Here is a 134,431-nt window from a genome sequence, read left to right as displayed (position 1 = left end):
ATGTTTCTGCATCTCCCTAGGGCTTGTTCCCAGAAGGTTGCAGGGTAATACACAGCGCTGAGCTCCTGCCTCAGTTTCCCTTGCCACACCATGGCAGCACTGCAGCAAGGCATGTGGCTTGTGCTTCGATGGCTCAGCAGGCAGGAACTCAGTCCTGCTCCTCCTTCCCATTCAACCTGGGTCAACATCTTGTTTCCCCATCAACCACCTGTGCAACCCCAGTACCTTCCAACTCCCTTCATCCTCTGGGCACCTCCTTTGCCCTGCAACTCCTTATTCGTGCCTCTGCAAGGCATGTGTGTGGGCAGCAGCTTGCACTGAGCCAGGAGGGTCTTGGAACTGCCGGGAAGCGGGGCTAAATCCAGCTCTCTGGATGAATCGCCTGCAATACGATCTGTCCCCGTGCCTGCCTGGCTCCCTCGAAGGGCAGCGTCTCCTCTTGTCTGACCTGGTCCCCACCACGTAGGACACCAGTGCCAGCAACTCCTCCCAAGGGGACTTGTGGGATGTGCCCAGCCAGAATGATTTTTCCCTGGGAAAGGGGGGTACAGAGGCCAGCTGTGAGATGCACAGTGGGGCTGTGGTGCTGCAGCGGTGGGATGGGGCCCAGGGGAGTCACAGGTACAGGGCTGTCCCATGTTCATCCCCTTGGTTTCATTCCTGGAGGCACTTGCTGGGTCAGGGATGCTGGCAATGGTGCTGCCTGCCTGATGCCCATCTTCTAATGGTTGGACTCGATGATCCGGTGGGTCTCTTCCAACCTGGTGATTCTATGATTCTCTGGGGACGTGTTGGGTTCAGATACCCGATGCTGGCAACAGCCCTGGGCATTCATAGAGCCTTTGGGGATTTTAAACAAGTGCTGCAGCAGATCCTGAGCAAGAGAGCCCTGTAAGGTGTGCACACCCGGCTGGCACATGGTACAAGCAGAGCCAAGGGAAGATGCTCAGAGTTTCCCAGGGTGCTGACATGGCTCAGCCCTATCACTACCCAGCAAAACCACTAAAGAAAGCTGCTGTTCAGCTCTTCCCACTTCCTGCCTCCAGCGGGAATAGGTCCCAGTTCCTTACTGAGCTGGTTTCACATCTGCTTCTACCCAGGGTTTGTGCTGATCTCGTTCAGAGTCTGGCCCCAGGCTCTCCTGAGCTGAATTCCATGGACAAAGCTGACCTGAGGAAGGAAAGCCCAGTCCCTGCTTTTTCCTGAGGTCTCTGGGTGCAGCCTGGAGGTGCAGACAGAATTGGATCATGCCAGCCCGCAGGATTTCTCGGTCTCCTGGGAAGGTCTTTCCCTGCATCCAGGATCTCTGCTCTCATCTCTTGGACCATCCTGAGCCCTTTGGGAGTGCACACTGGGGCAGGACAACCTGTTGGCAGCTCTAGCACTTCTTGGTGCTTTGTGCCTAGCAGCTTACAATGATTTTGTGCCTCCAAATGTGTCTCGTCATTTGGAAGCTGTGCATCCAGAGGGGTTCTCTGCTCACAACAGGCATTAGGAAAATTACTTCATTGCTCCCAATCCACCTCCCGTAACTCCTGTTGGCCTGGCTGTGTTGTGGGAGGGTCACCCTGGTCCCTCTGTGCCTTCCCCTGGGTTCAGGGGCGTCTCCCCTTTTCCTCTTGATATCCCACCGTCTCCCCAGATGGACCTGGGAACCCAAATGTGCTCAAGAAGCAGCTCTTGCTGCTGCAGTGGGGAGGGTTTGTATCCAGCTTAAACACAGGGCACGATAAGCAAACTGAGAGCAATGCCAGAGAGCAGCGAGGGAAGGCTGTGTACTGCTGTGATGTGGCCAGCAAACAATGAGCACAGCAGGGAGAGCAAACAGGAAACAATTGGGGAGAACAAGTGTCTGTGTTTGAGGCTGAGCTTTGCCTTAAGGCAGCCCAGGCAGGAGTGGATCTCAGCCGAATCCTTCTCAGCTTCAACTTCTCCTTCCCTGATCCCATAGGGGATGCTCCTTACCCTTTCACCTTTTCAACTTCCTTTCCTCTAGGTCTACAGGGGATCAGTGAAGGATTTTCCAGGCTTTGATGCCAACCAAGATGCAGAGGCCTTGTACAATGCCATGAAAGGATTTGGTACGTACATTTCTCTGGATTATCAGATGTCCCCTTTTCCTTTGATTGACCCTTGCATGGCTGGGTGTCCTCCCCTCCCTGTCTACTTTAGATGCGTGCCAGGACCTCTCCTGGCTCACTATTCCTCCCTAGAGCCAGCTCTGCTGTGCTTCTCCTCCTGTCCCCAAGTCACAAGCAGCTTTGGGCACAGCAGGTTGGCTCCGATAAGCCCCAGCCATGGGGGGTGAGACCCAGCTGTGGGGCTAAGCGTGACTCCCGGCTTTCTCCCCAGGCAGTGACAAGGAGGCTATCCTCGACCTCATCACATCCCGAAGCAACAAGCAGCGAGTGGAGATCTGCCAAGCCTACAAGTCCATCTATGGGAAGGTAAGAGCTCCCTGGTCTGTGCTCCTACTGCAGAAGCAGGTGGCCACAGCTGCCACCATCCAGTCCATTCAGGGACCCACCTCTCCCTGGACCCACTCAGAAATGCTGTGGAGCAAAGGGTCCACCAGCCCCTTTCACCCCCTCCACCAGGACCTCATCGCAGACCTCAAGTATGAGCTGACAGGGAAGTTTGAGCGGCTGATTGTGAGTCTGATGCGGCCCCCGGCTTACGGTGATGCCAAGGAGATCAAAGATGCCATCGCGGTAAGGGGTGGGCAGCCCTTCTGGGGCCCCTCCAAGGACACCCTGGCTGGCCCCTCTGCTCATGGCACTGTGTCTCTGCCTGCAGGGCATCGGCACAGATGAGAAGTGCCTCATTGAGATCCTTGCATCCCGCACCAACCAGGAGATCCACAACCTGGTGGCTGCTTACAAAGATGGTGAGCGCTGAGGAAAGGCAGGGGCTGCCCTGTGTCCCCTTGGACCAGGAGAAGGAGTAGAGGTGAGTGGATCCAGCTTTCCAGACCCTGACCTCTCCCTCTTCCACCAGCCTATGAGAGAGACCTGGAAGCTGACATTGTTGGAGACACATCAGGCCACTTCAAGAAGATGCTTGTTGTTCTGCTTCAGGTATGTCCATCTGTCCAGCATCTGTAGGTGATAGGTGACTGCAGCCAGCAGGGCTAAGCCTGCCTCTGTCCCACAGGGTGCCAGGGAGGAGGATGATGTCGTGAGCGAGGACCTGGTAGAGCAGGACGCCAAGGTGAGGCTTGGCAGGTCACTTGAATGGGTGGCATCCAGGCAGGGACAGGGCTGGTGGCACTGGGACCATCCAGACTTAGGCCTGCAAAAGGCAGGTGTGCACCAAGAGAGCCCGTGCTTGGGCAGAGCCTCACATGAGCAGCACCCTGACTCAGGCTCTGCCACCTTCCTCATCCTACAAGGACCTGCTGGAAGCTGGGGAACTGAAATGGGGCACAGATGAGGCCCAGTTCATCTACATCCTTGGCCGGCGAAGCAAGCAGCACCTCCGCCTGGGTAAGGATCTTCTGTGAGCTTGGTGTTGGGCTTGAAGGTATCTTGGCAACTTCTCCAGCCATCATCTCACTCTTGTCCTGCAGTCTTTGATGAGTACCTGAAGATTTCTGGGAAGCCAATTGAGAGGAGCATCAAGGGAGAGCTCTCTGGTGACTTTGAGAAGCTGATGTTGGCTGTGGGTATGTCAGCTCCTGAGTGCAGAGTGCTGTGAAAACATACTGCTGGCCTTGATGGGGTGGGAGGGCTCCGTGCAAGAACCAGGGGGGTCAGGATTGTGGCTGTACCTGGTTTTAGGGAGTACATTCAGGGCAGATGGGGAGGCTGAATGTGGTGCCCAAGGGGCTCAGAGGCTGGGGTGCTGGTGAAGCCGGGTGCCAGCATCCCTCACCACACCTCTATTTCTTTGCAGTGAAGTGCATCAGAAGCACAGCAGAGTATTTTGCAGAAAGGCTCTACAAGGCCATGAAGGTAAGTGGATCACCCCTTCTCCAGGGGGTCCCCCACAGCGTTGAGAGGAGGGGTCCTCTTGCTGTGGGATGTTACAGAGTGACACAGGTCCATGAATTCAGGTCCTGTGACCTGGGGTCTCCATTCTTCCCTCCAAAGGAGTTATTCCTTCAGACCTGGACCTGGGTAGAAATCTGATAGGGGGTCCCAAATGTGATGGGCTGAGCAGGGTTGCTTGGTCACCCCAGGCTTCATGCGACGACTCCTTTTTTGCAGGGACTGGGCACAAGAGACAACACGCTGATCCGCATCATGGTGTCCCGCAGTGAGATCGATATGCTGGACATCCGGGAGGTGTTCAGGACCAAGTATGATAAATCCCTCTACAACATGATAAAGGTAAGTGCTGGGGGTCCCTGGTGACCCTCCGAGCAGCTTCTAGTGCTGTGTCCCTCAGGATACCAGAGACTGTGGGAAAGCTGAGCCCTCTGAGGTCCATCTCTGAGAACAAGGCTCGGGGAGACCCCTCTTCACGTGCCAGTCTCACACCCCCATACCCTGACCCTCATTGCCACGTGTTTCTCTCTCCATTTGTCTTTCCAGGAGGACACCTCTGGGGAGTACAAGAAGGCCCTGCTGAAGCTGTGTGGAGGGGATGATGAGTAAGACTGCCTGTCATTCATTGTTTCATCTCCCCGGTGCTGGGTACGAACCTCCGGGTCAGAGCCTGGTGGAGCACCTGGAGTGGCAGCACCTTCAGTGACAGCAGTTCGGTACAGGGGGCCCTGTGGCCCCTCTGCTTGGCCAACCATGATGCCGTGCTTCTTCCTTGGCACATGGCAGGCATGGCTCAATGATCCAGTGGGTCTTTTCCAACCTGGTGATGCTGTGATTTGGAGGGAGAATGTTCTGGTGGGGGTGGTTGGGATTCACCACCCATGTCCCCCCACTCCCACCTAGCCCCACTGCAAACACCCAGCTCCTGCCTACCTCCAGCTGGCACCTGGTGGGTGCCAAACACCTCTCGTGGAGGGGCAGGAGGGGGTTGTTGTTGGGGCATGGGGTCCCCATGGCTCACTGTGCCCTGTCCTTGCCCTCCTGTTGCAGTGCTGCAGGTGAGTTCTTCCCTGAGGCGGCGCAGGTGGCCTATCGGATGTGGGAGCTTAGCGCGGTGGCCAAAGTAGAGGTCAGCACTCCCCAGCTCCCCCGCACTCCTCTCTACTCCCTGCCAGCTTGGGACACGTGGCTGCTTCTCTCTGCCATGGGGTACGGCCAGCCCCACACCTCTGCACTGCCTCTCGCTTGGCGGCTTCTCTCAACACCTTTTCTCTGGTTTTGGGGCACGAGGTTGGTGGGATGGAACCCCAGCAGGGCTGGCCGCCCCTCATGGCTCCACTAACCCCTTCCTCTCTTTGAGGCTTCCCTCCCTCGGGGCAGCAGGCCCTGCATGTCTGTGAAAAGCATCACGTGCAACCTTGGGTCTGGTGCCACAGAGACCTCCTGCTCCCCAGGGCAGCTCAGCCCGACACCAGGGCTGGCCAGGGCACAGCACCCTGCATGCAGCTGGAGGCACCCCCAAAGTGTGCCTTGGTATGTGCAGAAAAGGCAGCCTGAGCTCTACGTGTGATGGGAGGACAGAGATGTGCTGGGAGCTGTAAGGAGGGTAGAATTACAGGGCAGGAGTGGGTACCCTTTCAGCGACTCCTCTTCTGGCTCTCAGCTGATGTGGTCAGTCCTGGCTGAGATGTCTCAGCTCTAGGGGAGGGGGATGTAACACTGAGACTCCAGGGACTGTCTGTTGCTGTCTTCTCCCCGCTCTCTGCTGGCCTGGCTATGGTTTGCCCCTTGATGGAAGGGGCGACAGTGGCAGGGACATCCTCACTGAGCCCCAGGTGCTTGCACTAACACACGACTTGCTTTGGCCTCGGCTTACTGAGTGGCACCTTCCCTCTCTTCCGTCTTCCCTGCCTCTCTCGCTCCTTCCCTCCCTCCATTGTGCCCGGCTCAGGGATGAACCCAAACCCCTCTGTACACCCACAGCTGCGAGGAACCGTGCAGCCTGCAGCAGGCTTCAATGATGATGGGGACGCGCAGGTGCTGAGGAAGGCGATGAAGGGCCTGGGTAAGTGGGGACCATGCACCCAGCCCCTTTCTCTAACTCCTCAACAGCTCCTGGGGCAGAAAACCCACCCTGCTCCATGTATGTAAAAGCTCTGGGGAGCAGGAAAAGACCCAGTTTTGGAGCTGTGGGAGCTCCCTCTTCCCCGTTTCCAAATTAGGTGGGGGGGACACAGAGATGTACCTGCAGTTAGAGGTGACGTGTGGCTCTGCTGACCCCCTCAACTCTCCCAGCATCACTGCTGTCATTGCAGGCACGGACGAAGGGGCCATCATCGATGTGCTGACACAGAGGAGCAACGCCCAGAGGCAGCAGATCCTAAAGGCTTATAAGGCTCACTACGGCAGGGTACTGCTGGCTTCCCTCCCACCCCGCTCCTGCTGCCCGCGTTCTCACCCCTCCTGCATGAAGATCTGCCCCTTGCTGAAAGAAATCCTGCCCAGGGAGCACTCAGCAGCCAGGGCACCTGCTTTGCTCTGTTGTGACTCCCCAAGGAAGACCAAGTTGTCAACCAGCCTCCTGTTGAGGAGGATCCACCAGCCCGAGGGCAGGGCACCCCTTTCCCCTTCGCTTGGCCCATCCTCAGCCTCACACAAAGAGCTCCAGAGCCAGGATCTCCCCAGAGCCACCGTCCAAAATGTCACCTTAAACAACTCCAAGTGTCTTCCCAGATATTTCCCACCTCCACGCTCTCATCCCCTGTTCTCTCCCTGGTGTTGCCTCGGCTGGTCCATCCCTGCAGAAGGAGCTGGGTCAGTCTGAGCTGAACTGCTTTTGCAGGACCTGATGGCAGACCTGAAATCTGAGCTGTCAGGGAGCTTGGCCAAGCTGATCCTCGGGCTCATGCTGACGCCGGCGCAGTACGATGCCAAGCAGCTGAGGAAGGCTGTGGAGGTAACTGCCACACTGGTGGGATCAGCTTCAGCACTTGAGAACAAGGTGGTTTTTGCTATGGTTATATCTGCACTGCCAGCGGCGCTGGGGCTCTGAGCACAACGCAGGAAAGCTGAGCACAAAGCACCAGGATAAAGACCTGTTTTGCTCTCAAGATCTGCTGAGAGCCCAGCTAAGCCTCTTTGCAGCCCAGAAAGCTCATATACAAAGCCTCTCAGGGAGGCCTCCCACTGCTTTAAAGAGCATCCCCAGGCTGCAGCAGGAGCAATGCCCTGCCAGATGCTGGCAGCCACAGGAGAGCCAGGATAGGGGTAAACCAGTGGCATTCAGCGCTATCCACCAGTCACACCAGTTGGGTCCCCACCTGGACACCTCTGGGATGGTTCCTATCAGCACTTGGGGCCGTTTGTTGGACGCGGACTCTCAGCACGTGCTAGCGCTGGGGTTAGAGGAGCTCGGGCTCCCCTGGCACTGGAGGGGTGATGCTGCAGGATCCAGTGCTGGCACCTGCAGCATCCCACCATGCCGCTCTCTTGCAGGGGGCTGGCACAGATGAGAGTGTCCTCATTGAAATCATGGCCACGCGGAACAACCAGGAGATTGCGGCTATCAATGAAGCATATCAGGAAGGTAAGGCAGAGGAGGGACATGGGGAGCACCCAAAATCCTGGGCATGGACAGTATTTAACACTGTACAAGGCCCTTTTCAGACCCCAGGGTACAATTTTGGTCTCTGGGCTGGGTTCATGGCTTGGTTTTGTGAAGATCTGTTAGTGCCTTCAGGCAAGAGCAGCTTGTTCCCAAGTCCAACACCTTATTAAAGAGAAGTGGAAAACTGGGATGAGGCTGGCAGGAGTCCTCAAATCCACTATGTGATTTCTCACACCCCCATACCCTGAACTCCTCTTTCCCTTCCATCATGCCCCCTTCTCCATACGGAACAAGAGCTTCCAGCTCCAGGCTGAATCCCCAGCCCATTCTCCCCCAGAGAGCCTGTGGTTTTATTAAACAGAAGGCTCTGAGGCTGGTCACTCTCAGCAGAGCACTGGTCCTGATCTCTCTCTATGTCACGGTGACATGCCCCAGCTCTGCCACCAACATCTTCTCCCCTGAGAGCTCTTTCACAGTGACCCCTTTCTCTCAGGAGCACCTGGAGCAAGAGGCTGTGCTTGTGCCCAGGGCATTAGAGCTGCTGGGCTGATCCCCAGGCTTGAAAATAGGAGATGGAGGCATCTACTTCAGCCATGCAAAGGCTGGAGGAGAGTCACCACCATCCACAAGCCCCACGGGGATCGTGGCACAACAGGCACTCGTGGGTGGGAAGCAAAGCCACAGGTGAGGTGCAGGGCTCAGCTTTCTCCTTCTCCACAGCCTACCACAAGCGCCTGGAAGACGACCTGAGCTCTGACACCTCAGGGCACTTCAAGAGGATTCTGGTCTCCCTGGCTCTGGTAAGGGCAGCTGGGGATTGTCCCTTCTCTGTCATGGGGAGCGTTGGGGATCTGCGAGGACATGGCTGTGGAGGAGACAGAGCATCACTGCCTGGCAGGGCAGCGCTGCTGCATCCTGTCTGCCACCCCTCGCTTGGGGCTCTCCCAGGAGATGTCCCTTTCCCAGCTCCATGATTTTTCTATTAAACCAACAGGGCAACCGTGATGAGGGACCAGAGAACCTCACACAGGCGCATGAAGATGCCAAGGTAAGAACAGTACTGGCAGTGCTGTCACAGGCTCTGTGTTAAAAATATGAGGATGTTGGGGTGGCATCCACAGGGAGGTGAATGCTGCTGGGGCAGGATCTCTGTCAGCTGCAGGGGAAGGGTGCCAGGTGAAGTGACACCCTTGAAGGTAAAGCTCTCAGGCCTCATTTCTCATGTCCTGAGCTCTGCTGCTCCATGATCAGGGAAGCTGCAAACCATGAGAGCAGCCCTAAGGCCCAGGCACAAGGAGCTCCTGACCAGGACTGCACCATTTCTTGTGCAAAGCTGCCACTTTTAGCTCCAGTAACACACGCTGATGCTGAAATCTGGCACTTGAGCTCCAAAAGCAGCTTTGGGCTGGGCTGCAGGAGCCACCCAGCTCTTAGTCTATGCATGGGGCAGCCCTGAAATCTAAGCTGCTTTTCATCCAGGCAATGTGCCAGAATGCTAGCCCCAGCCCTCAAACTTGTCTTTACTGAGCTGTGATGAGCCAGGAATGGAGAGGGAAGGCTGTGCAGTCACCAACAGTGCTGGAGGGTGCTAGGGCTCAACCACCTGGCTCAGCTTCCAGTCCTGTGACCTGTGACCCCCAGGGTCTTGTTCCTTTGGCCAAGTCTTTTCTGAAAGGAGCTGGGAATCGTGGTGCAGGGCCAAACGCGAGCTTTCGCTTGGCTGTCCTGCCCCAGTGCCTCTGGCTCCATCGCATGCTGGCATCATGCAGACATGCAGCTCTCCCAGTGGAGCCGCTGCCGGCAGAGGGAGCGGATGCTGCGCTGCCTGCACCCTGCCACATGCACTGCTGCTCGCCTCGACCTGCTGCAGAGAAAGAGAGAGACAGGGATGACAAACCCAGGGATGAGCCAGGCAGCTGGCCTGGTGCCGTGCTGTATTTTGACAGCAAAGCTGCCCTTCCCTTCTTTCCCACCGCCTGTGCCTGGCAGAGGTGGGTAGGCTGCTATAAGCCAGCTGGGTGCCATGCAAGGATGCTCCCCAAGGAGCAATGTGCTGGTACCCAAGCCCCAGGGGTGTGGAGCTCACTTTGCTTGCCTGAAGTCCAGCCCCCACCCCGGGTAGTGGTGTAGAGGCCAAACTGGAGGAGAACACGGGTCCTAAGATCAGGCCCACCCATAGGGAAGCAAGGGAGCTGGAGGCAGGTTATTTTAGGGGATTTTGCTAGACTTCCCTTGCTTTGTCAGGGAAGGATAAACATTGAGAAGCACCTTCTGACGCTGTTGTCTTCCTGTCTCTCTCTTTCTCTCCACCAGGTTGTGGCTGAGACCCTGGTGAGTGCCTGGCCTTTCGCTCCTCAGCCTTCTGCTTGTTTGAGAGGATGCTGGGGTCCTTGGGTGCAGGGCTAGGAGGAGCAGCCCCACAGACTGGTTCTTTTGGCCATGCAGGCTGTGCTTGATTGTGCAGGGCTCCAAGGTCCTTGCATGAGGATGGAGTGGCAAGGGGACAGATGGGACCTGCACAAGGCAGCTTCCCAGCAGTGCTGAGCATGGAGAGAGCAGGGCAAGGCAGAGGGAAAGGCACCTTCCTGCTCTTGGGAGGGCAGGGGACTAATTCTGCCTGCTGCCTGGATGTAGGACATGTTCCTGGCTGTGTGGGGCATGGGGCTGGCTTCCCTGGCTCAGAAAAAGTGGAAAGTGGGGAAAGGATGACTTTCTATTGCAATAGCTTAATGAGCACAGTGAGTACAGCCTCCTCACCCAGCCCCACATCAGAGGTGGAAGCTTTTTCACCCATGGGCAGCGTTACTGTGGCCCAGGGTGAGGGAGGCTCCCATGTCTGGCAGCTCTGAATTCCCTCTTCAATCTTGGCCACCTTCAAACCATCCTTCTCAACAGACTAGAAAAAGAAAGTCCTAACTGGAAAATGTATTTTCTCAGAGGCCACCCTCTTTGCAAGAGGGAGTCCAGGACTGGCTGTCCCAGGAAGAGCTGTTTGACATCTTTGCCCCACTCTGCTACGCCTGCACCCTGTCCCCCTTTTCACTCGTGGTTGTTTTCTCAGAAACTTGCTGATGTCTCCAGCAATGACTCCAAGGACTCCCTGGAGACTCGCTTCCTCAGCATCCTCTGCACCCGCAGCTACCCCCACCTCCGCAGAGGTAGGACCTCATTTCTCCATCGCTGCCAACACACAAGTGCTTTGATTTGGGCTGGATGGGACTCCCAGGTAGCAGGAGGTTGGGGTGGTCCTGTCTCCCCACTGGTAGGAGATGGTACTTGAGGTGGCTGGATGAGGTCAGCAAAGTCTGCTCTTGTCCCATCTGATCCAGAAGTCTCCATGGTTGAGGCTTGGGTCTCCTGGGTGCGTAGGGCTGGGACTGAGTGACTTGACAGTGACCCCTCTCCTCTCCCAATGCCCAGTGTTTCAGGAGTTCATCAAAATGACCAACCACGATGTGGAACATGCCATCAGGAAGCGGATGTCAGGAGACGTGAGGGACGCCTTCCTGGCCATAGGTCAGTGCCTGGTGGCTGCTCCCTCAGGGATGGGCAGCTCCTTCACTTGTCTCTGCCAAGGCAATGCAGTGGCACATTCCTGCTGCCTGTGTGGCATGGGGGTGGGACATTTATAGAGTGTCCTACGGGATCAAGTCTGCAACCTTGCAGGAGGAGGGCTTGCAGCTGACCCAGTGGGTGGCACAGCTCCTTGCTGTGATGTGTCCCCTGGGTGTTGTGAGCCAGGAGCCCATTTTCTCTCCCCTCTGTGTATTATAGTCCGGAGCGTGAAGAACAAGCCGGCCTTCTTCGCTGACAAGCTCTACAAGTCCATGAAGGTGCGGACAAGTTCTCCTGGGGCTGGGCTTGTGGGAGGGTGCTGTGGTGGGAGACATCCTTTGGGACTCAGTGTTTTAACCGCAGAGCAGTGATGGGGTCTGGCCCCGGCTCTCCCCAGCACTGCAAGGCAGGGCTGAGGTCAAATATTGCACTAATTTTCTGGGGCTGGCAGGGCACACAGCCAGCTTCAGCACACATACAAGAGGAGGTCCACAGCTTGGACTGTGCTGGAGATGCCAGGAGGGTCCTTAACCCCAGCCCCTCCAGAGTTATTTGTTCAAGCTCCCCTTTGCAGGGTGCTGGCACGGATGAGAGGACCCTCACCCGGATCATGATTTCGCGGAGTGAGATCGACCTGTTAAACATTCGGGGCGAGTTCATTGACCTGTTTGACAAATCGCTGCACCACATGATTGAGGTGAGGGGATGTGGGCATCATTCCCCAGCTTGTCACCTGGTCTGGCTGAGCCCTGGCCATGAGCTCTGCAGAGACCTGAGCCATGAGCGATGCCATAAGCGGCACAAGGGCTGAGCATTGCCTGGGGAGGAGGAACCTGCCCCAGCCAGCCCTGGTGTTGGCAGATCTGAATGTAGAGGGGATGAGCTGACAGCTTCCACTGCTGCGTGGATGCCTGTGGGGTGGCCAGGGCATAGAGCTGTGCCTTTCCCATGCCCAGCACCTTGAACTGGGCTCCTCGGGGGCAGTCATCAGCAGGCAGTTCTCTGATGTAGGTCTCCCTCTTGCAGAAAGACACCTCTGGTGACTACCGCAAGGCTCTGCTGGCCCTGTGCGGTGGGGAGGATTAGGTGGCCACGGGAGCTCCTTCTTCATGTCTGAGCCAGCACGCACACACCCACCGCCTTGATGTCACTGCAGCTTCAGGGGACGCGCGGTTCCCTGCAGAGGACAACTCACTTTGTGCTGGAAAGCAACACTGCATTGCAAGTGGGGGAGTCTTGGGGAGGGGAGCAGAGGGTTCTGGGTAGGGGAATTATTATCTGCCTCAGTGCAAAATAATTCACACTCAAATACGCCACTAACCCAGGAATTTACCCAGATGGAAAAGACAATTTTAAATATCATAAATAAAACCTTACCGTTGCTGACCCTGGGGCAAGAGTGGTCCATTTATTGGGGCAGGTTTGGGTGGGAGCAAACCCTTGCTGAGGAGTCCCAGTGTCTCCTTGCTCCTGCAGACAAATGTGGGCAGAAGCCCTGCCTCAAGCCCCAGGGAGGGCCCTGGAAACCCCAAAACCCTGCTGAGCAGCACTGCAGGGTCCCCTGCTACTGAGAAAGGGGCTGGAAATATATCAAGGGCTGGCAGCAGTACAGGGATTTTGCTGAGAGCTTTGACTCATGACACTGAAAACCCCCGGCAGGGTTTGTGCCGTTGTGTGGATGATGCTTTTATAAAACAGAGATACAAATCGGGCTTGATGGCATCAACCCGTCTTCGTACATGGTTTCCTGTGCTTTCAAGTTGCTAAAGAAGCAGTTGAAGGCATGTGCCATAGAGGCTACACCCCCAAACAGTTAATGTTTGCACTTCCCCCCACCAGTGCCCAGGAGAAAAGAACTGGAATTTCCAAAAGTGGGAAATTCCAGCACTTTCAATTGTTTCCAAGTTGGAACAAAAAGTCTTAAATACCCAAGTCTTCCTCAGAACAGAGGGGTGAGGAAAGCTTCACCTTCAAAATATCAAAGCAGCATTAGGAATAATAACGCAATATTATTTTAACAGTTCAAAACCAGCTGAGGTTGAGAAGCACTAACATGTAGAGACAAACCAGGGAAGCTGAAGCAACTCAGACGGTTGTTATTCCACTGAAAGTTCCCTTGATGCCTTCCTGTGAAACATCCCCTTGTAAAAAAAAAAAAAATCACCTTTCTCAGGGCAAAACAGCCTGGTTCAAGCTCTTTCCTATAGAGACCTGGGCTCCTCTGTCTTGCCCTTGTGTGTAACGAGGAATGGGCAGTCCTGGTGGCATCTTGGTGGGATGAGCTCACCCATGCCTGCAGTGCCTCACAGGTCAACCTGCTGCAAAGGCTTCGAGAAGACGCAGAAGATGTTTTGAAGGGAGGATATAACACCACTCTTCATCTCGTGTCTCTTCCTGTGGCTCAGTACCGCAGCTCTCGGCTTTGCAGCAGAGGCGTAAGGTTGCCAGAGAGCCAGGCACAGCCCAGTGACTGCAGGGAGCAGAGCTGGCTACATCCCCACAGCTGGGGATGGTGCTCTCGGGGACTTGCCTACAATGTCCAAGGAAGCTTTGGGACTCAGTCTAGCTTTATGAGGGGCAGTAGAGCTCTGTTCCTCCACAGCAGGGGGAAATCTTCCCAGGGCCTCAATATGAGCTGTCCATCTGCCTCTTTCACACAGCCAAAATGCAGGCTCCTGGGGTGCGTACAGTGGGGTGTATTCCCTGGGCACAGGCATAAACGTGCCAGTGAAATTCCTGGCTGTACCACGACTGTTGTAAGCCAGTGACCAGTGAGTCTATCACCCACAGCCCAGCTGCCTCTGAGCGGTACAGGACTGTGAGTGAGACCAGGCAGCCCCTTGAGGCTGGTCCCCAGCGTGGCTCAGGGTGCTGGTGCCACTAGGAAGCCCAGGTGACCCCAGCACACTTGTCCCAAGGCTGGGAATTTCCCTGGCACCCACTGCCAGCTGCTCCTACGATGAGGACAAGATATCAGAGTTACACAGTGTTTGGGGACGGGGAGGGAAAGCGCAATGGGATTTCCTCCTCGGAGCAACTCCCTCTCCTGGAAAGTCCTGCTGCCAAGAAGTGTTCATCTTGCCCTGGCTTCATTGTAATATGTCTCCAGCAGTGGTTGCTACTGCTGGAGCAGAAAACAGCCAGCAGATATCACTGATTTAAGCATGCTCAATAGCCTATTTAAGCACAGAATATTCCAGCATCCCCCTGCTGGGGTTGGCGGCACACCTGGGCTGCTCACAGTGGGCTGCCCTTCCAGGATGAACCATGAACTGGACTGAGCTACCCACCCGAAGAACAATGCCAGGAGGGTGATGGCATCTTGGGAAGCACAAGCATGGCCTCTGGGACTCACTCTGCACCTGGGACATTTTCTCCTCATTTCTCACCCTCGTGCTTTCTTGCAGAGGTTGATGAACCTGCAGCCAGCTCCTGCTAGGAGACCTGCTGCCCTTTGGTGTCATGCATCGCAGTGAATGCATCACTCACTGCCAACTGAATTAAACTCCTGCTGCCTTCCTGTGCTGGAGAGCCTGAGGACTCTGTACCAGGGCCAAGAAATGAAATGCTCTGCTTAAAAGCAGCCAGGAGGAAGGGGGAGGCACTGGGCAGGGGTGTTTCTTTAGAAGGACTCCAAGCAAACTCCAAGGAACCTAGGACCAGCAGCACCAAGACACTGGGACACAGAGAAGCCCAGAGAATGGAAGAAACTGGATAAGAAGCACAGAGAAGTGGCAGTCAGAAGTTTATACGTAACCTGTCACCTTGCCAAAGGATCTGGGATGGAGCGAGAGCAAACTGCAGTGAAACAAGAAACACTGAGTCTAGGAAAGAGAAAGAATATATTTCGCCTAAGTCAAGCCTGAACACTCGTTATGTTTAATGCCCAAATAACTCACTAGCAATTTGTGTTATCTTGCAATAAATTAAACAAGAATTCCCCGAGCGAGGACTGTTTTGCCCATGCAACCTTCTCTACATGGGCCAGTCATGGACCCTTCAGACAAAGTAGCTTTCTCCCTGTAGCATCACAGTCTCTAGAGAAAACAGACTTCATAGCACTTCTCTCCAGGAACACCTCTGCTCTGTCCGCTGGCTCCAACCAGTCCAGTCCAAGGGCAATCAGTGGCAAATCTCATGCCTTGCCTCTGTTATCAACAAGAAGGCAAAAAGTTCAAGGAAAGCAAGGAAAGAGAAAGGGAGGACGAAACAACGGGCACAAAAAAAAGGGAAGAATTAGAAAGGCTGTGAGCCAGGCAAGGGCTGGAGGGAGGTCACTGGCCACCCATGCTTCAGACTTTCTGGCTGCTGCAGAGAAGCTGCTGCCAGGGTCTGGGATTTACACACCAGAATCTGGCACATGGCTATTCTGCACATCGACCAGCAGTGCCGGGGGCAAGGACTCACTTCCAGGCAAAGCCAAGGCCAGATTTCATGGGTTGCAACATCAAAAAAAAACCCCGCCAGCCTGCTTTTGGTGTACAGAGGGTCGGACCTCTTCCTCTGAGTCAGCACCGGGGGCCACTGCAGATTCTCCTCACCACCAGATCCTGGGAAGAGGTGTGCCTTGTGTAGAAACACACAGGACGTTGGTCCAATGCTGCACCATCCATCCCACCCACCATCCTCCCCTTCCCCCAGAGGAGATCCTAGCCTTCAATCTTGGAAGCCGAGAGAGGTTTCTTCTTCAGCCCTTCCTCTTCCCAAGCCGAAGGAGGAAGAAGCAGCCTTGCCCCTCACATCCATGTGCTGCTCACCGGGCAGCCTGTTCCCACCAGTGAGCTGAGGCTGGGGAAATGGCTGAGCTCATTGGGGCTGCTCTCCTGACACTGTCATTCCTGGAGTTGGCTTTCCAGGACATGATGAATGCTGAGAAGCCCTGTTCTCAGGCGTTGCAACTGGATGTGACATGGCCTGGTGAGAGAGGAAGAGGGGAAAAACCCCTTTGTGAATGCTGTTGATCTTGCAATTTGGACTCTGAATAATTCAAAGCTCAAGGCACATGAGGAAATCCTTTGAGTGCTCCCAGACCCAGTTCCCACAGCTCTTGGCATATCCGCTGTGGGGCTGCACCAGGTCCCACCATAACCCATCCCCTGATGACTGTGGAGGAGGGAGGAGGAGGATGGCGAGGCTGTGGAGGAAAGCAGGAGGTGGTTTCTTCCGAAAAGCAGGTGACATCGAGCCTTGCCTCACACTCATTCAGTGAGAGGGTAAACCCAGCAAAGCGAAAGCAGCTCGGCATCCCTGGAAAGCCAATGTGTGACCAACCGCCTGCGAAAGCAGGGCACTGCAGGAGGTCTGGGGGAGTGAGATCACTCCATAGCACCTCCCTTCTCCATCCTTCTGCTGACCTCATGCCTACCCTGATCCCTTCCATGCTTCCTTCTTCCCTCTCCCAAGAGCCCACTCTCCCAGGCTCCCTCCCCTGCCTCTCCCTTGCCCTCCATCTCAGAGCCCTCCATTCCTGCCAGGTTAAATTGAGTTCCTGATTTGCATAGGCAGCAGATCGCTGTGTTCTGGAAATCCCCTTCTGCGGCCAGAGCTTCCTCCCCACTCTCACAGTGTCATTGTCAGCCTTCTGCTTCCCTTCCCTCGCTGGAGCACCAGGAACCATCCAATGCAACACAAGCAGCAGCCCCCAGCAAAACCCACTGCTGATGCCAAGAGGTACCCAAGGGCAGCACTCCGCAGCTGAGGACAGGTGGATTTACTGGACACTGGGGGCTGCTGGGTCACTTCCACCCAGGATTTCCACCATTGGACTTGCACAAGACCCACCCTGCTCACCTGAGTGGGCTCAACCTAAAGGAAGCCAGAGCTGATCCGAAACAAGCAGGAGTAGAGGGCAGGAGACCTCTGTCATGCCCACCGTGCTCTTTCTTGCCCCATTTCCTGCAGCACAGATGCAATCAGGGTGCCTTCACGTGATTGAGCTGCCACTGAAGGTGCTGAACCCAACCCTCCATGCCAAAAAAACCCCTGCTATGTAAAAGTGACAGCTATGAACACACCTTCACAGCCACACAGGCATGCTCATGAATCACAGTTGCCATCAGATGAGTTTTCTCCCCTCAGAGCATAGCAGGACCGAAGGAATGAGGAAGGACCCACAGGACCAAGAATCTTTGGTTTTCATAGTGAAATTCACCCTGGCGTTCGTACCAGCCTGAGCTGGAAACCCCAGCTCGGAATGCAAAGAGCAGCTGTCTGGAGGTGAAGAGGCAGGAGGAGAGAGCTCACCATCAACTAACCACCTTTATGGGTACTGAGGCTGCAGGAAGGCCCCAAACCCATGGTTCTTCATCCCTCCTGCAAAGCACCATGCTCCTACCACCCAAATCAGCTGGACTAAAGCAGGGCCTCACATTACACCTGCAAATTGTAGACCAAATGCCCAGCCAGGGACAGCATTGTGCCCCCTGGTGAGGATCTGGGAAGATGGTATCAGCCTCTGTAAAACAGAAACACTTACAATCCTTGGTGTTTATTCCAGCATCAGCTGGCTCCAAGCCTTGGTACTGACCATCACTTATTTTGTAGACGACTTCCAGGGACCTGGATGTGCAACCCTGGCACATCATCACCTGTCCAGCTTCACCAGCAGTCAGCTCCTCCCCATTCCCTTGAGAAGATGAATCTCTGACTCCAGAGATGAACTAGAATGGGATGGAAACGTGTGTGGGACAATGATGACATCTCTCACAAGATGTAGCAGGTTCCCTGGGGAGAAGCATGATGTGTTTGCACATCTGGCGAAGTCGCTCAGAATCCAGGAAAGAAGAATGATGTAACCAGGTTCTCCAGTTGTCCAAAAGTGAATCACAGCCTCCACCACATCCCCCCTCATCCCTCCTTTCACTGACTAATACCTGATGTGGCTCGGCAGCCCCTGGAAGGGACGGCACAGGAGAGCCCTTTAAGTGGTGCCTGGCTCCTTATCAAAACTGCGCAGAGGCTGTCTGGGGCCTCCATCACGGGGAATTCCCCTTCTCCATGCCTAAAAGTAAGCTCAGCTGGGCTGGCCTTCCTGTGTTTGGGGATCGCAGTCGGAGAGCGCCTGGCCCAAAGGGCTCTCATGCCCTGAGTCCCTCCACAACCTGGCCAGGTGAGTAGAGCGATGCTTTTTTCGATGTGAGTACGCTCAAGGCTGAGTGAGGGGAAAGCAGGCGGCTTTTCAGCTGTCAGCCCAGAGCCGTGCCACCTCCCCTACTCTCCTCACAGAAATAGAGCAGGGTTAGATTATTTTTTGCAGGCTGAGGCACTACCTGATAAACATGATGCTTTCTGGTTCTGAGGGGGCTGCCTTTAGCTTTGAAGCCAGGATTTCTGAGGGTTTACAGAACACCACTGGGCTTCTGGGGTAAAAGAAGCTGTTTGGGAAACAAAGGGGAAGATGTTGCCTGTGTGTGAGGTCCTGCTGTCTCATCCCCAGTTGAGACCTCAGACACAAGCTCAGCCGAAGAGCACATGAGGGTCCCAGCACCCGCTGAGCTGTCTCATAACCCAGCCAGGCTGCCAGGGGCAACATCCTTGTTGGAGCAAAGTGCAGTCAGGGGAAACAGCTTGGTTTTATTTCATTTTTACAACCCAATCATCAAATTGCCAAGAAGCGGTGGAACTGTCTGAAGAGAGCTGAGTAGAAAGCCAGGACTGGGACAGCTGGAAACAGCACAATTGCCAGTGAAAGACACCTCTGTGAGTCCAGCAGCAGCCACCCGAGGAGGAAATGTCAGGAATATAAGCAGAGAGCAAGCCGCACATCTGCTTACAGCAGGCTATCTTTGCTTCTGGTTTATTGTTTTATACAGATATATATATATATAAACACCTTCCTTGTGGCAAAATCAACACAAGAAAGAAAACTGGGTAGCTGTGGAGCAAATCCTGAAGAGTTACCAGAAAGAATTCCCTCTGATTCTCACTCCTCTGGCTGCTTTCTGTTGCTCATGAATGCACAACGATCAAAGCATCGGCAGAGAGGAAAAGGATCCCTGATCATAAACGCTCCGGCTAGGGGGTGTAATTTCCTTGCGTAACATTAACTCAGATACAGACTCAGCGGGGATTCTCCCTGCTTAGTTGCTGAGAAGGAAAGCCCTGGGAAGCCTCGGCGAACCTGCAAGAGCTCGCAAGCCACCTTCCCAGGAATTAGGGGAGCATGGGACTGCCCCAGCCCACCAGCTAGAACAGTCATGGGCCCAGGGACACCTCAGCACAGCCTCCCAGCAGCTATTAAGCAAACACTTATGGGGGGGTTATAAGAAAGATGAAGAAAAACTTTTTAGTAGGTTTGTAGCAATGGTAGAAATGGTTGGACTCAGTGGGTCCTTTCCAACCTAGTGATTTTATGATTCTATGAATAGGACAAGGGAGGATGGTTTCAAACAAAAAGTGGAGAAGTTTAGACTGGATAGTAGGAAGAATTTTTTTACACTAAGGATGGCAAAACAGTGGCACAGGTTGTCCAAAAAGGTGGTGGATGCCCCATCCCTGGAAATATTCAAGGTCAGGTTGGACAAGGCTCTGAGCAACCCGATTGAGTTGAAGATGTCAAACAGCAGGTTGAGAGAAGTGATTCTCCTCCTCTGCTCTCGTGAGACCCCACCTGAAGTTCTGTGTCCTGTTCTGGAATTGCCAACTTATGGACCTGTTCAAATATATGATTTGATATAGATATCAAATGATGAGGTGCTGAGGGGCATGGTTTAGTGATTGATAGGAATGGTTGGACTCGATCCTGTGAGTCTTTTTCAACCTAGTGATTCTGTGATTCTGTGATTCTGTGAAATGGGTCCAGAGGAGACCACAAAGATGATCCAAGGGCTGGAGCATCTCTGCATGAGGACAGGCTGAGAGATCTGTGTTTGTTCAGTGAGGAGAAAGCTCTGGGGAGACCTCAGAGCAGCTTCCAGGACTGAAAGGGGCTACAGGAAAGCGGAAAGCTGGGGAGGGACTTCTTACAAAGGCACGGTGGCAAGACAAGGAAGATTGGCTTTAAATTCGAAGGGCAAAGATTTAGATTAGACATTAGGAAGAAATTCCTTATGCTGAGGATGGGGAGGCACACGTTGCCCAGACAAGCTGTGGCTTCCCTATCCCTGGAGGTGTTCCAGGCCAGGTTGGATGGGGCTGTGAGCAGCCTGGCCTGGTGGGAGGTGTCCCTGGTGGAACTGGATGGGCTCTAAGGTCCCAACCCAACCCTTTCTGCGATTCCACGATTCTGCGTCCCTGTGCACTGCAGGGGGTTGCACGGGTTGGGATTTCAGGTCCCTTCCAACCCAAACCTTCCCTGGAGGCGCTTAAAGGACGGGTGGACGAGGCGCTGAGGGGCCTGGTTCAGTGACTGATGGGAATGGTTGGACTCGATGATCCTGTGGGTCCTTTCCAACGTAGTGATTCTAAAACTCCATGACCCTGTGTGTGTCCCCGCCATCCCCGCCATTTTGTCTCTCAACAAGCACCGGAGGCCCCGGGGGCGCCTCGGGCCCCACCGATCCGCGGGCAGGGGGGGCTGCATCCCCCCAGCATCCCCCCCCCGCCCCCTCCATCACAGCAACGTGCCCCCCCCGCCATCCCCCGTATCCCCCGCGCTGATTGGCTGCGGCGCCTGCCCGTCACGGCGGGGATTTCCCGGGGGCGGGGACGGAGGGTGTGACCTCCCCCCCCCCTCCCCGGCACCGGGACCGGCAGCAGCTGCTGGACCAGCACCGGGACCGGGATTGACAGCTACAGCTGCCCCGGTGGCGGTACCAGCGACACCGGTACCGGTATCAGCAGCAGCACCGGTATCAGCAGCAGCAGCTGCGCCGGTACCGGTAGCAGCAGCAACACAAGCAGCGGTACCGGTACCGGTATCAGCGCCAGCAGGGGTAGCAGCACCGGTACCGGCACCAGCAGCTTCACCGGTACCGGCACCAGCAGCTTCACCGGTACCACCAGCACCACTAGTACTGGTACCAGCAGCAGCAGCAGCATCACCGGTACCAGCATCACCAGTACCGGTACCGGCACCAGCAGCATCACCAGTACCACCAGCACCACTAGTACCGGTACCAGCAGCAGCAGCATCACCGGTACCACCAGCACCACCAGTACCGGTACCAACACCAGCAGCATCACCGGTACCACCACCGCCAGTACCAGTACCGGGTGTGCACCAGGTGAGCTCAGAGCGGAGCGGGGCTCTGCTGCCCTTGGGACAGAGAAGAGCCCTGCCCGTGGCACCAGGCTCTTACCGGGCACCGAGAGGGGTTTGGTGGGGCTCGGCACCGCGGCTTGGATGTACGTGACCTGGCTCTCGGGTGGTCGCGATCGGCTCGTCCTGTGTGGCGACAGTCGCGCCGTGCCTCAGTTTCCCCTCTCCTGGGCAGCCTGGGTGCTGTGCCATTCACCAGGCAGAACCCCCGGCTCGGCCCTCTCTGTGCTCCCTCTTGCACAACCCTGGCGTTTCCCCAGCCCAACACTTCTGCTTTCCCAATATTTGTGGGCTGGCAGTGCGTGGATCCCACCCTGGGGTGCCGAGTGGCCATGGCGCTAAGGGGCCACCAGTCTATGGAGGAATCCCCATCAGATGCGGATCCAGAGGCTGGAATAGCTGGAGTGGAGATGACAGCATCCTCACCCTTTTTGCGTTCCTGTCTACCCTCCCTCAGTTCCAAGCTAAGGCCCCAGGGAGGACAGAGGAAAGATGCTGCCTTTCAGCCCTGCTTTGGGGTGAAAATAGGTCTGGATGGGACTTACTGGGGCCCTGTAGCCTCACAGAGACCTCGCCGTCCCAACCAGGGCACAGGTTGCTCCCCTTATCAGGGAGGCAAATGCAGCCTTTCCCCTTCAGCCCCTTTTATTTCCACCTGCTTGGGTGAGCAGGAACTGTTCTGCTGCCACCAGCTCTTTTGGAGCGCAGATTTCATCGAGCGCGCTGGCAGAGGCAATCAAAGCTGTAAGACCGGACTTCGGGCACTGGGGTGAGTTCTGGAGGCAGGAAGGCTCCGGCCAGGCACGTCCTTGAGCCTGTGGTGAGGCGGAATAAGCCAGGAGAAAAGAAGAGAGGCTTTTTGCAGCCTTTGGCATCGTTCCTAGCTTGGCAAGAAATCCCACGGTGCCCTTTTGCCCTGACGCATGCCAGCAGATCTGTTTAGCACGGGGCTGTGGGTCCTCGCTCGCCAGCAGCTGGTACAAAACACTGTGAAGGAAACCAAACTGCAGCACTGCAGATTTTTGTTTTAAAGAACAATTCTTGCGCTTAGGGTGAGAGAGGTGGCTTTGCTGGCCTAGATTTGTGGTTCCACTGTTGCCTGCTGCTTGGTTGTTGCCCTGCTGAAGCACACCAGGTTGGGTAGGAGTAGCCTGGGTTGTGCTGGAGGTGCAGGGACGGGGATGGTTGTGCCTCCCTCTGTTTTTAAACGCTGTGTCAAGCAGCCATGATAGCTCTGTGAGAGGAAGAAACGGAGCAGGCAGCATGAAGCAGGATGTCTTTGTAGCAGCAAACTGAAGGCCGCTACTTGAATCCTGTGTTCAGTTCTGGGCCCCTCACCACAAGAAGGATGTTGAGGCTCTGGAGCGAGTCCAGAGAAGAGCGACGAAGCTGTAAAGGGGCTGGAGAACAGGCCTTATGAGGAACGGCTGAGAGAGCTGGGGGTGTTTAGCCTGGAGAAGAGGAGGCTGAGGGGAGACCTCATTGCTCTCTACAACTACCTGAAAGGAGGTTGTGGAGAGGAGGGAGCTGGGCTCTTCTCCCAAGTGACAGGGGACAGGACGAGAGGGAATGGCCTCAAGCTCCGCCAGGGGAGATTTAGGCTGAACATTAGGAAAAAATTTTTCACGGAAAGGGTCATTGGGCACTGGAACAGGCTGCCCAGGGAGGGGGTTGATTCACCTTCCCTGGAGGGGTTTAAGGGAAGGGTGGATGGGGTGCTGAGGGACATGGTTTAGTGTTTGATAGGAATGATTGGACTCGATGACCCGGTGGGTCTCTTCCAACCTGATGATTCTATGATTCTATGATTCTATGAAAACAGCGCTGTGCGGCCCAGGGAACACCACCACCCAGTCCGGCTGCCTTGTTGGAAGCAGGTTGTTTTGTGAAGCCTCTGTGGGAGGTGGGTTTCTCGGGCAAGGGTGGGATTTCTGGCTGGAGCACGTCTGTAACATCTGCTGCGTTTCAGATGGGGTTCTTGCCTTTCCCACCCTCTCCCTGTAGCTGGCCAGGCTGGGAAGAAAAATGCTTTAAGTGGAGGGCCTGACTTTCCCTTTGAGCCCTGAGCCTTGCAATGTCTGCTTTTCCTCTTCTTTTATTACTCCCAGCTGAGCGGCTGGCAGTGCCCAGAAATCCTCATTATTGCTTCATCCTAAAGCCAGCTCTGCTTTTGCTTCCCTGCAAATGAAATCAGCCCAGCAACCCAGGAATTGTTGTCCGTGAGACTGGGGATCTGCTGGAGCTCTGGAGAGGAAAAGAAACCAGGCTGGTGGCTGTGACATTTTGTTGATTTCCAGTAAAACGATCAAACAAAAAAATCCCTCCATGGTATCTATCTGAGTGGCTTTTGCTTTTCCTCTGAGGAGGAGGGATGCCAGGGGCCAGGCAGCACTGGTCATGGGAAAACAATGCTAGAAGCCTGCAGGGATTTGCTTTTGCTTCGTGTAGTCCTGGCTGGGAGGAGACTTCCTGGGAATGTTGCACGCCTGGGTAAGGAAAACCCCACTCTGCAAAGGGCTGGGCCAAGCTCCCACTGTGGATCGCGGGATGGGAATTGATGGCCTGCCAAGACTGCCACTTCTGGAGGCTGGCGCATTCGCTCTGCAGGGTTTGCATCCTCCGCCTTTGTATCTTCACCTGTTTGGTAATTTTAAAGCAGGAATCATTTCCTTCTCCCCCTCCTGCATGGCCAGTGTGGGAGTTGCTGTGGCACTGATGCGTGGTGGGCAGCAGCCTGGCCACAGCTACATGGTGCCAGCTCTCTCCCAAGCTGCAGCAGAGCTGTGTAAATACCATTGTACTTTCATCTTCGCCTGGGAGTCTCCCCTGCCTGCTTGCTCTCTCATTCTCTCCCTTTGCTGAGTTGTCATAAAAATTTACTACCTAAAGGTCTCGGTGCCCTGTTTGGGACCAGCAACGCCCACGGGTGACCACGACATCTGGCAGCCTCTGCCAGTGGCTGGGCACAGAGCCAGTGAGCTATACCTGGCCAGCTGTGGTCCATGGCTGTCTCTCAGCCTCCAGGGCTGTGAAATATCATCAAATTAGCTTAGAAACCATTGCCTGGCAAAAAAAAAAAAGAGTAGTTTTCTGGTGGTTTGATTGTTTCTTCTGGAGTTTGTGGCAGTTTTGTTTTCTTTGCATTTCCAATCATCGTTAGGTGCTGGTCTGTAGTCCTCTCTCTCTTCCCTTGGTGTTTTTCTTGAAACATGAGACTTTTCACTCTAAATATCACATTTCAGAACTTTCATGGAAAAAACCCACAAACAAAACAGGACTGGGAACGGGGTTCTGTCTACAGGGTGACAACTTGGTCCCAGCGGCTCCTTGATGAAATGGGGCTGTTCCTCCACCCTGGGCAAACCCACCCTCACCCCAACAAAGAGTTTGGGTGCAGTGGAAACCATCCCTTCCTTCTGGGTCTTGTTTGTTGGTGAATTCATAGCTGGTCTGTGCTTCTGTCAGCTGGAGATAGTTCAGTTCCTCTCCCTGGCTGCTGTTTGAAAACAGCTCCCGTGGCCCCTCTGCTGATATCTCCGTGGTGGGGTGCAGACCTTGGGTAGAAAAATTCATGATAAAACCTGGAGAACCGGAAATAGCAGAGGCTTTCGGTGGCTCCATCCAGCTGGAAGAATATGGGGTTGCTGTGAATGAGCCCTGCCTGTTGGCAAGGTGGTCAGTGCAGCTGGCTCACATTTCAGTGTTCCATGCAGGAGTGCACAGGGGCAGGGTCAAGGTAGAAAAACTCCCAGTTTGGGGTCTGGAGTGCAAGAACATGGGGGCTGGTATTTCAAGCTGCTGTAAAGCCACACGGGGAAAAGATGCCACATGAGAGGGCAGTTTGTCCGCGCCTTCCCCAGCCCATATGTGGATTTGCCCCACTGGAGTTCACAGGTGCCCCACAAGATGCTCACTGCAAGTTCACTTTGCTAACCAGCTTCTCCCTGAGCCCCAGGATTGGGACCTGGAGCAGCATGTGGTGATCAGACAGCAGCAAAAATCAGGCTCGGGTCCCCAGTGTTAAAGAAAAGTTCAAACCTGAATTCTGTCACAGTCAGTTTATTACAGCCTGGGCTGGGTGTCTCCTTGCAGAGAGACACAGAACAAAGAAACTCTTAAACTATAAAAGGTGTAGTTGTCCAAATTCCCACCCCCTATGCATTCTTCACACGCTTTCCATGCAAAAGTTGATCCATAGGTATTTTATGGCTGGGAATAAGAGTTATTCCCTGTTTGATTACTTTCCTGTTTCCAGGCAAGCCACTCTTTTCTTATCTTCAAGGTATGTAACTGGTCATAATCCCTTATTTTCTTGCCCAAATTGGTCATTGGGTCTTCTGCAACTCAGCAGAAGTTAAACACAAAGCCATCTTCCCATAGATCTGTCAGTCCTATACCTTCTTCCCTCCTTAGCTATCCATGTTAATGAACAAGAGTTCATTTAAAGATCACTCAAAAGTTTTGAACAGGGTCTACTCATGCGAAACTGTAATGAACACGCAGGTGATTCTAATTTAACCCATCTCTAAGCAATCACGCAATTAATTCTAGCATTCTAGAAGTTTACTTTTTTAAATCCCTAACAGGCAGCCTGCCTGTGGTGCTGTTCCCATCCTTTGCTGGGCAGGTAGCCTGGCCCCAGGTGATGATATTTCCCTGTGGTCAGATGCCACCACGTCCCCACGCCACATGCTTCCCTGCTTGGTTTTATCCTGTCCACCTGCATGTCTGCTCTGGAAGTTTTCCCCACTCTGTGGCAGGGGGCTGGAGGGGATTTTGTACTGGCTGTGGTGATGCTGCCCAGTGCCGGGACCCACGGCATGGAAACTGCCCCGGTTCTTCTTCAGCTTCCTGTCAGCTGCTGTGGGCTCCAGAAATAGCTGCTCCTCAGCCCACCCTGCAGCTGGGCAGCTTCTGGCAGTCACCACCTCCATCTGCTTGTGATGGGGCTGCCGGCTCCCCGCAGGGTCCACAGGCGATGGGGAGCTTGGCAGCAGAGCAGGAGGATGGGGAGATCTACAGACAGATGTATCTCCCAAAAGCAGAGCACTGCTGAGGCCATGCGTAATTACCTGCTGCTGAGGCAGGCTTTAATTGCCGCTCGGCTTGCGGATGCTGCCAGGTGGCAGTTGTCATCTGGAAAGTCCCTGCCGCTCCATGGCAGGCAGGTCATCTGAACTGATGATCAGCCTGGATCACTCGTGGCTTGAGCATTAGTCTGAGGTTGAGACAGTTTCGGGTACGTGCTGCCCCCCTTCCCCTTTCAAAATACGCCCCCCTCAGCCCCCTCCCACTCAGGAGCGCCCAGCTGCCTTTGTGGGGTGGATATTTTTGATAAGTTACACTTTAATTCAGAGCAGCTTCTTTATCACCCCCAGGAGATGGGTGAGACCTCGAGCCAGTATCCTCTCCAGCCATTCCCTGGCCAGACCTCAGCGGGGGGAGGCCTCAGGCCACCAACAAACACAAGGAATTAAAAAAGCAAATAGCATGCTGCTTGCAGGTGTTTCTTCTCCTCATACTTTGCCCCTAGCCTGGCACACACCTGCCTGCTCCCTGTGCCTTGATTCAGGAAGCTATGCCCTTGACAGCTGAGCTGGAGGGCAGAGCAGGTCCTTGCCTGTCTGCTGAGGCTCATCCCCTGCTGCCCCAACTATCTGACAGCTGCAGGTTAAGGATTTTGGACCTGAAGATACTGCCCTTCCCCAAACAACCCCCCTAGAACCCTTTCTGCTCCCTAAAAATACCCTGCGGTAAGCAGGATGCTCCAGTGACAGTGCCTGGGTCCGTGCTGGTGTGGGTCGATGCTCCTGGACAGGGTCTCCATCTCTCCTGGGATGCAGCAGCAGGTGGTCCCAAAAGGGCAAGAGCCAGCCCCAAGCAGAGCTGCTGCTGATGCCTCCTCGCATGACATTTCTCATGGCTTTGAGTCACGTTCACCACAAGCAGGGCTGGAGGGGGAAGTGCCTTCACCTGGGACACTTCTTTGCTGGCTGGCAAGCAGTGAGGCAGCACGGCTTCTTCCAGCACGGCACCCCGGACCCCATCACAGTGGGGATCAGGAGACCACAGTGCCGTCTGGAGCCAGAGGAAGGTGACGCTGTGCTCCATTGCCCTGCAGGGATGCCCGGCTGGGAGGTAGGCGACTGAATGGCAGGCATGGAAGGAAGAGGACCCTACCGCATCTATGACCCTGGCGGGGGCTCGGAAGAAAATGTATCCACAGCCTTTGAGCGGCTGGTGGAGGAGAACACCCGGCTGAAGGAGAAGATGCAGGGGATCAAGTCTATCGGTAACTGCTGTGTGGCAGGGGGACGAGATTTGCCTTTGGGGAAGCTCAGCCTGTGCCTACCGAGCTTGAGGGTTTCTTGCTCTATTGAGAAGTGCTCTAAGAGGCTGGGGGATTTGGGATGGGGCAGCAGTGAAGCTCTCCCCATCCTGGGGGCTGAGCAGGGTGTGTCAGCTTTTTCAGATGGGGGTGCAGAGGGAGAAAGGCTTTTTATGAACACCTGGGGTGCTTTATGGTGGGATAAATGGCTGGAAAAGGAAGTCAAGTGATGGAGCAAGGTCAGCTCCTTGGAGTCCTGCAGTGGCAGGTCACAGAGATGCCAGGATCCATTCTGCCTTTGGTGAAAGCCCCCTCCTTCTGCAAGCCCTGTCAGATCAGGGGCTTTTCCTGGGTGCTGCTCAAAGGCTGCGGTACTGGGAGCTCCTTGTAGTGGCAGGGACATGTTTGTGTTGAAACTCTCCAGCTGAGTTGTGCCACCCCCTTTCTTCTCCTTGGCTGCCTTCCCCTTGCCCGCCCCCAGTTTTGCTTTTGGTCTCGTGACCCAACTTCCACTTTCAAGTCCTGCTTCTGCAGCCGAATTTCCAGCTGCCTCATGATTCCCATCACGTCACCATATTCCTACCTGGGACGAAGACCCACTGGTGTGGGAGGAGGCACCTGAAGTGGGGAGAAGATTGCATTGCCTGTGCCAGACCCCCAAGCTGGCAGGCTTGACTCTGCACCATGTAGGCTTAAATTCAGCCCTTCTGGGAAGCAGAGGAGATCTCTGAGAGATGCAGTGCAGCCCTTCTGCCTCCTGTGACCAGTCCTCTGTGTGTCAGCATGTGGGACTGTGTAGGCAGTGAGCCACTGATGTAGCTTTGCTGTTGGATTTGGCCACAAAAAGCTCTTTCTGGATGAAGAAGGACATGCTGAGCACTTTTCATAGAATCATCGAATCATTTGGGTTAGAAAGGGCCTTGAAGATCATCCAGTTCCAACCCCCCTGTCATGGACAGGGACACCTCCCACTGGACCAGGCTGCTCAAAGCCCCATCCAACCTGGCCTTGAACACCTTCAGGGATGAGGCAGCCCAAGCTTCCCTGGGCAACCTGTGCCAGTGCCTCACCACCCTCACAGCAAAAAAATCCTTCCTAATATCTAATCTAAATCTCCCCTCTTTCAGCTTAAACCCCTTACCCCTCATCCTATCACTGTGCTCCCTGATCAAGAGCCCCTCCCCAGCTTTCCTGTAGGCTCATATTTTCTCCCCAGGCAGGGGGCTGGAGCTGCTGCAGAACAGGTACTTGGGGAAGGGAGATTGAGCACCTTTCTATTATCCATGACAGGAGAGCTGTTGGAGGAGTCCCAGGTGGAGGCATCCAAGCTGCGGCAGAAGGCAGAGGACCTCGTGAAGGATAACAAAATGCTGATAGGATCATCTTCCTTGGAGGACCTGGTGGAAACCGGAGGTAGGAGACGGGAGGCTCACTGGGGAAGGATAACCTGATGGCTTAGGATCTTGAGCTCAGGGAAAGGACGTGAAGGAGACTTTCGAGAAGGTTTCTTGCAGCCCTGTCATCTCTGGAGTGTATTGAACTACTGCCATACTTATGACACCTGGAGGGAGGTTTCTGTCCCATTCCCACAGCTGGGATAGAAACTAGGGGTGTCTACTCTCTCTATCCCTGTGCCAGGGATTTCTCAAAGGCTCATGGTCACGTCCTCTTCTCTCTCCACAGCCATTGGCCCTGATCCCAGCTCCACACAGGCCACCCCAGGCAGTGCCCAGCCAGACATGGAAGCTCGGAAATCTCCTCCAAGTGTGAGTCTGGTGAATGCAAGAGCTGGTGCTGGCATGGCTGAAGGGTTACCATTCCCCAGGGAGACCTGACCTGGCTGCCTCCCCTTGCAGGGATCCTCCTCGGAGTTCGAGATCGTTCCTGTTGAAGCGCAGGGTTTTTCCCAGGAGAGCAGGAGAGCGGTAAGTGGCCCCAGTGCCTGTGGGATTTGGTGGGCAGTGGGTGGAGAGCAGAGCCGGTTGGTGTGGTGCTGGTGGTGGTACTGGGAGTATGGGTGAGTGTCTACGCAGGCAGTGGAGTGTCCTGGTGTAGTAGCTGCTGGCAGACACGGGAAGGTCTGGGGGACCTGTGTCAAAGCAGCCCGTGGGCAAACCAGAGAGAGAGAGAGAGAGAAAGAAACTGCGCCCAGACATTCCCAAGGGAGCAGAGCCAGCCCCATGTGGAGCCCTCAGGACAGGGCTTGTGCCACAGTGACCAGCCTCCACCACCCATGGAGATGAGGGGACCTGGCTGGGCTGAAGGCAGGAGGGACCCTGGAGGACCTGGTCAAGGCAGGGACAGGGGACAATGTGAAGGCTGCCCTCCAAGGGAGAGAGCTCCCAAGTACAAATTGCCTGGCTGGGCTGCCCGGACACAGGACCAGCAGAGCAGCCCCAGGCAGATGGGGACACCAGTGTCTCTAGGTGCCACATGACAGTGACAGGAAAGGTTGTGATGACCCGAGGAGCAGTGCTCTGATGCTCACCTCATGACGCCTGCACTGGTGGAAGGACCAGGTCTCTTCTCCAAGCCCCATCACTGCTGACGTGTGCTCTTGTTTGCTGTCCCCTGCACATCGCCCTGGCTGACGCTGTCCTGCTTGGCTTTTTACATTAACTGGAAGGGAGGGAAGCCAAGGCAGACAAACATCAGCCTGCATTGCATGGTGCCAGTTAGGGGACACACTCTCATTGCACATCCCTGTTTGCATTGGCGAGAGAGGCTCCAGGAGGTGTTGAGTCTTGTTGGACTCTCCTGGGCTGCAGCCACGGGGTGGCATCTGCCTGGGGTTTGGCTGCTGGCACCTGAGCCAAATGCTAGTCCTGTGCTTGCCCCTGGGCTCTTCCAGGCACTCCAGGGCTCAGGTCCTCACTGTCTCCCTTTCCCAGCTGGCTCTGGTGGAAGGAGCTGCTCATACTGTGCCCTGCACACACCCCCACGGCAGTCTCGTGGCTGGGGTGCTGGGGGCACACTGGACTCCTTGCCCCATGTGGTGTCACCTGGGGCATTCCCAGGGGTGGCCGTGTGAGTCACAGGGCTGGGAGCAATGCAGGCTAAGGTGTGCCAGCGTGGCCCCACCTTCTCCCTGGCAGCACTGCTGTGCACCGTGCGGGGCTGTGTTGTGCTTGGGGTGTCTCCTAGGCAATGGAGGATTTAACCAGCTACACCAGGGGAGGGTGAACCCGTTGGGGACACCCCTTGTGCGTGGGTGGGAGTGTGCCATGACGGTGGTGGGTGTGCACCCTCACCTTTTAAATTCCTCTTCGTTTAAATTCGTTTAAACTCGCTCTTCCATTTAAACTCCATGACTGCTGTCTGCCAGAGATCCTGGGTTCCCACTCCTGGTGTGACGTGGTGGGCAGGGGAGCTGCAGAGCCATGCTGGGGGGTGGAAGGAAGGAGGAGGTGGAGGCTGGGGTAAGACCACCCCTCACGTGGTAACCTTCAGCTCCCAGCATAGGCCAGGGCGTAGATGGAAAGGACAGTCTCAGGAGCTGGCATTTCTAGCCCTGGTGCCAGCAGGGAGAGCTCAGGGAAAAAAGGATCAGGGGTGGAGATGCTTCCATTGCTGTCAGTGAGTCAGGAGCATGTTCTGCTCAGACTGCCAAGGGCATGGAAAATCCACAGGCTGGGAGAGCTGCTATAGGGTCCCCCTCCATGTGGAGACTTGGTGTCCCCTTGTCCAGCAGCTGGGAGTCAAACCTTTACAAAGCTGGCACAATATTTCAGCGTGCCAAGGGCTGTTGCAGAGTCTCTCGGTGCTGGCCCAGCTCCACACCAGAGCCATGGATAAGCAATGAGGAATTTCACGATGCTCCTTGAGCTCATCTAACTGTGCTTCATCTCCTTCCCATCGCTAGGACTTGGAGCAGCTGCCGAATGAGGATGCCAACCTACTGCCCCAGCTGCAGCAGCTGGAGACCACGCTAAGTGGCTGTGCCAAGGAGGCCAGCAAGGACCAGGTCTTCGTGCGTATGGGTTACATGGCCTCTGAGCTCAAGCGCCTGGCCTCCAAGGTGCACAAGAATGAGCAGAGAACATCATTTCTGCAGGTAAGCGAGGGCTGGTTGGTCTCTTCATGGGGCTTTCCCCTCCTTTTATTTTCCCACCAAGCCCATCCACTGTGAAGTGGATGCCCACCTCCATGCCAGGGCTTGGTGGGAGGCAAGTGGCCAGGGAGGCTCCTGGGGCTGGCGGTGGTCCTCATGGCTGCTGGCATTTGCCCCCCAGACACTGTGCGAGACACTGCACAGTGAGAACAAGGAGCTGCGAACCAAGCTGGAGCGGGATCTAGAGCAGAGAAACCAGGCACTGGAAAAGCTCAGGTGAGGGTGAACAGCAAGGAAGGGGGATGGGGCTACCCTGGGTGCCTCTTCCTGCTGACCCATCCCTCGCTGCCCATAGGTGCGAGAACCAGGAGCTCCGGAGGATGGTGACGCTCAGCAGCCAGGATAATGGGAAGAGGGAAGCTGCCGAGCAGCAGCAGGTGAGGAAGCAGCATCACCCTTGGAAAGGGCCGAGAAGGAGGTGGGGAGCCCACTGACATATCAGCAAAGGTGGCCTCATTTTAATCGAGCTCCTAGTTTGTCCCAGTATGACCGCAGTGGCTTCTCAGGGTCTCGAGGGGGTGGGGGTGGCTGTGGGAGGGGGAGCTGGCTTGTGTTTAGCCGGCCTCAGGCACAGCCTCCGCAAAAGCCCTGAGGGTCCACCCCGTGCGCGTCCAGCAGAGCGGGGCTGCGGCGGAGAAGTCACTGGGCAGAGGAGAGCTGGAGGCCAAGGAGAAGAAGGTGAAGATCCTGGAGCACCAGCGCAGGGAGGTGAGGACCAGGCTGGGAGGGAGGCACTGCCAGGAGGAGCAGGGTGGGAGCGGGCAGCGGAGACACATGGCTGGGAACAGCACAGGGAGACTGGGGCAGGGCTGCGGAGCCGCAGGGAAGCGCTGCTGGAGCTGGGATCTCCATCCAGCTGCTCCCCAAGGTGCTTTTGCAATGGGAAGCTGCTGGGGACTGCCATGGCTGGCTCGGGCCTGGGACTGGGCTCCCATTCAGGCATCCCTCTCTCCCCACAGCTGCTGGAGGTAAATAAGCAATGGGATCAGCACTTCCGAGCCACGAAGCAGAAGTATGAGCAGAAGGTAAGGCGGGGTGCTCAAAGGTGGGTGCTTGGAGATGTCTCTGCTGGGTGGTGGCTGGCAGACTTGGAGGAGACCAGCTGGAGGGGAAGGTTTAGGGGCTGCCTGTGCCTCCCTCCTTCGCAGTGTGTTCTGGGCAGGCCAACATCCCCACTCCCTCCCGGCAGGTCACAGATCTGCATCAGGAGTTGGCCGATGCGCGCAGGGCACTGACGGAGCTGGAGACAGAGAGGGAGCAAAAGCAACGGGATTTTGACCGCAAGCTGCTCCTGGCCAAGTCCCGGATTGAAACAGAGGAGGCGAGTCCCTCGGGAAGAGTGGCAGGGAGCTGCTGGCTCCATTGCCCTGCCTTGGCTGATCTCCAACCCCCTGGGTCCTGCAGGCAGAGAAGGAGAGGCTGGCCATGGAGGTGAGGGACCTGCAGCAGAGGATGCGGTTCCTGCAGGAGCAGCTGGCTCCAGTCACCAGGCAGCGGGAGTACCAGGAGAAGGAGATCCAGAGGCTGAACAAGGTGGGGACCAAGGCACAACCCTTCCTTGCAAAATGTCTTTTATGCTCTCCAGCCTCTTCTCCTCTCTCAAATCCAAAACTGACTCTGATGGACCCCTTTCTGCCCAGCTCTTTGCCCAGGCAGGAGTTTGTGTCAGACTATGCCCACCACATCTCCTTAGGCTCCCAGGAAAGACAGGTTTGGGGGGATATCTGTAGTCCTTCTTGCTCTTACACAGTTATATCTGCTTTCCACGCTGGGCATGTGTCCATGACATCTGGGTGATGCGTACAGCACCTTCCTCTGACCCAGCTCTCCGCTCTTTCTTTTCCTCTCCAGGCACTAGAGGAGGCTCTAAATGTCCAGGCCTCCCCACCACCTATCTTTGGCAGTACCATGGAGCCGGCAGGGAAGGTGCCACAGCAGGAGCTGCTGACCCAGAATGAGCTCCTCAAGCAGCAGGTAAGGAAAGACAAGGAGCGGCTGAAGGCAGGGAGGGACCTCCCTGACAAAGAGCCTGCTGTGACCAGGAGCAGCCCAGAGCCCAGGAGTCCTAGTGGGTGTCTGTGCCGTGGTCAGAGGCAGGGGGGCACCGAGCTCTGCATCCTTCAGGCTGTCAGCTGGAGGGACTGCACCCGTGGGCCGCTCTGCCAACCCTCATGCCTGGGGCTTGGCATAACGGGTGGGGTAAGGGATGGCAAAACGGTGACAGGGGTGCTTGGGGGAGGTGTCCACCCTTGGCCAGGTGCACCCAAACCTCTCCCTCCCGCCAGGTGAAGATTTTTGAGGAGGACTTCCAGCGGGAACGGAGTGACAGGGAGAGGATGAACGAGGAGAAAGAAGAGCTGAAGCAGCAGCTGGAGAAGCTGCAGAAGCAGCTGGTCCTCTCCAACAACCAGGTGAGCAGCACTGGGCGTGGCAGGCAGCACCCTGAGAATCCCATATGCCCCTGGATGTGTCAGGTGTGCTCTTGTCCCCAGCATCATTGCCCATCTTGGAACAGGGTCTGAGCAAGGACAGAAAGGTCGGAGCAGTGGTTTTGCTGCTACTTGTCCCTGCCAGAGCATCTTTTTTCAATTATCTCTTGCTCTTGCCCCTCTCCTGGGGGTACCAGTGTGTGTTCCTGTGGGGCATCACAGCATCCCCTGCCCCACAGATGTGAAGGGTGGGCACTGCACTAACTCCCCCTTGCTCCCAGCTGCGAGCCTCCAAGGACGACTGCCAGAGGGAGAAGGAGGAGAAAGAGAAGCTGAAGAAGCTGCTGAAACAGCACAAACAGGTGGGGTTTGGCAGGGAAACTGCATCCAGGTGGAAGGGCTGGGGGCCTGGCGCTCATCTCCCATTGAAGAGGCAGCTCTGAGCTAGGCCATGGGTGGTGGCAGTGGGCTGCCCTCGGGCTGTCCCCAGCATCTCCCACTTCTTGTAGGCTTCTGGAGAGAGACTACACGCTGAGCCGCTGCCGGGGCCGCTGGGCCCTGCCTGCCCCATGTACCCATACCAGTACAGTCCCCCCGTGGCTCACCCCATGTACCATGGCTTTGAGGAGTGGCAGCAGATCCGATACCCGCCACCAATGCCGAACGAGCACACGCCGGGACAAAACTTCCACCATTTTCCCCCGGTGAGTGCCTACCCATGCCAACGTGAGGGTCCCATGCGAGCAGGTCTGGGGCTCGCTGCTGAGTGAGGAGCTGCTGCAGGACCATGGAGTCCCTGAGCAGGAAGCTGAGCACACTGATCTTGTTGGCATGTGAATACTCAGCCCTCCTCCTTAATATCCTGGTAACTGAACACAGGACGCAGCCTTGTGATTCACATCCCTGCTAATTCAGAGTTTCTGTTCCATCTCCTGCAGCCTGAGTACCCTTGGCGCCCGCCCTGCGCCATGGCTCGCAGCCAGAATTCCCAGGCGGTGTCCGGGATGAAACCGGTCCCCAAGGACTTGGGTAAGGCTCAAAACCTCGGTGAGGAGAACGCCCCTGTCCTTCACCCTGAGACAAAGGGCTGTTGGCTGAAGGCTTGGGGGAGGCATGGGGGGACAGCTTGCCAGTGGCCATTTCCTCTGATCAGCTGAGGGGCCAGTTCTGCCCTGGGGCTCATCCTTGCAGCATGTGAAGCTGGACAGGAGCCTGAGCCCCAGCAGCCCATGAGGTTATGGCTGGGGGATAAAAGCCATCCCGTGGCTGGCATCCCTCGCACGGGGCTTGTCTGGGCAGGAAGAACTGCACTCACCCCGTGCTGCCCCTCTTGTGTCTCAGAACCAGCAGGTCCCGGATTGCCCTAACGCCAAGGACCGACTACACTGCGATACCTGCAGAAGAGGTGTAGGGAGTGTGTGTGTGCCCATGTGTATATATCTAGGAGCTTCCTCCGGCTGCGTATCCCTGTGCGTGGATGTGTGGTGGACATGGCGCAGTCATGGCCTGGAGCAGCTCAGCAGTGCATCCCCCCGGGGAAGGTGCAAAGGAGAAGGCACCCAAGATGCCATCGTGGTGGCGGTCAGCACGGTGGCCATCCCCTTCCCCATGAGTCGTCAAGCCTGGTGTCACTGGAGACCTGAGCCGTGTCTTCAGGGAAGAAGGGCCCATGTGTGCCACGAGCTGCCCCGACCCAGGGGCTTCAATGTGGGCCTTGGCGTGGTTTAGCCCTTGGAGCAGCGGGTGACAGCAGGGACTCTCCTGGTGGGAAACCCCACGCTTGCAGGCGGGTGCCTGCTGCAGCCACAGCCTGGTCTGAGGGTGGTTGATGTCTTTGTATTTATTTAAGGACTGAAGTGTAGCTCAGTCTCTGGTTTTATCCTGAACGTTGTTTACTCTGGGAGTGGGGGGCCTGGGAGGGATGCCAGGGCTGCTGGGACCAAGTGCATGCGCCACCACTCTGTCCGGCCACTGGGCTCAGCCCCTCACCCTCCCCTCTGCTGTCCTCCCTTCTTCTGCCTGCACGGAAGCCTCTGCTCCTCCACTCCCCTTCCCTGCAGCGACGGCCTTGAGGCCAGTCTCTCAAATTGCACAGAGCAAGTCTTACTCTAGAAAACAAGTCAGGAGGGGGAAAAAAAATCAGACCCAGCCCTATTTCCATAAGCGTGGGTATCAAATGACAGCAGAGGAATGACAATCCAGCATCCTCCTTGCCGGGGCCTGGCCCCTGCTCCAAGCCCCTTTTCATCTGCTGTGCTCTGCACCAACACCCCCTTACTTCCCATCCTCTACCCTAGTGCTGGGCTGTGATGATAAATCCATGTTTGGTTTCCCTGAAACAAAAAATGGAGTTTCTCCAGCTGGGAGCCATCCCTCGCTGCTGATACCCCCAGGCTGGCTACTGCCTCCCCCTCTTCCCCCCAACCCCCAGCCAAGAACTGGGGCTGCACATTTGCAGAACCTTTATTTGGCGTTTCTATGGCGGGGAACGAGGGACTGGCTGCACCCGGCCAGGAGAGGAGCACGTCTCTGCGCCAGGACCACAGGCGGCTTGAATGCACTGAAGAGCTGCTCTGTGGCCGGCCAGATCAGGCCAGGCCCACCTTGGGGGCTTTCAGGCCAAGCCTTCATGGAGATGTGGTCTTCTACTCCAGGGGCAGCCAGCCCCTGCGTCCCCCCGCGCCGCCCACCGAGGTGGGACGGTGGAGCAAGGGGGCAAGCTGGGGGCCAGGAGGAGATGTCACCAGCGACAGCGGAGGTGGGGCGCAGGGTTATTGGGAAGTGTCTGCCTCCCATCGCTGAGGTCTCTGCCACTGGGTTGTGCCCAGCAGCGTGGCTGGAGGTGCCAGAGATGGAAGCGATAGAGGGGCGTTGTGCCAGGAGGAGGTGGGAGAAGGAGCAGCCCTGTGGCAGCCAGGGGAGGATGCAGGCGAAGGGGGTTGAAGTCACCCCCAAGGCCAGCAGCCCCAGCCTCTACGCGCTCTCCTCCTCCTGTTGCTGCTGTTGCTGCTGCTGCTGCTGCCTCATGTAGGCGATGATGTCATTCTTCACGACCGCGATGTTGGCGCGGTGGTACCAGCGCATGACAGGCACCCCATCAGGGCCCACCAGGAACTTCTCAAAGTTCCATTTGATGTCGTGGTTCCGTAGAGGCTCCCAGAAGAGGTTCTTGGGGTTCCCAAACTCCTCCGCCACCGGGGGACAGGAGTTCTGCAATGGGGAACCAGTGCATCACTGCCTTGACCCCCGCCAAAAAGCAAGCAGGGTGCTACCTCCTCCTCCCTCCTTGCCATGGCACCCACCTTCAGGAAGGTGAAGACCTTCTGCTCCTTGGCCCCGTTCACATCCCCTTTCTGGAAGATCTGGAAGTTGGGGACAAAGCCACCCCCTGGACGGACATACCTGCAAGGGGAGGGCGAGCAGAACATCACGCAACTAGCAGCTCTCGGTGCGACACAGGGGCAGGTGGAACCCCAAGCCCTGTGCTTTTGGGGGCAACAGCCCCAGGCTGGGAGGGGTGAGGTCACAGCCAGCAGAAGCTGCAGCCTGTGCGCCCACCGCCTGGCTGGAGACCCCAGCCCAGACAAGGGAGCGGGTGCCTCACAGCCCACTCCGTGGTACTCACTTCAGTGCCGGGAGGATCTCCGAGTTCTGGCCGGGTTCCTGCTTCCCGAATTGGTTGGAGGGGAAGCCCAGGACAACGAGCCCGTAGGGCCCCAGCTCAGTTTGTAGTGCATTCAGTTCTGCATGCAAGCAGAGCCGGAGATGGATTAGTAGAGGACTGGGTTCACTGGTTCCCTCACAGCATCCCCAGCTCTGCTGGATCCTGGGGTGTCCCCATTACCCCTTCTCCCAGCTCCCCAGGGCAGGACGGACCATGGGAACCAGCCAAGGGCTGCTCGCCTGCGTGATGGCGCTGGTGGCTCCTTGGCTGCCTGCCCTGTCCCCTGGGGTACCGGTGTCCCGCAGGACCCCTACCGAGGTACTGCAGGGTGAGGCCTCAGTACGTGGCCACGTTGACGAAGAGAACCATCTTCCCAGCGTACTTCCTAAAAGGGATATACTCGTCCCCATCGATGGTCAGGGCCCCGTAGTCGTAGATGGTGCCCGGCACCGAGTCGTAGCATTTCACCTGCAGAGCAAGAAGCGTCCCATGGGATGGGGCTGGGGGCTGCCAGCCACCCCACAACCCACCAGGGCAGTGGGTCCAGCCGTGGTGCTGGCTGAGGTGGCACCTGCCAGCATTGTGTCTCCTGTCCCAGTGTCACTGGTGGTGGCCAGGCTCTGACACACCAAGGTCACGGCGGTGGGACGGGCTGGTTTGTGCACGCACACACGTGTGCACACACATGCATGTCCAGCCAGCAGGGCTGGCTGCAGCTGGAGGGATGTTTACCAGGCCAGGAACACTCAGGAAGGCTGGAAAAAAGCCTGAGCTGGTGTGCCAGCACAGGGGGAGACCAGTCCCATCACCCCTGCATGCACCCCTCCAGGACAGGGACAGCTTGAGTGCCCAGGAGCAACACCAGCTGCTGGGCATGGTAGGGAAGGCTCAGAGACCCATGCAGGGAAGGGCCCTGGGTGGAACAGCCTCTGTTTGTGGTGCTCCAGGGGTTAGCGAAGGGGACCCCATCTCCTGTTCCCAGCAGGGGACCCAGGCTCACCCAAGTGCCACTGAGGGGCTATTTTGGGAGCTGGCAGGAGATAAAGTCACAGGGGCTCTGCCCAGGAAGCTCAGCCTCCATGGGGCCAGCTGGGTCCTGATTTGCTCAGGGTGGGGATGGTGGCCAGGGCGACAGTCACCCCTGCTCCCTACCTGCCGGGCTGTGGGGTGACAGTGGCCCCCACACCCTCCAAACACGGGTGCAGAGCAAAAGCCCCGTGCTCTGCCCCTGTGGGGGTCACTGGTGGGGATGACAAGGCTGTGTCCCCCTTCTGTCCCCAAGACAGCGATCCCCGCTTTGCAAAAACTAGCTCAGAACCCCCACCCACCCCATGATCCAGACATCAGGGGGATGGATCTAGATATTGGGGGGATGGATCTAGATATTGGGAGGGTGGATCTAGATACTGGGGGGATGGATCTAGATACTGGGGTCATGGATCTAGATATTGGGGGGACAGATACAGGGTCGCCTGCCCCGCTGCTGCCCCTGGAAGCCCCACAACAAGCCTTGGGTGCCCAGGGTGCCACATGATCCAGACACTGGGTGGGGGGACAGGGGACAGATACAGGGTCTGCTGCCCCTGGGATCTCTGCAACAAGCCTTGGGTGCCCAGGGTGCCACTCTCCCCGCCTCTGCCCTCCCGGCACCCCCCGTGGGGGTCTCCTCCCACCTTACCTTCTCCCTCTCCTGGCTCTGCCCCGGCTGGACGAGCCCAGCCAAGAAAAGGGGCAAAATCCAGGCTGTGCGGGACGAGCCCCCCATGGCCGGGGCGGGTGTGGGGTCTGGGCGCCCCCGGGGGAGCCGCGCACCCCTCTCGCCCTGCGCCTTCTGCCACCTCGGAGCGCAGGCAGCCGAGAAAAAGCGTCTGGGCTGAGCAGGGCGGGGAGGCAGCGGCCGGGGGGGCCGGGCGAGAGCCCTGTTAACCGTCTGGGCACCGGGAGGGACGCGGCGGGGCCAGGGGACAGCGAGGGGGGACCGGCAGGGGCAGCCGGGCGCACGGGGCAGGCGTGGGAAACAGCCCCTGTGGGAGCTCAGAATCAATCACAGAATAATCGGAAAAGACCTTTAAGACCATCAGGTTCAACCATCAGCCTAACACTGCCAAGCCCACCGCTAAACCGTGTCCCTAAGTGCCACACCTAGATGTCTTCTAAGCCCCTCCAGGGATGGTGACCCCGCCAGCCCCCCGGGCAGCCTCTTCCAACGCTTTCGGTGGAGACATTTTTCCTAATATCCGATCTAATATTATGAGGAACGGCCTTATGAGGAGTAGCTGAGAGAGCTGGGGGTGTTTAGCCTGGAGAAGAGGAGGCTGAGGGGAGACCTCATTGCTCTCTACAACTGCCTGAAAGGAGGTTGTGGAGAGGAGGGAGCTGGGCTCTTCTCCCAAGTGACAGGGGACAGGACGAGAGGGAATGGCCTCAAGCTCCACCAGGGGAGGTTTAGGCTGGACATTAGGAAAAAATTTTTCACAGAAAGGGTCATTGGGCACTGGCAGAGGCTGCCCAGGGAGGGTGTTGAGTCACCTTCCCTGGAGGTGTTTAAGGGAAGGGTGGACGAGGTGCTGAGGGGCACAGTTTAGTGTTTGATAGGAATGGTTGGACTCGATGATCCAGTGGGTCTTTTCCAACCTAGTGATTTTATAATCCTAAACCTCCCCGCACAACTTGAGGCCATTCCCTCTCATCCTACCCCCTGTCACTTGGGAGAAGAGACCAGCACCCACCTCACCACAACCTCCTTCCAGGGGGCTGCAGGTGATGATGAGGTCTCCCCTCAGCCTCCCCAGACCAAGCAGCCCCAGTTCCCCCAGCTGCTCCCTGCAGGGTGGGAGAGGGGCTGGGCGACATCCCCACCCTCCCTAGGTGACATCCCGCTCCCCGAGCTGGGACTCGGGGAGCAGGGACCAAAGCACCCCAGCAGCATCCCTGGGATGCAGGTCTGGGGTCCCCTGCCTGCCCCTCCCGGGGCTGCGAAGTGGGGAGAAGGGTTAACAGAGCTGTTTTCCTTTGAAGCCCAGCAAATGAGCTGCTCCCAGGAGCAGGGCTGGAGCTGGATCCCTCCCAGGGGTGCTGTGGTGGGGCTGGGGGGCTGTAGCTCCACGGTGACCCCACTGTGGCCAAGGGCAGGGGATAGCTGCCCTTTAACCCTTGGTATCCCCGGGGGCAGAAGTTTCCAGGGGACTGTTTGTATACCCGAGGCATGCAAACATTTGCCCTGGGCTGACTCCAAGGGAAACAGTCGTGGGGAGGTGTAAATTCTCTGAAATCCCACCAAAAAAAAAATTTTATTTGATGAGGGAATTAATTGGCTGAGGGGGGGAGGCTGCGGTTCGAGATGGGGGTGGAAGGCAGGATGGAGTGGCAGCGGGGAGCCCCGGGGGGACCATGGGCGCAAGGATGAGGTTTGGCTTTACTAGAAAGTTAGGCCAGCCCTGCCAGGGCACTGTCACCCAGCTGGCAGCTGGAGATGCCACCAGGGAAGGGGAGCGGGGCCAGGGGCCCGGGGGAGGCTGGGAGCAATCTCCCATCTTGTGTCCTTTGCTGTCCGGAACATCATGTCCTGGGAAAGGCTGATGTTCTCTGGCTCCGAGAGCAGCCTCAGCTGGTGTGGGAGGGCTGGGGGTCCGGTACGTCCCCTCGGCACCCCGGGAGCGGATGGTGCAGAGGAGCTGTGGGTCTCTCTTGTCACAGGCAGTGTTTCCTAAAGTTTTAAACCTGCCCTGCTACCAGAGAAGTGGCTTAGTCCTGCCCTGGCACGGGTCCCTAAGTGGTGTGGGGTTCTCCTCCAGGTCCAGGCAACCCCCCCGAGATGCTCAGCTGCTTCCTGGGGACTGCCCAGAGCCCAGTACGATCCACCAACAGCCGAGCTGGCTGCAGGGGTTGGTGCTCAGGTCACCCCTCATAGATGTGGCCATGAGTGTGAGGTGGCTCCTTGCCAAAACCAGGGAGTCTGTGGGAGCCAAAACCAGGGTTTTGACCCTCCCCACTCACTTCCTAGGCTCTGGGGGACGTGGGGCCATGGGGCTGCAGCTCGTGGCCAACACGCTACTTGCACCTTGCACCCTGGAGCCAACAGACACTGGTGCGTGCCCAGCACGGTGCCAGGGCTTGAGCCAATTTCCAGGACACAGGCAGGACAGAGCTGGGGAGCCGCTCTCTGCCCCACTAATCCCTAACAGGGAAACAGCCCCCAATGTCTAATTATATCCCTGATTGCCTGCATGGGGCTTTGGTGGCTTCATGAGGTTAACAGTGGTGGCACAGCAAGGCTACGTCCCTTCCACGTGTCCCACGTGAAGGCAAAGGCTGAGTTACTCGTGATCTATGTTCTCCTAAAACTAAAACAAAAATAGGAGACCTGCTTCTCCAAGTCCCCTGTCTTTGGGTCCTGGTGCCAGATCAGCCTTAGTGGAGGTGGGGAACAGGGGAGGATTTAATGAACCGCAGTCGACGGACCCCATTTCTGCCAGTGAGCTTCCACGAGACCCTGGGCACGTCATCCAGTGTCCCCACTGTGCTGTGCTGTGCTGGAGGCAGCATGGGAGAGCTGAAAGGACTAGGAGCTCCGTCAAGACCATCTGAGGACAGCGTCCCGCTCCACCCTGCTGGATCCGGGTCCCCCACCCCAAATGGCAGGCACACTGTACAGACTGACCCTCGCACGAACCTCCCTCCCCGGTTGTTTTTCCACCAGAGCCGAGCCTGAGCCAGTCCCCGCCTGCTGCAGATGTTTGGCAGGAGTCCGGACACAGGATACCAGGCGCTTCCAGTCCCCCTCCGGCTGCTGTGCTTCCACAGACCCCAGACTCCTTAGCTGCCCCCACGCCACAGAACCAGGGTTTGCAGAGACCTCACGCCAGGCTGCAGGGCTACGGCGAGCACTGGGGACGTGAAACCAGCAGTGGGGACCACGTAGTGCTGCTGGCTGGGCTCATCCCAGAGCTGAGCGAGGAGCTTCTTCCATGCAGAGCAAAGGGGTCGGTGCCAGCAGGATGGCAGCGAGGGGCAGCAGCAGGCAGCATCACCCTGGCCGGCAGCCGCGCTGCTTTTCTTCTGGCAGCCTGGCACGGCATCAACCCCAGGCCAACCTCTGAACTTTTGTTCTAGGTGTGCAACAGGAGGCGAAAGCAAAACAAGTTCTGCCAGGCAAGAGGCCCCAGCGTTTCTGGCACCAGGCCTCCTCTGTGCTGCTGACTCCGCAGCTCCCCGAGCCCTCACCATCCTGCCCCAGCCTGTGTTGCTCCTGCTGGCACGGCCACAGCAGCCTCCCCGCTCGGAACAGTGCCCTTCAGAGTGGGACACCCTTCCCTGAGTGCCCCTGCACCCCCCAGGCTCTGGCTGTGGGTGCTGCCCCCTCTAGCACCCCCAGACAAAAGTCTTCCCCCTGCAGAAATGCCCCTGGCCCCCTGCCCCCCACTCAAAGGGGGTAGATGCACTCAGTGACCTGCTGCTGCCAAGCAAGGCGGGGAGATAAGGGGATGCCCCAGCAGCATGAGAAGACCCCCATGAGTGCTCTTATCCCAGCGGGATTTGCTTCTCTGTGAGGTCAGGGAAGGACAAGCCCACCAGACAGGATGTTTGCAATGTGCTCTCGGAGACCCCACTGCAGCCTGGAGGGCTGAGAGCAGTCTGGGACCCCATAAACCTCCCTTTGGGGCTTGTGTTTAGGTCCTGTCTCAGCAGCTGCTCCAGGCAACCCTTTCCCCACAGCGCCCAAGATGTTCGGGCTCAGCTCCTGCAGCACAGTTGCTGCTGGGGCTCCCCACAACCTTCCCGATGAGCCGCAGGGTCCACGATGCCCCATCCAGTAGGCGTAAGGCAGCCAAACCGTGTGCTTGCACCCCCAGTGCGGCTCTCATCGCTGCTCAGAGAGGAGGTGGGAACCAGAATCCTGCACCACCTCACCCCTGCCAGCATCTACCTCCCCCCTCGGCAGCCCCCGGCTCCCACCACGCTCCAGCTCCCGCCAGCGCTGGCAAGGAGGCCGTCCTGGTGGATGCTGAATCACCCCGGCACCCGCATCGCGCCTGCCTGCTGCAGCGTCACTGCTACAGCACCCACTCCCCAACGGGCAGGAAAAGGCAGTTTTCCTCGGCAAAACGCCACGAAAATGCTGCCTCAGAGCTCCACTGAAGCCAGGGACGTGGGGAGATTTGCTTATCTGGCTCAGTCCTGGAGGAGGAATTTCCAGCTTGACAGTGAACATCAGACTAAATCCATTCCCCCTTGTTTTCATGCTTTAAAAATGTCCTGGCTTCTCCCTGCTCTTCCCCCACTGCCATTTTGCTCTGTGCACTTTCTCGTTGTCACGAGCAAACCCATCTTTTTACAAGGCTTTGCAATGCCTTTCCTGGAAATGTTTGCCACTGGCTTGAAACTTCCCAGAAAACTCCAACCATCAAACAAAACCTCTCTCAGCCCCCGGCTGCTCATGACAAGGGGTTTGGGGAGGTGGGAACAGCCAGCGGGCACGGTGGCAGGGACGGGGAGGTTACATGCTTTTCCTTGCATGTTTTGCACCAAACTAGGCTTCCTTTTCAAACCACTCCAATATTTGTGGCTTCCTCCCTATTTCTCTTAGAGCGAAGCTGCTCGGCTCGGGTTCCGGGTTCCCAGCCGTAATCTCCTCCAGCTGCAGCCACCACGGGAAGGAGAAAGGGAGAAAAACAGAAATAACCCTGTTTATTTGCTTCAAATTCTGCAACTTGAGAGGGGAGGGAGAGACACAGCTCAAAACTGAAATTTGTTTCTGAGGCAGGCTAGGAATATGTGTCCACTCCTTCCCCAGCCTGGACAACCACAACCACAGCCTGCAGCTCCAGCACAGACGTTTCCACTCCCTAGGAGCTGTGTCCCTGTGCTGGGCTCCTTTCCCCAGGGAGGGAGACATTCACCCAAGGTCCTGCTTCCTTGGTAATTGCCTGCAAAGCAAACCCGATGCTGGCTATCACAGATCAAGCTGCACGGGGAGGGGATGCTGGGTTCCCAACACTGTGGGGCTGGTTGTTCTTTCCAGCAGAGAAAATGGAATTTAAACAATTCCCACAAGCATCACCGTAGTGTTTCCTCACATCCCGGACTGATTCATCTCATTATTCCTGACCTTTCTCGACGTGAGTCACCACAACACCGTTTCAGCCCCAGGACTCCTGCCACACGCCAGAGCCCAGCATGAAGCTGGTGAGCAGGAGCAATGCTGGTCACTCCAGCAGGAGAAAAGCAGTGGTCACCACTGTCGGAGTCCCCAGGGACCTTTCTTGCTCATTGTCTGATGGTCCGAGCTGCCACTGCAGCCAGATTTGGGGCTGCACCCCTGGAGCGCATGGCCATGCCTCCTGTGGGGCTGCGGCCAGCAGGATGAAAAGCTGGGCAGATACCCCAGGGGCCTCAAGCCAAGGCAGTGCAGGTGGTCAGCACGAGGAGGCTTTCTAGAGAGGCTGTGAAGTATCTTGGATCCCGCGGACAGAGCTGCACAACACACACAGACGTAGAATATAGTCTGTTTATTTCATAGCAAGGGGCAATCTAAGAGCTTCTGTTGTCCACTGCCTGGGCAGAAACCCCTCTGCTCCCCCTGCTTGCCCAGGTGAGGGGCAGGCAGCCTCACCCACCAGGGCTGGGGTGCGGTGGGACCCTCGCTATGGGCAGAAGCACCAAGTGCAGCCAGCAGGCAGGAGCTGCCCTCGCCCCTCTGCTCCATGAGACCCAGAAGAACCCAGAGCTCCACAGGGTTTTCAAACAGATCTCTGACAGAGGAGACGCTGGTGCCAGCTGCACGTCTGCTGTGCAGCTGGGACGGGCTCTGTCACCGATGCTTACAGCCAAATCTCCAAATGCACAACCAGAAGCCACATCTGTCTCGGTTTTGCCCCTTCCTTCCGAAGCATTCCAACAGCTGGGACTCCAAAGAAGAGAGAACTTTACTGTCCATTTCCACTCCTTGCTGCTTGCCTGGGAGGAGACGAGGCGCCAGCACAGGCGAGATCAGCCCGCCTGCCTCATGGGAGCGAGCTGCTTCTAGCTGGACACATCCACGAAGTCACACATCTCCCAGCTGGTGTCCAGGCCACCATCTCCCCGATGGTCCCCATGAGCTCAAAGGGTAAACAGGCGGCAGTGAGTTCACCTGGCAAGAGCCAGGTACCTAGGTGCCGACCCACCCTGGCCCCTGCGCATCCCTCCCCAGCTCTTGGGGTGCCCCATCGGGCTCTGTGAGGTCCCCGGCACAGGGTCCTATGGCTGTCCCCCCCGCCCAGCAAGCCAGCAGTCCCTCATCGCCTCCGATGCAGCCTCACACGATGCCATTGCGCGTTGGGTGAGTCCGTACCCGGTAGATAATGACGGCGGTGGCTGGGCAGAGCACCAGGGCTGTCATGATGAGGATGGTGGCCAAGATGATCAAGACGATGATCCAGACATCCAGGATGTGCTTGGGGAGGGCAGCGGCGCCCGCGGGGTCAGGGGTGTCCATCCTGCAAAGGGAGAGGCAGAGGGGCGATGGGGCAGATCCCTTCGTCCCTCCCATAGCCAGAAACCCCTCGTTGCTCTGCTCACCCCACTTGTCTCCCCAAGGAAAACCCTGTGGCCGCGTCCAGCCTCGGCCACGAGCTCCTTCAAGAGCAAAGGGCTTTGGTAAAGGCTCCTTTGAGAAGCTCCAGGATTGATAGCCTGCTTTGATGCGCCTGGATAAAAGCCCGGGAGGGGGGAAAAATAAAACCTTTCCTATTAATTGCTAGTGCTGTTAAAAGAGCTGATAAAGTGAAGCCACAACCAGGCGTCCCTCCGGTCACTCCCGAGCGGGTCGTCGGGTCACCAGGTGGGGAAACAGCGGAGCAAGCGGAGCCCGGTGCGTTTCGGGGAGCCTCGCAGCCCCCGTCCCCTCATCCTGGTGCCTCCTGCTGAGTCACGGATTTACGGCTCCACCAGCAGCAGGGCTGGGGGCTGAGGGTCCCGCTGCCTCTGCTCCCACCCTCCGTGCCCCCCGGCCCCGGGCAGGGTCCCGAGCCCAGCCCCCCCGGTACCTCCGGTGCCTCCGGTGCCGCGGCGAGAGGCAGCGCAGGGTCCCGCGGGGAGGGAGGCTCCGCCCGGGAGGGGCCGGCAGGCAGGGGAGGGGGAAAGGGAGGGGAGGGAGGACGGGGGAGGGCAGGGCAGGCAGGGACGAGGTCGTCTGTGCACCGGGAAAAAGCCCGAGCGCGTCCCAGCCCGTCCCCGCCGGGACGGGATCAAACCGTCGGGGGTCCCGTCTGAAGGGCTCAGGTGCCAGGGAGGCTGCTTCACAGCCTGGGGGCTTAATCATTTCCAGGTCAGGGTGGACGGGGGGCTAAGAAGGCTGATTGAGTCAAAGACGTCCCTGCTCGCTGCGGGGTGTTGGACTGGATGACCCTCACGGTCCCTTCATGGTCCCTTCTGGCCCCTTCCAACCCTCATTGCTCTCTACAACTACCTGAGAGGAGGTTGTGGAGAGGAGGGAGCTGGGCTCTTCTCCCAAGTGACAGGGGACAGGACGAGAGGAAATGGCCTCAAGCTCCACCAGGGGAGGTTCAGGCTTGACATTAGGAAAAAGTATTTCACGGAAAGGGTCATTGGGCACTGGCAGAGGCTGCCCAGGGAGGGGGTTGAGTCACCTTCCCTGGAGGTGTTTAAGGGAAGGGTGGATGAGGTGCTGAGGGACATGGTTTAGTGATTGATAGGAATGGTTGGACTCAATGATCTGGTGGGTCATTTCCAACCTAGTGATTCTACGATTCTGTTTCTTTGCCCCTGCCCCGTTTCCCCGCTGCCAACGGCAGGGCTCACACCCCCCCAACTTGCCAACTTGCCAACTACTGAGAGCCCCCATGAAACCCCAGCAGCGCAGCACCCCAAGGCTGATTTAGAGAGACATGGGCAGAGAGCTACTCCAGGGAGACAGCAGACCCATCCCGACAGCTGGGGACAGCGTTTCTGCTGCCTGGTGGAATATTCCACTCCACCGGTGATGCTGAAGATCGAAGCCAGCAGCCGCTATTCCCAGCTGCCCCCAGGAAGCAAGGTGGGATGCTCTGATTTTCCTGCTGGGACATAAGCCTGGTGTCACCTGCAGTGGGACCCACACACTGCACTCTTCACTCCAGCTTTTCCAGGAAACCTGCTGGATTCCTGGTGGCAGAAGTGGTTTCTCAGGCATCTCTGTCCTCCAGTGACTTCCCAAGCAGGGAGCTCCCCGCTCCCCCAGCGAGCAGCCTCCTCCCTGCTTTCCCAACAGCACATGTCCCTCTGGTTGCTGCTGTCCAAGAAAAAACACGTGGGTTTTTTATCATGAGTGGTGGCAAGAGCTTCCTCTGGAGCTGCACAGCCAAGCGAAAGGCAGAGGCCAGGCGCCGTGCAGGGGCAGATAACAGGGAACAACCCGCAACAGATGCTTGGGCAGCCTGCCCAGGAGTGAAACAGGAGAGTTTTGGTGATGCAGGCTCTGCCCTCCAGGCACACAGCACCACATGGCACCCTCACACTTCTCTGCTGATCCCACCACATGGGGATGGTGGTGTTGTCGTGACTTGTAAGGACCCATCTCAACGAACACGACGCTAAAGAGAAACCGCCTCTGGGGCATAAAGAAATCTGTCACCTTGTGGGTTCAAAAGGGAAGATTATATTTGACACAAGGAAGAAATCTTTCATAATGAGGGTGGTGAGGAACTGGCACAGGTTGCCCAGGGAAGGTGTGGCTGCCCCATCCCTGAAGGTGTTCAAGGCCAGGTTGGATGGGGCTGTGAGCAGCCTGGTCTAGTGGGAGGTGTCCCTGCCCCGGCAGAGAGGTTGGAACTGGAGGGATTTAAGGTCCCTTCCAACCCAAACTGATACAAGAAGTAGTTACTATTATAAAAAGTGGAATATTTTTTATTTAAGCTAAAGTTTCATCTAAGTAATTGTATTTTTTGAACGTTAGTGTGTCCCTCTGACAGCACGTTTTCTTTCAGACAGTGTTTTTCCAGACTCTGTTCATGCTTTGAACATGATAATGTCTTGTGTTCAGTGTGATCTGTGCTGAACAGATGCGCCTTCTCCTCTAATCACCTGTTTGCAGCCTTTCCCTGTCTCAAATGCAAGGTCAGGCAGAGCTGCAGCCGGCTCCGAATTAGCAAGACATTTGACTGTTGTGAAGTTCATAATAACATTAAAATTAGACCTTGGAAAGTAACAAAATATGCATAAGATTTCTGGTTAAGTTTATACATGTGCATGTAGGTATGAAATATATTTTGTGCCAGCTCTTGTCTCACTGCACGCAACTGACAGAGATCACTCCCTCGTGTTGCCCAGACCTGATAAAGGGTACTTGCTTCTAAAACTCCAAAACAACTCTTGAGAGAGTTTATCTGCTGGCATTTTTGGCATCATAACTTATCATACAATTACTTAGATGAAACTTAACTCTACGTTTGCTTCAATCAAAGCCATAACACTTTTTGTAAAAGTAACTGCTTCTCATATCAGCTCAGCCCTGTCCCTGCGCTGCCCAATCCCATGTCCGACCCTGTCCCCAACCCCGCCTATCCCATCCCCATCCCATTCTATTTCATACCACTCACATCCCCATCCCTGTTCTATCCCATCTCTGTCCCCATCCCATTCTATTTCATCCCCATCCTCTTCCCTGTCCCCGTCCATCCTATCACTGTTCCCATCCCGTTCCATCTCCATCCCCATTCCATCCCTGTCCAATCCCCATTCCTGTACCTATCCAGCCCATCCCCATCTCCATCTTCATCCCACTCTATTCCATCCCCATCTCCATTCCATCCCATCCCCATCTCCATTCCATCCCATCCCCTCCAATCCCCATCCCATCCCCCATCTCCATCCCATCCCATCTCCAACCCTATCCCTACCCCCATTCTATTCCATCCCCATCCCCTCCCTTGCCCATCCCTATCCCTACCCCCATTCTATTCCATCCCATCCCCATCCCTCCCCTCCCCATCCCTATCTCTACCCCATTCTATTCCAGCCCATCCCAATCCCATCCCCTATCTCCTCTCACCCATCCCCCATCCCCCATCCCCCATCCCCTATTTCCCATCCCCTATCTCCTATCCCTATCCCCTATCCCCCATCCCCTATCTCCTATCCCCATCTCCCATCCCCCATCCCCATCCCCTATCCCCTATCCCTATCCCTTATCCCTATCCCCCATCCCTATCCCCTATCCCCATCCCCTATCCATATCCCTTATCCCTATCCCCCATCCCTATCCCCTATCCCCATCCTTATCCCCTATCCCCTATCCCTATCCCTATCCCTATCCCCTATCTCTATCCCTATCCCCTATCCCTATCCCTATCCCCTATCCCTATCCCTATCCCCTATCCCTATCCCCTATCCCTATCCCCTATCCCCCATCCCCTATCCCCTATCCCTATCCTCTATCCCTATCCCCTATCCCCTATCCCTATCCCCTATCCCTATCCCCTATCCCTATCCCTATCCTCTATCCCTATCCCCTATCCCCTATCCCCTATCCCTATCCCTATCCCTATCCTCTATCCCTATCCCCTATCCCCTATCCCTATCCCTATCCTCTATCCCTATCCCCTATCCCCTATCCCTACCCCTATCCCTATCCCTATCCCTATCCCTATCCCTATCCCCTATCCCTATCCCTATCCCCTATCCCCTACCCCTACCCCTATCCCTACCCCTATCCCTATCCCTATCCCTACCCCTATCCCTATCCCTATCCCTATCCCTATCCCTATCCCTATCCCTATCCCTATCCCTATCCCTATCCCTATCCCCTATCCCCCATCCCACAGGCGGGAGGCGGTGACGCCGCAGCCCCCGCCCCTCTCTCCCCTCCCCTCCCCTCCCGCCGGGGTCACGTGGCCGGCGCGGTGACGTCAGACGCCGGCGCGGCGGCGTCGCCCGCCCCCTCTCCCCTCTCCCGCACCCCCGCGCTGCCAAGATGGCGTCGCTGCTGCAGTCGGAGCGGGTTCTGTACCTGGTGCGCGGCGAGAAGGAGATGCGGGCGCCGCTGTCGCAGCTCTACTTCTGCCGCTACTGCAGCGAGCTCCGCTCCCTGGAGTGCGTCTCGCACGAGGTAACGGCGGCCCGGCCGACGCCCCGGCCGGCCGGCTGGGCGGGACGCGGCCCGCTCCGCCCGCGCCCATTGGGTGGCGCCGCTGGCGGCGGGCGGCGATTGGCTGCGGCGGCTGCGGCCGGAGGCGGCTTCGCTCCCCCAGCCCCGCACGGGGCCCGGCCGGGGCAGCGGGGATCCCCTCCATGGAACCCCGGGGGGGACAAATCCCGCCTCCCATAGACACATCCCCCTCCCACGCGCACATCCCTCCTGAGCCCGGGGACCCCCACGTCTTCCACGGGGGCCAGACGAGGTGATGGAGACCCCCCTCACCCCTTTACGGAGCCCAGCAGAGGGAGGCAAAGGCCCTCTCCCACACACACATTTCTCTCCTGTCATGGGAAGGGGGTACGCTCACCCCCAGCCCTTCCAGAGGGCCTGGCTAGGGTGGCGGGTATCCCTCACCCCTCTATGGAGTCCTGCTGGGGGAAAAAAGCTCCACTCTCATGCACACATCCCGCTTTGGCCTGAGAAAGAGAGACCCCCAGCCCTTCCACAGGGCATGGGTGGGGTAGTGGAGATGCCCCCGCCCTTCTGTGGAGCTTAGCAAGGGGGACAAATCTCCTCTCCCACGTACACATTTCCCCATCGTACTGGGAAGGGGTAACATCCACTGTCCCACCTCCTCCCACGGGGCATGGTTGGGGGCGGTGGGGCCCACCCATGATGTACAAGGCCCCCCCTCACACACATCCACCTTGGGCCCAGGAAAGGGGGCAGGGACACCCACCACCCCGAGCTTTCCATGGGGCCCAGCCTGGATGAAGACCAAGCAGGGCCAGGAGCTCCTGCAGTGTTCCTGGGCTCAGTCCGATGCTGTCTCACGGGGGAGAGCTGCTCTCGGGTGGGCCTAGGGCTTGCCAGGCTCACTGGATGAGCTGGCATTCACTGAGCTTGCTGTCCCAGTGAGAAGCCTCAGGCCTTCTGGCAAGGTGGCGTGCTGAGGCCAGAGAGCATCATACTTGTTTTGAGAATGAAGTCAGGGTTCAGGCTGTTTGGCATGAGTTTATTTTCACCTGGACAAGCTTTTTCCCGATGTTGAATAGTAGGATTTCTACCGTGAAGGTTTTATTCTTTGTCTAGGAATGGCTGGAACCCTAAGCTGCAGTTTATCATCAGTCAGGATGGATGATAATCTGCTGGTGCTTGGGGGCCTGCTGGGAGCACTGATTGTGTGCAGAGCAGAGTGTGGGCAAGCCTTGATTCTAGAGCTGCCATGTGACTTCACAAGTGGTCAAAATGAAATTGGTAAAATTAGTTTTGTGGAAGCGAATTAAGAAAGTAGATTAGAAAAGCCTTGAAAGAGTGACTGTGCAATCCAGATCTCAGAAAAGTATCCCTTCAGAAGTATCAAAGCCTTTGAAAAACAGAAGATAGATTTGTCATCTAGCTGCAACTGTCATGGGTTCTTCATAGTGTGACAAGTACAGTGAAGGGCATTTCAATGTTTAATACTAAGTTTGCTTTCCTTTCAGGAAGGGGACTTCCTTCTTGCTGTTGTTTTAATTAACAAAATTAGTTTCTGATTGCTGACAGATAGAAAATGTTTTCTGAAATGTACGGATTTCTGATTAGTGTAAGTACAGGGGAAGAATAAACATAGACTACTTTCGTGTGTTAAAACCTGCTGGTAAAGCTGCAAAATGAAATCCCGGTAACCTCAAAAGGTCAATACCCAGTTGTCCTCCCGCTTTCTAGGTGTAATAGTTTAATCTGTCTTGACAGAAGAAACTTTTTACTTTTGTTATTAAAGATCAAAATTTGACTGAAATGGGCTGAGATTTCAGATATTAGGAAAATGTCTCAAGTCTTTACTGATTTCTACCTGGCTATTGCCAAGCACAAGGCCTTGTTAAATGCATGGCAGAGTTTCAGGCTGCTGCCAGCATGCTGTCTAGACAAACGCATGCCAGAAAGTGTGATGTGACCACTCTCTTCTTCATCAGGTGGACTCTCACTACTGCCCCAGCTGCCTGGAAAACATGCCTTCAGCTGAAGCCAAGCTGAAAAAGAATAGGTAAGGTCACTCTGGCTTTTCTCCAAGACACCCTATTTCAGACAGCTCCTTCTTTAATCAACACCTGACACTGTGTATCTGATATCCTCTTAAAAAATTGTGTTGCTTCTTGTTACCTGTTAGTCACTTTTGGGGAATAAGTGTCTTTCCTTGATGTATCACTTGCTCTTCTTGTTCAGTATTTTTGATGATGTGCTCTCATAATAGAAAGAGTTTATTGGTATCATCTATTTCTCCCTATTACCATTCTTCTGTTGACTCTGGTCCCATCCTGTTTCTGTTGATGGCTCTGTTGCCCATTTTCCCTAATGCTGTTGTATGGGATGAAAAGGTCTGTTGGTTTAACCTTGATTTGCTTGTTGAGAGCGTTGTCCTTGGCCTGGGATCTTGGTCAGAGCGCTGTCTTACAGACTTTCCTCTTTACAGATGCGCTAACTGCTTTGACTGCCCCTGCTGCATGCACACCCTTTCCACTCGGGCCACGAGCATTCCTTCACCGCTCCCTGATGACCCGGCCAAGACTACCATGAAGAAGGCTTATTACCTGGCCTGTGGATTTTGCCGCTGGACTTCCCGGGATGTGGGCATGGCAGACAAATCTGTTGGTAAGTGACAGTCAAAGTCTGAAGGCTGAGTAACAGTAGGAACCCAGTATGTATTTTGAAGGTAACAGATAATCAAATTAGTTTCTGGCTGTATAATATATGTAATAGCTGTCCAGGCTTTGAGTCACAGTTGGAAATTCACAGGAAAATGGTTTGTTGCTGACATCTTGTCGTGGAATGTGTGACCCCCTTCCATGCTCATGTTACCCGACTAGTGAGAAAACTGTCAGATGAGGGTTTTTTTTAGGTGGTGCAATCTCCCCACAGTTGAGATCTTGTTTGCCTACTTTCATGGACTTTGAAGTCCCTCCGTCTGACAGCATAAACATCTAACTTATTTCCTGTCACTTTTGTTCACTTAGGTTTATTCTAGAGTTGTTTGTCAGTGTTAGTACTTTGTTTTTCTCTTTACAACAGCACTGAAACAAAGCTTTCATCTATTTCTTGGTGCGTAAGACATGCAGAACATACGTGTCAGGCTCCAGAAATGGGGCTGAGTAAACCAAGCAGATCTTCCGACTTCCAGTGTTGATGTGCCTGAAGACTGGGAGCTGGAGGTTCAGAGTCATGGGCAGCCAGTATAGGAGCCTATACCTCCTGTAGGAGGAGGAGGGCAGCCAGTATAGGAGCCTGTACCTGCTGCTGAAGAGGCTCTTGGATGCTGTTCTGAGTACTTCTCCAACAGCATTTGTGTAAAAACACAATGTAAAAGGTGGTGAAGCTCCTTCAGCCCAAACTTGCCTGTGAAAACCTCCGAGATGTATATTTGTGCAGGCATGAACATTAAGAATTGCAATGGTAAGCATAGCAAAAATAGGGAATGTCATATTTCATGAGTAAGACCGAGATGGTTGAGTGGTAGATGAGATTTCTCTGTGGAGTCTGAAAACCTTCTCCTGAGGACTGTGTTTTTTCTTTCTCTTGCAGCTAGTGGTGGCTGGCAGGAGCCGGAGAATCCTAACACACAGAGGGTGAGTGAAGAAGGCCATGCTTAGGCTGAGACACATCAGCTTGAAAGAGCTGTTAGAGGCGCCAGGCCTTCTGAAGCAGTTTTTCTGCCTTTATATAATCATTCAGATACCAAATCAAGTTCCTAATCTCCACATTGACTGAATTCAATGGAAGGATGGCCTCTTAGAGGCTCTCGTGTGGATACCACAGTATAAAATCTCCTTTTCAGAAGAAACTCAGTTGAAAACATCGTATCTAATAGTGCTGTTAAAATAACACCAAAAAATATGCTGTGTATATATGAAAAAAGGGCTGTTTTCCAATCAAGAGTGTTTCTAGGATCTGGAAAACAGAACTGCATCTTTACTACCCTTCCCTGTCACCATTTAGGGCTCTACACTGAATGTGATCAGCCTTGGGCTGGGGAAAGGTGCTGTTTGCTCTACTAATCCAAATTGCTTGGGTTTGGCCACCAACAATTGCTTCGTTACTTTGTCCCATCGTGGCAAATGCATGAACAAAGTCTCAGGTGCCTAACTGCAAAGTGAGAACTGGACACTGCTCTCTGACGGGCACCATTCCCAAAGGAGGGTCAGTTTGTCACCCACAGTATGGGTTAAGAGGCATGCCGGCTCCTTTAAGGTATATCCTTCAAGATACAGCTAGTATTGGAACAGAGTGAAACAAGTAGCAGGAACTCTAGCTTGTTTGTGAGCAAATAGCAGCTGATCTGGCATTTGTTCCCCATTCATTGGATTTCTGTTCCTTTTTTTCCCTCCAGATTAACAAGCTGGTTGAGTACTACCAGCAGTTGGCTCAGAAGGAGAAGATTGAGCGGGACCGGAAGAAGCTGGTGCGACGCCGAAACTACTTGCCCCTGGCCTTTTCGGTGAGCTGGGAGTGCTGTGATCGCAGAGCAGGAGAAGTGATGCACAACAGCCTCTGTGTGGAAAATTAGATAGTTGGTAGCACAGTAGGGCTACTCAACCTTTTTTTCTTGATGAGACCAACGTGAAGAAAATGTGGTAGGGCACATGAGTATCTTTAGGGATGAGTAGTTTTACAGCCATTATTGTGTACTACATTGCCTCTCTCTGTGTTTGTCCTCTTGGATAATGCCAGGAGGGTTTATACTTGCCCTTGTGATCCAGCAGTGAAATGCACTGCAGCCACAGTCATGGTATCAGTGGTAGCTTTTTCTCAGGACAGTTTCATACCACAGCTCAGTAACAGATTGGGATCGTCTGGCACTTTCTTGCATGAAGTCTCAATGTAAATTAACCTTAAGACTTGGATGTGGCCTGAATGACTTGTTTATTGTAACTGGCAGGCAAAAGCTTGCTTCATTTACCTGGATGACTCTGCATATGCTTGCTACTTCTCGATTAACTGTGCTTGCTCTGTGCCCTTGCTTGTGTCTTATGGCTGCATTTTTTGTCTCCGTTGCTACCTGCTGCTATTTTGGGGGCTCTCCACAGCAACACACTATACACGTAGTGGTAAGTCTTTTCACAGTTTCTGATGGTGTTAAAGCTGTCATGGTACCAACTGAAGGGCAGTAACAGATCCTACTCTTCACCTTGATTCAGGGCCTCTGTCTTGGATGTGCTTAGAACAAAGGCACTGAGGAAAGATAGTTAGAAGGTAACATTTGTTACCAAAAGTATTTGTTGGACAGGGCAGTGGCTTTGGGTAAGTAACCTGCACTTGAATCAAAAGTAGTTTTCTTCACAAATCTTCGATGAGACACAGCCGTCTGTCAGCCTGAGCCAAATGGCACTGACTTTAATCTTCCGATCCTTGAAAAGTCACTAGAGTAGGCTGATGCTCACATCTCTCATTTGGTGAGAATTCAGGTTTTTGGTCCTGTCCAGAAGGAAGCTTCCTGCCTTGAGACACCCTGTGTATAGGAGAAGCTCAGCTGTTCCTTCTAGTTGGTAGTGCCTGGCAAGCGAGACCTGTAGGTAGCCAGACTTGTAGACTGGACTTCCCAGCTGCTTCTGCTACTGCTACAAAGCATTTCAGGTGGATGTAGACCCATGTTGACCCATTTTTTTTGGCAGCTGAGCTCTCTTTCTCCGTGACTTGACATACGGTTGCTCTGAAGAGAAGATCAAGGGAAAAATGTGTCAGTAGTGCAGGCTGATGATGCAAGAAAGAGCATAAGCTTTATAATCAGTAGCTACATCTGTCTCTCCCTGCCTGCAGTGCAGTGGTAATTGTTTTCTCCTTACTAACAGTTTGAGCAGAAAAAAAATTCTTGGGAAGCATTGAATACCTTTCCCTTTTTGCTTTCCTTTGCTTGTCTCCCTATGCTTGTCATGCAGCTCAAAGGATGAGTTTGCAGTAGGTCTTTTTGTTGTGGCTGGAAGTAGATCTGAAGCTGACAGTTGCTTTTTTCATTACAGGACAAATACGGCTTGGGAACCAGGCTTCAACGCCAGAGGCCTGGAGCTCCAATCAGTGCCCTCGCTGGACTCTCGTGAGTGTCAGGGTTGGGGTGAACACAGCAGATAGCAGTGAAAGGAGCTTTCTTCTTTGGAGCATTAGAGAGATGTCAAATCCACCAGCATCTCTGTGCAGCAGCTCCAGATTGTTTGCTTTTTCCTGATAGAAACAAGTGACTGCTGACATTCCTGTGCAGTTACTGTTGTCTTGCAATCTCAGCTCTTGCTGCCTTATGCGTTATAATGCACTTGCTGCTATTGCTATCTTTTGGTGCGGGTGTGCCATACTTTATCTGAGTTGTCCCTCACTTTGCTTCAGGCTGAAAGAAGGAGAGGACCAGAAGGAGATCAAGATTGAGCCAGCTGATGCAGTGGAAGAGGTGGAACCTCTTCCTGAAGATTACTACACAAGACCAATCAATCTGACAGAAGGTAACGCCTTAAAATTGTGTCACGTTTTGCCCTGGCCTTTTATAACGTGAGCAGTGCCTGGAAACTTGTCAGTGGGGTTCCTAGTGGTCTGAGCTTTTAGTAATTTTTATGCTGGGATTGAAATGGTCAGAATATTGGGATTTTTAAAATGGTAACTTTGAATACAGCCTCAGCTTCATGTTGCCCATGTCAGCTCATAGCCAAAGGCGTCAGACCTCTTAACAGCTGTTCCATTTTCTTGCTGACCTTAATTTCTCTGTGTGTGAAGTGTTAGCTTTTGGGTGGAGAAAAGAGCTGATGTCTTTTTTCAAATAATAGCAGGAAATAACAGATCAGGGCACTGGGTAACAGTGAGGAGGCTGTTATTGGGGAGAAGCACATAAGAAGTTGTCTGCTGGAGTTGCTTGCTCCAGGAACTATTTAATCTCGAATTCTGTGCATGAGTCCAAGTTGTGCGAACTCCTTGCTGAGAATCTGTATAGTGTCCTCGTGCAGCACCCAGCTGTGAGGGTGACAGAGCTATGAAAACCAATTTGCCCTTTGTAGGGAAAGAACTTATTTTCTAGATTACTACAAAATTCTGTTTCCACCCCCAGCTGAGCATGGAATAGAAATCAGGGTCCCTTGTTTCTCCTGGGCTGGCACTGGTGTTACTTCTAGCATTGCTGTGCGCAGTCAGGGCAGCCCTTTATACAATTCTTACCTTCCATTTATCCACTGCTAGAAACAGAGATGCTTGCCAGTGGCTTCTGAGTTATTGGGTGCAGGTGAAGTTAAGTTACTTAGACTGTAGCATGTTTGCACGCAGTGCACGGCATGCTTGCTCTTAGACCAGTGCATTTATACAATACAGCTCAAGTTTCAGTGCCAGATTGAGACGTGAATTTGGTTTTGCTTTGTGTTGTGCACCCAGTGACGACTCTGCATCAGCGTCTGCTGCAGCCTGACTTCCAGCCGATCTGTGCTTCCCAGCTCTACCCACGTCATAAGCACCTCCTGATCAAACGTTCGCTGCGCTGTCGGGTACGTAATTAAATACAAAAAAGCACTTTTTCTAAGCTTACAGAGGTTGGATTGTGGGAACTATGTTGTGTATTTCTTTGCTCAAATGCCTCTGGTTGTTGAAAGTTCTCAACCAAATTAGTGGTAACAGCACTAGGAAATCATAGAATCGGAGCTGAAATGAGGGAGGCTGTTGTGTCTCTGACGTGATGAGGACTGTGAAAGGCGGCCAGCATTGTCAAAGTTGCATGAAGAAACAAAGGTGGCTTTGCGTAAGAGTCTGTGTGCTCTGCCTGGCCACGAAATCAGAAATGGCTGCCAGCACAGTCAGAATTAAAAAACTTCTGTTGTTACTAAAGACAAAAATCAAGTCAGCAAACAAAATATTAGTGGGAGGCTGTGCAGAATGCTGAAGATGTCCTTAGAGTGAAGGCAGAAAGAGGATATTCCAGAGAAGAAAAGCAAAGAGCTGGGAAGCAAAGACAGGCAAAAATTAAATCCAAATTCTGCTCTTAGCTTGCCAAATAGTCTTCTAAAAGTTGCTTGCTTTCTCTGTGAAGCAGGATTCTTTACATAGTTCCCAGTGTAATAGGGCAATATTCTTGTAAGTATTGAAGGTGCTGAATGTTTTGCAAATGGAGGATATTTTCTCAGAAATAAGTAATGTCAGGCTGAGCCTGTATATGAAGGAGTAGCCTGTGAGGAGATCGGTCTTGGGTTCCAGCCATTTGGTTTTCTTAACAGGTTGTGGAGCGTAAGTCAAAGGGCTTGCAGCTATTTATGTCTTCTTCCTGCTGCAGTCAGTGAGCGTCCAAGTGTGTTTAAGCTTGGTTCCAACTCTTGTGTTTCTGAGATTGCACTGGTAGTGCTGGGTATGACATTGTTGGAGTGTCAGTAACTCAGCAGCTGTGACTGCACACACCCCAAGGTAGTTTTTATGCACACTGTGCTAGAGGCCAGTAACGTCATGCTTTCTGGCACAGTGCTTGTAGCTCTGATTCTTCGCTGTGTGATTGGATGCTGTCTTTTGATGCTGACTGGAATACCTTTGTGTCTAGAAATGTGAACATAACCTGAGCAAACCAGAATTCAATCCGACATCTATCAAATTCAAGATCCAGCTGGTTGCTGTGTAAGTAAGAGATGGAGACTGGGGAGAACAACTGCCTATCTGTGCTTAGTTAATGCCTGCTGTTTTATTTTTGTTTGCATTCTTGATTTGTATGGTTGCATTATCTCTCAGGATGGTGTAATCCCCTTTTAAAATATATTTAGCTTATCTGTGATGGGTTTGCTTCCTGAAGTTTGCTGAAGATGTTAGCAGTTTGAACAAGCACTGTGTGCTGGTGCCCGTCCCACATGGTGGCAGGAGTTTGTAGGATTAGGCTTGTACAGCAAAAGGACACTTCATTTTTCTTTTAATGTGAGATAAGCTTAATAGCATTGAATGAGTTGGTTGGGTGTCTATGAATACATCCCTCTATTCAGAAGTAAGCACAGCAGCACAGTCCCTCATGGTCACTTGTTTTGTTCTTGTTGTAGTAACTACATCCCCGAAGTGAGAATCATGTCCATTCCCAACCTGCGCTACATGAAGGTCAGTAGTTCTTTTTCAGAAATATCTTAGGGTGAGACACTACTGGGAGATGTGGATGTGGGATCTTCCTGGCAGATGATGTGGTGTGGTGGCTGTTCCCCAAGGGCTTAGCTCACTCTGTTTAGAGAGGGTGCAGGGAATTAAGGGAGTGGTCAGAATAACACTGCATGTACTTGTCACTGCAGGAGTAGACTACTGTGCAGTGTGATGTCTGGTATCACAAGTCCACGCCAATATCAGAAGAATAAAAGGTGTGGAGTTGAGATCTTGTCTGGATTCCAAAGATATATATTTCTTGTATCCAGAAGGAATGCTGCATGCCACTGACACCTTTCTTACGGGCTGGGGGTGTTTGCTATCCGTTCCTTAGTGGGGCGGATGTGTGATGCAAATTCTGGAGATGTTGATCAGTCACAGAAGATGGAGGCTGTAACAGTAATGATGTATTTTTAGAGTGATTGCTTCTTGAACTGTGATTCCTGAATCTCCCCAGGAGAGCCAGGTCCTTCTGACTCTGACTAATCCAGTGGAGAATATCACACACGTAACCCTGCTGGAGTGCGAGGAGGGAGACCCTGACAACATCAACAGCACTGCTAAGGTAGGGTACCATCCTGCCATGTGAGCCCAAGCCCCTGCTGAGGCTTTCTGCTCCCATTTATCCTTCCACAGGTCACATCTTTCATAGGTGCTTCAGTCCCTGATGACTGTGTTACATTTTCCTCCTTGGAGATTAAACGATGGTCTCCAATGTAAGCATCAGCTTGTAAAGTATCTTGAAATTGTGTCCAGTCTTTGAGATCCAGAAACACACAATTTCACTGCTCGAGTGGTAACCAAGCTGGTACCAGAACAGAGGAAACACGAGGATGAATCACTTCTCTGTTAAACCATAGTAAAGGGGAGGGCTCACTCCTGCTCACAGGGTGGGTGGTGATCAGTGCTGAAAGGCTTCTTCCCTTCGTGCTCTGTTCCAGGTGGTGGTTCCTCCCAAGGAGCTTATTCTGGCTGGCAAAGATGCTGCGGCAGAGTATGATGAACTGGCAGAGCCTCAAGACTTCCAGGATGACCCTGAGTGAGTGGTGGGGATTCTGCCCATTAAATCCTTGGCACTTCAACAAAGTAACTTCCTTTCCTCACTGTCTTCAGCATTCTTGGTTTGGTTTTGGGTTTTTTTTCTTAAGGTTTTCTTGGGGAGGAGGATTGGTTTGGGGAGGGGAGACCGGTATCAGCAATTTAAATCTTTCTGCTTGTGGTTTGAACTATTGAGGAGAGACATGTTTGTTCCCTTGGAGGCAAGGTGTGCTCTTACGGACAGTGAGTTATAGGTGGAGGTGCTAAGTCTCTCCAGGAATGCTCTGTGCGATCCTGTCCTTTGCAAGCAGGGGGTTCGTGGTAGCAGTGAGAACTACACAGCAGGGTGTGCGACAGTTGCCTCCAGCTTTCCAAATGGAATGCGTTACAGAGCAACTTGAGCTATTTCCAATGGCCCTTCCCTGCTGCACAGCTGGGTGCATGACGGCTGTGGCCAAATCAGGCCTGTTCTGTTTGACAGATGTGCCAGCAGCTGCCAGTGTTCTGATCCTGAGGCAGGAGGGGCTGTGGGACCCCTGCAAAAATAGCAGCATGGAGCAAGCTGCAAAGCACAGCGGCTGCTCTAGCAGGACATATTCAGCCCACAGGCCGTAAACTGAGCATCTCTCTTATGTAGTGTCAGAATAAATCTTTCGGAACAATTGGTTGAGAACTTGGCTGACCCAGCCTTCTTTTGTTTTCTGCCTTGCAGCGTTATTGCCTTCAGAAAAGCCAATAAGGTAGGAGTTTTCATCAAGGTCACCCCACAGAAAGAAGAGGGCGAAGTGACCGTGAGTTTCAAGATGAAGCACGAGTTTAAAAACCTCACAGCTCCAATCCGTCCCAACGATGATGGCGATCATAGTAGCTCGGAGGTCATCTGGCTCACCCATCACGTGGAGCTAAGCCTCGGTCCGGTGCTGCCGTAAACGCTTCCAACGCTCGTGCCCCGACGACTGGCTGCAGGATGGACTGTCACAGGGAAGGAAGCAGCTGGTGGAACGTTCTGTGAGAGCTCTTTTGTGATGTGTGGGTGTGTGCCACGGGCCCCAGCCAGGCTGCCAGGAGGTGGCTGAGGATGCTTTGGGATGGTTTGTTCTCTCTCCTCTTGTTGTAGTGCCCACTAACTGCCGCTCTGCTTCCCCACGCCAACACAGGTTGGTTGAACTTGGAGCACGTGTTTCAGCACAGAGGAAGATCTGGCTTTCTCCACTCTTGCACTACACCTGTCTAGATTTGTTTTTTTCAATAGAAAAGAACCCATATTAGTTTTGCTTCATGTCATCCCTGATGTTAACTACTCAATAGTGAACAACTTTCTCACAGAGCTATGCCCTGCCTGAACAAACGGGGTGGCCGTGTCCAATGCATTATCAGCAAGCATTTGGCAGCCACATGGTGATTTCTTTTCTTGGTTTTCTGCTTCCTTGCAGGATACCTCAGCTGTGGGAGACTGGGATGTACAGCCCTACCACTCTGGCATGTGTAGCTTGCTTAGCGGAGGTGACAGATCTGTTTTCACGTGGGAAATGATCAATTTAAACTCAAAATGTAGTGTAGTGTTCATGGCTCTGGCTGGCGACTGAGCCCGCTGTCATCCCGTGGTGTTGCGGGTGGATGTGTTAGCGTAGTGTGCGTTGAGCTAGGAATTTGGGTTCTGCTGCAGCTCTTGACTGAGGCAGGGGTGCTCTGGAGAAGCTGCCTGGCAATCGTCAGATCAACAGACGTGTTAATAGGAGTAGCAATCGGAGTATGAAACTGGAACAGTGACATTTAGGTCTGATAAATATAAACCTAGAGGCTGTTGGAGTTTATACCTTGTATTTTCCCAGTTAGGGTGGGAAGGAGGTAGATATAAAGGTGGACAGACGGTTAGTTAGACGTTAACTAGGATACGCTGTACCATAAGTTATTTGATCTGGGGTGTCATTTGGCTGTAGTCCAAGATATAATCAGTAATTAAGGGCGGTGTCTCTAGGATACTGAGTGCCAGTAACAGCAGTGGCTTTAGTGCAAGGGGGCGAGATCACTCTTCCTGCAGAGCATTCCCTATTCAGACATCAACCTTCATTAAACATTTCTGAGGGGCTGTGCGCTGTTGTGCTTGGAAAGGCTTGAATACCAGCCAGCCGCATTGCTGAGACACTTGTGCCATGGTTCTGCCAGCCTGGAGCTGCAAATCCTCTGCACAGGAGGGCGGGATGCAGCTGCCTGCTCTCCAGAGGAGAGAAAGCGCGAGAAATCTGCCTTGTTGTGCCTGGCAGGACGCGTGCCTTTCAGCCTGGATCCCGCGGCGAGGCACCACGTGCACAACGTGGCGTGGGTTGCACGCAGATGTGCAGCATGAGTTTGAGACTTGTAGTGTATAGTTCTTGTCTAGTGCTAGCGCCTGCTATGGCTTTACCTGTCTGGATAGCAAAGCACTTAACCTTGGGCCGTGACTTCTCCTCCAGTAGCCAAAATAACTTCTACACGTGCAACACTAACGTGGAAAAGAGCCTGCCAGGGACGAGCCGCCGGCTGACTGAGACCTCGAGCTGCTGCATGGGGTCCTGCTGGGCTGTGGCTGCAGTCCTGCTCCTGAATGCTCGCTTCCTCACTGAAAACGAAAAGGTGCATTGATTTAGGATATTCTGAGTGGTCTAATTAGCTCGTTATCCCCCCCCTGCCCCTGTAGGTGCTTGTATGCAATAGGAAAGGTGTCCTTGCATCTGTCCCTGCTCCCTGGAGCACTTGTCACTCCCTCTGACTGTTGCCTTACTGCTTGACGTCGTGTAGTGACCTTCAATAAAGCAAACGTGGCTCTCAGAGTCTTTGTGCTTTCTTAACTGCGGTTCATTAATAGTTATTAAGAAAAAAACAATTGAGCCTTTTCTCCCCCCCGTCACTGTTCCAAATGGTTTCGCCCTCTCTCCCACCCCCCCTGCCCCCAGCTCCCAATGGTCTCACCCTCGCTTCCCCCCATCCCCAGTGGCTCATCCCGCCCCTTAGCTCTCTATGGTTTGCCGTGCCTAGAGCGTCCACCCCGCGGCGCTCTGTCAGCCTCCCGCCTCGCCGCCTTCTTCCCTTCCGCGCTTCTTCGGTAGCGGAAGTGACGTTACTTCCGGCACCCGCTGTCTGCCGGGATCGAGGCGGAGCGGCCGGGGGCGCTGCCGCCATGTCCACATCCCTGGGCTCCAACACCTACAACCGGCAGAACTGGGAGGACGCGGTGAGCCCGGCGGGGCCGGGAAGGGGCAGCCGCGGTTACCGGGGCCTCTGGCCGCGGTCCTTGGGGCCGTTCCTGGGCGTGGGGCGGGTGTTGGGGGGCACCGGGCGGGCCCTGCCGCGCTCAGGCCGCGGGAGAGCCGAGCTCTCCCGAATATGGCCTGTGTTTGTTCTGGTGGTGCTGGGAAATCAACTCTGTAAAGAGTTTTGGAGTTTTAGAGAGCGAGTACCCCTTATCAGGCCTGTGCAGCGAGAGCAGAGCTGGGCACGGAATCTATTTCCCACTTACATGCATAAACTTTCCCAGTAGTGCATATTTTATCACTTTCCAAGGTTTAATGTTATTATGAGCTTCGCAAGAGTCAAATCTCTTGCTAATTTTGAGCTGGCTCCATTTCTGTCCGACCTTTCATTTGAGACAGGGGAAGGCCTCAAACAAAGGTGATTAGAGGAGAAGACACATCTGTTCAGCACAGATCACACTGAACACAAGATGTTACCATCTCCAAAGTGTCTGGAAAAGCCTTGCTTGGTAGCAAATATGCTGTCAGGGGGCACCTTGACTAACTTAAAAAGAAATACTGTTGCTTAGATGAAACTTTAACTTAAATTAAAGAATATTACACTTTCTGTAATAGTAACTGCTCTTTGTACCACTGAGTTTCACTTCAGAGTGGAACAGCAAGCGGGATGCTGTTCTCTCCTCTTATGGGCTGTGGCTGTGACTCTCTTCGGTATCTTTGAAGCAGCCTCATAGGTTTAACTCAGCAGTGTTTTTCAGAGCGTGATTTCAGCGCTGATGTGTTTCAAGTATGTTTAGATAATTTCTGACTTTCTTTCTTCTCATTCAATTCAGGACTTCCCGATTCTGTGCCAGACATGTCTTGGAGAAAACCCGTACATCCGAATGGTACGTGCCTGCATGACAGTGTGGTCTTTTCTGCTCTTTTGGACCTAAAATGCTGGGTTTCGGGGCTAAAATAAGCCTGGCTGCAGGAGGAAATGCATGTATGCTCCTAATTAGTTGATTCTGCACAACAGGATTTGGTTCCATTGTTGGTATGTGATGTCATGGCATTAGGTATGCAGTTTAGTATAAATCAGTGAAAAAGGAGAGCAAGATGACTTAGTGCCATGTATAGGATGGAGGAAATACTAGAAAACAAAACTTTGGTACAGATATATCAAGTGATACAGACAAAAAATGAGCTGCTGAAATGTTAAATAGCCTAAAGGTTTAAAATGTGCAGATATGCACCTGTAAAAATAAATTAAAACTATCTATGAAGCCTGGCAGTAATTTAAATTGTTGTTTGTTTACTGTAGTTTTCTCCATGCAGGATGAGTCAGTCCCCTTATACTGTGTTTCTCTGCACTCAGCCTGGTTGACATATGCTCAAATTATCTTCCCTTCACATTTTCATTCCACCATGTTTTCTGAGACAGATTGTGGTGGTTTTGTGAAATAACCCTGCTGTTGGTGTAGCTGATATTTCAAAACCTGCTTATTTTCGTGAGTTTATTTCATGTAACATCATCTTTGCTTAAAAATCGCTGTTAATATTCCATTTTGTTTTCACTTTCAGCAGTGCATGAGGTGGGACTTACAGCATTGTGGTTTTACTGCATGTTTCTAAAACAAATGCAGATTAAGGTTTTCCTAGGGTTTTTTTTTTGTTCTATTGACGTACCAAGGTATAAGCCCAAAACACAGGGGTGGGTGAGTCTAAATGCATGTAATTAGGAAAAAAACATGTTCTGTAACATCAGTGATGTGTTTTATGTCGAATTGATGATATTTAATATTTTCTTGTATTGTTTTTGATTGTATTTCAGACCAAAGAAAAATATGGAAAAGAATGCAAGGTAGGTTTCTTGTCTTTTGGAGAGAGAACATCGCAATCTGTGCACATCTAGGAGGAATATGTTTTAATGTTAAAACACGTCAGCTGCTGAAAAGTGCTTATCTGGGTTAACGTAGTAAAATGTGTATGTAACTACATACATTTTTAGATCAAGTCGACCGTTTGTCAAAATCAGTAGGTCTTAAAATAGTAAAAGTGTTGAAGACTTTTAAGACAACTTGGGATTTGCTCATGTTTATCAGAATTAGGGTTTGCAAATATCGCTATACTGTATTTGAAGGTATTTCTGTATTTTATGTGGTCTCATATTTTCTCTTGCAAGTTTGTTTTTACTCGCAATTGGTGCATAAATAATTGGAGTTTAGGTTTTGCCATCAATATGTTACTCATGGCTGTGTGATGATTTATGTTAGGTGTCTAAGAAATAAGCCATCTTGATTTCTGAGAGAGCAGAAAATACTTAGTTTTGTCTGGAGTGAAGAAAATTAAAGAAGTTTTTTGCCCCTCTTATCAATTGTTGCCTGAGGTAGGGAGAAGGTATGTGTTGAAATTTTGCTTTTGCTCCTCAAATTGTATGTGCAGCAGCAGCAGATGTGTTGTTCCACCAGAGAAGATAGGGAGCAGTAGTCATCATCTGGACTAAAAGTTTCCTAACCTCTCACTGGGCTTGTTGCTCTGCTGGTGGCTGATTTACACTTAATTTGTAATTTACCTCTAAGAGCTCTGTGCTGATGCCACCTGGAGTGAAGGAGGATTTCTTCTTCCTTGGAGTAGATCTGTTTTCAGCATGCAGGTTATTGTAATAAATCAAAACAACAATAAGAACAAAACCTGCCTAAAACTTTCTCCTGACAAAGTAAGGCACCAAATAGAAACAAATATTTCTTTGAGATCTGAGTCTTAGCACTGAGATGAGGAAGTTGTGTTTACGGTTTAAAGAGATGAGATGTGTTTGGATTTTAAGATGCCGTGCAAGAACCACAATGGTGACTTTATTGCTGTGTGACAGTGATCCAAGTGTCGACTTTGTCTTGCAGATTTGTGCCAGGCCTTTCACAGTGTTTCGCTGGTGCCCTGGTGTTCGTATGCGTTTCAAGAAAACGGAAGTATGCCAGACGTGCAGCAAGCTGAAGAACGTTTGTCAGACCTGTCTGCTTGACCTGGAATATGGTGTGTAGCCAAAAATGTGAACTAAGAGAAGCTGCCACTTGCCTCTGAAATGAAAAGTGGTGAAAAGCCTTTAAATGTGTGCGTGTAATTGGCACAGTTGTCTCTGTTCAGTCTTCCAGAAAAGTCTTCATGATGACACATCTTCTGAGGTTCAGGGGCAGTTTGGTATTCCTGAGCAGTAGAGGAGTTAACTCTGGCTGATGCAGTTTACAATAACTACTGCTCTTTCAGCTTGTGCTTCATATGAATTTACTGGGGTTTTGTTTGTTTGTTTGATTCTAGGTTTGCCTATTCAAGTCCGGGACGCAGGACTCTCCCTTAAGGATGAAATGCCGAAGTCTGATGTCAATAAGGAGTACTACACCCAGAACATGGAACGAGAGGTGGGAAAGTGGGATTATAATCACACTTTGTGCCTATATGGGGGAGGAAAGGGGACAGATTCACTTTTATGAAAAGGAATGACTCAGCTCATCTTAAAATCATTTGCTTGCTCTGAATCTGTGCATTAGTTTCCAATGGTGATAAAAATCTCATTTTCCTTTCAACGACTGTTTAGATAGCCAATTCTGATGGCACTAGACCAGTTGGTGCACTAGGAAAAGCTACTTCTACCAGTGACATGCTGCTGAAGCTGGCTCGGACCACGCCTTACTACAAACGTAACCGTCCTCACATCTGTTCCTTCTGGGTAAAAGGAGAATGCAAGAGAGGAGAAGAGTGTCCTTACAGGTACAGATGCAGTTGAAACATGTAATCTCTTCACCATGGTCAGACGCAGCTCCCCTGAGGGCTGGGAGAGCAGGAAATGCTGCAGTAGACAGGAGAGTCAACGCTGTGGTTGGGGTCAGTGTGAAGCTTGCAGTCAGTTGGCATACAGCCACTGTGAATGAATCTTTGTTGTGGCAAGTTCCTTTGTGAGAAATTATCTGTGTGGCCCTGTGTGTTTTGCTGAAGCAGTGACTGCAGCTCTTCTCTTGCATAGTTCATTTTTTCCTTTTGTGGCGTCAGCCCCCTCAATCAGAGATCTTTGTATTTGAACAAGAGGCCATTTGAAATCCAGCTCTTGTATTTTGTAGTGCTGGATGCTGAGCTATCAGAAATACCATTCACTCAGAACTTGAGGCAGTCCTGGCTGCAATTTAAATTCTCCAGGCTTTTCTTTTTTTTCCATTTTGGCATGTTTAAGTAAACAGAGTTAAGCATATAAGCGACCAGAGCTCTTCAGAGGGGACTACAGCAGTTATAGGCGTTTTAATCTGATGCAGCTGTGACTGGTGTTATGAAATGCTTTATTTGCTCAACCTTAGACATGAGAAACCCACAGATCCAGATGATCCTCTGGCTGATCAGAACATCAAAGATCGTTACTATGGAATTAATGATCCTGTGGCTGATAAACTTCTGAAACGAGCATCAACCATGCCTCGTCTGGACCCCCCTGATGACAAGACTATTACTACGCTGTATGTTGGGGGGCTTGGAGACACTATCACTGAATCGGATCTCAGGTGTGTTGGTGAATTTGTATCATCCTTACCTTTGTATGGGATACTTTTATTACTGCCCTTACTTAAAGGGAGGAAATCTTTCTTGTAAGGAAAAAAATGTATCTGTTTTTCCTGTATGGGGGAGCTGGTTGGTGGGCAAGTGCAGAGGAGTGCCAGCTTGTTGGAGGAGAGGTAGACAGTCACGTTTCAAACACTTCGATTAAAATTGCTGTCTTTAAGGGTGAGTCATCCTTTGAGCTGTTGAGAATACTGTGTTACACTTCTTACAAGGAATTCCCACAGCCTCTCTCTAGCTAGCTCCTGGAAAGGCTGCTGCACAGTTTTTATTGCTCCGTAATTGCACAGAGGGACAAGAGACTTGATTTCTAATGGTTAGTCTGAACTGGTAATGGAGAAAAGAGAGGATCTGAGCATACCTACTTTTGCACATGATGAGAATCCTACTCTGCTATGTACCCCATGATCTGCAGGAGTGGGATTTCATAACCATTTTTTTCCCCCACAGAAATCACTTCTACCAGTTTGGGGAGATCCGGACAATAACTGTAGTGCAGAGGCAGCAATGTGCTTTCATCCAGTTCGCCACCCGCCAGGCTGCAGAAGTGGCTGCTGAGAAATCCTTCAACAAACTCATTGTCAATGGTCGCAGGCTGAATGTCAAATGGGGAAGGTGAGTATGGGGAGGGACGCTGCCACAAAGTTCTTCACGCAGTTTCTGCAGTCTTGATGAGCAGGATTGGATATTAAGTTAAAGTAGATACTGAGTTGGTAAATATTTAGGGTCCTGTTACAGTTTGATTTTATTTCAGCAGTGGGATCTGGATTGGAGATTACACAAACTGCACAAAATATGTAAAGGGTTTCCTGGTTGAGGGTTGTGAATGAGTTTCTGTAGTTCTGCTTTTAATCCAGATATCATAAACACTGCATGCTTTGTACCAGCTGTCTCTGATATTCTGTAAACTTCTCGTCTTCAGCCTAGAGCAATGGATCTACACTAGCTAACATGAAACTATTGTGGTGTGAATATTTGCTTATCCTGCCTTTTCTCATCCTTGTCCTAAAACATTTGTCTGGTTTTTAGGTCTCAGGCAGCAAGAGGAAAAGAAAAGGACAAGGAAGGTACTACAGAATCTGGAATAAAGCTGGAGCCAGTTCCAGGACTTCCCGGAGGTGAGGGATTTTTCGTCTCTGAAACACTTAAATGCTGACCTGCTTCCGTGAGGGAGGCTGGTGTTGCACTCCTGAGAGCGGCAGCAGAGTTCAGGACAGTAGAGGCACTGGTGAGCCCAGAGCAGGCAGTTACAGTAGGTTTTCAGCAAATCCACCTAGGATGGGAGGTGAGCTTTGGAAGCAAATTTTTGATGAAAAGAGTTCTTTTATGTGATGAGTGAGAAGTTAAAGCTGAATTCCAGTTGCTTAGGTGCAAGATGCTGGCAACCTATGCTTTCCAAGGCTTGGTTAATGTTTCCTTAATCCACTGAGTGTTGTATAATGGAAAAAATCAAAGCTGGTTTTGGTGAAGAAAAATGGTGACTGTTATGGAGCTTCTTGCTCCGGTTCAGATGTCCAGTAGTAGCAGCAGTTTGCCCTTGTAGAAGAACTGATTGTGCCTCCTGTCTGAAGGCAGATACTCTGTGTATCTTGACTTGAGAGGTTTTCGATAACCACACTGTGTGTTTTCTGCAGCTCTTCCCCCTCCTCCAGCTGCAGAAGAGGAGGCTTCTGCAAATTACTTCAACCTACCTCCGAGTGGCCCTCCAGCCGTGGTTAACATTGCCTTGCCGCCTCCTCCTGGCATTGCTCCGCCACCACCTCCAGGTAACTGTGTTTCTCTTTCAAAGGGGATGTTTGACTTGGTGTCAGACTATTTAGTACTCTCTGCTCGGCTGCGCTGTAGCACTGATGCGTGCCCCGCGTTGATTTTCCTCATCCCTAATCCTACAATGTAAACAGATGATCTAAAACGAGCTGTCAGCACAGTTTAATTAAACCGAGCTGCCTGTCGTGGTATGTATTCACTTGCAAATTCCCTGGCATGTCAGAGATCTCTGTTACTGGTACCGAGACATACTCGGTGCTTTTGCTGGCTGTGCAAATGCCACATTAGCGTGAACTTCAAAGGGTAATTCTGCAGCTGGCGGAATGCCAGCCTGTGTTTGGCCGTGTGTATATATATCCATCCGGCGACCCCTTTTTATGGGATGTCAGACTCGTGGATGTGTTTGCTTTCCTCCACGGTTGAGTAGAAAGCGTTTGGATTGGCATTACAGACACTGTCCAGTGACCCACCGGCTTTTATCTGGGAGCAACGATGTGTGCTGAGTAAGGATTGCCCCTAGTTGTGCTGGAGAGAGGGTAAAGAGTTTGGAGATTTGAGGAATCATGAGAGAGATGCATCTTTTTAAGGCAAAACTGCAAGCCAGCTGTTTTCTGTCAGTAGTTTCAAACAGTTGTACAACTGCGTCGGTTCTGTAGCTTTGTCTGAACCTGACAACTTTGTTTCTGCAGGTTTTGGACCACACATGTTCCACGCCATGGGGCCTCCACCTCCCTTCATGAGAGCCCCAGGCCCCATTCACTATCCGTCTCAGGATCCCCAGAGGATGGGGGCCCACGCGGGGAAGCACAGCAGCCCCTAACACGTCACGCTGCCCTCATCGTTTAAGTAAATGCTATTTTCTAGTTACCATGGTAGCACCATATGTTGAGCTGTGGGTGAGCTACAAAAGCCTTATTTCCCTGCTTGCAGACACTGGGCACACTGAGCTCCGTGTCTCCACTAGCTAGTCAGATCATTGACACATCCCAGATCTTTCATTTAGTGTTGAGGGGTGGGGAGGGAGGGGATTTGGGGCAGACAGAAGGGCTGTCAGGGATCTATGGATCAGGTGTACCAGAATTCCAGTGCTGTCCATGTATCCCATTGGCACACTTTTAAAATAAACTTCTGGGAAAACAAAACCAAGCCCATTTGATATCCTCAGTCTGAACAGGATTGACTGTTTTGATGTAACCGGAGACTTTTCTCTTTGTCAGGTAACTAATGACTTATTATTCTAATGAGATATTAAACCAGGACTGAACTGAAAAACAAGCCTATCAGACATGCCAAACCCATGACTTTGCTTTACTATTGGCACAGAATTTTCATCTCTGTTTTTTCGTGACATCTTGCTTGAAAAAAACAGACAAAACCCCCAAGTTGTTTCGATGCTCCACTTCTATTCCTGTGCATCCTGAGCCAGATAAGAGTCGGGTCATGGCAGCAGCCCCAGGTGCTGTGATGTAGCAGGTTAGGAGTTGCCCCTTTTAGCCTGGTGACAGCCCCCTTGGTGGCCCCATGGCTGGGCTTGTGTTGCTGGCAGCTGTGAGGGAGAATGTGGCGTGGGGCAGCTGCAAGCTTGTCCAGGGTATGTCTGAAGAGTGATCGTGGCTTTGGAGGCCTGTGGATACAGTCCCCTCTTAAACTGTGACTTGGATTCCACTTCATCCTGTTCTGAAAAGACTCAGTACTTTTCTTTCTGCTCTAGCTAGGGTGTTTGTCCAGGAGAACTGTGGCCTGCATGGAGCCTGCTGTTGATTAAGGTGTATGTACACGTGGCTGGAGGATTTTAAGTTTATCTGTATGTCAACTGCTTTCACGTAATGGATCTGTGGACATCTTTCTGTGAAGCAAAACATGATGGGACCTGTTCTGAAGCCTCATTTGCTTGTTTTAAAAAAAATACATTAAAATATTTGGATTTTTCAACACTTTGCTTAGACTCTGCTTCATGGAGGTTGGTGTTTGAGGTCTTTGGTTTTTATTTGGCTGCTGCCAAAGCCAAGATGCAGAGTGTGCGGTGGCAGTGGGCCCACTTTTAGTTTTACGTGCTGTCCTGTATGATGCCACCGTGTCCCCTGTTAAGCTGCGGGAGGTGACAGCATGTGTGGCACCAGGGGCATGGCTGGCAGGCAGGCTGGCTTTCTCTGGAGGCAGCTGAGCTTTGGGTGCAAGGCATTAGTTTTCACCAGGGAAGAGCCATCCCAGGGCAGCATTGGAGGACAAGTAGGGGCCTTGGAGGGCTGCAGTGTTTGCCACTGCTCTGGCCCCAAATTTCTGTAGCTGGGGCCCATGAGGGCTGCGCAGACAGATCTTGGACACAAACGAGCTTTACATTATCACCATTTCTTTATTTACAGCCAATCCCCAGGGGGTACATGTGTTCTTCAGCTGATGGAGAAAGAAAAGATAGGTGGGTTTGAAACAGGGCAGGAGTTGAGCATCATCAGTTTTTAATGTTGAAGGATCAGACCTTTTTTATTTCCATTTGTTTGTCCCCTGTTTCTGTGGGAAGAACAGAACCATGGAAGTTGTGGTGTGGCAGCAGAATCCCTGTGTGGGATTTGCTCTGCACATCTGTCAGTACAGCAATTACGAATACTTTGGAGAAGTGATGCAGCTGTTAACTACATTTCTACCACAAATTTACTTGCCTGGTTTATTCACAGGCATGGAAAAAGTTTTATCCTGATGCTCCTGCTTTTGCAAGATTAAATAACAGTAACCTTAAGAACCTGACAGAAACTATTGTGGAAATGACGAAGTTAGAGATTTTGGGGATTTCCAGCTGTTCTGATGACTCCTACAGAGTGCTGTTAATGCATGCCCCACTGTCTGTCACTGCTGAAAACCTGCAGTTCAATCCTTGCTGCTGATTTTCGCATTCGCAGAGAAGCCTGCGATTGTTCTGGTGTCATGGCTGTGCTGGTTTTCCTTCCCACTGATGCGGAAGTTACTGCAAGACCCTGGCAATATCTTCAGACTGCTGCAATTCTGCAGCACAGCTGGTCCAGGCAGGGCTAGATTCTTATTGACTGACTATGTGAAACAAATCTGGTGTAAGTCAATCAGAGGGCTTAGGTGTTTATGCAAGGCATGCAAATAGCAGTAGGAAGGGGAAAATATCAGCTGCCAGGTGCTCGCTGGTAGCTTGTGAAAATCAAGGCACAAGTTTCCAACTCCCAGTGTTCCTCTCCCATATATCCTGGCTCTGCTGTGTTGGTAAACGGGCAGATTCCCAGTTCTTCATTTGTTTTTGTTGTCCAGCCAAGCCCAAGATAAGTGCTTTTAACATGCCAGTGCCTCCAGTAACGTGTTTTGCTGCTGCTCTTCAATTATCGCCTCCTCTCACTGTCCTGCCTGGAATGACAGATGTAGAGTTGTCCTGAAGATGGAATTTCTCTGCAAAGGCGAGCAGCTGTTAGAGCAGGTCTTGTGTGTCAGTGAAGAAGCAGCAAGTCAGCTCGGTGCGTTGCAGCTGGCGGTCCTGCCATTTTCCACAAGGCAGGGAAGAGGACAGGCTGTACAGGGTATTTGTACAGGAGCTTATGGGGATCTGTTTGCATTATCAGTGAGGACTTGGCTGGTTCGCTTTGCTCTAAATGCCCTTGAGACAATGGCTGGTACGAGGGGAATTCAAAATGGTCCCAGTCTTGAGCTTGTTCAAATCCCTTTGAAGAGGATGACAAACTGAGACTGCTAGCTTAGCTTTCATGAAGGACGTTGTAGAGAGGAGGGTGCTGGCCTCTTCTCCCAAGTGACAGGGGACAGGACGAGAGGGAATGGCCTCAAGCTCCGCCAGGGGAGGTTTAGGCTAGATGTTAGGAAAAAATTCTTTACAGAAAGGGTCATTGGGCACTGGAACAGGCTGCCCAGGGAGGTGGTTGAGTCACCTTCCCTGGAGGTGTTTAAGGCACGGGTGGATGAGGTGCTGAGGGATATGGTTTAGTGTTTGATGGGAACGGTTGGACTTGATGAGCCGGTGGGTCTCTTCCAACCTGGTTATTCTGTGATTCTGTGATTCCTCTCTCCCCTACTGTGCAAAGTATGAGCGAGAAAAGCAGCCGTGGCGATGGGGAAGGGAGCGCGCGTCCTACAGCTCGTCGCTCTCTGGGAGGATCCGCACCCAACCTTGTGCCACTCTGTTGAAGTTGGGTCTGCAGGCGATCACCTCCAGAACGCTCAGGTTATCCAGCTCCATCGTAGGCACAGAGAACAGGTCGCTGACCAGTGTTCTGTCAAACGGGATGGGATTCCTGTGACACAAGAAAAAATAGACAGCACATCATGAGGAAGGTCCTGTGTGTGTTGTAAATGTGGTAGGAAAAAGCATGGCTGGATGTACTGACTCCGAACCCAGCAGCAACCTAGCAATGCCTGCAGCAACACTCCTCTTCCTCCCCAGGATGCTGTTAGAGCCTCTGCTAGCCCAGTGAGGAGCTCCTCTTGTACAGAGCCAACCACAGCTCAAGCTTTGGCAGGCCTGGAGTGTGGGGTTTGGTTGCTGAGCACTGGTTGCTGTGCAGGAGATGGGTAGAGCGTGGTGTTACTTTTATCATAATCTCTTGCAATGGGCTCCACCAGCAGCAGCAGAGCTGTGCTGTGCATGGAAGAGGTTAGGCTAAAAGAGCAGGTGGTGCTGACAAATCCCCTGGTCTTTAGGAAGTGACTCGTCCGCAAGGAGTATGTTCTTCAGAGGGCTGAGCTGACAGTGCTGCCTCCTGACTGCTCCAGCACATGTGCAGGAAAAAGATCTTTCTCTTGGCCCTGGCTCAGTCTGCCTTTTGGACAGCTTCTCTTGGGCTGTGACTAACAGGAGGAGCCGGGGGTGGGGTAAGAGCTGTCATCCCTTTCTGGAGAAACGTGGAAAAGCAGCAGGGAAGAGAGTGCCAGCCCCCCAAAAGCCACGAATGTTGGTTTTGGAGTAGCGTATGGAGGCTGAGCTATCAATGAGGCATAGCTGGGAGTGTTTGCTTTGGTAAGAGCTGCTTGAACATGAGTAACGTGGCACTGTTTTGCAACAGAGGAAAAATAAGGGGGGAAAGGTAAATGAGAGGGGATTGTTCCAGAAAACACTCTTCTGGGAAAAGGCTGCTTTTCAAAGCTTGTTTTATACTCTCTGGAGGCAGCATGCCTTAGCAAGGTGGCCAAAGGTCTGTGAATCACAGCCTGAACATTTAAAATTGGGAGTAAATTGGTCTGCCTTAACGCAGTCGCTGTTGAGATGGTGAACTTGCCCTCTGCCCCGTATGAGTTTTGCTGGGATTCCCCTAGCTTTAGGCTGGTTTGTTCCGAAAACCTTTGGTTTTCTGCAGTTCAGTATTTGATGAACTGGGAAGTGATTTGAAAGCCAACAGCTTGGAAGATCATGAAAAGCCCAGTTAAAAGCAGATTTGGTCTCTGAATCTTCATGCCTCGGTGAAGAATTAGAGGAGGTGTGGAGAGGCTTGGTGTTAAATTAGCGTCAGTCTGTATTAAATAACAGTTCAAGGCTTTAAATAGAAAGGCAGCATGCGAGAGGGGAGAAATGGTACGGGGTAAAGCATTATTCAGAAACATGCCCTTGCTTCAGTCCCTGTCTGTAAATAAATACTGAGGCAGGAACACAGCTCAATGTTGGAAGAAAAGAGCCAAGCGTCTGCGGCAGCTCCTTGTCCTCCTGCTACGGCACCTCCTCTGATGTTACTGCTCCAGGAGCATTTGTGATGGCTGAGTAACTGGTAGGGAGTCCCTGAGGGAAGAGCTAATGCAGCCCTTCTGCTTCCCTGCTCTTGCCTGTGAGTTCTTGTCTGTTCTGTTTACCCCACCACCTCCTCCCTCTCTCAGCCTCATTCCAGTGCAAACCAGTGCGCTGCCACGCTTTCTGGTGTGGGAAGGGAAACACTGTGGGGGATGATCCCTGCAATGATGTTTGGCTTATAAGTTCAGTTCTCATTATTCTACATTGGCCTCTGGTGCTCTGCTACCATTGGCTCTCCAACTTCTGAATCTGAATCCCCACCAAGCAACTTTCCAGAAAGATTTTCCTTGGTGGTCTCTGCTCCCAGCCTTGACCCCAGTGTAATCTGGAGATGCGCAGGAGGTGCAGGGTGTGGAGTTTGCCAAGCTGAACCACCATAAACGAGCTTGGAGACTTCCAATCTCAAGCAGGTGTTAGGAAGCAATCTGGTGATCTCTTAGCACCTTGTGGGAAGATTAACCTTATACCCCCACCACTTCCAGCAGCTGCTTGGATACCTTAAGGAAATTAGGAGAGAGACTTGGCAGTGTTTGTGCCGTTCCTCCACCCAGCCCAGAGCTGAGCCCAGCTGGGAACAGCAGTGATTCCTTCTCCAAGAGCACATGCATGAGAATTAGTCCTCCCAGATTTCACCCCTGAGGCTACCCAGTATGATCAAGCTCTTAGGACTGCAAAAGGTGGGTCGTGGAGCTGAGAGGAGATCTGGCGAGATGCTGGAGGCAGGGACCTCTGTGGAGGAGCCACATAGGTGCTCCTGACCAGGCACAGAGCAACCTGAGCCCTTGCTGCTCCCCTGTGGTGTATGAAGAGGGCACAGACCATTGTATTTCCCTGGCATGGTAGGTGCTTCTTGAGGCTGAAGGGCTTGACCAAGGGATGGACAGGTTGGCAGTGTCTGTTCCTTGGGCAGCATTACCTGTTGAAGCTCCTGAAGTCCCATGGAGAGGATCTCAAGGGCAGCTGGTTCTTGTCGTGCACAGCATTGTTCTCATTACCCAGGAGCTCCTGCCACGGGGATCGGTAGCCCTTGGGGATGGCAGTGACATTGAACTTCTCAGGGGGAACTTCTTTGAGGGGCCTCGAGTATCCTGCATGGGAGGAGAGACAGCTGGGAGCAGCCCTGCCTTTGCACGGCCACAGAGGACCTGCTGCTGGGAACAGGATCGCACGTCTATAACATAAATATTTATATATAGAAAGATTCTGGGGAGGGTTTTGGGGAGGACCCCTCAGCAAGCAGCAGCTCGCTGCCTCCAGCCCTATGTTACCGAGATAACAATGGTGTCAGCTTTGGGGTGGAGGTGGCATTTACCCGGGGCCAGGGCATCAGGGTTGAGGACTTTGCTCATCTGCAAAACTTTCTCTGTCTTCTTGGGCACTTTGGGGGGGCTGCCCTGGGGTGATGCCGCCACGTGGAGCTCAGAGTGATAGTTCTGCTGGCCCTCGGCGTTCTCCTCTGCCTGCGGAGGGGAGAGTCAGAGGGGCACAGGGAGCTGTCAAAAGCACCTTAGAGCTTCCTCCATCTACTCACCGTCCACTCATTTGCCATTCCCTCCGCGTCACCTTTCTCACTGCGGTGCGAGCCACCTGCCCCCATCCCTGTGTGCTGTGGGAGGCAAGGAGAGGGGTCAGTGAGTGCAGGGGGGCAGCACCCTTGCTTTTTGGTGAAAGCTGAACCTGATGCTTGTCCATCTCCACCCCCAGCCCACCAAGCCATCTCTCCTCTGTGTAGCAGGCAGCTCCTAACCCCTCAAGGAATCACATTCCTGTAAAGGCTGTGAGAGCCGGGGAAAGGCTGTCCTGCTTGGAGTAGGGAGGTGAGCTGCACACCCACCTCCCTGTAGCTGCTGGGATGCTCGAAGACGAAGCGCTGCATCCGCTTCTGGCGCTGCTGGAAGAGCTGGGAGCCGCGGTTGTTCCGCAGGGAGAGTTCCTCGATCATCAGGTCCTGCGGTGTGCTCATCTTCTTGCCCAGGTCCAACTGGGGCACTGGGGAGGCCAGGGGAGAGCGCAGCCACAGCTGAGGGTGCTGCAGGGCTGGGGACCCCTGTTCCCAGTGCAAAAGCAGCGTGTCCCCTCTCCAGGGTTCCTGTCGTGCAGCTCAGCCGTGTGCCAACACCGTGAGCTGCATCAGGGACCAGCATTTCCTCAGTGTAGGGAATTGTTAGGGATTATCTCAGTCCCAGAGGCTCAAACAGCTTCTCCTGGCCCTGTGCATGGACCTTCCAGCCTTCAACATGTGATTGTTGCCCCTTGGGGCTGTAGTGCAAAAAGGGACCAAGAAAGCAAGCACAGAGACCCTGCGGATCAGGGCCAGTGGCCTCAACCAGAGCTGTGTCTGGCCCCCAGGCAGGGGGGCAGCACTGCCCTTGGGCTGGTGGCACCCCCTGACCACCTTACCTTCTTCAGGTTCTGGTTTCATAATGGTCATCGCCTGCTGCCACGCTCCTGGGGCAGCTCTGTGGGATGAGGATGGATCCTGCTCAGCTGGAAGAGAGAGGCAGCCCTGGGGTGATGCTGAGTATGGGGATGCATCATAGAATCATAGAATAAACAGGTTGGAAGAGACCCACTGGATCATCGAGTCCAACCATTCCTATCAAACACTAAACCATGTCCCTTAGCACCTCGTCCACCCATGCCTTAAACACCTCCAGGGAAGGTGAATCAACCCCCTCCCTGGGCAGCCTCTGCCAGTGCCCAATGACCCTTTCTGTGAAAATTTTTTTTCCTAATGTTCAGCCTGAACCTCCCCTGGTGGAGCCTGAGGCCATTCCCTCTTGTCCTGTCCCCTGTCACTTGGGAGAAGAGCCCAGCTCCCTCCTCTCTACGACCTCCTTTCAGGTAGTTGGAGAGAGCAATGAGGTCTCCCCTCAGCCTTCTCCAGGCTAAACACCCCCAGCTCTCTCAGCCGCTCCTCATAAGGCCTGTTCTCCAGCCCCTTCACCAGCTTCGTTGCTCTTCTCTGGACTCGCTCCAGAGCCTCAACATCCTTCTTGTGGTGAGGGGCCCAGAACTGAACACAGGATTCGAGGAGCGGTCTCACCAGTGCCGAGTACAGAGAGCGAATAACCTCCCTGGACCTGCTGGTCACGCCGTTTCTGATACATTTCTGATCAGCCCCAGGAGTGCTGTGGGGAGAGGCCAGGCTTTGCCTGAGCATCTTAACAGGTCATCTCACCTGGCCAGCATCGTCCTTGGCCTACTCCCTATTCCCTTCAACAGATATAAGGAATTGTTCAAAGTCCCTTATCCCTTGCTTGTTGTCTCTCCTCTCTCTTACTGTAGGGCAGAAACTGTCCCCAGCTCTGCCCTTGCTGCAGTGAGCTGATGTCCTCGTGTCCTGAGTCTCCTCGGAGCAGCACCCACTGCGCGCAGCCTGCTAAGTGAGCTGAGCCCCTGGCTGCTGCTCCACCAACACCTCCGCCTTAGCAGAGCTATTTTCAGCTGCTGGCCTTGAGGGTGCAGGAGCTGCAACCCTGACCCTGCCACGGAGCTGGAGAGCCCAGCCCGCAGCAAAACAGGGCACGTAGACTTGCTCCTTCACGGGGAGGCAGCTGGAAACCAGCCCTGGTCTGAGTGCCCCGAGCTGCCCATCCGCAGCAGCCCCCTCCCACCTGGCCGGGGCGTTTGGCTCCACAAGCACAAGGCTTGGCTCTCTTTGGTGCATCTCATGTCCCTTGGCTTGGGCTGATGCTCCACAGCTTTCCCCAAGAGCCCCGGCAAGCAGGGAGTCCCTGTGGGGCTGTGACTGCCCGGTGCACAGTTCCCTGCCAGCAATGAGCCTGGGACCTGCGCACCATCCTTCCCTCGACCTGGCTCCAGGCACCTGCTGTGTCCCACGGGAGAACATACCCTGCCCTCCGTGGTGATGTCCCCACCACCTTGGGGTCATCCCCAAGCTCCGTGCACCCACGCACCTGCCGATCCCAGCGCGAGACCTCATCTTCCCTACCTGGCCAGGGAATGACCCAGATGGTGGGGACCAAAGACGCTCTCCTGCTGCCCTAGGGAGAAGGCTGAAGCCACGCTGTTGCCACCAGTACTCGGTGGCCCTGGTGGGCTTCCACGGCACCCGTGGGCTCCTGCTGCTCACCTCAGCCTGTGCTGGGCTCCAGCTCAGGAGCCAAGGTCTGGCCACAAGACAGCAGTTATTTCTGGCTGAGAAAGGGGGCGGAGCGGGGCTGACCCTTGGGGACCAGGATGCCGGCACCAGGGTGCGGGGCAGAGCTGACCCTTAGACTCATAGACTCGTAGAATCATAGAATCACTAGGTTGGAAAAGACCGCTTGGATCATCGAGTTCAACCCTTGGGGATCGGGATGTCATTACCCCAGTACAGAGCTGGGCTGACCCTTGGGGACCAGGATGCCATCATCCCAGCACAAAGCAGGTGCAGCCCTTGGGGGCAGGGATGCTGCCACTCTGGCACGGGACAGGGATGCTGCCACCCCAGTATTGAGCAGGGCTGAGCCTTGAGGACCAGGATGGTGGCCGTGTGCCACGTGTGCCCGGGTCACCTTGGGGATGGATGGGAGCCAGGCAGGTCAGGTCGAGTGTGCTAATGGCTCTTTATTTCTGAGCTGAATACACAACTGTGTGGTGGAGGTGGGTGCTGGTGAGGGAGGCGGCTGTGGGGAAGGGGGACCCTAAGGGACAGGGCTGGGCTGGCTCTGGCAGTGTGTCACGGGGAAAGGGAAGGGGTGGTGGGGGCTCCCTGAACCCTGACACCCCAGTGCATCCTCCTTTCTCTTTCCTGGTCTTACCAGCACCAAGCCTGCATCCCCTGGGCTGCGGTCGCTGCCGTGGCATCTCCTGGCATCCAACCAACTCCCACTCATCTGCGGGTGGGGACAAGGACTTGGGGGGCCCATTATCCTCCTATGCACCCACTGCTTTCCCCAGACTCTGCCACATAACTGTGTTCATCCCTCCTCTCCTCATCACCCCCAGAGCCTCCTCCGAACACTGGTAGGGTGTCTGTCTCCCAGCCCCTTGCAGGGCACCGGCCCTGTGCAGCTCCCCATGGGGACACCAGCCTGTCCCCAAGACACTCAGCATTGCCTCCTGCACCAACACCTGCTACAAACCTTCTGCAACCTGCACTGCTTCCTTCACCCCCCTCCTCCTGCCTGTGGTGGGTGTCCCAGCACCCGCTGGTCCCCTGGTCCCCTCCATCCCAGGGGCGATGGGGCAGGGTGAGCCTGGGGACAGGGACAGGGTTTGGGATGGGGATGTCCCTCTCTTCACCTGGGTGAGGGAGGGCACCTGTAAACAGTCCCCTTGACATGGCAATAAATAACTTTGGCTCTTTTTTTTTCTTTTGGTCACCGGGGAAGGATTTGGGGGAATTTCTTTAAGAAGGGATCAAAAGAAGAAAAAAAAAAAAAAATAATAATAAAAAAAAAGCCATGAAGAATGGGAGTGGGAGGGGCTGGAATTAAAAATAAACTTTTCCTCATCAAAATCTGGTTTCAATTGAAACCAGCCAGATCTGGAGGCTGAAAGAGGGTGGGAGAGGGTCCCTGGCCACAGCACCCACTCAGTGCTGCCCACCCTGGAGACCCCACAGGGAGCAGCGCCGCTCTTGCCACCCAGGCAAGCAGAGCTGGGGGGTGCTGGGCTCTGTGTCACCCAGAGCTGGGGACAGGGGGCTTGCAGGGCACCCCTGAGCTCATCCCCATCCCTTCTCGGTGGATGAGGAGCTGTGGAGGGAGGGGGGAGTGTTGGAGGCTGGCTCCCCCCTGCTGCTGCTGACCAGGCAGCTGCCCAAAAGGTTAGGGTGGTAAAAATAGAATGAAGCCATGGGATGGTGGACAGGCAGGAGGCACCTGACCCCACCGGCACGCCAAGGGGCCGCAGCGGCTCCACCGGGGAGTGGGGAAGCTGGATTTTGGGAACCACAGCCCAGGGGTTGGGGTGTTCCTGCTTGGGGAGTCAACGGGTGGCATCACCCAGGCTGGCAGGGCTGGGGACAGGGTGGCCTGGCTGGTCTAGGAGGTGCAGGGGTACCCCGAGGGCAGCCCCCCTGCCTTCACCCGCAGGCTGCCGGCCCAGCCCCGCGGGCAGAGGTTGAAGCTGTGGATGCCCGGGCTCTTGGCCCCTGAGTCTTCGGAGTCGAGGGAGACGTCCGAGTCCGTCGGGGACCGGGAGGTGCAGCGCTTGGCCGAGGATCGCTTGCCCGCCACGGGGGATGGCAGGGGGCTCTTGGGGCTGGGGGACAGCCCGGGGACAGGGCAGGAGGACAGCGGGGGTGGCAGCAGGAGCTGGCGACCTTCTGCCCAGGTGGCTCGGAGCATCCCGGGGGAGGCACAAAGTCGGGTGCCATCAGCCCGGGGCGATCGCAGGGGGCTCTTGTGGGTGGGCGAGGGGCTCCCCAGCACGCTGCTGGCAGCCTGCGGGGTCAGGGCTCTGGAACCCTCCGGCCGTGCCAGTCGCGGGGACTGGGGCAGACTGGGGGGGCTGGCGGGGATGGGGGTGAAAGGCCGGGACCCCTCCAGCCCCACAGCTTTGGGAGAGGAGCTTTTCCTCCGGGCAGCGTTGATGATGTTCCTGGCGAGCCGCGCTTGCATCTGGCGGCTGGCTCGGGGGTCAGCGTCCTGCCGCAGCGGGGACAGGGACCTCTCGCTCCATGGAGGGGACACCGGGGGTCCCTCATCCAGCTCGAGCACCGAGGCCGGGCTGGCCCAGCCGTCCAGGCTGCCCGGGCGCCTCGCCAGCTGCGGTGTCCAGGTGGGGGAGGCGGGCAGGGAGGATCGGCGGTCCTGGAGGGGACAGAGAACGGGTTAGTGCCACACAGCTCAGGGGGCAGAGCAGAGAGTTGGGGCAGGATTGGTTCTGTGGCCAGCTTGGTGCTGGCTCAGCCCCATGGGAACTAGAGATAATCATAGAATCACCAGGTTGGAAAAGACCCACTGGATCATCAAGTCCAACCATTCTTATCAAACACTAAACCATGCCCCTCAGCACCTCGTCCACCCGTGCCTTAAACACCTCCAGGGAAGGTGAATCAACCCATTCCCTGGGCAGCCTGTTCCAGTGCCCAATGACCCTTTCCGTGAAATTTTTTTCCTAATGTTCAGCCTGAACCTCCCCTGGCGGAGCTTGAGGCCATTCCCTCTCGTCCTGTCCCCTGTCACTTGGGAGAAAAGCCCAGCTCCCTCCTCTCCACAACCTCCTTTCAGGGAGTTACAGAGAGCAATGAGGTCTCCCCTCAGCCTCCTCTTCTCCAGGCTAAACACCCCCAGCTCCCTCAGCTGCTTCTCTTGTTCTCCAGCCCCTTCACCAGCCTCTTTGCTCTTCTCTGGACTCGCTCCAGAGCCTCCACATCCTTCTTGTGATGAAGGGCCCAGAACTGAACACACAATTCGAGGAGCAGTCTCACACGCCTCCATGTGTGTTGCACCCCCAACAAGGGCTCCCCCAAAACACTTTTGCCTCTGCGCCCCCTCAGCAGGTGAGGTGGTCAGGGCAGGCTGAGCCTGCAATTAATCATCCTTGGCCAAAATACAACCCAGGACATCTCACTGCCTGCAGCTCCCTCCAGGTGATGAATGGAGCCCCCCCTGTGCCACCCTGGGGACCCATGGCCAGGCAGCTGCTCCCAGCCGGCAGGAAAGAGAAGAGCCCAGTGTGACAGCGTAGAGAGTGTATTCAGAGAGAGAAGAGAAAAAGAAAAAAACACAGGAGAAGTAAAAGCACAGTCGAAAGGCAACTCGTCACCGCAGGGAGCACAGCCAGAGCAAAGGCCAGGCGGAGGCACGGCTGGAGCACAAGCATCGGGCTGAGCATCACCCAGGTGCCCTGGCACAGCCCTCGCTCCCGTGCCAAGCAGTGCCGCCCAACTCCAGCTCCGGCACCGAGCACAAGGCGGGACGGGGATCCTGCAGCATCCCCAGCACCGTGGGGCTCTGCCGATCCCCCAGGGATGTGTTTCTCCTCTGTGGCACGGAAGCAAATGAGGACAGATCCTGGAGGAACAGCAAAAAGAGACAGGAGCAGGCACAGTGCGGTGGAAAGGCTGTGTGTCCCCTTGGGGTTTGCTTTGGTAGGAGGTGATAGGAGCCAGCGAGACAGAAGGGCTGCAGGTGAGCAGGCAGAGCCAGCAGCTGCTGCCTGTGAGCGCTGGAAAGGCGAGGAAAGGACAGAGCCACAGGTGCGATGCTCCATACAGTTTCCAGGTGAGAGAAGAGAGAAAATGCCGGCGGTCCCATGGGATGGTCAGGCTCCTGTCAGTTCTTTGGGATCCCATGTGCCCTCCACCCCCGACTCCTGCTGCCTCCCTGGGGCCCTTTGGCTCCCATTACATCTATTTATCTTTCTTCCGCCTCCCTCCCCCATTTTTTGTGCTTGGTTTGGCTTTTGGCACATCCATGAGCGGTTAGGGAGGACTCAGAGGGGCTGGGGGAAGCCTAAAACCCCAGTGTTTTTCTCTCCACCACTGCTACTTGTAGTAAAAAGAAGGTTTCCACACCTGCGGCTCGATGCCAGCATTCCTGGTGGAGTAGGAGGGCCGGGGTGCCTGGAAGCCCCCCTTGGCTCGGGGTGGCAGCAGGTGGCACGGAGAGGCCAGAAGCACCTCGGTCGGGGCTCCGGGACTGACACGGTTGCCGTGAGTCAGGGGCAGAGCCGCAGCGGTGCTGGAGACAGGGCTGGAGGTGCTCTGGCCAGCACCGGGCACCACAGGGGGATGCCAAACGGGAGAAGGAGGCAACGGAGAGGTCGGGCAGGAGGTTTGCTGGGGATAGGGGTAGGCATCAGGAAGGGAGGGTCTGGGTGGAGGCACCTCCCGGGCAGCGGACCTTGACGGCCCCTTGGATGGGGAGAGGACGAAGAGCGAAGATTGGAGCTGGTAGGGCTGGTGCTTGGAGATTTCCAGCTCCTTGCGGGAGACCTCATTCTCCATCAGGTTGCCGCCATACAGAGAGGCTGGAGGGGTTTTGGAGGGCCTAGAAGGACTCTTGGGTGGGTGCCTGGAGACCATGGGTGACAGGCAAGCATTGGCATCGTACTTCCAGGAAGGAGGCAGGGACATGGTGGGTGATGGGGAGCGCAGCAGCTCGGGCTGGGAGGGAGCCTCGATGATGAACTTCTCCATCCTGGACTGCCGGCGGGCAAAGAGCTCGGCCCCCCGCCCTCTCGCTTCGCTGAGGTTGTGGCTGGGCTGAGGCTTTGGTTTGGGCTGGATAGTAGGAGATTTGAGGCAGGAGGACCACGCTGGAGCATCATTGGCTGGTGGAAGGTGCTGCCCAGCCTTGGCCGTACTGTTGGGGACAAAGTTAGCGGCTTCAGCCCCAAGGGCGAAGGGCTCGTCCTCGGCACCGGGCTCCCCTTGTTCTTTCTGCTTCTTGCTGTTGTCCGCGCTCTGGACCAGGTCCAGAAGATCAGGGTTGGGGCCCAGCTTCGGTTTCTCAACAAAGGTGAACATGGACTTTTTGCCAGCTCTCCGGGCGGCCGACTCCTCCAGGATCCCCGTTTTGGGCAGGGGGTTTGGTCCGCTCGCCCCACAGATCAGGGCAGGACCTGGCAGCATCTTCTGCTCGCGGGGAGGGTACAGAGCTGAGTAGGCGGGGGGCGAGCGGACACGGGTGAGCGGCGGGGGGCTGCTCAGGGTCTCCGCGTAGGTGGGTGGTGGGGGCAGCTCAGCAGCAGGAGGTCCCTCCGTCGGCTGGCTGCTGGTGGGGGATGCCTGAGTGCCAAAGGGTCTGGCCGTTCGGTTCTTCACGGGCTTGGGCTTGGCCAGGGTGAGATGAACCTCATAGTATTGCCGGCTCTGCACCCCGTTCTGCTGGCTGGCTGGGGATTCTGCTCCCGTGGTGGTCCCCACCGGCACATCGGGTGCCTTGCCAGGCGCTTCGCTGGGCACCTTGCTGTTCTTCCTCTCCTCAGGGCTCTGCAGCAGGGCGAGAGCCGCCGCGTTCGGCCCCATGGGGGCTGCTACATCCCCAAGCCCCGCTACCCTGTTCTCCATCCCGCTGGCTGCCTGCTCCTGCACGCCGTTGCTGGTGGCCGACGTCATGTTCTCCTTCAGGTAAGTGCTAAGTGGGAGCTGTTGGGTTTCGGCAGGCGGCTCCTGGCACGGGGAGGCGTTCACCTGCAGCCCCTCTCCTGCGGCACCGTGTTGGTGGGGCTCTGGCTGCATCCCCTGCCCGTCGCCCTCCTCCATGGCTGCAGGGCGAGGCCGGGGCGCGGGGCTCAGCGCCAGCCCCTCGCCATGCCCAGCCTCGGCGAGCCTGTCGACGCGCTGCTTGCGGCGGTTGAAGAGCAGGACGCCCTTGGAGCTGGGGCCGGGGGCCGTGGTGAGCTGCGCCACAATCCTCCGGCTCCGCGCCTTCGCCTCCTTCAGCTCCTTCTCAGAGAGGCTGGCACTGCGGGAGAGACCTGGGCAGAGGGCAGAGAGGGGTTCAGAGGGCTCAGCAAGGATGTGGGACCCCAGCCTTCCCTGCCCAGGAGACGTAGCCCTTCCTCCAAGCATCCCCTGGCATCCCAGCTGCAGGTGGGAGGCAGGAGGGATCACACAGAATCACACAATCACCAGGTTGGAAAAGACCCACTGGATCATCGAGTCCAACCATTCTTATCAAACACTAAACCATGTCCCTCAGCACCTCATCCACCCATCCCTTAAACACCTCCAGGGAAGGTGACTCAACCCCCTCCCTGGGCAGCCTGTTCCAGTGCCAAATGACCCTTTCCCTGAAAAATTTTTTCCTAATGTTCAGCCTGAACCTCCCCTGGCGGAGCTTGAGGCCATTCCCTCTTGTCCTGTCCCCTGTCACTTGGGAGAAGAGGCCAGCTCCCTCCTCTCCACAACCTCCTTTCAGGTAGTTGTAGAGAGCAATGAGGTCTCCCCTGGATGCTCTGGGGCTGGGGCACATGGGGGGACACTGCAGTCCAGGGGTGATGGGGACCCACTGAGATGCTGAGCTGCTGCTCTGCACAACAGACGGCAAAACCCAGGTGACACCCAAGGCCACTCAGGACCTTTCCTCCCAGCCCACTCTTTCCAGCTGGGCTCTGCACCCCCACCGAGGTGACCTTATGGGAAAGGAATTTCTCCGAGGGCTTCAGCAGGTCTCAAGTTGCAGCTCACATGGTTTTGGCCCCTGGCTCAAACAGGCAACAGCCAGGGAAGGGGCCAGTGCATGTCCCCCTAGCCCCTCACCCCAAATCCCGGCACTCCTAGCCCTGGGCAGGCAGGAAAGCATCACTGGGAAGATGCCAGCCCTCCACAAGCTCATGGCAAGGCTGATGGGCAGCTCTACCTGGGGACTCATTTATGGAGCAACACGAGATGGCAGCAGCTGACAGAAGCTGTGCAGATGCCGACCCGCCAGACAGGACACAGCAAAGCACCAACCTCATGCCTTTGGAGCCTACGCAAGTGCTAAAAGCAAAGTGCTAGAAGTCCATCGAAAGCCCTGCAGCAAGTGGTCAGAGCACCACCGGGCTTCTCATATGCTGGCCAAAAGGTCAGGGGCACCAGCCCTTCCCAGAGGCCAAAAGGATGTGGAGCTGCCGGGAATGCATTTTCTCGGGGTGAGCAATTTCCTACAAGCTTGCCCTGAAGCACTCGTGGGAAGGGCAATGTCCCCAGCCCCACCAAGGCCACTGCTTGAAGGGTGCCGAGCATCAGCATCACCTACCCCATGTGCAGCCCCCTCCCCAGCTCACTGTGACCGTGTGTCCCCGCTCCAGCCCCAGCACGGAGGTGGGTGGCCAGGAGCCCCACTCCTCCGGGCGCCGCCAGCGCCTGCTCCCCTTCCCTTCCTTCATGTGTTTCTCATTTTCTTGCCTTCTGTGCTGCTTGGAGCCTTCCAGGATATTTTCAGCAGTGGCTCAGCCTACCAGCGAGGGAAGGGATGAATGACTAAGCCAAATCCTTTCAGCAAGCCCACAGTGAAGCAGGAGGGCTGTTGCAAGCTTGGCATCTCCTCTTCCTCACTCTTCATCCCTCCTACCTCCCTCAGCACTCAGCTAGTCCCAGCACAGCCAAAGCATGTGGGATGGTCCTGCCTCCCCAGAGGGGCAGAGAGAAGGAGGATGAGGATGGATGAAGCCTTCGGGCTGCCTGATGGGAGGGTTTTGGCCAGGAACGGAGGAGGCAAGGATGCCAGTGGAAACTCTCTCCTGGAGACAAGGAGCTCGTCCACAGTGGTGACGCTGGCAGCCAACATCTCCTCCGGTTAGCGCCCGGCATTGTTTAACACCCCATCTCTATTTGCTTTGGCGGCGGCACAGAGCGGGGCCGCAGTTTCCTCCGGCCAGGCTGGCTGGAGAGCGGCCAGCACCGCAGCTCCCACTCCGCAGGGTCACCCTCGCCGCCTTTATCCCCGAAATGGAGGAGAAATACAGCCAAGGAGCTGTTGAGAAACAAGCCACAGGCTCCAGATGTCTGTGAAATTCGTGCTCTGAGCTGAGCATCCCTGCTTCCTCGGAGGCCGAGGCCGCCTAAGAAGCCAAGCTCTCGGCGGAGCCATTTCGCAGCCTCTCACTCTTGCTACTGCCTCTTAACAGCAACCGAGGGGCCTTGGGGGATCTTCTCCACGCTGGAGGGATGACTCAGTTCTTGGCCAGCCTGTTCCTCCTTGGACTTGCTGCCAGATGTGCTCCCACATAGCCGGGACCAGCACCAGGATTTGTCTCCTGGGAGTTTATCCCCATCCCTTGCTGCCACCCCAGGCTCAGGCACCTCTCTGGGCCATGGGTTGCTGCAGGGTGGGAGCCCCTCACCTGAAATCCCCCACCTGGCAGCTGCTCCCAGCATCACCTTGCGGAACCCTATTCCTTGTGCACTTCAGCAGCCCCTCTGCCCCTGCCCACCTGTCATTCCCAGGCTGCTCAACCCAAGCCTGCTGGAAAGGAATCCCTCAGGACACTAATGGGAAAGGGAGGGGGGCAATACTTGCTCTTCACATCCAATTTTTATCGCACGGATGGAGAGCACCGAGGCCTCCGGCAGGCCAGAGGAAATTGCAGAGATGAACGCTGCACACTGCCCTGCTCGCACAGCCACGCAGAGCCCAGGGGATGGACAGATGGACAGACAGACTCCATCTACAGACGAGGAATGGGGACCACTTCCCTCTCCTTTCCAGTCTGAGCCATAGGATGAGGTTCCTCAACCTGGTGAGAGAGCCTTTAGCCATCTGCTGGGGCAGCTGGAGGGATTCCCCATCACTCAGGGCAGCTCCTGCACCTCTTTCTCCCCTTCCAGCTTCAGGGAACATCCCTTCATCCTTTCCTGCCATCCCCTGCCAGGCAGGGAGCCTTGGGTGGGCTCCAACTGTGCTTCCCTGGACCCCAGGCAGACGAGAGGGAGCTCAACATGCTGAAAATGTCCAGGTGTTGGGGAGATGGAGGAGGGGCTCGGGGCTGAAGGCAGCCTAAGGGGCATGAGGAGGAGGAGGTGAAAGCAAAACTATGCACAGCTGAGGGCGTTGGGGCTTGTGCAGCACTGGAAACAGGTTTCCGCCCCTTAACAGGAGTCCTGTCCAAAATCCAAAGGGTGACTGGCTCTTCTCACACTCTTCCACTCTTCCTTCCTTCCTTCTCATGGCTCGTCACCACGCTGCCCTTTGGCAAGGAAATATTTCCCCTCTCCAAATGTCCCAGCTTCTTTCAAGAACAATGAATCCAGCCCCAGCAGCCCTCTCCACATCAACGTTCCTGCGCTGGGGAGGGTCCCCTGGTCCAGGGATCCCAGGGAAGGAGATGCTCCTTGTGCTCTGCAGGGTTTCTGGACCCCCAGCACATGCGAGCAGCCAGCCCCTGAGTGCTATTTCAGTGCCATGCACTTCAGCTCCGGCCAGAGGAGCCTCTAGTTTATCTATATACTTACACAGGCACTTGCTCCATACATTTCCTATTGCTCCAGGGGTGACTTCCACCAGCATTCCCCAAGTGCAGGGCTTAACAGCTTCTTACCGAGCCGTCAGTCATCCTTCCCCCAGCACGTACTGTGCTCTTTCCTCCATAGCAGGGATGATGAGGGTGATGAAAGGCATTTTTGTTGCTCTCCCCTCCTGGCCAGATGGGGAAAAAAATTCCTTCCAGCTCAACTTTCCATACAAAGGATCCTCCCGCAATGCTGCAGAGCGTCTGAAGTTCAGACAGAGTCACCATCTGACCCCCAAATGATGGTGAAGGATGTATCAGATCCTGCTTGCAGCCTGCCCTGCTCTGACATGGACTCCTAGAGCTGGAATGAGATGAGGGTCTGTCCCCACACTGCAGGCAGAGGAGATAGCCCAGGGCTCTCTGAACCGAGAGATTCAGTAGAAGTTGCTGGTCTTAACAGGGCCAGGATGTCACAAGAAGGAAAGCAGCGACTTGGAAGTTGTCACCTTGCAGGTGTGGGTGGCTGCAAGCACTGAGAGTGGTGAAGTCCTAACATAGAGAAGCAAAGAGGTACCAGAGACCCCGGGGGTCCAGCTGGATGGAACAGGGCACTTGGAATCTTGGACTCAAGGCTGGTAGGCGACTCCAAAACCTACCCCTAGCCTGCTCTTGGTTTGGATTCTCAGCCATCCCGATGCTGCAGCCCATCTCAGCCAGCTTGCAATACTCAAGATGTCCCACCAGATCACGCACTGACCCCACATCTGTCCAGTGCTGGGCAGAGCATGGACCAGAAACCCCAAGTTCTCCTTCACAGAGCACAGCAACCACCATTTGTGACCCATGGGCACTCCTCCCCCTTTCTGACCATTTCTTGGGCTGTGGTGGGTCAACCCAATTGGTGCCTCTGGCTGGCACAATCCCACCGGCAAATCCAAGAATGAAACCGAGACAAACCTCCTCTCCAGAGAGACACACGCTGCCACCGCGCCACCTCCCTGCCGCAAACCCGAACCCACATCTCCAGCCGGCTGGTGCTGGGGAGGGGAGGATTCAGTGTATTCACCCAGACATTGAGGGCTTTGGACACCGAGGAAATGTAAGCAGGTTTTTTGGCAGAGAAGCCAACTGGCCTTTTGCCCCAACTACAGCTGTGCAGGATTTTTTTGCAATGTGCACGAAGTCGCACACATTTAAGTCTGCTCTTTCCTCCAGCTCCCAGTTATCCCAAATAATCTGCTGCTGGGAAAACAAGGAGGGCAACACAGAGAGGCAGCTGAGATAGCTAGAAACAGATACGACTCCAACATACAGATAAAAATATGTCAATTTTCTGCCTCGTTCCCTGCTTCCATCCCTCCTATACCCCAGATATAAAATCTCCATGAAGTTTTCATCCGTGCCGGCCCTGTGGACCCAAATAAGCTCCAGCTCTAGAGGTGGGTGCCGCGGTGGGAGCAGCTTTCCCTGCTTGGCAAGGCACACCATGCTGGGCCTCTCTTTGTGGGCGCCTTTGCCAGTGACAAAATCTGGCACAGCGAGAAAATTCGATGCGCTTGCAAGTTTTCCCTGTGCTCTGTTCGCAGGGGCTTTGCTGGATTTGGAGCTGTTTGCCTCCCCACACTCCTCCCAGCTCGCTGCCATGCCCCTGCCTTGCCCAGCACCCAAAACCTGCTGGAAATCACCCCACGGTCTCCAAGCACCAAGCCCTGGAGCACTCAGCTGCCGCCCGGAGGAGCAGGAGAAGAGGCTGGGGTGGTTTCTGCTCTTTAATAGGGATTAGCTGCCCTAGTCCTGCTTCCCCAGGGTGCACCAAGCCAAAGGGATGCAGTGAGCGGCCCCAGCCCCGTGTGCATCTATGCCGATGAAGAAGCGGCTGTTGCTACTGTGAAAGCAGAGTTAGCACCTTCCCCCAGCGAGCCCAAATTAAGCTTTTAGCTTTGCAAAAGGAGGCTGGAGCCAGGCAGAACTCCTCCAGGCTGCCCAGCCATCCACACAAAGCCGAGCCAGCCCATCCCATGGCCAGGAACCGTGGAGACACTATCCCACCTGGCAGGTGAGTCCCAGCCCCGCTACGCCTACAGGTGTTTGGACTCCCGGTGACACATCCCAGGCTGACAGGGCCCCGGTGACAGCCCTGCCGGGCTGGTGCCATGAGCAGGAGGCACCGGCCTGGTGGGAGAAGGTCATCTGGCTCATTCCCCAGGATGGACGGAGCAGAGAGGGCAGTGGGATGGAACAGGGCCTTTGCCCGTCCCTTGCACAACCCGTAAGGGATCCATCCCGCTGGCTGCCAAGCGGGAGGCACAGACCTCGTGTCTCCAGCGCGGGGTGGCATGGCCAGAGCAGATCATGTCCCTGCCAGGGGGGACAGGGGACATTGCCTGGAAAAACGTTCCACAAAGCCAGGAGGTGCGAACCTGCTGAGCCTCAGGGAGACCCCTACATCCCCCACACCCCCCTGCAGAGCCCCCCATGCCCTGCACTGGACCCAGGGTGTGGGCAGAGGGAACCAACACCCGCACGACTTGGTTTTATAGAGAGAAGACCCCTCCTCAGCCCTGGTCTCCCCCTGGGCTGCCTGCGGCTCCACTTGTCAGCCCCTTGCCCACCACCAGCGCCACATGGAGGGGCTCAGCGTGCACCCCCAGACCTCCCTGCACCCCCAAAGCCTGTGCACCCCCAAACCCCGTGCACCCCCAGATCTTCCTGCACCCACAGACCTCTGCACCACGCAACCCCTGCACCCCCAGGACCCCGTGCATCCACAAACACTGTGTACCCCTAGACCTCCCTGCAACCCTAGAACTCCCTGCACCCCCAAACCCCGTGCATCCTCAGACCTCCCTGCACCCCCAAGCCCCGTGCATCCCCAAACGATTGCACCCCCAGACCCCATGCAACCCCAGAGCTCCCTACACCCCTAGACCTCCCTGCATCCCCAGACCCCCTGCATCCCCAAACCCTGTGCGCTGCCAGCCCTCGGCATCCCCGCACCCCCCGGGATCCCGGCCCCCCGCCGGTGTCCCCAGCCGCCCCTCCGTACCCGCGGTGCCGGTGCCGCCGCCGCCCCTCGCAGCCCGAATGCACCGGGGAGGAGGCGGCGGCCGGGAAAGTTGCGGCAGCTCCGCCCTCGGAGCAGCCCGGGGGGTGGTGGGTCCCGCAGCCCTGCCCCTGCCCCAGCCCCTGCCCCTGCCCCAGCCCCTGCCCCTGCCGCTGCCCCTGCCCCTGCCCCAGCCCCTGCCGCTGCCCCAGCCCCTGCCTCAGTCCCAGCCCCTGCCCCTGCCCCTGCCCCAGTCCCTGCCCCAGTCCCAGTCCCAGTCCCAGCCCCTGCCCCTGCCCCAGTCCCAGTCCCAGTCCCAGTCCCAGTCCCAGCCCCAGTCCCAGCCCCAGTCCCTGCCCCTGCCCCTGCCCCAGTCCCAGCCCCTGCCCCTGCCCCTGCCCCAGTCCCTGCCCCAGTCCCTGCCCCAGTCCCTGCCCCTGCCCCAGTCCCAGTCCCAGTCCCAGTCCCAGTCCCAGTCCCAGCCCCTGTCCCTGCCCCTGCCCCAGTCCCAGCCCCAGCCCCTGCCCCTGCCCCAATCCCAACCCCTGCCCCAGCCCCAGCCCCTGCCCTGCGGGACCCGGTCCCCTCCCCGCCCCGGCTGAGGCTGGGCTGAGCCCTTATCCTGCCCTGCACATCCCCTTATCCCAGGCTGGGGCAGCCCCTTTACCCAGCCCTGCACACACCCCTTACCCAGCCCTGCACACCCCCTTACTCATCCTCGTGCATCCCCTTATCCATCACTGTGCAACCCCTTACCCACCTCTCTTCATCCCTTTATCCAGCCCTGTTCATCCCCTTACCCATCCCTTCGCATCCCCTTACCCATTCTTGCACATCCCTTCAATCCCTTTACCCCCCCACGTGAGCATCCCTTGGCATCACCTCTCCCCCTCTTTCCCTCTTCCCAGCACTGCTGGTGACCTGCAGTTCCAGAAGCTGGCGAGGAAGCAGACCCCTCACCCCCCGAGCTGCTGGTTTCCCCCCTGCCTAAAGAGTTGGGGCACTTGGGTCCAAGTGTCATTGGTGTCACCACCTTGGGGACCTCCTGGGAAGAGCACTGATAGCCAGAGGTGGGTTGTCTGCTTGCTCCCAGCGACCTGGGGACCAGAGCCCTGAGATGATTCCTGGGGAGCCAGCATCACACCCACCACCCCTCTCCGGCTGGGGCCAGCAGTGGGACTGGCCTCACCTGCTTCTCGTGCCTGTCCACACCGCAGTATGAGCTCTTGGCCTTATTTTTTTGCCTTTCTAATTTCCTCTCTTCCTGCCACTCTTTGCTTTTTTTGTGCTTTTCTGGTTTTTGAGGGAGACTGGCGCTGGCTCGGTAGCCCCCGGGGAGCGAAACCTTCCATTTGTTTGCACACCAGACAGAGAAACCAGTCCTGCCTCCTGCATCTCCCAGCCGCTGCCTCTACCCGGGGCTCCTGCGCTCCCCAGCCTGCCCTGAGAGGTGCCAACCAGCCTGGGCCGCCGTGCCGGATAGTTGGGAGCAGCCTTGGGCTGCTGGACGGGGACCAAAGGGGCACCAGGACCTGCCTGGATGGATCTGCACCCGCGTGCCTCCCAGCTCCTCAAGGCCACCCATGCACCGGTTTGGGTGTGGATGGACGCACCCCTTTCTCTTGCGGGAGCTGCAGGGGGTGAGGATTCCGGCACCCCCAGCCAGCTGAGGAGAAGAGGAGCAAATCCCTGACACCTCCTGGGGGTGCTTCTGCAAGCACCCTGCTTGGGGACCTGCTCTTCTCTCTCTCCTCCGCCACGGTCCCTACTCCAAACCAAGCGTCTCCTTCACAAACCTGCAGGATTTTCACATGGTCCCTGGCACTCAGGACCCTCCGTGACATCCTGCCTGGAGGCTCTGGAAAGTCTGACGGGTCCCGCAGGCAGTGGCTGGTGGTGATCTCACTCAGAGGAGGAGGAAGCGGGACAGACAAACTCTTTCCAACAAACCTGTTGAGTTACTTTAAAATTCCAAGGCTGGCAGCAAAAAGTGCTGGATGACGGCGCGGGTTAGGAAAATGCTGAGCCTGGACAGAGTCAGGCCTGACCTTTCCCTGCTGCAGATCTGCCATCCCAGAGCAGAGTGAGAAATGGGAAAGACTATTTGGGTCCGTCTGCTGGGCTCTGAAACACGACGCCCGTGCGGCCGGGGGAGCTGCTGGGGCAGAGTGAGCCAAAGAGTTTGGCTGAGCTTCCCAGTCCTTATCCCATTCAGGGAGCTGCTGGCTTTGAGGACATCTGACACCCCAGAAAGGTGGGGAATGGCTTCTGGATACCGCGTTCATGTTGAGCATCCTTAGCTGGTCCTGTGCCTCCCCATTCTAGGGGCTGCTTGGAAAACGCAGGCTCTGAGCAGAGCAGCATCCGATAACACCATCCCATGGGGACAGTGACACACCTGCTTTGGCGCCGGGTGGCAGCTGAGATAACAGCTGGGCAGGAGCAAAATAGAAAGAGGGGTGGAAGCAGGGTATAAAAATGGGTTTGATGCCTGTAAAAGGTTGGGTCTAATCCTGCGGGAGCATCTTCCTGGGGTGGGTGTGGGAGTGGCTGTAGTAACCCTAGATATGTGCCTGTCATTGTGTCACTGTGGTGAAGGGACAGTCACAGAGAGGAATGGCTGCAAAATAGGGCTGGCAAGCGAGGCGATGGCAGAGAGCACTGTAAGAACCACCCAGCCTGAAATAAAGTGCTGCATTTTTAAATCAGAGGCTGAAAGAGAGATGGCCCTAAGCCACATAACGGATGCTTGGACATCCCCACCCCAACTTACTGGGGAGAGGTGTCCCTGTCCCAGGCAGCACCCTAGGAGATGGCCCTCATCACCCCCATTTTGGCAGATCCCGATGAGTCCCAGAGCTGGGGTGAGAGCCAGAAACCCCACGTGTCACATATGAGGTTCAGTTGAGATCTCAGAGGCCACAGGAACCCAACTGCTGCCTTCCCACACCCCCCTCCTGAGAAAAGCCACAAATTCTTCCTTATTTTTAAGGCCAGAGAGATCATCTCAAGCTTTTTTAGTCTCCAGCAGCTCGCAGGGAGCCTGGGACCTATAACCCAGTGAAGGTCTTGCCCTGGGAAGAGCTGGGTGTTCCCACAGCAGTACCAGGCAGTGGGCAGCCCCAGCACTGGGATCACAGCAGTGCTTTTTGGGGTGTGGAATGATGGCCAAAGGGAGTTTCTCTTACCCACTTTCCTTGGCTCGACCACTGGGTCGATGAGGACCCGTTGGATCTTCACTACTTTCCACTCCTGGCTGGGGTCAGTCGTGGGGCCGGCTGCTGGGATGGGTAGCTCTGGGGCAGAGCCAGGGCATTTTGAGGGGACCACGGGCTCAGTCACTGAGGTCAGGCTGCTGCCATCCAATGTGGGACCTGGCACATCCCCATTGAGCCACCCAGGCTCCTGCCAGCAGCTCTGGCTCCCCTTGCCTCCTGGTGGCCCCATCCGTCCCTCCTGTCTGACCAGCTCACAGGCAGAAGCATCCCAGAGCTGACTGCACCTCTGCCCTCTTCTGCTCCCTCTCTCCTGCCAGCAGCGGCCGTCCCCCTCTGTGTCCCCTCCAGCTGCCCCACAGACACGTGGGGTTTGCACAGTCTTGCTGGGCATGGGGCAGCTGGGTTGGGTTTGCAGGCAGGGCTGCCTGAGCGTTGTCTTCAGGGTCTTTGCTGCTTTCCCTCCTTTGCACTCCATGGCCTTTCAAACCCACTCTGAATTAGCCACGTGTGGGGCATAAGCCAAGCTTCACTCTTCTTGCAGGCAGGAGGACCAGGCAGGGTGATGTGGGAGTGGGCAGCTTTCGGAGACCCAACCGCAGGGATTTGCCTGGAGGACACACGTCACCAAGCAGGATTTTTGCAGGAATTTCTCTTGTCCAGGCAGGCAGAGGAGCAGCATCTAATGACCTCTGTGAAGGGAAGAGGGAGCATTGAGGATGCTTGTGCATACACTGATTTCCTCTGGCTGCAGCCAGCCAAGTAGCTCTCGGTGTCCCCAGTCTGTGCCCCTGAGATATGAACACTCCTTACCAGCTCATTTGGAGACGTTCCCTCACCCCAGCAGCTCCCCCACTGCCCTGCTCACCACCCCAGCGCCCTCACCCACTCGTCCTCACCCTGGGAGCAGCACCCAGGGCTGGAGCAGGGTGCTCGGCTCCCTTTGCTTCAGCAGCCCAGAAGTGGCTGCAGAGACCACCGTTTGCGGCCGCTGCTGGGGGAACGGCTGCTGCTCAGGAGATGAGAGCGTTCAACGTAGGAGCTTGCTCCCTGCAGACATGGGTTTGCTCAGGGATTGCAGGAGCCCTGGCTCCCAGTTCCATCCTGCTGGAAATTGAACTTCCCAGCATCCAGCTAACAAAGCTGTGTTTAACTATTGAGTGACTCATGCGGCGCCAGGACAAGCGCAGACAGACCCGCTTCCCTTCTGCCGAGCATAAATCCTGCTGAATGACGAACGCATGCACTAACACAGTTGAGGTATCAGCTGGGAGAGGGGGGTGTCATCGCTCCCGGAGCAGGATATGGATTACAGCGTAGGGGAGAAATTCCTGTGCTGCGAGTCTTCCGCAGCCACTCCGCTCAGCCTTGCCCAGCCCTGCTTGCTGCAAGGCTTGGTCCCAGGAAAGCACCTACTGGAGCATCACTGCTGCTGGGAGACCCACAGAGTCCACCGCACACGGGCTGTGATGGGTTTTCTAGGTGCTGGCTGATAAGCTCGACATGAGCCAACAATGGGAACTTGCAAACCCAGAAGGCCAATTATCCAGAAGAAGCGTGAGGAAGGGGATCCTCCCCACTCTACTCTGCTCTGGTGAGACCCCACCTGGAGTGCCTGTGTCCAGTTCTGGAACCCGCAACATAAGAAGGATACGAAACTGTTGGAATGTGTCCAGAGAAGTCTACAAAGATGATCCGAGGGCTGGAGAATTTCTGATATGAGGACAGGCTGAGAGAGTTGGGGCTGTTCAGCCTGGAGAAGAGAAGCTCCAGGAAGGCCTTAGAGCAGCTTCCAGTGCCTGAAGGGGCTACAAGAAAGCTGGGGAGGGACTATTTACAAGGGCATGGAATGACAGGACAAGGGGCAAAAGCTTTAAATTGGAACAGGGAAGGTTTAGGTTAGACATTAAGAAGAAATTCTTCACAGAGAGGGTGGTGAGGCACTTGCCCAGGCTACCCAGGGAAGCTGTAGATGCCCCATCCTGGAGGTGTCCAAGGCCAGGTTGGATGGGGCTTTGACCAACCTGGTCCGGTGGGAGGTGTCCCTGCCCATGGGACAGGGTGGGTGCCCAGGGACAGCGGGGGTGGAACTGGATGGGCTTTAGGTTCCCTTCCAACCCAAACCAGTCTCTGATTCTAACAGGCAGCTGAGGAAGAAAAGATGTTTCTGCTCAACTCAAAACCCTCCCTGAGTTACTGTAAGGTTTTTCAATGAAATAATAAAATGCACCAGGTCAGTGCCGTGGGTTCAGCTCCGGCAGGAATAGAGCCTGTAGCTTCATCTGGGGCTCACACATCTCACAAAACTTTGCCTGTCCATAGCATGGTTATTTTGGAAATGAAAGCAGATTTGAAAACACCCAGTGAGAGCTTTGCAGCCGAACAGGCACTCGGGCATTTCCCAAATGCAATGCTGCATTTTGTTGAGAATGCCCAAAGGAAACCTTCTGCCTTTTCTGAAATCCTTCCTCCTGCTTTGCTCTGCTGCAATTATTCAACATGGATTTGCAAAGAGATCCTGGGGGGAAAATTGTAATGTTTCACTCTGAAAAAGGAATCTCATCCTGCTCTTTACGTAACTCCGGGCCCCAATAGTTGCGGGAAGCCACCCACATCTTTCCTTAGAAACAAGTTGTGGGAGCTGGCTTATCTCAAACGAGGACAAAGAGAAAGTTGCTGAAAATAGCCCCAGCCCAGCTCGGGTCAGCAGAAATCCTCTCAGAGGGGCTCTGCTGCCTCCCTGCTCCCACTCCCTCGCCCCATCCACGGTGAGAAGGTTTCTTCAGCATCACGATTCCCACCCATGCTACACCTCGACATTTTGCTGGGTGAGCCCGTACCACGCTGAAAACCATCTCCCAGTGCCACCCCCTTCCCTTTCGGGAGCACTTTCTGCAGACGGGCATATCCTGGGGACGGACGCCCACGATCCTGGTGTTCCCCAGGCAAACCCCTCCTCGGCGAGACCCAAGTGGCAGCGTTCCCTGAGGATGCACTGTGGGGACGGGGCTGCCCACGCTGCCAAAATAACCAGTCACACGTCTGCTGCCTCTCTGAGGACCAGTCTGAGCCCAGCACTGCAGCAGCTGCTGGCAGAGTAACTGCCTCCCCCTTGAGACTCAGCTCTCGGGCTCTGCAAGCAGCACAGGAAGGGAATATTTATGGGTGCTGTGCAACTCTAGCAACTGCTGTGGGGCTGATCCTGCTTGCTAGAAGACCGGCCTGGTAGGATGGGTGTATGTGCCCCGGGTGCGTCACTGCACCAACAAAAAGGAGGAGCATCGCCAGCCACGACCACAAAACCAAGCTGAGATTAAAACTGCCTACCTGCACACCCCCCACCTGCAAAACGAGGCTGTAAAGGGATGTCAGAGCCATTTCAGGGACCATTTCAGGGGTGCAGCATCAAACTGGGGAGCAATCAATGCTCAAGTAGGGCACGGGAGCCCAGGTCAGCCCCCAAAAAAGGCTCTGCCCACCCAGTGAAGCACCTCCTGCTCCCCAGTAGCAGCGAGTTCCTACAGGAAGCTACAAAACTGTGCCAGGGGAGGGAAGAATAATAACTAAAAAATCCTTCAGTTCACAAAGTGCTGAAATGTGGTGGCAGGGAGACCTTTTGCTCGGCTATCTTTGCCTGCCCACTCGCTGGCGGGTGATGCACAGCCCTCCCGCCTGCCTTTCTCACACCCTGCCACCCCCCACCATTGAAAAAAAGGAAAACTAAAGTTAACTTTCCACCTCCCACACAAATATTTTTGGCAGACGTTGCTGGTATTCAGGCTGCTGAGCTGGGGGAGACGGGGCCTGCACAAATTAGTCTTCTCTGCCTCAGCGAGGGGATTTGGGGGATCGAGGAGGACTGGACTGGTCCTGTCCCAGTCACAGCAAAGGGTCAGGAGGTGGCACAGCCATAAAAAAGTGAGGTGCACCTCCAGGGCAACCTTGGGGACTGCTGGTGACCCGGCCACCATAGGGTGGGGGTTAGATTTGCACCCAAGCTTGGGCTCCATCCCCAGTTGTCTGTGTTGTCCCCAGCCACATCCCTGCCCAACGCTTGGTTTTCATCATCATTAAACAAGCCGGGACACGGGGGTGGGAAGGGGTGTGAAAGCTGTCCCCAGCACAGTGCAGGCTCTCAGGTTTCCCTGAGGTCAGGCAGCGGGTTGCTGTCACTCAGGCAGGACCCTGCTGTCCAGACTTGCAGTCCCCAGCTCCAGTCACAAGATCGGCTCAGTCCCTTTCCAAAATAGCCAAGCCGTGATGTAAACATCTGGGGATCTTCACACCTTTCCCATGCCAGCAGCTGAATGTCCCCTTGGAGGAGGTAGGAACTTTCCCCCGTTGTCACCTCCTCTCTGTGGTCCCGCACAGGGCAAGGAGTCTGGGTCGGCTGAGTCCCCAAAGGGCAATCACACATCCTTGGGGGTCCCAGGAGCACTGTCTTCGAGGCTGCTATGGGACATGCCTTTGCAGAGTAGCTGTCACCCAGCAGCATTTGGCTGGGCCACCCTGTGCACAGACACTCCCCAATCCCTCACAACCCAATATCCCCACCAGGTACCTGCCCGAGAGCGCTGAGGAACAGCCCAGCTGCCTGTGGGGCGACCCTCCTGCACGAGGACCTCAGTGCTGAACCCCAAAGCCCTGCAGGGCTGCAGTCAGCTTGGTGTCACCCTGCAGCCAGGCTGTGTGGGATGGATGGATGGATGGATGGATGGATGGATGGATGGATGGATGGATGGATGGATGGATGGAGGAAGACTCCTCTGTGGGGGTCCAGTGCCCAGGGATGTGGTAGGATTGCTTCCCTTGTCACAGCAGGTCCCCAGCCCTGCTGGGCTAGGATGAACTGTGTCCTCGGAGCAAGTCTGGGAGCATGGGGAAGGATCCTGATGGATGCATGGCCGCATCCTGATCCCAGCAGGGGAGGCAGGGGCTGGCAGGCACAGCAGCCGCCTGCATGCTGGGGAAAACAAAAGCCTTTTGCAGGGCTGATTTACTACCTTGATGGAAACCAGGATGGAAAGAACCAGCATTCTTAAGTGCCTGTCCCCGTGCAACCCTCGTGGTCCCCAATGCCCTGGGCTGCCTGTGGGGCCACGAGGCTGTCGGTCCTGGCACAGGAGCTGTGCCCTCATCCCCTGCCCACAGCTGGTGGGGAGGAGCAGCAGGAGAAAAGCCTGGGAGCAGCGTGAGTCTGCAGGGCACCCGAGGAGTTGTCCTGATTAAGCAGTGAATGGAGGAGGGAGGACAGTGGCATCCCAGACAGCTGGACCATGTTCCCTCCCTCCTCCACCCCACGCTGGAAGCAAGGGCTGGATGTGGCTGCAGGGGCTGCTCTGCATCCCTTTGCACTGAGATTCCTCATGCAGTTCCTGGATTTGTCCCTCTGCTGCTCAGGGAGAGGGCAGGAGTCAGTCCTGGGCAGCTCACCTCTCTGCTCTAGGAGGCTAAGTGTGGGCTGGAGTGGAGGATGGGGCTGGAAGGGATGTTGGTCCCTTGGAGGGCAGCACAGTGCAAGCTGGGCTGGACTTGGGGCAAACCACATTTTGCATTCCAGCACTAACACCCCACACCCAGCCCCGGAGGGGCTTTGCACAAGCTCCACCTCCTTGGCTCCCAAGGGTGCTTTTTGTCAGGTTATGATGCTCAGCAAACCCACTCCCATCCTCTCACTGTTTGGTGGGGGATTTCAGCAAACCCTGATTCTCCATGGGGCTTTGCATCCACTGAACATCAGCCTGTGCACTGCAGCTGAGCAACACTGGCCTAGATCAGCCCTCCTGGCTGTGTCCAGAGGCCAATCTACATGCCTCTCATCATCCTTAATGGACTTGAATGACCAGGGTGTCCCATCCAGACCATCCCAGGAGCTGCCTGTGCCCCAGCTGCATGGTACAGCCTTGTGTGGGGCAGATCCCAGCTTGTCTTCTTGCCTTTTGCTTATCTTGGACTCTGCAGGGACAGATCTAAATTTCAGCTTCAGCTGCTGTGTCCTTGTGGGTGAGGACAGCCCCAACCTGGCTGTTAGAGCTGCCCTGGGACCTTCCCTCAGTAGTTTTGGGGAGCAAAGCACCAGGTTGCTGGGTACTGGAGACCCTACGTCCCTCCAGCTGCAGCTCAGTGCAAGCCCAGAGCACCACTAAGGTGGGTGACTGTCCCCAAGGACCCCTGGCCACTGCTGCTTGGGGACATGGGACCGTCAGCTGGAGCCCCGACAGATCACTGTGGGAAGCCAGGGATGAAACTGCAGCTCAGCCTTTTCAAAGCTCAGATGAAATGTAAAACCAGGGAGGTCTGAGAGAGAAGATGACCTTAAAGATCATGCTCTGGGCTGGTGGCAGCTGGAGGGGGGGAAACCAAGCCCAGCCCAACTTCTATAAACTTATGTGCTCGAGAGTGAATGATGAACCAGGGGCTTCTTGGAGCCTGGGGACGCACAGAGCCAAGTGGGCTGGCCAAGGGGAAGCAGAGCAGGGATGCTCCTGCCAGTTGGGTTCAAGCTCTCCGCACAGCTGGCACCCCCACAGCTGCAAAACAGACCCAAGCCGTGCTGGGGAGAGCCAGCTTGGTGAGCTGGGTGCAGGCAGCTCCCGCCCCCCCCGGCTCTACACATCCCTGCGTGCCCTGGGCAGCTTGTCTTCATTATCCATCACGCAGGGATGGCTCCGGCTGTGCAGCCACAGGCTCGCCGGCACAGCAGGTCCCATACCCAAATTTCCCCGCAGAGCTCCAGCAGCAGATGCCGGAGGGAAGGCTGGCACGACTGTGCCTTCATGCTTCTCCCAAGTAATACCACCGACCATTTGCTGGGGTGGGGGGTGGGGGGGATGACGAATGCACACTCATTAAACAAAATCCAAGGGAACCTCCTGCAGCGGGGTTGGGGATCACCCTGCTGTGGGGTTGGGGCTCATCTCACAGCCATGTCGGTCCTGGTGAGCTCAGATTCAGCAGACATAAAACATGCCCCATTAACTAAGCAGAAAAACCCACAGGGGCTCGAAAAGCCAGTTTAAGCAACCTCTGAGTATTCTGGGCTGCCTGAGCTGGGATGACTGACAGCCAGAGCATCTCAGTCCTCCGGGGTCCAGGGGCTACCGAGATTCCTGAGCCACCCCAGTGAGCCGCCGCCTGGTTTCACAGCCGTGTTCGCTGCTGTCACAGCCTCCCCGCTTCCCCTGAGCAGACAAATGAAGGGCCATGACCTGGGGCTGCAGGGATCACGGCACGCGACCTGCCCACACGTAGGTGCGAGGTCAATGGCAGAGCCAAGTGGTTCAATTGAGGTTTGCTGAGCCTCGGCAGCCCCATCCTCCCCACTGTCACATCCCCGCTGCAGGCACCCCTGAAGCCCCGAGGAGAAGGATGGGAAATGGGACAGTGCTGCTAGGATAGGTGGAGCTGCTCCCTGCCAGCTCCCGCACCCACAGCACTGGCCAGTCCCTCCATCCCCAGCTCTGATCCAAGAGAGACAGGATGGTGTCCAAGAGGAAAGCTGGATGCACACAGCCCGGGGATCACCGGGACAAGGATAAAGGACATTTTAGCAGCTCAGTAAGAAGACAAGGACTAAGCTCACCCAAGCGCAGAGTGTGGCCCCTCCACACCCCACGGGCAGCTCTCAGGGACAGCCCATGAGAAACAAAAAGCATCACGGGGAAGGGGTTGTTTTCTTTCCAGCCCAGGAAAGCAGCCAAAGCCCAGCACATGCCTGTTCCCAGGCCTTGGCCCCAGTGGCACAGTGGGCTGGTGGCCTTGGGACACGAGGTTCGCTCCCATCCGGCTCCCAAGCACGGTCACGGCGGGCAGGGAGGGGGCAGAAGGGCAGTGCTGGGCTCAGCTGGGCTCCTGGCATCCCCAAGGCCAGGGCATGGCCACCAGCCATCGCTCTGCAGAGCAGTCCCCACGCGATTCCTAATGCCGAGGGAAATGGGCAGGAGGTGGAAGAGGAAGGGTGCGACTTTAAAGCGTTTTAGGACGGGGCTAAGCCTGCATGAGCGACAGCAGCAGCGTGTGTGTGTGTGTGTGTGTGTGTGTGTCTGTGCAGCGTGCTCAGCAGTCTGGCTCTCGGTCTGGCAAAAATGCTTGTGCAGTAGGAATAAACATGCCGAGGACACATCCAAGCCAGTGCAAACAACCCCTGACCGAGCTGCTCTCCCAACTCTCTGTTTTCTTTCTCCGCTTTTCCTCTCTCCTCTTAACCCCTTCGGCAGCCTGGGGAGCTACTGAAGCCAAACCCCATGAGCCCCCCAGGGTCCAGCTGTGAGGAAGAGCTGTCCATGCAAGGGGACACTGATGGGGTGCCCGGCTGCCCCCCAGGCATGAGGTTGCCTCGATCTTCTTTCCCCTGCCTTGCATTTCCCCTCCAGTGCAGTCCCACGGCAGCTCATCCTCTGCCCAGTGGCTCTGGGGGCTCCTGGGGAAAAGGCTGCTCCCCTCTTCCAAATCCCAAGCTTCCCCCCAGCCAAGGGCAGGCTGGATGCTGGCAGAGAGACACCTTGTCCCGGGTAGGACTAAGGACATCCCAGGGGTCTCAGGGAAATCCACCTCCACCATCTACTCTACCCGGAGGCCCCTCAGTCCTGGGCTTTGCTGATGCTTCTGCCGGAGGAAATGTTCTGCGACACTGCTGTGTCCCCATGCTGTCCCCGGCCAGCATCCCACTGCAATGGCCACGGAGTCCAGGGCAGCTCCAGTAAGCCCAGAGATGCTCAGACTCGCCACACTTACCTCTTTCCCCTTCCCTTTTCTCCCACAGGGAAGCCAAGCTCTCTGCTCTCCGTGTGCTCCAACCAAGCCCAAGTGGGCTCAAGCCTATGGTCCCCTCATCACGCCTGGACCCCGGGGTCCTGTCCGGGAGCTGGGGAGCAGCAGCGTGTGGGTCTCCTCTCCTGCTCTCCTGCAGCCGCGCCGCGCAGGGCAGGGTGTACTGGGGGAGAGGGGCGGGAGGAGGGGAGTGGGGAAATGAAACTTTAATAGCACAGAGCCCCTTTTGTTTCCCAGCATATGGGATATTTCATACATGCTGAAGGCATTAACCACCTATATTCTTCAAGCACTCACAGCGGCTGGGAGCACGGCCCCGTGCTCGGCTCAGTCTGTCCTGGGGGGCTGGGGGCGACAGCAATTGGCCTCTATGCCCCAGCACCCCTCCCTGCAGGGAGAAAAACATTAATTACAGCCTAGAAAACTGCTCGACTCCATTAGGATCACCCCCTTGTATTTTCGAGGGACTTTATCCCTCAAAAAGAGCAGCCAGCCCCTGCGAATTTGAGGCCAGGAAAGAGGTGTCCCTGTTTTGGGGACACGCTGAGTGTCCCTGCTGTGAAGGGTAGGGAACTGGCCCCACAGGTGAGACCCCAAATAGCTTGGGGACATAGCAGAGCCCCATGGTCCCTCGGAGCTGTGATTAACGGTGACAGAGCGGGGCTGGGGAGAGCTGGCACCATGGCTGACGACATGAGAGCATCCCCAGGAGCGACGTGCCAGCAGGGGAGGGCTGACAAATACACACACTGGAGTCTCATACTGTTTTTCCCCTCCATCTTCCCCACTGTGGCACCTGGGGACAGACTGTGATGCCTGTCAACCAGTGTGACACCACTTTTGCAAGCAGGGAAAGGGCACCTCCAGGTCCCTGGCACGGAGGGTGTGGTATGGGGGCATCTCTGGCACTGGGGGACTCCCTGGCATTGCATCCCTCCCTCATTCCCATACAAGATATGTTGGCTTCAACCTTCTGGGAAGACGAGGACATCGTCTGGTGGCAAACCTCCACATGAGGCTTGAGATGAGGGCGCTGTTGATGTACTCTGTTTCCCCCAAACTGGGTGGACCCTCTGCACTGGAGCTCCTCAACCAAGCCCACCCCCTGCCCCGGCACCCACAGCGGCTCCCAAAGTGGGTTCCCTTTCTCCAGCCCTCATGTTTTCAGCTGGCCAGGGTGTAGAGAAGCACCAGCCCAGCTCAGCTGGGTGAAGGGATGAGTTGTCCATCGCACGACGCCCATCCCCGAGCCCCCAGCCCTGTGTTATGCACGGTGCCCCATAAATTGGTACTTTGTCTGGTGTTTATCCAGTCACATTCTAATTTGAAATAAAAAACACAGCCAGTAAAAGACCTTTATAGCTCTTCAGAGCTCGTAAACCTGCAGCACTGGTGGATGGGGACCAGCTGATTGGGGGCCACTAGGAAAATTTATTGCAGATTTTGGTAAGTTAAACATTACGGCTCTGTGAGCCCCTGGGCTGGGTTTGCTGAGCGGCTCCCAGCAGCAGGGATGGAACAAGGGATGCTTTATTGGGCAAGGGAAGGGGAGGGCTGGTAGGTCTCACCCAGACCCACATCTAACATCAACCTGGTTTTAGACTGGCTCATTTTTAAGGCAAGGCAGGGCCTGCACAGCCTGAATTCATCCTCACGCCAGGGCTTCTGGACACGAGGCTGCATCAAGTCCTCATGAGCATCCCTGGTCCAATGGTGACTGGGTCTGTGCTGGCACATCCTGATGCCCTGGCCCCCAGCTCAGTGGGTGACCTCACACCGAGCTCTGTCATGGGGCAGGAAGAGCTGGGACAGGGCAGCTGAGCTTGTCGTGGGAGTCTGGAGAATTTGGAGAGAATGAGAGGAAGCAGCCAGGGTGGGGAGCGTGCGAGGGAAGGCGGGTAGCGGGAGGGAAGGCATTTTTTCCTTGCCAGTGTCTTGGCTGCTTCGGTGTGAACTGCTATAAATTTGCTCCTTATCTCTTGGACCATTTAATGTTTTCATGAAAAGAAAATAGTCTGCAGGAAAAAAAAAAAAACACCCACTGATAAAATATCCCTTTGGCATTGGGAGGAATGTTAAACGTTTCTAATCAGTGGGGTCTGGGGCTCAGGGCGCTCCCGGGGCTGGCAGGGAGCTGGGAAGTTGCGGAGACGGGGCAGTGGCTGGAGCAGCCTGGCCCAACGCCCTCCCGGGGGAGGAATCATAGAATCATAGAATCACCAGGTTGGAAAAGACCCACCATCAAGTCCAACCATTCCTATCAAACACTAAACTAAATGCGAGACGGGATGGGGAGGGCTCTGCAGGGGACGCGGTGGTCGGTGCTGGGGGGCAGCGGCTATAGCCTGGGGTGGCTCCAGCCACACTGCCTCACAGGCTCTGACATCTCACGAATTAAACCGAATATTGCTAAAAAGAATAAGAAGTGGGAATCCAGGGGGTAAATTAGCCATCCTATGGGAATAAGGATATGGATTCAAATCCTTCTTGGCTGCTGCTCAGAGATGGGCAGGGCAGGAAGGGGCATGGGCTGTGCCAGAGACACACACGTGGTTTTAGCACCTCTGGCACCCACAGCGCTCACCCACGCTTGTACCTGCAGAGAGGCCAGGATGGAGCCCTAAAAGCCCCACAGAACTTCCCTGGGAGAGCTCCCACAGATAAGCTTCTTTGAGGGGAGACCTCATTGCTCTCTACAACTACCTGAAAGGAGGTTGTAGAGAGGAGGGTGCTGGCCTCTTCTCCCAAGTGACAGGGGACAGGACGAGAGGGAATGGCCTCAGGCTCCACCAGGGGAGGTTCAGGCTAGACATCAGGAAAAAATATTTCACGGAAAGGGTCATTGGGCACTGGCAGAGGCTGCCCAGGGAGGGGGTTGAGTCACCTTCCCTGGAGGGGTTTAAGGCATGGGTGGATGAGGTGCTGAGGGACATGGTTTAGTGTTTGATAGGAATGGTTGGACTTGATGATCCAGTGGGTCCTTTCCAACCAAGTAATCCTATGATTCTGCTTTGATTCACAGCTGCAAAAATCCTGCAAAAATCCTGCAGGAGCTTCCCACTGCCAGCTTGGGGTGATGGCATGAATCACCCTTGGAGCATCCCTCCTGCCCCTGTACTAACCACCCCTTTGCTCCCACTGAAGACTGGGATGCAGGGCTGGGGGCACCAGCTTGCAGTCCTCAGTCACGAGCATACCTCACTGCAGGATCAAGCACTGTTTGGTTGCACTCCAATGACATTGGGGCACTGAACTATATCCAAGGAAGGTTTCTTCCTTCCTTCAGACACGAGGCAATGCGGCTGCCCTTGTCCCACATGTTGGTGCATCCGCAGCTGGGAGCATCCCTGCAACGCGGCTCCCTGAAGGATTTCCCCGCCTGGCTGCTAGAGCCACAGCATGGGGACGTGTGAGCCTCTGAGGCACAGCTTCATGCTGAGGCTGAAATATAAACAAGCAAGCAAAAAAATGTCACCATGAAGGAGATTTTTCAGGGTGGGAAAGGATGGTTAGTGCTGAATGTTTCATTTTACATTGGAAGAGATCAGAAAAGCCATTTCAAATGAAAAAATCAAACCCTTCTGTTTCAACACACTCCTCGTCCTAGCGTCCTCGCACACCAACACACCCACATACCAGCTTTCCTCCCTGATGCAGTCCCGGTCCAGCCGCTCCTGTTCCCAAGCAGCGTTTCTGCTTGGCCAGCCCCATATCCACACATCCACTTCCCTGCCAGCCCTGCTCCCAGCCCCATCCCACCATCCACATCCCCTCTCGGCAGGCAAACACATTTTCTTGCACATTCATCACGTGGAAATAGGATGTGCATTTCGGTGCCAAAACACGCACGGACGACTGCGCCAGCAGTGCCTGAACGGCTGCATGGAGCTGCTTGTGTTTTAGTGGGTCACACAGTTGACTTTTGTGGGTAGATTTTGGCTGTACCTGGTGAGGAGGAGCCAGCAGCTGCCACTTACCATCGACACCAACCTGCCAGAACTGGTGTCATGCCAGGTGTCTCACTCTTTTCTTGAACAACTGCCTGTGTGACTGCTTTCACCTTTCTGTGGGGCATTTTTGCATCTTCCAAAGCCAAAAAAAATATATATTTTGCAAAGGTGGCTGTTGCTTGGCTTGTGGCATGGGCGGGCAGCACCGCTGGCATCGTGGTGGCATCATGGGATGAGGATGGTGAGTGTGCATCAGCCCTGGATGCCCAGCATCCTCCTGACACCCTGGGGCTGGGGCACAAGGGTCCTGGGGTCTCACCCTGCCAAGGTCGCAGTGGCAGCTCCTCGGGGGCTCCAGTACAGCCCCAGCACTTTTCCTGCCCTCTGGAAGAACCTCCTGTCCTGCCGCCGTCTGCCTCTGACGCAGGCAGCTTCGTTTCCAGACGGGCCGCGCTCCCCTCAAGCCCAAACCAAAAGAAAGACCTTTTGTTCTGCTTGGCAAATGGAGCCCGTGCTGCCAGCTGACCCTACTGCCCCACACAGACCTCCCCCACCCCAAAACACAGCCCTGCTGTCCCACGGGGACCCGACGCTGCCTCTCGGGTCAAGATCAACGCCTGGGGATGCCGGTATGGGTTGCAGAGAGTGCATGCGCGCAAAGCAGCTCTGCCTCGCCAGGAAGGACAGACAGATGGATGGAAGATTGCTTTACAGCTGAATCGCTCATCTCATGGTTGGTTGAGAGGAGCAAACCATCACTGGGAAATACCAGAGCTGCTGAGCTTGCTGGGGTGGGATGGGGGAGTAGGGATGGCACTGAATATGCTGCTGCTAATGAGAACCAGGCGGAGAGCCCAGCATCACACACACCCCCCGCCTCGTCCCTCCTCACCTCTCAGGGTCAGCTTGTGTTTTCTTAAGTGCTGATTGCCGAGAAATTGGAGGCTTGTGTGGTGGTGAAGGTCTGGTTGACTAATGGCTGGCCCAGGGCAGAGAGCCCCGACACCTCAGAGCTGGGTTAAATGCTCTGAAGCAAAGAGAGGCTGGGTTTAAGGTTTGGAAAGGGTTGGTGGGGGACCCTGGCACCTTGTACCCAGGCTGAGCAGGGCGCAGGACCCGTAGGATGCTGCCTGCCCCAATCCTTCTCCAGCAGGAGCATCCTGAGTGCACTGGGTTGGGAATGGCAGGAGCCCATCCAGCAGGGCTTGGCTTGGTCCAGGTTTGCACACAGGAGAAGAGGAACACCGAGCTGCTGAGCTGGGGAGGAAACAAGAGCAGAAAAATGTGATAAACAGCTGTAAAGCCCAGCCCTGGCTCTGCGCTGCTCCCGCCGTCGCGGGTCGGCCCCTCAGACTGTTTATGGAAAGCCCAGTTTGCCGAGAAATCCATCTCCCGTTTCCTGTTGATCGCTGGAAGCCAAGGTCCACGCTCAGCCAAGGGCTGCTGCTGCCCGCTCACGTCTCCCAGTAACACAGAGGAAGGGCTGAGCCCAGGTCAGCTCGCTTGGCCAGCCCAGGGACGGGGGTAACGGTCCCAAGGAACTGGGACATGCCCCCAGGAGCAGATCAAAGCTCTCAGGTGAGATGGGGCATCACCAGCCCTTCTCAGAGCCCTGGACAAGGAGGGGATGGTGCTTTCCCTGATGCCGCTCAGCTCCAAGAGCTGCTACGAGGGGGTGCAGGTGAGATGTTGGCACCCACCTGTGGAGGTCTGGGGTTGGTAACATCCACCTGCTTCCAGCAACAGCCCCTTCAGCCCTTGGTGCATGCAGGTATTCACCAAACACTTTGAGCTTCCTGGCTGGGGGCAAGCAACGGCCCTCGATTTCACTCCCTCCCTGCTCCTCCCTCCCTACTTTGATCCTGCTCCTTGCCTAAACCAAACCCTGGTGGATGTGGAGCGAGCCTGCTGCCCTGGGTAAGCTCGCTCAAAGCCAACACCATTGTTGCTGGAAGCCGCGCCGGACGAGAGCGAAGCCAAGCAGGGTCAGATCCGCGGATGCCGCCGCTGGTGACTAAGTCATGAACCCAGAGAGGCTGTGTGAGGGAGAGACGGGTGCTGAACTGAAACCCAGATGATTTTCTTTTTTTTTTCTGAATCACAGCAAGCAGGAAGGGGGAAAAAAAGGCTGAGGGAAGAGCTAGGTGGGGCCAGGCTGCTCAAATCTCCACTCCTTTAACTGTTCTGGAGGCAGATGAGGATAAGGCAGCAGCCAGGGTGACGGCGAGGGGCTGCAAAGAGATGGGACTGGGATGGTCACACCGGGATCTGCAAGGAGAGAGGAAGGTGCTGAGAGAAGCCGGAGGGGCACATGCCCAAGTTCTCACTGCGCTTGTTCCAGCTAATTCTTGGAGGAGGAGAAAGGAGGAAAAGAAACAGTGAGAGCTCCTCACACCCTCTGCCGGCTCCTCTCCTTGGGCTGTGGTCCCTGTAGAAGGAGGAGACAGGGATGCTTGCCCTGCACGTGCCTCACCCAGCCCCAAGCATGTGGTCAGATCTGAGATATCCCCCTAGAGACCAACACATCCCAGCAGCCCTGGGGATGCGCAGAGCTGGGGTGTGAGGGCAGATCTGGTTCCCGCTGGCCGAGGAGGGGTGGCTGAACCCCAAAAGTCACTTCTGAGCAGTCAGTTGGGTAAAACGATCCCACCTCATAGCCAGCCAGGGCTGTGCCTCCTTCTCCTCCTCTCTCCTTCGTCCTCCCCCAGCCTCTCCTCCCGTTGCAATGTTGTCTTCCCCAAGCTGCTCAGCAATAAGATAACTCTCAGGCTCCCAGAGAAGGGCTGTGAGGGTGGGAAGCTGAGCCCCCCGTCCCTCAGTCCTTCCCCAAACCCTCAGCAGCAATCGCTGTTGCAGGAAAATCCTGTCTAACCCTTTCATGGGCCTTCCCAGACCCCTCTTCAACCCCAGTATCGGAACCAGGGGAGGCCCTAGACCCCCAGATCTTCCAAGTCCCTGCCCCCGTCAGCTCTCCATGAGCAGGGAGGGTCCATCAGCCCAGCTGGGGAGCAGGGGTGGGGGGGACCCCATCACCCATGTGGTCACCAGCTGCTTGGAAATCTCTCCTTGGCTCCAGTTCATAAGTACAGATTTTTCTAATTATTAGCCTCGGTAATTTACCGTAAAATATTTATTCTGGCTCATTGCGAGGCATTTGATTCATGTCGGGTCTGCATGGTTTTTGAGGGGTTGTGCATGGGGAGGCACACAGCTCTGCAGGGTTGGATGCTCCCATCCTGTATAAATATCCCCGTGGCTGTGTGTGGCCCAGGGAAGAGACCCTGGTGGCAGCCCGGAGTGGGGGTCCAACTCGTTGTGCTGCTTCTCGCACCCTCCCTGCTGCAAACACCAGCAAACTGAGCCCTCCACACACCCATGGGCTTCTCCCACCTTTGAGCCATGGGCTCTGAGATGTCACATCAGTGCCGCAGAGGTCCTTGAGGACACCCAGGTCACCTGCATGGGATGAGCCAGCAGGTCTCGGCATAAGAAGAATATGGAACTAGATGGAATGGGTCCAGAAGAGGCTACGAAGGTGATCTGAGGGCTGGAGCACCTCTATTGTGAGGAAAGTTTGAGAGAGTTGGGGTTGTTCAGCCTGGAGAAGCTCCAGGGAGACCTTAGAGCAGCTTCTAGTACCAAAAGGAGCTAAAGAAAAGCTGGGGAGGGACTTTTTACAAGGGCCTGGAGGGATAGGACGAGGGGGAATGGTTTTAAATTGGAAGGGGGAAGATTTATATTGGACATTAGGAAGATGTTCTTCATGCTGAGGGTGGTGAGGTACTGGCAAGGGTTACCCAGAGAAGTGGCGGCTGCCCCGTTCCTGGAGGTGTTCAAGGCCAGGTAGAATCGGGCTTTGAACAGCGAGTCCAGCAGGAGGTGTCCCTGCCCATGGCAGGAGGGGAGGAAATAGATGACCTTTAAGGTCCCTTCCAACCCAAACCATTCTATGATTCTATGATCTGGGGTCTGGCTGTGGAACTGTCATCAGGCTGCACAACACTCACGTAGTTGCCAGCCCTGTAGGATGTGAGGCAGTGGAGGACAGAGGCGATGCCCTGATTGGAAGGGACGGTGGGGAGAAAGCATCCTGCCAAACCCAGGTGAGGGTGGTGGATGGAGGTGGCACAGAAGGACAAGGAGCTAGAAGGTCCTTAGGGGTGGCTGGGGTGAGACCAGCATGCCTGGGTGGTTGGAAGAATGAGGCTGCTTGTCTTTGACTGCAGAGAAGAGCTGGGAAGATGGAAGATGAGGTGCAAGGAGGGGAAGACATCCCTGAGCACCATTCTCTGCCCGCCCCAGTGCTGGGACCCATGTCCTGGCTCTCCAAGCCCCAGCAGCTCCAGCAGCAGCGGCCTCATGGTGTACAGGGAGGCACCAGTGGTGAAACTCAACCCAGATGTGCAACAGCAGGAAACCTTCTAACATTTCCTTCCGTACCGAGAGCTGGAAAGCCCCCCCAGCAGACCTGGATCCTGAGTTTCTCTTCTCTTGCTCCCCAAGCGCCCTGCAAAGGGGTCCCAGACCTTGTCCCAGGGAGGGATAAGGATAGGAACTTGCTGGAGATGTTCTGGGTAGCTCCAAGGTCTTTGGGGAAGGCAGCATCCCTGCCTGGGACCAGTGGGCAAAGAAGAGGCAGGGAGCATCCCAAAAGCAAGCTGTGTCTCAGCAAGCAAACAGTGTTGAATCCCTACACGGCTTAAAAAGAGGAGGAAAAGTATTAAAATGGTTGAAACTTGTACATTGTGTTGGTTGAGTTATACCCCTATGGCAGCACTGCCCCCTCAGTGGTCACAATGTGCTGTCACTCTCATGCTTTTTGTTGTTCCCTGAGCCCAGAGAAGTTATATCTGCATTTGTGTGGCTAGAAGCTGAGTTTGCTGAAGGAAAAGCAGCTCGTTGCCTTTCACACACCCACAGTGTCTCAAACTCCATTTAATGTCTGCTATTGCTTTTCCCCAGCATTCAGCATCACCTCACAGCCCTTTTTCATCTGAAAGCTGCCCCAAACCTCCTGACCCAGCCTCGCTCCGCCTGCCTCCCAGCTGTCCCCTGCATTATTAAACCAGAACCACCTTATCAGCCCCTATCTCTTTCCACTCAGGCAAAACCCACCTGGCTCTGGCTTTGCCAGCTGGGAGGACTTGAATTAGGAGCCAGAAGACATCAGGACACCCCTTCAGCGCTGACCCTGCTGGTTCCAGCTCTGAGAAAGCCAACGAGCACCAGGACCTTGGGGAATCCCATTCCTTGGGGAGCTGAAATTGCCCCCCGGTTCATTCCCACCCCTATCCCTGGGAAGCTCGGGAAGCAGCCCTGGCTCCCCTCAGGCTCAGAGCTGCTTCGACACCTGGTTTTAATAATAAACAACACGGGACAGGACAAAGGCGCCTTGTGGGAGGGCGGTGGGATGCGGGGCAGCTGAGGGGGCTGCAGGTGGGGAAGGAGGGAGGACATGGGGCTGGGATGAAAGGGCTGCTAAGGGGGACACCAGCCTGGGAGCTTCGTGGGGCTGGAGGGGTCTGGGTTCCCGCAGAGCCCTGCAGGGTCACAGCCCCGAGATGCCCATCACCACATCTCCTCCACAAAACAAATGCTACAAGCAGAACTGGGTTAACTACAGCCACCGGAAAAACAGAATTAATGGAATTTGGTTATAAAACTATATTCCCGGATGGAAGAAATCTTTTTGTCATCTGTCCTTTGACATTTCAAGTCTATTTTACATCTCCACCATTTTATGATTTAGGCTGTGACATTTAAATGTGTGATTTGTATTTACAGTCTTGAGTGTTGTAAATATCTCATATATAAATGTCTTCTAACGTACAGAAGACATCCTACAGATTTGTATCTTCCAAACAAGACTTATCTGTGTTCACAGGAAAACACTCAACTAGAGAAACATTCCTATAGGCTTTGTAATCTCGAGTCAGATGAACATATCATAAAAATACATTGACATTTTTCAGACACCAGAACTTAGCATTATTTTCTGGCAAAGTGTAAATACCTCACTTCAAAACAGTGAGAGGCATTAGAAGAAATATTTTGCATGGCTCTTATTCAAGGGCTTGGTGACTTGCACTGTCCCCCTCCCTGTGCCTGGGCATCAGCTCCCAAGGCAAGGATGCAGTAAGTGCCAGCGCTGGAGAGCCAAGGTCATGTCCCAGGGACATGCAAAAGGACATGGCCCTCTGGTGGGGCCAGTATGGCCTCTGTCCACTCCCATCACTGCTGGGTGACACTGGATGGGGTCTCAGGAAGCTTTTGGCTTCCCCACATCCAACCTTCCTTAAGGTCCTACCACCACAGCAGGAGCCTGGCTGCAGCCAGAGCCCTGCCAGCAGCACCTCTGCCACCTCCCCATCCACACAGGTCTCAGTGCATCACACCTCCACCCCAACTTCAGGACAATATCCCCCAGGAGGAGATTCCCAGCCTGGAGCAAAGGCTGTGGAAGACGATGAAACCATTGCTACTTTCGCAGCCCTGCCGTGGTGAGAAACACTTGCGTCATCTGGCTCTAAGCTCCAGCCATCTGGCTGGGGATGCCTTTCTCGGGGGAGCGAGGGGCTCCTCTGCAGTCAGTAAGCTCTGTTATTTATAGGGTGCAAACCCACCCTTGCTTCTCCCTGTGACAGGGCAGTTTCCATGGCCCTTCCCAACTCTCTTGCTTGGTTTTCAAAGCTGAGGTCCTGGACAGGTTCATGCTTGCCAGCCTCAGCCCCTTTCATCCACTTTGAAGGTGAAGGAATAGGTCGACAGCTTAGTGGGGAGGGTCCCAGTGAGATTTCTCCAACAAAAAAAAAGCATGGTAAAGAGACTTTTTGATTTAAATAATTCTTCTTTCTACTAAGTCTCATTACAAAGCTGGATTAAAACGCTGAGCTTCAGCAGGCTGCAAAGGCCAGTCAGGGTGTACGTGTACCACAGCTACTAGCACTGCCACCTCATGCCCTGGCTGGACACCCTGCAAAACCCCTCTCCATCCCCTCCTTCCCGGGGCTGGGTAAGCAATGGGGTTTTAAATCAAGCAAGGCTGCTAAACTGGGAGCTCCAGTCCCCCCTTTCCCAAGTTAGTACCCACCCTGCTGTGTGGCAGACCTGCCCTCTCTAGTAGCAGGTGGAGCTGCTGGAGGAGTGAGGCTGTAAATCATCTGCCCTTCCAGGCTTATAACCCCCACAAAGTGATCCCAGCAGGAACCTGGGATCTCTCAGCTTTTCCCTCTTGCTGCTCCCAGCCCACCCTGAAGCATCTGATGGATCTCTGGGTGCACAGCGCTGTGCCTCCAGCCCTCTGGCCAAAATCCCTGTCCTGCTGAGACCTGTGGGGCACGGCCACCAGCTCGGACCCCAGCGGGAGCCAACCCTGGGGTGTCAATGCCATGTGGGTGGCTCTGCATAGATGTGGGGTGACAGGACATCCCACACCGGCTACTACACTGTGGAGCAGGACCACAGGCCACCTGTGTTCAAGAGGACATCCCAGTAAGAAGTTTCCCCGCTGCCTAAGGGCAGCACCTCAGCCCTGAGCCCAGCCAGGTGAGCCCTGAACCCTGCATCTCTCCCTGCCCGCATCCTCCCTGGCCCAGCACCGCCCGCCCCCATGCACACACCAGCTTGTCCACATCCCTCCTGCAGCCAGGATTCACTGGAGCACCCCAAGCAGCCAGCAAGGATGCAAGACACGCTGGGGCACAGGCATGGGATACATCAGGGCACGGCTACAGGATGAGTTGAGGTGCAGAAAGTAGCCCCCAGGACTTGAACTGATCCTCCAGCAGGAAAACCAGCCCTCACCACAGCCTTGCTCTCCCCTCCTGCCCACAGGCTGGGTCTGGAGCAGCCTCGTGCTCAGCCCTGAGACCTTCGAGACCCCCAGAAGGCAGCTCCTTTTCACCCACTTACCTCACAGCCCCCAAGCCCAGGGGGCTCACATCCAGCCAGGTGCAGCCTTGGGGTCTCCAGCGATTTGGGAGGGTGAGGATGCCACAGTGACAGCCCCATCTGGGAAGGGGGAGCAGCCTGGGGACACAATGAGGTTTAAGCCACGAGTGGGGCTGCTGGCCAGGGCCCTCACAGCTACCCAGCCTCTGGCCCTTGACCAGACCAGCACTGATTTTGCAGAGTCTGCACACTTTCAGCAGACACAGAAACTAGAAAACATCACCAGAGCCAACACAGGCCAAGGGTGAGGGGGATGGAGCCTTCCTCCCCCCTGGCTCTCCAGTGGCCATGGGAGGGCAGAGCCACTCTCATCCTCCCAGCCCCCCCTGAGGCCATTGCATGGGGCTGAGCTGCGCTCCTGGCCCTGTTAATTAACAAGCAATTAACTTGGGAGATGGGCAGCAGCTGGTCCCACCTGGGGCAGCCAGGCTGAGCCAGGGTTTGCACGTCACCCAGGGATGGAGAGGGATGATGAGGGCTGGAGGCCAGCACCAGCCATGGGTCCCCCACTCCCTCCTGAGCTTGGGGACACCGAGAAGCAAACCATGGGGTGCAGGGCCTGGATGGGCCCTAGCATGGCAAAAAACTCATAGAAATCATAGAATCATAGAACGGTTTGGGTTGGAAGGGACCTCAAAGTCTATCCAGTTCCAAGCCCCAGCCATGGGACACCTCCCGCTGGATCAGGCTGCTCAAAGCCTCATCCAACTTGGCCTTTATTGGAAAAATATTAAACAATTCAAAGCCTCCTTGTCCCGTCAAGCAGCCCCGGGCGCACGGGCAGGCAGACAGCCCCCAGCTCTCCCCTCGCAGCCCCCTCTCCTCCGTCTGGCAGCTCCTGCGGCACCGCACATCGTTTGTCACTCGGACAGGTTCAAACACACCCGGCTGGGATTCATTAGGCTCCGTCTTCGTTTCCTCCAGCGCTTGGCAGGGGCCAGGCTGCAGGAGGGGGTCGGGCGCAGCCGACTGGCGGGCAGCGACTGGCTAATTGGGGGTGGAAAAAGCAAGTGGGGATCCCCTGACCCCCCAAATCCCTGCCCCAGTGCTAACAGAGCCAGTGCTGGATGCTGTCCCAGCTGCCTGCGGGCCCCAAGCTCCATCCTGGGAACACGAGGCGGCTGTGCAGCCTGGCTGGATCCAGGACTAGACGGCTGCTGCCACCTCGTGCATGAAGGGCTGCTCCCACAACCCCCCTTCCTCCCCAAATCCCCCCCAAAAAATGGGCCCCAGAGCCCCTAAAGGCAGACGGGAGCCCCATAGAGGATAGGATTGTGCCAGTGAGGAGAAACAGGCAACAAGCAGCAAGTAAAACCACAGCCCCACCCCAAATTTATTAGTAGTTGGTTCAACAGGACCTTACACCAGTGCCCGGGAGCCTCTCCCCATACAACCCCACCGAGGGGCAGAGGGGAGGTGCAGCCCTGGGCAAAAATAACCAGGTGGGACTTAGTCACCCAGGGTGAAATGCTGCATCCCCCCTGCACCGCCCTGGCTCTGCTCTGGAGGCAAACGCAGCATCCCAGGTACTGCCTGCACCTCCAGCAGCAACCGCTGCCATCCTGCATCCTTCATCCGCAGGGAAATCTGGGCTTTCATCCTGGTAAACCTGTGATGGCTCAGTCCGATTTGCAGTGGAACTCAGGGAACACGGCAGGGTGGAGGAGAGGCAGAGCTGGGGCTGCAGCTCCGTACAGCACCACCAGTATAAAGACACGTCTCCATCTGGGAAACCTTTCCCTGGTTTCCCCACCGACTTTTGTCCACGTCACATGTACCACCAAAGATACCACATAAAACCCTCACGGTTTAGGTACAAATTCCGGCACCAAAGAAAAACAATGCCCTGCAAAATGGGAACCAAACACCCCCCCCCCCCCCCCCCACCCCCCCCCCATTATTAAAATACTTCTGCTTTTAATAGTCAAGAGGTTCAAAGTTCTCAGCATCCTTCTGATTGCTGTTATGCCAACATCCGACCGGTCCCTGGGGGCCAGTGCTCCTCCATGCCGGGGGACGCTGGGTGCTGCTCAGCTTTACCACAGGGAACACCACGTGTGTACAAGATTGCAAGGGGAGGGTTTGGTAGGGATGGAAGCAGGTTGGGGTCAGCACACTGGGACCAGCACACCGGATCCTTCTAATCAGCCCTCGTCCCACTGCGTTGCCCGTGGATGGGGAGGAAGAGGTTCACAGAAGCACAGAATGTCCTCAGTTGGAAGGGATCCACAAGGACCATCAAGTCCAACTCGAGGTTGAGGAGCTTGAAAACCAACAGAGATGACGGGAGTCTTTGAAAGAAAAATCCACCTTGTTCACAGCTTTTTCAAGTAAGTATTGGGGGAATCCGGCAAACTCCCCTGCTTCCTGCCACGAGGTCAATGGCAGGAGTGGGTCTGAGTTCTTCCATGCTCTGGGTCTCCACCAGCTTCGTTCCTCTGCTCCAGCTCAGCAAAGTCACCTCCAGCGTGTCCAGAGTGGCTCCTCTGCCCTTGGAGCAGGAGGTGAGGGACAGCTTATGATGGATTTACTTTTCCACTGACTACAAGATCTTGTTTATTCGGAAGGAGAACAGAATGTGATATTTGCATCCTTTTTCCTCAGGTCTTGGAAGAACATTGTAAGATTGAAGTAAATGAAAACAAGGAGGCACTATTGCCTAATTTAAGTACAGTAAATCCTACGCAGCTGAATGGTGGTTGTTGCCAGGAACCTGTTCCTTTGAATCATGGAGATGTGTTAACTATTATTACAGAATAAGAGGATGTCCCAAGCCGGAAGAGACCCACAAGGATCATCAAGTCCAGCATAGCACAACCCTTATATCCACACCAGTTCTGAGGGTGTTGGCCCAATGTTGGGACAAGAGTTGGAACTGATGATCCTTGTGAGTCCCTTCCAACTCAGGACATTCTATGATTCCAGGTCCAGGGGAGTCAAGGGCCTGCTTTGGGCAGAGAAAAAGGGAATTTGTGCCGCTTCCCCACATTGGAACAGGGCAGAAAAGGACCTCACCAACAGGCCCAGGAATTCAAAAGGAAAATAAACTCAAAGAGAAATGCGGGGTTGGCAGAGAGGTGGCAGCACAGGGACCGCAATGAGGCCACTGCTCGGGCAGCCTATGGCACAGCCGTCTGCTCCTGGGGGTCCCTTCCAAGGCCACGGCCGGGTATTGCTGAGGAAGATGCCACTGGATGCAGGGGTTGGCCCCGCTCGGGTATTGCTGGGCAGGCAGCAGGCGGCAGCTACCTGGTGCTCTGCAGCTCCTCCCGCAGCCAGGTGGGCAGCGTCTGCCCCATTTTGTACAGGAGCTTGGAGAGCTCTATGTTATGGTCCCTGTAATAGTCCCGCAGGAAGGCGCGTGACTGCAACAAGAGAAGAAGATAGAGGAGGGTCAGGGAGACCAGCCCTGAGCCCATCACCCCACCACAGCCCCCCCCAGCCCTGCTCAGGGCCATCCTGGGAGGCTTTCTCCACACTCACATCTGAATCCATCTCAGGGTACTTCCTCCCTTTGCTCTTTCCCAAGCATTTCGTTTTCCCTCCATCCAGAAGTTGACACCAGAATCCTTTCTTCGGATCAAACCTGCAAAGCAAGAGCTCTGCCTCACCCGTCTTGCCCCTCCATGTCGGCTGCAGGCAAGCACGCTGCCCGACAGGCCCCACTGCTGCTCAGCCCTGCATGGGAGAACTTCTTCCACCTCTTTTTAATTCACAACCCAGCTAACATTTCACCACTGACCCCTTTGTGCAACAGGCTCCCCGCACAGTCACACAGCCAGCAGCCCAAGAAGGGCCAAAAAGCCCCTCTCTGCAGCGTGTGCACAAGCAGCCAGGGTGCCAGGGCTCAACAGTATCACAAGCAGCACAAACGCACCCCTGATCTCTGTTCCAGGAGCCCGGAGCTGCTCCTGGGCTGCCCTGGGTGGCAGCACCATCTGCGCTGCAGCACCTGGATAAGCTCAGCAAGGTGAGGTGCTTGTTGAAGGGTATTTCTGACTGCAGCTACCCCAGTGCAGGGTGCAGCAAGATCTCAGCTGAAACCCTGGTCTCATCAAAGCCAGCACAGCTGGGCAGACCACTGCACTGGGAGCAACAGCAGGTTGGAGGAAGGAGAAGCTCAGGGAAGGACTCACGCCAGGGTCTTGTGGTAATCGATGAAGTTGGTCACACTGAGGAATTTCTGGACCGTCTCCATCACCTTGGCAGGTTCCGTTCGGAGCAGCTTGCCATCCAGGACCAGGATCTGCAAGGAGCAACGCAGGGCAGTGAGGTCCTGCTGGCTCCCAGCACTGCTCTCCTGGGGAATAATGACACCTTCACCACACCTTTTGCAATCTCGGAGCCAAATTTACCACTAGCCCGCACAGGGTCCCCTCTGAAATGCTAATGTGCCCCGGTGTTCACTTACATTTGGAGCTGGAAAATGAAACGCTAAAAAATGCCAGGGCCAGGATCCATCCAGGAGAACATCAGAGCTTCGGCTCAGGGCCACCCAACCCAGAGCCAGCCAGGATTGCATTACAGCAATTACGCCAGAAGCAGACGACTAATAAACTTTATAAGGTTAAACGATGGTGGAAAATCCATTCAGGGCCTGAGCCTGTGCGCTGCCAGCAGCGCTGCACTGTGCAGGTCACAGCGGGGCTGGCACCCAGCCCCCATTTTCCCTGCAGGCAGCTCGAACCATGGGCAGCTTCGCCTGCTATTTTTGTCCAGCTCTGACACTACGGTGACATCAGACAGGGCAGCCCCGCGGGGGTCTGTGGCTGAGAGCACTGGGTGTCCCTGCAGAACCACTCACAGCCCTCCACCTCACAGCCCCTTTTCAACCCTGCTTTGCCAGAGGAACAGCAGAAGGATCTACATGCCCAGGACCAGCACAAGAACATCTTTATGCACCATCCATCACCAGCCTCACACTACAACGGTTTCCTCCTTGCACAGTAGCTTCCCTCTGCTCCTTTTCCATGTACTTTTACTCTTCCCACCGTGGTTTTAAGGGTATGAGCAAAGCAGCTCCTATGGGAGCACCCTTGCAGCTGACTTAGGACACAAACCTTCCTCCCCCTGCATCCTTACTTGGATGAGGGGGCTCCCAAGGTGCTGCCACTGTAGGAGTGGGGTGCTCCCATCCTTACCTGGTTAGCGTGGTAGCTGTTCAGCCAGCGCTCGATGTGGGTAGCGTACCAGCCTGGCACCAGGCAGCGGTTCTGTAGGGTCCGGAGCTTCGGAGCAGCCTCGGGTCCTGCTGTGATCACCTCGTGGAAGGTGTATTTCAGGGCGACGGGGTCATCGTGAGCTCGCTGGTGCTGTCAGGCATGAACAAGGCAGGTTTGTTCCTGGGGCAACCCAAATCTTGGGCTGCTCATGAGAACTGTGGCTCCCAAAGCACCCTGCTGAGTCCTTGCGAGTCTTGTTCAGGAAAAAGTGTGGCGTCTGCAGTCACCCCACCTCCCAAACCACCCTCCGGGGCTGCCCAGGCTGGAGTAGAGGCAGAGGTGGGCAGCTCACCTGATACCAGGAGTAGGCTCGATCTGCAGGGTTGATGAGGATGGTGATGACTTTGGCCTTGGAGAGCAGGGCTGCAGCTCGCCGGGGAGCCACTTCTGAGTCAAAGTAGTTGGCACTTTTCTCAAAGTAGAAGTCGGAGGTGGTGTTGGAGGGGATGGGAAAGAACTCCATGTACCTGAGGGAGACACAGCGTAAGGCAGGCAGATGGGCGTCCCCAGCACCCGCCCTCGAAGGTGATATCTCAGACACTGTGCAACGCGATAATCCTGCAGGGTCTCTCCAGATATTTTGGCGGGCCAGGCCTCACCAGATTCCCCAGGCAGACCCCAAAACCAGGTGGTATCAGATGCACACACACACACACGGCTTCTGCCAAGGGCACTTCTGAGTCCTGGCAAGCAGCCTTCGCCTTCAGGACGACATCTCAGACATAAACCACAGTGGTGCGATGGCCTGAAGGCGATGTATGAACATGCTTTTCCGAAGGGCAAAGCCCATGCAGGATTCATCTAACCTTGGTGCACCCAGGTACCTTCTGCCAAGAGCCCAGCACCTGCGAGGTCAATGGGAAAGCCTGCGGCACCATTGCTCCTGTTCCTGAAGGAAGAAGTGCTCCCAGCTCAGTCCCAGCAGCAAGGAGACCTACCAGTCGATGCCCTTGTGATAGTTGTGTCCATTGAAGAACTGTATCTCCTCAAAGGTCTCTGAGCTGGGGTAGTTGCTGCTCAGGTCTGGGTGCATCCCCAAGAAGAGATAAAGGGCAGTCGTTCCTGAAACAGAAAGTGAGAGCTGGCTTGGGCCAAACCTCCCTCTGAGCTCTGCTTCGGGGCAGGAGGGCTGAGAAGCTCTTTTGGAGGTGAGGGGGGGGACATCCACGAGCCTGCAAACATGCTCATGGCACCAAGGGTGAAGGGAAGCACCTGTTTTTTGAGGCCCAATGATGAGGAGCTTCGGGAATCGGTCACAAGTCTTTTCTTTGGACCAAATGTCTTTGTGCCGTTTGTCTTCACATGGATCCTGAAACACAGAGGGGAGGATTAGAGACACGGCAGCCTGGACAGGACAGCGCACCACCACTCACAGCCCCCTCCAGCCCGAGCAGACACATGGGGAGGCCACGCTGCTCAGCGCACAGGGCAAAGACCAGGCTTATCTCCAGGTCCACGGGCAAACTCCTTCCTGGCACTGCCCACAGAACCACAGAGAGGTGAGAAAACGCTGCCTGCCCAGGGGATCAGAGGGAAATCCAGGTTGGAAGGGACCTGAGGAGGTCATTTAGTCCCACCTCCCGCTCAGAGCTATCCACCACTTCCCTCTCCCAGCACAATAAACGGGGCTGCTCCCCCCATTGCAGGCACACGGTCTACCTGCCACAGTGGGTCCTTCTCCTCAGAGAAGATCTGGAAGTATTTCTGTGCCAGCTGCACAGGTGGCAACGTCTGCAGCTTCAAGTTGGTCCAGGCGTTGAGGAAGCGGACCAGGTGCTTGAAGGTGTACAAGCCCAGGCGGTCGTTGCCGTAATTGGACAGATGGGTCATGAAGATGCTGATCTGAAGCAGAGAAGACAAAACAGGGGTTAGCAGAGCCTCGTCTGGCAGCCATCCCACGCAAATTGCTCCCACCCTGGCTGAGGACATCAGGGACATCTCCCACAGCGGCCCTGGGGGCAGCTCTGCCAGAGAGGCCTGTCCGTCTGTCCCCGGGCAGCCGCATGGCAGTACTCACAGGGTTGAGGAGCACGGTCAGAAAGAGTTCACCCCCGTTGATGATTTTGTCCAACTCACTGGAGCCACCGGGGTATTCGTTGTAGAAGATGGTGTGTGTGAAGAGGCCACAGGTTTGACGGGGCAGTACCTGGGGCAGGAGAAAGATATAGATGGAGCAGGACGAGGAAAGATAGAGATGTGGAGGAGCCAGGGCAATGAAACAGATGCACAGCATTCAGAGCTGGGTCCCCTTCTCCCCTCAAACAAAAAGTGGGTCCCAAACCCTCAGAGGTCAGGGACTAGCTCCACCACCCTCAACCTGAATCCTGCTACCCACAAGAGATGGAGGTAGACAGATGGAGAAACCAATAATTGTCCTTAAATGAGTTTTCCCCATGTAGCACGAGCAGAGGGCACAGCCCCCTCAAATCAAAACATCTGAGCCACCCAGAAACCTCACGCCAAGGTTCTGGGTTTCAGTGGGGAAGGCAAGAGGAGAGAAACACCAGAAATAAAGCCCGGCCACCTACCATGATACCATTGTGGATGAAGCCACGGCGATACCGAGCAGGTTTCAGGTGGGGGTACTCTTCTGTGCTCGTCACTTTGATTGACCAAACCTGTTTCCACGCTTCATACAACTGCACATGGACGGGGTACACGCCCGAGTGGTGGGGGGCCACGGCGTACCCCATGTCAGTGGGGATGCCATGCTCCTGCAGAGAAGGGAGCAGGGAGTGGGTGACCATGGAGACCCCAAAACCAATCTCTCCCCAAGGAACTGCTCTCTCCCAACTACAAATTGTCTGTTCGTGCCTCTGGAATGCAGCCAGAGCAGGGCTGTGCCTGTGCATCCTCCCCTAACCAGAGCTGTCTCTAGGAAATGGAGCTCAGGAGCAGATGTGCTGGGTGGACCTCGCTCTACTGTTTCACACGGACCACTCTCATCCCTGCCATTTCTGCTGTCACCGATAAAACTACAGCAGTAAAGTTTTTCTGTGGAGAATGAGGAGATACACCTACACAGAATTGTAAATTGGTTTATATGAGTAGATATAAAACAGTCTAGAAATTCTGATTCACTGGGTCCCTTTGCTCTGGCAAGCAGAGAATGTCACCTGGGTGTCCCAGGAAACCTTTCTGCCCCCCTTCTCCCATCCTCACCCCACCACAAGCATCCCTACCGGTGGCATCTTACTCACGACAGCGAATTTCTTGTTTAAGGTCATCTGCTCAGCAAGAACCGACTGGTTGTGGAACAGGTGAGGCTGCATGTGGCTCCACATGTGGGGAAACCACCAGAACTCCCTCACATAGGACAGCAGCAGGTCATCGCCTTCGTCCTCAGCATCAGTACCTGCGGGCACAACGCTCTCTGTTAGTGCCAGGCACGCAGCGCCACGCACGAGCAGCTGGGGCAGAGCCCTTCTTGGTGAGCGGGTGATGGGGACGCTGGGTGAGATGCTCAAGGACTCTCGGGTAGCCCCGACATCAGGCTCTTCGAGTACCAGTTCACAGCCCAACCCCAGCTGTATGGCACTAACATACAAAGCGATGCCCTTGTCCTCCTCACCTGTGTGGAAGAATTTCCCTGAGTAGCCCAGGTTGAAGGTGAAGTTCGGGATGTGGGTGCGCAGCTCGTTCTGCGTGTTGAACAGCGCCTGCGAGAGAGAGAGAGAGCAAGATGTCCCCTGCTCACAGCTGCGAGGACGGCTGCCACTCAAGGATGAGGAACCATCTCCCCAAGAGCTTCACAGGGGGGATCCCAGGAGGCCAGAGGATGCTCTGAGGGCAAAAATACCCATTCCTGGAATATCTCAGAGCAGGCACAAATGCCCAGCCCTATGCATCCCCTGCCCACCCGGCCAGGACATCACAGTCGCACCTTGACATCTTCCACCTTCATGCGCGTGCCCTCCTTGCCCACAAAGATGTCATCGATGTCCACCAGGATGTAGCGGTCAAGGGGCAGGGAGAGCCTCTTGCCTGTCAGGAAGGAGACAGAGTCCACGAAGATGAGCTTGTGGAGCCAGAAGTTGAGGTTGTTGCCAAATAGCACCCTCTGGATGCCGTCATGGAGGCCCAGGTCCTGCATCACGGTGGTGTGCAGCGCTGCGTCCACGCTCATGTGCGGGATGGACTCAGCTGACTTGGTTTTGGCCAGGAGAACCGGCTCGTAGGTGGAGTGGTTGGACTGGAAGACGGTCCAGTCCTCCCCAGGGAGCACACCCTTCTCCACCTCGCTGGGGCGCGTGATGTACAGCAGGGGCGATTTGGGGTTGATGCTGCAGTCCTTCAGCGCCAGGTTGGAGTGGAGGAAGAGAGGGAAACCCTTCAGCTGGGCACTAAGCAGGCTGTTCTCGTTGGCCTGTAAGGGGAGAGATGGGAGCTGGAGGAGACAGGACACTAGGGACAGAGGCATTGGAAGACGTCAAGCGCTCAGCTGAGTGGTGCAACCAGGGCCTCACCAGCGGAACCGATGGCCATGGCAAGGGGGTAGGAAGCTTACCACCTCCTGAGATCCACATGCCAGTGTCACAACCCAAACCTGGACAAGCCAGGGATTGCCAGGGTAAGACCCTGGGTCTCCCCGTAGAATTTGTGGGTTCAGTACCCACCAGGCTAAATGAAGGCCCAACGATTGGTCCAAAAGGAATTTATTTATATAGACACTCTTAGGAAAAAGACTGGAGTTGGCTGCTAAATCCATGTTAAGGGAAAAGAAAGAAATAGAGAAAAAGGAGGAAAAGAAGTAAGTGCAGGGACACCACCTGGGCTCTGGTTCTCGTCTTCTCCTACCAGGATGGTGGGCACACAAACAGCCCCTCTTGCAGAGTATTATTGACATTTTTTTGTTGGGTCTTCTTCTAGGAAAGTTCTGGAACTGAGTTTGCAGGGAGGATGCTCCTTCATGGGGCTCTCCCTACCAGCAAGCATGACCTCTCTGGGCAGCAAGCACAGCTGGGCTGCTTGTGAGAGCGAGATAAGATGCTGAAGGACACCGCCTCCGCTGCAGTCTCAACATTTGAGAACAAATGATTTAAGGCAACCTATTTGAGTAGCAAAAAATCAGCCTCTGACAGCCAGGTCTCCTCCCTTCCTCTCCAAAGCCCTCATCCCCCTCACATGCTCAATCCTGCTCATGTTCAGCGTATAAAGTGCCTGGGGCCATAAGCCCTGGGCAGGGGCTTTGCCAAGCAAAGTACCTGCTCATGCTTCTTGCAAACCCCAGCAAGAGTCACTGCTGGGAAATGAGATGCTGAAAGCAACTGTTCTGATCCCAGAGGTGCGTTCTTACCCCCAAAACTCCCAGGGGCCTCACAGACCTTCCATGGGAAGAAGGCTAAGATGGTGCCCTCTGCTAGAGGCCTTTGCCCCGTGCCAGGCTGCAGGCTGGTTCCACAACAACTGCCCTGATTGCAGAAAGCAAAGGGAGAGCAAAGCCCTCTGCTCACACCCGGCCTGGCCATGTGGTCTTAGAATCTTAGAATCATAGAATCACCAGGTTGGAAAAGACCCACTGGATCATCGAGTCCAACCATTCCTATCAGACACTAAACCGTGTCCCTCAGCACCTCGTCCACCCATGCCTTAAACACCTCCAGGGAAGGTGACTCAACCCCCTCCCTGGGCAGCCTCTGCCAGTGCCCAATGACCCTTTCCATGAAAAATTTTTTCCTAATGTTCAGCCTAAACCATCCCTGGCGGAGCTTGAGGCCATTCCCTCTTGTCCTGTCCCCTGTCACTTGGGAGAAGAGCCCAGCACCCTCCTCTCCACAACCTCCTTTCAGGGAGTTGTAGAGAGCAATGAGGTCTCCCCTCAGCCTCCTCTTCTCCAGGCTAAACACCCCCAGCTCTCTCAGCCGTTCCTCATAAGGCCTGCTCTCCAGCCCCTTCACCAGCCTCATTGCTCTTCTCTGGACTCGCTCCAGAGCCTCAACATCCTTCTTGTGGTGAGGGGTCCAGAACTGAACACAGGATTCGAGGAGCGGCCTCACCAGTGCCGAGTACAGAGGGAGAAGAACCTCCCTGGACCTGCTGCTCACACCGTTTCTGATACAAGCCAAGATGCCATGTCTTGGCTTGCCCTTACCTTAAAGAAGCCGATGATGCCCACACCATACTCCACGCAGTACTTGTCCAGCAGCTCCCGGTTCCAGGCATCCAAGTTGACGTACTTGAGGATGTTCTCGTAGATGATGAGGGCAAAGCGTCCCCGGTCCTTGTCAGTCAGCGTGGGCATGTCGCCCTTCCCCGGGGCAATCTCTGTCCTGTACTTGAAGCGGCTTGACTCCAAAATGGCCACGATCTCCTGGCCCAGCTGGGAGTAGAGGCTCTCCACGAAGACCAGCACCAAGGGGTCCGTGCGGGAGGAGTCGGCCACCTTGAGGGCTTTCAGTGGCAGCAAGCGGGAAGGGGCGACCTTGGGCTCATCACAGTCTGGACCCGCCACATCCCCAGAGGGCTCCAAGCCCTTTTTCCACCCATATAAATAATACGCAGAGATGAAAACACTGAGCAGGCAGAAGATGAAGAGCAGGAGCAACACCACCTGAGGAGAGAGCTGCCGGATACCCCGCCGGGCCCTGGCCAGCACAGTCATCCTTGCATCCGTGGGGCGAGGTGGGGCCCCTCTTCCCTGCCCACCCCCTCCCCTCGCCCCGGGGAGGGGAAGAAGCAACCAACCAACAGGAAAAAAAAATAAGTAAACCAAAACTGAATACTTCTAATAAATTAAAATACTAGCAGGCGGCCTGTGCAGGCTCTCTCCCTTCCAGCAGTCCGGCGTCCCTCGCTGCCCACTTCATGTCACCATGGCAGATGCGCCGAGAGTCCCCTTGCCGAGCCGAAATCCCCGCGGTGACAGCAGTGGCAGCAGCCCCATGGCCTCAGCAGGGCGCGGGGGTGGCGGGCAGCCTCGGCGTGGCTTGCGGCAGGCCCGCGGCCATGGTGGCTCCCTGGGACGCCCCGGAGCCCCGGCTCCACACGGTGCCCTGTAAAAGAGAGGTGGGATGAGCCGGGAGGGATGGTGTCGGTACCAACATCAATGCTTTTATTTACCTCAGTGCGGCAGCCGTGGCAGATCCCTCGGCGAGCTCGCCGGCGTGCCAGGGCTTGCCGTGAGAGTGCCGCGAGCTCCTGACGGCGCCGGGGCGGGAATGCAGCGCCACACATGCCACAGGGCACGGCGGCACCTGACAGGTGCTACGGGGGGAACTCAACCCCCTCCAGAGTCCTCATTCATAGAATCATAGAATAACCAGGAAGAGACCCACCGAATCAACGAGTCCAACCAGTCTTATCAAACACTAAACCATGTCCCTCAGCACCACGTCCACCCATGCCTTAAACCCCTCCAGGGAAGGTGACTCAACCCCCTCCCTGGGCAGCCTCTGCCAGTGCCCAATGACCCTTTCCATGAAAAATTTTTTCCTAATGTTCAGCCTAAACCTCCCCTGGCGGAGCTTGAGGCCATTCCCTCTCGTCCTGTTCCCCGTCACTTGGGAGACGAGGCCAGCGCCCTCCTCTCCACAACCTCCTTTCAGGGAGTTACAGAGAGCAATGAGGTCTCCCCTCAGCCTCCTCTTCTCCAGGCTAAACACCCCCAGCTCTCTCAGCCGTTCCTCATAAGGCCTGTTCTCCAGCCCCTTCACCAGCTTTGTTGCTCTTCTCTGGACTCGCTCCAGAGCCTCAACATCCTTCTTGTGGTGAGGGACCCAGAACTGAACACAGGATTCGAGGTGCGGTCTCACCAGTGCCGAGTACAGAGGGAGAATAACCTCCCTGGACCTGCTGGTCACGCCATTTCTGATACAAGCCAAGATGCCATTGGCCTTCTTGGCCACTTGGGCTACTGCTGGCTCATGTTCAGTTGGCTGTCAACCAACACCCCCAACAGCTCAAGAAGCAGCTCCGTTCCTCCTGTTTGCCAGGCTCCCAGTGGGGAGAAGGGAGCGCAGGGCATCTGAGCGCCCCATGACCCAGCCTGGATCGCAGGGAGGGACACGGGCAGCCAGCCAGGCGGCACAAGGCCAAGCCAGGAGACGCCAGCCAAGGTCACTGAGACCGGCACGCGGGAGCACCCACGTGGGGCTAAAGGGACCTTGGGAATATTTTTCCCTTCCCTGTGAAAAGCCTATTAAAAAAAAAGGAAAACAAAGAAAAAAAGAAAGATGGGCACCGGTTGCTGGGAGGTGAAGCAGCCCAGGGGAATATGGATGTGGCCAGTGTGTTTAAGGAAAAACAGTGGCGGCACTGTGGCTTGCACCACTATCCACCAGGAAGGTGGTTGAGTCACCTTCCCTGGAGGTGTTTAAGGGATGGGTGGACGAGGCGCTGAGGGCCATGGTTTAGTATTTGACAGGAATGGTTGGACTCAATGATCCGGTGGATCTCTTCCAACCTGGTGATTCTCTGACTTTATGATCCCCAAACCCACCACCAGCACCAAGAGTAAGGGCAGAGGTCCCTGTTTTTCCCTAAGGAGAGGTCCCTGTGCTGGCATCGTGGCCGAGCGCCCGCCCCACAGACACCAGCCGGGCACATAACAGGATTAAACGTGGCTGGTTGAGCGGTACCGTGGATTACAGGCTGGGGCTTGGCAGGGTAATCCTGTCATCCCTGCCCTTCCCTGCAGCAAGCCCAGCTCCAGGCCCTGCTTCCCAACCCTGCTGGCGTGACGCTGCTCCACCCAGACCCCACGCATGCTGCTGGCAACCAGTCTCCATCTCCACCACCTGCCTGCAACCTCCTCTGCCAGCTGTGCCGGCCACAGCGGAGCACCTGGTTTTACTGGTTTGTAATCTATCTTTGTGCTTGTGGATAATCTCCAGGCAGGACCAGGAGAGGGTGTTCCTTGGATCCCCAGGTATGCCCTGTCCCAGTTCACTCCTTTCTCCCCTCTGGCACGTCTGGACCTTCAGCATCCCCAAGAAAACACCCTGAGAGGGTTTGGGGGCAGGTCCAAAAGAAGCACACAGACACAGGAATGTTGCTTTTAGGGATGTACCCATGCAGAAAGAGCATTCCTTGTCCAGGTGCCACCCCTAGGGATACAGAGAGACAAAATCATGTTATTAAGCATCCCAGTTGTACCACCCAATTCCCCCTCTGTTTCTCTCGTCTTTTAGGTCTGGGTGCCGACAGCCACATTCTCATGGCAACAGGCAGGGAAGTGACAATGAGCAGGTTTTAAGCACTGGAGCCGGTGGCTGATGGGCAGGATGGTGTGTCCATCCTCACGAGAAAAGCAGATGGGAACAGGGCCCTGCATCCACATCACCTGCCATTTTCAAGAGGGCTTCATTAGTCCATCCTCTTCTAAGAGCTTTTAATTGCAGTATTTAATGACCGCTCTTCGGAGACAGCATCTCTGTGCAGATGCCAGCTGAGTTTCACGGGGGAGCGAGGCTGCTATGTCAAAGCACGAAGGCAATGCCTGCCCGGGCAGGGGCGAGCGCTGGACCCCTGGAGCAGCCAGGTGTGAGCCAGGACCTGGGCAGGCAGCGTCCCGCCCCACGAACCCGCCGCCCAGGCAGAAAGCAGACAGGAATCCTGCTCTGCTGGTTCACCCTCGGAGCAAACCCTCTGCAGGGAGGATGCAGAGGGTTTTGGGGTGCTGCTGGCAGCCAGGGATGCTCCTGCTCAGAGTTTTCCCTGCACAAGCCCAGCAGACCTCTGTGCATCCCTGGCAGCAGTGACGGAACTGACAGCTCCACACCAGAGAAGGAAGAAGGTTTAGGTCCAAGAACACAAAACGAGCTCTCAAGACCAACAGTGTGTTTAAAACAAGAAGTGAAACATCACAGTAAAACAGAAAATAATCGCAAAAAAAAGCTGGCAAGGTGACAGCCAAAGTCAAACTGCCTTTTAACCTGATATTTAGAAGCTGCTCAGGTGCCTTTTAAAGCCATGGTGGTTATTTAAAAGGCACCAGCTGGAAATGTCAGCCCGAGTCCCACATGCCAACCTCAGGCCCCCAGAAACACTGCACGACACAGGCAGGCTCCCACCGGGTGCTCAGCCACAGCCGCACGGCAAGGATCACAGGAGAAAAAGCCCTGGAAAATGCTGCTTTCTGGTGGGTCTCTGAGCAAAGCCCAGGCTCTGCTCGAGAGGAGGCTCGGAGAGGAGGCTTAGCCACAGCGCTCTTAATCTGGCCGGCCTGACAAACACAATCAGCATCCAAGCAGCTTCCCTGGCACAGCCAGGAGCTTGGAGCATCCGCGGGGGCTGGATCCAACCCCAGGGCAGGCAAGGAGCACAAGCCAGGAAAGCCCTTTATTTTCAGCACTTCAAACCTAAGAGAGCTGCAGGAGGAAGGGGAAAACGGTCAAAAAGGTTTTCGAAATCCTCCCCACCCCGGTGCAGTTCGGGGGCTGCGGTTGCCCCCTGGCCAGAGTTAGTGGCCACAAATGCTTTCTGAAGAACCACCGCACCTCGGAAAGGCAGACAGGCAGGAGGGGATGTGAAGCCATGAAACCATCTCTGTCAGCAGCTTGTAGCACTCTTCCTTTAACCTCTGGTGGGATTTTACAGGGATGCAATGGGAGGATTAAATACAAGCAAGGAAGTGCAAGCTGATCCGGAGGAGAAGGAAGGGCCAGCGGCCCCAACAGACCATCGCAGCAAGGTTTGATTTATCCGGGTGTGCAATAGGTTCGGCAGCAGGTGCAAGCAGGGAAAATCAGGCAGTTCACAGGTCCCATCTGTCAAATAAATCAACTGTCCCAACCCCATGGCTCAAGGACGGGACATGGGGGTGACATGGCAGGAAATCGCTCACGCATCTCCGTCACACCACTGGAAAGGGGTGCAAGGGAGGGAGCAGGCATCCCCCTTCAAGGAGAAGAGACCCCAAGACCTGCTCCTCACCACATGCACAAGGACCTCAACTCTGGCAGCTCACAGACACCCAGACACAGCCCCGTCCTAAACACTGCAGCCAGATGGGTCATCCCTCTCCTCTCCTGCCTGCACCCCTGCCCCTCACTCCCCATCACCATGGGGAGAGCCCCCCCATGCAGGCACTGCTGAGTAATCACATCGTCACCACCACACCAGCTCTGCTTCTCCACGTAAGCCAGCCCTGGGGGTTAAGCCTGGATGGAGGAGGATTTAGAGGCACGATGAGAAAGTGCATTGCCCAGCTCAGCGATTTGCAATCGCTTCTGCTCGCTCCAACGCTTCCCTTCCTGTGTCCGACCACTGCAGGGGATGTGGCCTCACTGATGCATCCACTTCATCTCCCACTTGGACATTTGATGGCAAAAGGTTTACTGGAAAGTCTAAATTTATCCAGGCTGGGACCCAGGTCCCCAGCAGCACCACAGGGCTCAGTCCACCATGCTTGCTGTCCATCCCACACCTCATGCTTCCTCAGCAGTCGCTACCTGGTGCCCTGCAGCCCTGGGACTCATGGACTACCTGTAAAAGGTGCACAACAGGCAGCTGAATTATTATTAATAGGTTTGAGTTCCCTCTAGAGGAAACCCCCTTCAGACTTCTGGTACAGTTTTGAGGGCTGCAGATCTAAAACCACAGATCTAAAACCTCCGTCCTTAAAGCGGAGATTAATCATAGAATCACCAGGTTGGAAAAGACCCATCGGATCATCGAGTCCAACCAGTCCTACCAAATACTAAACCATATTATTCAAGAGACAACCGCTTGCTTTGAAAACAAAAAAGTAACTGGCATGAAAAACTTGCCTTGGAACACCTACCTCTGTACCTTTATCATCTCTGGCTGGCAGTGACCTGAGCTGCGACTGGAAATAGCAGTAAAGAGCTGGGAGGATGGGAATGGGGGAAGAGCCACCACAAGGCAGAAAGAACTGTCCCTGTCCCCATCACCTCCCTCCCCAGCTGGAGCTGGATCCACTGGCCAGGAGAAGGCACAGAAGGAGATGAACTGACGACGCACACCAATATCAAAGCACAGGGGGCACCAGGTCTCAATTCCTTGAGCATCCCATGTCTGAAGTCCTCCTCAAGCAG

At 55.2% G+C, this 134,431-nt stretch overlaps 9 protein-coding genes and 1 long non-coding RNA gene across 21 annotated transcripts in view; 5 read left to right on the top strand and 5 right to left on the bottom strand.

Annotated features, from left to right (window-relative positions):
- ANXA6 (annexin A6) overlaps positions 1-12,537 on the top strand; it is a 16,103-nt gene extending 3,566 nt beyond the window's left edge. Inside the window, exons 3-26 of one of the 3 annotated variants that reach the window (XM_069869001.1) lie at positions 1,997-2,081; positions 2,353-2,447; positions 2,598-2,711; positions 2,797-2,887; positions 2,998-3,077; positions 3,154-3,210; positions 3,392-3,485; positions 3,569-3,664; positions 3,895-3,953; positions 4,209-4,331; positions 4,536-4,594; positions 5,040-5,118; positions 5,973-6,054; positions 6,305-6,399; positions 6,832-6,945; positions 7,485-7,575; positions 8,317-8,396; positions 8,591-8,644; positions 9,910-9,927; positions 10,658-10,754; positions 11,017-11,112; positions 11,371-11,429; positions 11,726-11,848; positions 12,178-12,537. In XM_069869001.1, coding sequence (XP_069725102.1) covers positions 1,997-2,081; positions 2,353-2,447; positions 2,598-2,711; positions 2,797-2,887; positions 2,998-3,077; positions 3,154-3,210; positions 3,392-3,485; positions 3,569-3,664; positions 3,895-3,953; positions 4,209-4,331; positions 4,536-4,594; positions 5,040-5,118; positions 5,973-6,054; positions 6,305-6,399; positions 6,832-6,945; positions 7,485-7,575; positions 8,317-8,396; positions 8,591-8,644; positions 9,910-9,927; positions 10,658-10,754; positions 11,017-11,112; positions 11,371-11,429; positions 11,726-11,848; positions 12,178-12,237 — 2,001 coding nt within the window. In that variant the 3' untranslated portion in view covers positions 12,238-12,537. Of the gene's footprint in view, positions 1-1,996; positions 2,082-2,352; positions 2,448-2,597; positions 2,712-2,796; positions 2,888-2,997; positions 3,078-3,153; positions 3,211-3,391; positions 3,486-3,568; positions 3,665-3,894; positions 3,954-4,208; positions 4,332-4,535; positions 4,595-5,039; positions 5,119-5,972; positions 6,055-6,304; positions 6,400-6,831; positions 6,946-7,484; positions 7,576-8,316; positions 8,397-8,590; positions 8,663-9,909; positions 9,928-10,657; positions 10,755-11,016; positions 11,113-11,370; positions 11,430-11,725; positions 11,849-12,177 lie in introns of all 3 variants that reach the window. The other 2 variants (XM_069869004.1, XM_069869003.1) reach the window with 2 other exon arrangements.
- A 5,576-nt stretch (positions 12,538-18,113) lies between these two features.
- Positions 18,114-36,096, top strand: TNIP1 (TNFAIP3 interacting protein 1). Of its 6 annotated transcripts, none has more exons than XM_069869008.1 (18): positions 18,114-18,259; positions 27,471-27,641; positions 28,968-29,090; positions 29,361-29,443; positions 29,534-29,602; positions 31,540-31,731; positions 31,910-32,004; positions 32,084-32,165; positions 32,407-32,496; positions 32,748-32,813; positions 32,978-33,113; positions 33,197-33,321; positions 33,640-33,762; positions 34,074-34,199; positions 34,499-34,579; positions 34,727-34,921; positions 35,156-35,246; positions 35,559-36,096. In XM_069869008.1, exons 2-18 carry the CDS (start codon positions 27,500-27,502, stop codon positions 35,582-35,584), a joined length of 1,845 nt encoding a protein of 614 aa, XP_069725109.1. In that variant the 5' UTR covers positions 18,114-18,259; positions 27,471-27,499; the 3' UTR covers positions 35,585-36,096. The 6 variants fall into 6 exon arrangements, with proteins under 6 accessions (XP_069725109.1, XP_069725108.1, XP_069725106.1 ...); XM_069869007.1 differs by having other exon boundaries at positions 32,404-32,496; positions 32,978-33,109; positions 33,193-33,321; XM_069869005.1 differs by having other exon boundaries at positions 32,404-32,496.
- A 566-nt stretch (positions 36,097-36,662) lies between these two features.
- Positions 36,663-39,744, bottom strand: GPX3 (glutathione peroxidase 3). Its single transcript, XM_069869019.1, has 5 exons — positions 39,560-39,744; positions 38,196-38,349; positions 37,843-37,960; positions 37,520-37,619; positions 36,663-37,427 (listed from the first exon to the last, which is right to left on the bottom strand). The coding sequence occupies exons 1-5, from the start codon at positions 39,644-39,646 to the stop codon at positions 37,191-37,193; spliced, it is 696 nt and encodes a 231-aa protein (XP_069725120.1). The 5' UTR covers positions 39,647-39,744; the 3' UTR covers positions 36,663-37,190.
- A 5,630-nt stretch (positions 39,745-45,374) lies between these two features.
- On the bottom strand, positions 45,375-47,051 carry SMIM3 (small integral membrane protein 3). The gene is made up of 3 exons (XM_069869032.1): positions 46,908-47,051; positions 46,214-46,358; positions 45,375-45,837 (listed from the first exon to the last, which is right to left on the bottom strand). Exons 2-3 carry the CDS (start codon positions 46,355-46,357, stop codon positions 45,490-45,492), a joined length of 492 nt encoding a protein of 163 aa, XP_069725133.1. The 5' UTR covers position 46,358; positions 46,908-47,051; the 3' UTR covers positions 45,375-45,489.
- Positions 47,052-50,796: 3,745 nt separating this feature from the next.
- DCTN4 (dynactin subunit 4) lies at positions 50,797-63,937 on the top strand. Of its 2 annotated transcripts, XM_069869043.1 has the most exons (14): positions 50,797-50,965; positions 52,951-53,021; positions 53,448-53,626; positions 54,554-54,597; positions 55,359-55,466; positions 56,056-56,076; positions 56,986-57,059; positions 57,344-57,456; positions 58,370-58,479; positions 59,517-59,590; positions 60,001-60,055; positions 60,549-60,656; positions 61,033-61,130; positions 61,842-63,937. In XM_069869043.1, the coding sequence occupies exons 1-14, from the start codon at positions 50,831-50,833 to the stop codon at positions 62,056-62,058; spliced, it is 1,407 nt and encodes a 468-aa protein (XP_069725144.1). In that variant the 5' UTR covers positions 50,797-50,830; the 3' UTR covers positions 62,059-63,937. The 2 variants fall into 2 exon arrangements, with proteins under 2 accessions (XP_069725144.1, XP_069725145.1); XM_069869044.1 differs by lacking the exon at positions 56,056-56,076.
- Positions 63,938-64,184: 247 nt separating this feature from the next.
- Positions 64,185-72,636, top strand: RBM22 (RNA binding motif protein 22). 3 transcript variants are annotated; one of them, XM_069869073.1, is made up of 12 exons: positions 64,185-64,340; positions 65,193-65,246; positions 66,173-66,202; positions 67,239-67,371; positions 67,654-67,754; positions 67,931-68,103; positions 68,682-68,882; positions 69,388-69,552; positions 69,967-70,055; positions 70,572-70,703; positions 71,394-71,550; positions 72,420-72,636. In XM_069869073.1, the coding sequence occupies exons 1-11, from the start codon at positions 64,287-64,289 to the stop codon at positions 71,522-71,524; spliced, it is 1,263 nt and encodes a 420-aa protein (XP_069725174.1). In that variant the 5' UTR covers positions 64,185-64,286; the 3' UTR covers positions 71,525-71,550; positions 72,420-72,636. The 3 variants fall into 3 exon arrangements, with proteins under 3 accessions (XP_069725174.1, XP_069725173.1, XP_069725172.1); XM_069869072.1 differs by having other exon boundaries at positions 72,416-72,636; XM_069869071.1 differs by having other exon boundaries at positions 71,394-72,636.
- A 2,006-nt stretch (positions 72,637-74,642) lies between these two features.
- On the bottom strand, positions 74,643-78,933 carry MYOZ3 (myozenin 3). The gene is made up of 6 exons (XM_069869265.1): positions 78,848-78,933; positions 78,282-78,436; positions 77,979-78,053; positions 77,760-77,907; positions 77,364-77,535; positions 74,643-74,963 (listed from the first exon to the last, which is right to left on the bottom strand). Exons 1-6 carry the CDS (start codon positions 78,876-78,878, stop codon positions 74,801-74,803), a joined length of 744 nt encoding a protein of 247 aa, XP_069725366.1. The 5' UTR covers positions 78,879-78,933; the 3' UTR covers positions 74,643-74,800.
- Positions 78,934-80,999: 2,066 nt separating this feature from the next.
- Positions 81,000-97,037, bottom strand: SYNPO (synaptopodin). 2 transcript variants are annotated; one of them, XM_069868994.1, is made up of 3 exons: positions 96,518-97,037; positions 84,921-86,827; positions 81,000-83,211 (listed from the first exon to the last, which is right to left on the bottom strand). In XM_069868994.1, exons 1-3 carry the CDS (start codon positions 97,020-97,022, stop codon positions 82,441-82,443), a joined length of 3,183 nt encoding a protein of 1,060 aa, XP_069725095.1. In that variant the 5' UTR covers positions 97,023-97,037; the 3' UTR covers positions 81,000-82,440. The 2 variants fall into 2 exon arrangements, with proteins under 2 accessions (XP_069725095.1, XP_069725096.1); XM_069868995.1 differs by lacking the exon at positions 96,518-97,037 and adding an exon at positions 92,336-92,568.
- On the top strand, positions 90,729-94,850 carry LOC138726918 (uncharacterized). Its single transcript, XR_011338497.1, has 3 exons — positions 90,729-90,921; positions 91,873-92,342; positions 94,635-94,850. It is a non-coding gene; the product is annotated as an uncharacterized lncRNA (long non-coding RNA).
- Positions 97,038-120,118: 23,081 nt separating the features above from the next.
- NDST1 (N-deacetylase and N-sulfotransferase 1) lies at positions 120,119-129,444 on the bottom strand. Its single transcript, XM_069869024.1, has 14 exons — positions 128,527-129,444; positions 126,319-126,801; positions 126,007-126,094; positions 125,636-125,790; positions 124,964-125,149; positions 124,453-124,581; positions 124,095-124,277; positions 123,648-123,744; positions 123,374-123,497; positions 122,728-122,902; positions 122,355-122,525; positions 121,350-121,459; positions 120,697-120,799; positions 120,119-120,578 (listed from the first exon to the last, which is right to left on the bottom strand). Exons 1-14 carry the CDS (start codon positions 129,034-129,036, stop codon positions 120,459-120,461), a joined length of 2,634 nt encoding a protein of 877 aa, XP_069725125.1. The 5' UTR covers positions 129,037-129,444; the 3' UTR covers positions 120,119-120,458.
- Positions 129,445-134,431: the final 4,987 nt, after the last annotated feature.

This window comes from Phaenicophaeus curvirostris, chromosome 15, assembly GCF_032191515.1.
Source record: "Phaenicophaeus curvirostris isolate KB17595 chromosome 15, BPBGC_Pcur_1.0, whole genome shotgun sequence".
NCBI lineage: Eukaryota > Metazoa > Chordata > Aves > Cuculiformes > Cuculidae > Phaenicophaeus > Phaenicophaeus curvirostris.
Note: the sequence above shows the minus strand (reverse complement) of the source record. Positions and strands in the feature narration are given on the sequence as shown.

Bases quoted from the DNA above. Each gene is read 5' to 3' on its own strand.
- DCTN4 (XM_069869043.1), top strand. From the start codon at position 50,831: ATGGCGTCGCTGCTGCAGTCGGAGCGGGTTCTGTACCTGGTGCGCGGC. The intron at 56,077-56,985 runs GTAAGTCTTTTC...TTTTCATTACAG, and splicing joins AACACACTATACACGTAGTG to GACAAATACGGCTTGGGAAC. The intron at 57,457-58,369 runs GTAACGCCTTAA...TTGTGCACCCAG, and splicing joins ACCAATCAATCTGACAGAAG to TGACGACTCTGCATCAGCGT.
- SMIM3 (XM_069869032.1), bottom strand. From the start codon at position 46,357: ATGGACACCCCTGACCCCGCGGGCGCCGCTGCCCTCCCCAAGCACATC. The intron at 45,838-46,213 runs GTACGGACTCAC...GTCTCCTCCCAG, and splicing joins CCGCCGTCATTATCTACCGG to GCAAGCAGCAAGGAGTGGAA.
- NDST1 (XM_069869024.1), bottom strand. From the start codon at position 129,036: ATGACTGTGCTGGCCAGGGCCCGGCGGGGTATCCGGCAGCTCTCTCCT. The intron at 126,095-126,318 runs GTGCGACTGTGA...TCTCTCTCGCAG, and splicing joins TGAAGGTGGAAGATGTCAAG to GCGCTGTTCAACACGCAGAA. The intron at 123,498-123,647 runs GTGCTTCCCTTC...TTTCTGTTTCAG, and splicing joins CATTGGGCCTCAAAAAACAG to GAACGACTGCCCTTTATCTC.
- MYOZ3 (XM_069869265.1), bottom strand. From the start codon at position 78,878: ATGACCATTATGAAACCAGAACCTGAAGAAG. The intron at 78,054-78,281 runs GTGGGTGTGCAG...TGCCTCCCACAG, and splicing joins ATCCCAGCAGCTACAGGGAG to CACACAGGGATGGGGGCAGG. The intron at 74,964-77,363 runs GTAATGCTGCCC...CTTGTGTCACAG, and splicing joins GACTTCAGGAGCTTCAACAG to GAATCCCATCCCGTTTGACA.
- SYNPO (XM_069868994.1), bottom strand. From the start codon at position 97,022: ATGGAGTGCAAAGGAGGGAAAGCAGCAAAGACCCTGAAGACAACGCTC. The intron at 86,828-96,517 runs GTAAGAGAAACT...CCCTCTGCCCAG, and splicing joins GGTCGAGCCAAGGAAAGTGG to GTCTCTCCCGCAGTGCCAGC. The intron at 83,212-84,920 runs GTGTGGAAACCT...TGTCCCCTCCAG, and splicing joins ATGCTGGCATCGAGCCGCAG to GACCGCCGATCCTCCCTGCC.
- TNIP1 (XM_069869007.1), top strand. From the start codon at position 27,500: ATGGCAGGCATGGAAGGAAGAGGACCCTACCGCATCTATGACCCTGGC. The intron at 34,580-34,726 runs GTGGGGTTTGGC...CACTTCTTGTAG, and splicing joins TGCTGAAACAGCACAAACAG to GCTTCTGGAGAGAGACTACA. The intron at 34,922-35,155 runs GTGAGTGCCTAC...CATCTCCTGCAG, and splicing joins ACTTCCACCATTTTCCCCCG to CCTGAGTACCCTTGGCGCCC.
- RBM22 (XM_069869073.1), top strand. From the start codon at position 64,287: ATGTCCACATCCCTGGGCTCCAACACCTACAACCGGCAGAACTGGGAG. The intron at 68,104-68,681 runs GTACAGATGCAG...GCTCAACCTTAG, and splicing joins GGAGAAGAGTGTCCTTACAG to ACATGAGAAACCCACAGATC. The intron at 70,704-71,393 runs GTAACTGTGTTT...TTGTTTCTGCAG, and splicing joins TGCTCCGCCACCACCTCCAG to GTTTTGGACCACACATGTTC.